General features: G+C 52.6%; 8 protein-coding genes across 13 annotated transcripts; 4 read left to right on the top strand and 4 right to left on the bottom strand.

The window, feature by feature from the left end:
• Positions 1–464: 464 nt before the first annotated feature.
• On the bottom strand, positions 465–3,896 carry POLE4 (DNA polymerase epsilon 4, accessory subunit). The gene is made up of 4 exons (XM_034425825.2): positions 3,648–3,896; positions 2,991–3,075; positions 2,079–2,120; positions 465–637 (listed from the first exon to the last, which is right to left on the bottom strand). Exons 1-4 carry the CDS (start codon positions 3,864–3,866, stop codon positions 624–626), a joined length of 360 nt encoding a protein of 119 aa, XP_034281716.1. The 5' UTR covers positions 3,867–3,896; the 3' UTR covers positions 465–623.
• Positions 3,897–5,688: 1,792 nt separating this feature from the next.
• On the top strand, positions 5,689–29,602 carry LOC117670594 (excitatory amino acid transporter 5-like). The gene is made up of 11 exons (XM_034425877.3): positions 5,689–6,206; positions 10,790–10,869; positions 14,362–14,574; positions 15,414–15,456; positions 15,987–16,209; positions 18,069–18,168; positions 19,243–19,476; positions 21,012–21,206; positions 23,794–23,928; positions 26,067–26,157; positions 26,251–29,602. The coding sequence occupies exons 1-11, from the start codon at positions 5,829–5,831 to the stop codon at positions 26,356–26,358; spliced, it is 1,800 nt and encodes a 599-aa protein (XP_034281768.2). The 5' UTR covers positions 5,689–5,828; the 3' UTR covers positions 26,359–29,602.
• A 15,098-nt stretch (positions 29,603–44,700) lies between these two features.
• Positions 44,701–46,327, bottom strand: LOC132709012 (C-C motif chemokine 5-like). The gene is made up of 4 exons (XM_087890909.1): positions 46,196–46,327; positions 45,984–46,022; positions 45,083–45,194; positions 44,701–44,892 (listed from the first exon to the last, which is right to left on the bottom strand). The coding sequence occupies exons 1-4, from the start codon at positions 46,257–46,259 to the stop codon at positions 44,805–44,807; spliced, it is 303 nt and encodes a 100-aa protein (XP_087747035.1). The 5' UTR covers positions 46,260–46,327; the 3' UTR covers positions 44,701–44,804.
• A 9,944-nt stretch (positions 46,328–56,271) lies between these two features.
• On the top strand, positions 56,272–57,926 carry LOC117659162 (C-C motif chemokine 3-like). Its single transcript, XM_034407270.3, has 4 exons — positions 56,272–56,376; positions 56,547–56,585; positions 57,392–57,503; positions 57,734–57,926. The coding sequence occupies exons 1-4, from the start codon at positions 56,313–56,315 to the stop codon at positions 57,819–57,821; spliced, it is 303 nt and encodes a 100-aa protein (XP_034263161.3). The 5' UTR covers positions 56,272–56,312; the 3' UTR covers positions 57,822–57,926.
• A 1,343-nt stretch (positions 57,927–59,269) lies between these two features.
• ABHD8 (abhydrolase domain containing 8) lies at positions 59,270–73,753 on the top strand. 2 transcript variants are annotated; one of them, XM_034425876.2, is made up of 5 exons: positions 59,270–59,481; positions 70,045–70,761; positions 71,255–71,425; positions 71,775–71,991; positions 72,781–73,753. In XM_034425876.2, the coding sequence occupies exons 2-5, from the start codon at positions 70,061–70,063 to the stop codon at positions 72,934–72,936; spliced, it is 1,245 nt and encodes a 414-aa protein (XP_034281767.2). In that variant the 5' UTR covers positions 59,270–59,481; positions 70,045–70,060; the 3' UTR covers positions 72,937–73,753. The 2 variants fall into 2 exon arrangements, with proteins under 2 accessions (XP_034281767.2, XP_034281766.2); XM_034425875.3 differs by lacking the exon at positions 59,270–59,481 and adding an exon at positions 60,684–60,745.
• Positions 73,754–75,068: 1,315 nt separating this feature from the next.
• Positions 75,069–87,819, bottom strand: ANKLE1 (ankyrin repeat and LEM domain containing 1). 3 transcript variants are annotated; one of them, XM_087893073.1, is made up of 9 exons: positions 87,449–87,819; positions 85,621–85,773; positions 84,704–84,809; positions 83,262–83,352; positions 80,298–82,778; positions 79,816–79,978; positions 79,508–79,682; positions 79,022–79,151; positions 75,069–78,596 (listed from the first exon to the last, which is right to left on the bottom strand). In XM_087893073.1, the coding sequence occupies exons 1-9, from the start codon at positions 87,511–87,513 to the stop codon at positions 78,436–78,438; spliced, it is 3,525 nt and encodes a 1,174-aa protein (XP_087749199.1). In that variant the 5' UTR covers positions 87,514–87,819; the 3' UTR covers positions 75,069–78,435. The 3 variants fall into 3 exon arrangements, with proteins under 3 accessions (XP_087749199.1, XP_060537611.2, XP_087749204.1); XM_060681628.2 differs by having other exon boundaries at positions 87,619–87,803; XM_087893078.1 differs by lacking the exon at positions 79,022–79,151 and having other exon boundaries at positions 77,828–78,596.
• Positions 87,820–90,140: 2,321 nt separating this feature from the next.
• BABAM1 (BRISC and BRCA1 A complex member 1) lies at positions 90,141–99,734 on the bottom strand. Of its 3 annotated transcripts, none has more exons than XM_060681636.2 (10): positions 99,676–99,734; positions 99,087–99,174; positions 97,339–97,711; positions 95,400–95,458; positions 94,842–94,962; positions 93,304–93,382; positions 92,327–92,351; positions 91,800–91,929; positions 91,396–91,482; positions 90,141–90,698 (listed from the first exon to the last, which is right to left on the bottom strand). In XM_060681636.2, exons 3-10 carry the CDS (start codon positions 97,621–97,623, stop codon positions 90,492–90,494), a joined length of 993 nt encoding a protein of 330 aa, XP_060537619.2. In that variant the 5' UTR covers positions 97,624–97,711; positions 99,087–99,174; positions 99,676–99,734; the 3' UTR covers positions 90,141–90,491. The 3 variants fall into 3 exon arrangements, with proteins under 3 accessions (XP_060537619.2, XP_060537618.2, XP_087749191.1); XM_060681635.2 differs by lacking the exon at positions 99,676–99,734 and adding an exon at positions 99,460–99,576; XM_087893065.1 differs by lacking the exons at positions 99,087–99,174; positions 99,676–99,734 and adding an exon at positions 99,460–99,491.
• A 1,225-nt stretch (positions 99,735–100,959) lies between these two features.
• USHBP1 (USH1 protein network component harmonin binding protein 1) lies at positions 100,960–118,764 on the top strand. The gene is made up of 15 exons (XM_034425872.3): positions 100,960–101,155; positions 104,100–104,245; positions 105,147–105,274; positions 105,751–105,875; positions 106,412–106,624; positions 108,826–108,906; positions 109,078–109,205; positions 109,762–109,902; positions 110,484–110,578; positions 111,694–111,799; positions 112,031–112,295; positions 113,573–113,782; positions 115,070–115,197; positions 116,778–116,900; positions 117,257–118,764. Exons 1-15 carry the CDS (start codon positions 101,147–101,149, stop codon positions 117,510–117,512), a joined length of 2,154 nt encoding a protein of 717 aa, XP_034281763.2. The 5' UTR covers positions 100,960–101,146; the 3' UTR covers positions 117,513–118,764.
• Positions 118,765–136,014: the final 17,250 nt, after the last annotated feature.

Genomic DNA, 136,014 nt, shown 5'->3' with positions numbered 1-136,014 from the left:
GGGCTCTTTATTCCTCCCCTCCCTTACAGGCCCCCTTCTGCCCCAGAGGAAGAGGGTTTCAAAGCGAAAGGACAGCCCCCTCCCCACATATTCTCTTTTATTTGGTGAAAATGAGGCCCTTTCCCTGCGGGCAGAACCAGGGGAGATGGCACCGCTTTCCAAGGAATGCCAAGGCTTGGAGGGTGGCAGTACCAACATGCCCATCTTCCTCACCACCCCAATCAATTTTCCTGCTGGCATGGAGAGACCCAGCAAATGCAGAGCAAAGCTGCCCACTGGCATCCAAAGAGGAAGCGGGTGGAAGAAGAAGAAAGCGGCAGCTGAGCTGCCTGACCCAAAAAAACCTCGCTTCCCCCGCCCCCTAGATCTGGGCACCCGGGGTGGGGTGGGGGGGTAGGCCTCGCCCCTGTTGAATTCCCACAGATAGGCTTCGGAGCCATGTAAAATCCAGACTGCAAAATGGATATGGAAAAAATACATGTATTAAGAGAAAATAACACCACATATGTACAAATCGCACAACTGGCTCTATACAAAGGGATTTTTTGGAGGCTCTTCCTTGACAGGCGAAGAGGGAGGCAGCACCTCGGTCTTTCCTTCTGGGCACGCGTCTTCCGAACGGGTCAGTCCAGCGTTCCTGGATACCCAACGCCCCCCCAAAAAACACATTTTTGAGAATTCAATTTTTCTCCTTGGCAAAATATTTTATCTCTGTGCTTCCTGGACTAAATTATACGGTATTTCTGTTCTGTTATTTAGAATAGAATAGAGAATAGAGCTGGAAGGGACCTTGGAGGTCTTCTAGTCCAGCCTATACCATTTCAGACAAATGGCTGACCAGCCTCTTCTTAAAAACCTCCAGTGATGGAGCGTCCATGACTTCTGGTGGCAAGCTGTTCCATCGGTTAATTGTCCTCACTGTTAGGAAATTCCTCCTTAATTCCAGGTTGCTTCTCTCTCTGATTAATTTCCAATCATTGTTTCTTGTCCTGCCTTCTGGTGCTTTGGAATCCTGCTATCGTGTTGCCCCTAATTCTTCTTTTCCTTATCTTGCAATTTAATTTTGTCTAATATTTTTAAATTGTCTTGCAATTTAATTAGAATAGCTTGCACCACTTAAATTCTTGAGGGCTTTGTTCAGGTTTTGGCCCTTAGGGACCAGAAATAGCACAAAACAGTGGCAAGGGGGAGAAATATGCAGCTAGGCCCAGCTAAGGGTTGCTCAAAATTGGCCACTTTTTGAGACGGGTGGACTTCGATTCCCAGAATTCCCCAACCAGAAGGAATTCTGGGAGTTGAAGTCGACCCATCAAAAAATGCTGTCTGGAGAACGCTGGGAGTTTGAAATCCACCCACTTTTAAAAGTTACTAAATGTGAGAAACTCTTGTCTAGTCCATCAGCCTATCTTCCCCGTGGCCCACCAACCACCCAAGGAAGCCCACCGGTCTCCCAACAGGCAGCCTTTGGGGGAAGCCCCACAACCATCAAGGCTCTAAGACCACACACCTAGAATAGTGCATCCAGTTTTGATCACCACACTATAAAAAAAGATGCTGAGACTCTAGAAAAGCTGTAGAGAAGAGCAACCAGGATGATTAGGGGACTGGAGGCTAAAACTTATGAAGAACAGTTGCAGGAACTGGGCATGGCTAGTCTAGTGAAGAGAAGGACCAGGGGAGACAGGAGAGCAGTGTTCCAATATTTGAGGGGCTTCCCCAGAGAGGAAGAAGGGGGTCAAGCTATTTTCCAAGACACCCGAAGGCCAGACAAGGAATAATGGAAGGAAACTGATCAAGGAGAGATTCAACCTGGAACTAAGGAGAAATTTTCTGACAGTGAGAACAATCAACCCATGGAACAGAAGTTGCCTTCGGAAGTTGTGGGAGCTTCATCCCTGGAAGCTTTGAAGAAGAGACTGGGCTGCCATCTGTCAGCAATGGTGTAGGGCCTCCTGCTTGTGCGGGGGGTTGGACTGGATGACCTCCAAGGTCCCTTCCAACTCTGTTAATCTGTTAAATAAATGAGTCCTTAAAATACTTTATTTTAAGTCAGGCAGATACCCAAACAGACCCCTTACCTTCCAGAAAGGCAAACTCATCCAGGGCTTCAATGGCATTGTCTGCAGAAGGAAAAATCGACACCCGTTTGTTTGTTTGTTTTTTTTAATAAAGATTTGTTGTTGGTGAGCATGCTGTTGAATCATTTTGACTCCAGGAAATTTAGAACAGAATAACAAATATAATAGAAAACTCTACCGGGGGGGGGGAAAATATCACGAATAAAAATTCGTGGTAAGGAAAAAAAAATTAAACACAGCTCAAGGCCCTCGTCCCACCAGAGCCCACGCAACTGACAAAACCCAAAGACTAACATTTGAAAACTGGACTCCGTCAGCACCTTGTACGACCCACGCATTTTATTAAAAGCCACAAGCTTTTTGTGAGCAGTAATGGGCGGGTTGGAAACGTTACCACCAGGTGATCGTTTTTGTCATGGCTCTGGCCCACTCGGGTGAGACCTGGGCCACCCGCAGACTGGACAGAGGACCAATGCACAAGTGAAGCCCACTGGACGGGCCCTGGAGAACTGTGAAAGGCTGGGAAGGGGGGGGTGCCACCTGCTCCAGGATGGCAGTTTCCCCCTCCACCCCCTCCCCAAATGGTAGGCGGGCTCAGCTGGAGCTGCTGGAGCCAAGCTGCACAGACCACGCCCTGCGTCAGTGGTAGAAGGGGGGGAGGAGGGGGGGGACTGTGGGGTCCTTGGTACTTCATTGTTTTCTTGCAGACGTTTCATGATCCAGCTGGGTAACATCATCAGTGCTAGAAGGGGGTGGGGTTTGTAGAAGGGAAGATGGGGGGGGAATTTTTGGTGCTCTCTGAGCTTGGTGGTTTTCTTGCAGACGTTTCATGACCCAACCTGGCAACATCGTCAGTGCTAGAAGGGGGCGGGGTCTGCAGAAAGGAGGAGGGGGAGGGGAAGGCTGACCCACCCAGGTCCTTCCTCTGCAGGGTCTTCCTCTTCCCGTGCTGGGTGTGGATGAAGGCGTCCTTGGAGATGGTTTCCACAAACAACTCCTGGGGAGGCAGAAGGGGGGGGGGGTTGGGGGGAGGCAGGTCAGCCAAGAGACGCTGAGCGGTTCCACTGCAGGTGTGGAAGGCAGGGGGTCCCTGGTGGGGGGGGGGAGGATGCTAGACCCCCACCACAGGGGTCTCCCTCCCTGCAAGGGGACCGCCCACCTCTTGGCCCTGCTTTGCCCAGCAGACCTGGCCCCCACCATGGCTAGCACAGCCCCCTCCCTGCAAGGTAGGACAGGCAAAGAGGGCGCCGCCGGCCGAGAATCCTAACTGGCAGCGGCAGAGCATCTCCGCAGAGGGCAACCATGGGCTTTTGGCCGCCTGCTGAGCTGGGAGTCTCGTTAACCTCTGAGCCTGAGCGGAGCGCTTGTACCAGCCTGGCCGGGATCTCCGCGTGGTGCCCCATCCCAGCCTCTTCGAAGCCTGCGGCGCCTTCGCTGCCCAGAGCGGGAGGGACGGAACTGCGCCCTCTGGCGGCCCGAGGGGAAAATTAAAAAAAAAGGCGAAGCCACGCCCCGGCGCAAGCAAGACGATTCCTGATTGGCCCGGGAAGTGCAGCCCCGCCCACTCACCGCGGCGCGCGCCAAGACGAAGACCGCCTCCTGGCTGGCGAGGGTGACGTCCGGGTCGGCCTTCACCAGCGCCTTCACGCGAGACAGAGGCAGTCGAGCCGGACGCGAAGGCCCCGCCACCGCCGCCGCTGTTGCTGCCGGCGCCACCGCCGCGGCTACCGGCGCTTCGAGCTCCTCCGGCGCCGCGGCGCTTCCCCCCGCCGCCGCGGGCGCCGCCATTTTGGCCACCTCGGGGCTGCTAGTGCGCAAGCGCCGCTGACGCCATCCCTTGCCAGCCACGCCCCCTACGTCCTCCGGCGCCGCCTTGCGTGAGGGAGGGAGGGAGGAAGAAGGAGAGGGGAAGGATGGGTGCCCGCGGGCGCCATCGCGTGGCGAAGGCGTGACTTTGCGGAATGTAATGGCATGCAGGGGTTTCGGAAGAAGAGGAGCCGCTGCCCTTGCATGGCTGCACTCACACAACACGTGGCGTTGCTGGATTTACAGTCACTTGTCTGAAAAGGCATAGGTTCTCCTGCTTGAGCAGGGGGCTGGACTAGAAGACCTCCAAAGGTCCCTTCCAGCTGTATTCTATTCTATCCTAACCCCAGTTCTGCGTTTGCAAATGCACTGAAGCATGAATTAACCCCAAAGGACAGCTCTGTCCCCTATCCTACATCCCTCTTACTCAGTTTCTGCAAGATTTAACAGGTGCGGACTTCAACTCCCAGAATTCCCCAGCCAGCAGGCTGGGGAATTCTGGGAGTTGAAGTCCGCACCTGTTAAATCTTGCAGAAAGTCAGACAGGCTGCCCTAAAAGCCCCCCTCCCCCCAAAAATCACATCCGGGATGTGTTAATTATTTTTTTCTAATCTGCTACATACCTCACACTTCTCATGTTTTGATCTGGCTCTAAGCACCGTTTAATCTCCCATAGTACAGGATTTGAGCTGGACAGATGTATAAATTCAGTATATAAGGCTTGGCAGAAGTTTCCCTTAGCAGCCAGCTCATCCGGCCGACGCTGGGGCTGTTTTCGGAAGTGCCAGCCACGTGTCAAGAACCGCCTGGTATCCTGCCAAGGATTTCACCCGTCCACCACCCACCTTTCCATCCTGACAATAATTAGAATATGGAGAGGAACAGAGGGCTGCCCTCATTTTACCATCTTTGTTGCCACAGTTGTTAAGTAAATCATATGGCCATTAAGCAAATCTGGCTTCCCCCCCCCCCCATTGATTTTGCTTGTCAGAAGGCGGCCAGGGAGGTTGCAAAAGGGACACAGCAACCACCCCAAAGACCTGCCACCTGCCGAGTGTCCAAATTTTGATCACGTGACCTTGGGGATGCTGCAGCGGCCATTGAGTATTGAGATGTGTTCTGTGTTTGGGGGGGGAGGGGCTGCTCCATTGGACACAGGTGGTGCATTGACAATGAAGGTTTGGTTTGATTTGATTTGAAGTGTGAAAAACTGGTCATAAGTCCCATTTTTCAGTGCTGTGGTAATAACTTCAAATGGTCCCTAAACAAATGGCTGGAAGTCGAGGCCCAGCTCTAATGCCAGGTTAACGGCTGTTCAGCTGCTTTTGGGGGTGCCCCTCGTTAGAGGGCCTTTTCTCAAATGGAGACATTGTGGAAGGAAAAGAAAAAAGAAAGAAAAGTGTGTGAGAGAGACAGACAGACAGAAAAGAGAGAGAAAAGGGGAACGAAAGAGAAAAGAAAAGAAAGAGGAAGAAGAAAGGAAGCATGGGCAAAAGGCAGGAAGGAAGGAGAGAAAAAGAAAGAAGAGAAAGAAAGGAGGAATGGAAAGAAAAAGGGAAAAAAGGAAGAATGGAAAAAGAAAGGAAGGAAGAGTGGAAAGAAGGAAAGGAACAAATGAACCTCTGTGCTCGAGAGACGAGGCCCTTCCCGAGAACTGAGCACAGGCCCCGTGGGAAGCCCTTCTTATTGGGACTCCTGTTTTCCAAGCCAGCCCAGTTCCTCTGAGCGCATGCAGAGTGCTGCAGGGGGTGCCAGCCAGCCAGCCAAGGGCGCCCTGCTGCTGCCGCTGGCGTCTCTTGGCAGCTGGCCGACCAGTTAATCCGCCTGGTCTTTGCAAGTGGCTGGAGGAGCCTGGCTGCCCTTCAGACCTTGGCTGCCCCCCTCCGCCCCCGTCTCCCTGCTTCCAAAGTTAGACTCGGATTACGACAGTGACGAGGACACGTTATGAGACGCAGGTCGCTTTCCGCTAGGCTCAAAGGCTGCAGCCAGCGGATCCCTCGCTCTTCCCTGCCCAGGGGGTTACGACCTGCCGGGCTTGGGGGCTCTTGGTCCCCTCCTGCCCCCCATCCAGGCCAAGGGGATGCGCCCAGCCCTGGCCGGGGGGCCCTCCTGGTGCCCTCAGTGAGATTCGGGGGAGGGGGCAGCATGTGGGGGCAGCCGAAACAGGCCCTGCTGGGCTCGCTCTCCCTCCGCCTGGGGGAGGCCTGGCAGAGGCTCAAGGTCTTCTGGAGCGAGAACGGGCTGCTGACCCTCTCCGTCCTCTCCGTGGTGACCGGCTGCCTGGTGGGCTTCCTCCTCCGCTTGCTGGAACTCTCCCATCTGGTAGGTGGGGGTCCTGGGCCCGGGGTGGGGGTGGGGGCAGTCGCCCGTTGGCCTGGCAAGAACTGGGCACCTGCAAAAGAGCAGAGACTGGCATTGTGCACCGTCCGGGGTAGCCTTTCCTGCTGGGTTTCCCTCAACCAAGGCTGGGAGGGCTGCTTTGGCAAACTTTTGGCTTTCTGGGCATTTTATTTTATTTTTTTAATTTATTTTTATATGCCGCCCTTCTCCGGAGACTCAGGGCGGCTTACAATGCGTTAAGCAATAGCCTTCATCCTTTTGTATATTTATACAAAGTCAGCTTATTGCCCCCACAAACTGGGTCCTCATTTTACCCACCTTAGAAAGGATGGAAGGCTGAGTCAACCTTGAGCCTGGTGGGATTCGAACTCACAGTAATTGCAGGCATCTGGATGTTAAATGCTGCCTTAGTAGGAGGCATTAGCCTCCTCAGGCATTCCGTGCCAGTTCACTTTCCTCTCCCAATAGGAGAAAATACTTGCGGTTCAGGGTTGGTGCCCTCTGAGGTTGTCTTCTTGCAGACGTTTCACGACCCAACTAGGGAACATCATCACATTACCAAGTGCACTGATGATGTTAGCTAGTTTGGTAATGCGACGTCTGCAAGAAAGCCACCAAACTCAGAAACACCGAGGACCCTCCTCCTCCCTTCTAGCACTGATGATGTTCCCTAGTTGGGTCATGAAACAAGCTCAGAGGGCCCCAGCCCTGAACTGCAAATATTTTCTTCTAGTTTTATTCTGAATCAAATGAAGGGATTCGATCCTCAAGGGACAGCCGAACGCTCAGGGGCCTCCCCCACTTCTCAGCAGAAGGCCCCCCTATATCTCTGGGTCTGGAGATACGAGGCCCATCTCCCTCTCCTGCCTCCGCCCCCTCTCCCTGCAGCCACTCCCCCCATCTCCAGGTACTGGGGGCAAAGCCTCAAGGCGAGGGGTGAAATCCAGCAGGTTCTGACAGGTTCTGGAGAACCAGTAGCGGAAATTTTGAATAGTTCAGAGAACTGGCAAATGCCACCTCTGGCTGGTCCCAGAGTGGGGTGGGAATGGAGATTCTGCAGTGTCCTTCCCCTGGAGTGGGGTGGGAATGGAGATTTTATTTTATTTATTTATTTTATTTTATTTCTATACCGCCCTACTCCCAAAGGACTCAGGGCGGTGCACAGCCAAACAATAAAATACATACATACAAAATTTAAAAATTTTGCAGTGTCCTTCCCCTGGAGTGGGGTGGGAATGGAGATTTTGCAGTGTCCTTCCCCTGGAGTGGGGTGGGAATGGAGATTTTGCAGTATCCTTCCCCTGGAGTGGGGTGGGAATGGAGATTTTGCAGTGTCCTTCCCCTGGAGTGGGGTGGGAATGGAGATTTTGCAGTGTCCTTCCCCTGGAGTGGGGTGGGAATGGAGATTTTGCAGTATCCTTCCCCTGGAGTGGGGTGGGAATGGAGATTCTGCAGTGTTCTTCCCCTGGAGTGGGGTGGGAATGGAGATTTTGCAGTATCCTTCCCCTGGAGTGGGGTGGGAATGGAGATTTTGCAGTATCCTTCCCCTGGAGTGGGGTGGGAATGGAGATTTTGCAGCGTCCTTCCCCTGGAGTGGGGTGGGAATGGAGATTTTGCAGTATCCTTCCCCTGGAGTGGGGTGGGAATGGAGATTCTGCAGTGTCCTTCCCCTGCTACGCCCACAGAACCGGGAGTAAAGAAATTTGGATTTCACCACTGCTCAAGGCTGCCCTTGGATGGTCTCGAACATGGGGCAAAAGGGCCCAGGTGGTCAAGAGGGCACCAGGCTGCCCCACCCAGACTGGGGCAAGACAACAGAACCGCCCCCCCTGGAGCAGGGCAGAAACAAGACCTTCCCAGGCGAAGCTAAGCTGGAGGGCCGGGAGGGGCTTCGGAAGATGCCCCCCTGAGCTCTTCTCTCCTGGCCTTCCGGTGGGTCCCTAGAGCCCTTCTTTCCCTGACAGGCCATCTCCCGGCAGTGGCTCCCCTCTCTGACCCATTGGCCTGCGGGCCCCCACAATGCCCCGGCCACTCAGGGGCCCGGCCTTGCCTTGCAGCCCCACTTCCCCCCACTGTCCCTGGTGGCCAGGCATCTCGTCCTCCCATCTGCCCCATGCCTGCTTCGTGGTTGGCCACTCAGGCTGGGTCAAATGGGGGGGGGAGCCAACCCAGCGCCTGCCAGTTTTCCAAGCCTCTGCTCTTCCCCTGAATGGAAAGAGCCTATTCTGCAGCTGACCCTCCCACCTCCTCCCTCCCTCCTGGAGACCCTTCCCCAGAAAGTGCTGCGGCCCCTCCCTCCCTCCCTCCCTCTCTGGCCAATTCTAAATGGCCGTCAAAGTGCAGCCAGGGGAGAATAACAGAATAACAATGTCGGAAGGGGCTTCCGAGGGCTTCTAGTCCAGGGGTCTCCATCCTGGGCCACTTTAAGACTTGTGGACTTCAGCTCCCAGAATTCCCCAGCCAGCGGGAGTTGAAGTCCACAAGTCTTAAAGTGGCCCAGGATGGAAGTCCATTCCTGGGTCCTTGAAATGGCGACTGTTTTGATGTCTGGACGCTCAACTCTTATCTTGACCCGGTGATGAGCCCAGCAATTGGTGCTATCCAAAAGTTTTAATTCCGGACAGAATTACCAAAAGTGGCGGGCTCTTTGAGCATCATTTCCTGGGGGGCGGGGGGTGGGGGGGAAGGGGGCATGGCAGGGCAGAGGTAGCAAATTCACTCAGCTGGCCAGCTGCAGCTGCGCAGGGTCCATCCCTCTGGCCAGCTATGCCATCACCAGACACAGCTCCGGCCCAGGAAAGGGGCAGGGGCAGGGCAGAGTGCAGTGGTGAAATCCAATTTTTTTTACTACCGATTCTGTGGGCGTGGTATGGCTTGGTGGGCGTGGCAGGGGAAGGATACTGCAAAATCCCCATTCCCTCCCCACTCTGGGGCCAGCCAGAGCTGGTATTTGCCAGTTCTCGGAACTGCTCAAAATGTCCACTACTGGCTCTCCAGAACCTGTCAGAACCTGCTGGATTTCACCCCTGGCAGAGTGACATACAGGGGGTGACAATTACCAGTTGCATGCTTGGCATCTGTTTCTTTTATTTAATCAATTTATTTATGAAGTTTATAAGGCCAGCACTGACCGTATTGCAATGGTCAGGGCTGGCAGTGAATGGCTGCAGCACCCAGGAAAAATGCCCCCCCTCTCCAAGTAATACAGATGGTGGGACGTTTATTCTGAATTTGGGTGGAGAGAGACAGCAGATTCCGTGCTGGGAGTCTTTCTTCTCCATTCCAGAGGAAGAGCAGGTGGGAGACCAACGGAAAATACACCCACCCGTCTTAAGGTCAAAGCTGCATGGGGGGTTTTGGGCCAGTAGGTCTCTCAGCCCAGCCCACCTGACAGGGTTGTTGTGGGGAAAAGAGGAGGCGGGGAGGAAGGGAGGCTCTCTTTCCTCCAGAATCCATGATGGTCGTCCCAAAGGTGCTTTTATTATAAAGGCAAATGGACTCTCTGATTTTTCCTTGAGACATTTTGCAAACTGAAGAAGCTTCTTGGATGCGAAGCGAAACATCCTGAAAAAAAAAAACCGGAAAGTCCATTTGCCTTTACAATAAAAGCACCTTTGGACGAGGGTCAGGTGTGTTCACGTATTCTTCCTAATAAAGATGTTATCCCATCTTTATAAGAAAAATAAAGATGGGATTTTTTAAAAAAATCTAAAAACAGGCCCAATTTGTGGCAAAGGGGGAAGGAAGGAGTGCCAGTCAGAGGCTGGCAAAAATGGGATAAACTTCCTGCAGGATGGATAACCCCCCCCTTACCCACTCTTTGCAGCCCTCAATGGGGCCACCACCCCCTTTACGTGCACTTGATGCCCGGATTTCTTAGGTTTAGTATCTGATATGGACCCAGACTCTGGTTAGTTTGTGGTTTGATGTACTGTGATTTGTGCACTCCCTAACATAGGCAAATTCAGGCCCAGTGTGTGCATATAGCTGGCAGGGGTACGTGTGTATGTGGGGTCTTGGCAGTGGAGGGGTGCATCACCCCAACGTCTCGTCCCAGCATTTGGAGTAACTTGGTGGGCACAGGGCCCACCCCGATCCTAAAGAGAGAGAGATCCTTGCTTAGGATAGCTTTTCCAACAGCATCCTTCTGAAAAACAGATGCTGCTCAGCTCAGGATTTCGGGGGGGAGGGGGGCAGGGGAAATCCTTCTGACTGTTTACCAGCAATGCCAAAGGGGGGGTGGTGGAAACTCAGGTACGGAGGAAAGTTGGCATTTATCCATGCCAACAGCTAAAGGATGGGAGTGCTTACAGGAAATTTCTTAAGGAAATTTGGGTGGTGGGCTCTAGGTGGGGAGGGGGCAGCCTGGGGAGCTTCTCCAGCTCAGGAGAGCCAGCAGCCAGGATGGGGCAGCAGCCCCCCCCTGCGTGGCTACTTGGAAATGCACTTGAAAAGAGATTTTTTTCCCCCTTCCTGAAGTTGCTGAAAAAGTTTTGGGCCCCAGCTGCATTTTGCTCTCCAAGGACGCAGCCCAGGAGCCTGACCTGTTTACTTTCTGTCTGCAGGCGAAACAATATTTCTCCTTCCCCGGGGAACTCCTGATGAGGATGCTGAAGATGCTAATTTTGCCGCTCATCACCTCCAGGTGAGTGCGGCGCCCCTGGGGAAGGGCAGGTGTGTGGGGAGGCGGATCGGAGAGGCTCCGGGAGGGTTCGTGTCGCCCGGCCGGCTGGCGGGAATAATTGCTACTTGGCATGGAAGAACGAGCAAACTCTGCTTGGCAGCTGGGGTCACAAGTCACGCCAGTTACCCCGCCGGGAAGCAAAACTTTTGAATTGCAGGGGCTGTGAAGTTTCTCCTGGCACAGCTGGTTCTGTTTTTGTATTGCAGCTATAATCCTGTGGGAAAGATGGAAAGTAAACTTGGTCAGAGTTTGATCTGACGCCAGGCACCTGGAGGGCACGGGGCCAAGGGCAGGCCAAACTCTTTGGAGCCAAAGCTGCTGGCATAAGACGATTGTTCGACCCCTGGTCTCTTGGAGTGGGGGGGAGTTGGTGACCCCAAGTTAAGGTCCTGGATTTGGCAGCCTTTGTCCAGTACAGTGTTTGTCAAGCTTGGCCACTTTAAGACAAGTAGATTTCAACATAGACTTCTAGAAAACTTCAACTAACTTCTACATAGACTTCTAGACTTCAACTAACTTCAACTAACTTTTACATAGACTTCTAAAAAACTTCAATCAACTTCTACATAAACTTCAACTAACTTTTATGTAGACTTCAACTAACTTCAACTAACTTTTACATAGACCTAAAAAACTTCAATCAACTTCTACGTAGATTTCTTGACTTCAACTAACTTCAACTAACTTTTACATAGACCTAAAAAACTTCAATCAACTTCTACATAAACTTCAACTAACTTTTATGTAGACTTCAACTAACTTTTACATAGACTTCTAGAAAACTTCAACTAACTTCTACATAGACTTCTAGACTTCAACTAACTTCAACTAACTTTTACATAGACCTAAAAAACTTCAATCAACTTCTACATAAACTTCTTGACTTTAACTAATTTCAATCAACTTCTACATAGATTTGTAGACTTCAATTAGCTTCTACATAGACTTCTAAAAGAAATTCAAGTAACTTCTACATAGACTTCTAGATTTCAACTAACACCAACTAGCTTCAACATAGACTTCTAGAAAACCTCAACTAACTTCTACACAGCCAGCTGGGGAATTCTGAGAGTAGAAGTCCAGTTGTCTTAAAAGTGACCAAGCTTGAGGAACACTGCTCTAATCCAGCCTTTATTGTAATTTCCCAAGTTTAAAGTTTCTCCTTTTTATTTTCCCACGCCATAATCTACTTCCCTTTCTGCCTCTGTTGCGACTCGCTGCCAAATCCTCCTGTCCGGATTCACGGCCCAGCCAGTCCTTACGAGACGTTGGTGGGCCTTTTTCTCCGGCTCAGTGGCCAGGCGTTCTCCGCACATCATCTGTGGGGCCACTGAGTGAGGACTCTGCTGGGGCTTATGTTTTTTGTCCCTCCTCCTCTCAATCCAAGCCAGTTTCCCCCAAAACAAACACCATGCGAGGCAAGAAACGTACAGAGAACTCCCAGTCTTTGGAAACTGACCGGACCATGCCCAAAAGTTTCTGATTCGGAGACACCCCAGGGCAGCTGGGTGGCTGAAACTTACCAGCTGTAATAAAACCCCCCCTATTTATTTGGGTTCACACAACACAGAACAAACCACCAAAGCTCCTTAAGGCTTAGCCATCCTCAGTCAGGCCTGGGCTGGTGCCCTCTGTCTGTCTCCTGGCCCTCTCGGGGGGACCTGATGCCCCAGGCCCTTCCTTCCTTCCTTCCTTCCTTCCTTCCTTCCTTCCTTCCTTCCTTCCTTCCTTCCTTCAGTTTGAAGGTACCCAAGCATTTTTTTTTAGATTTTTGTTTACAATTTTGCCTTTATTATTTTTATAAATAAGTCTAGGCAGCAAATATACCTTATACAACTTCCTCTTTTATTTTCCCTACCACAACAACCCTGGAGGTAGATTTGGCTGAGAGAGAAGGACTGGCCCACAGTCACCCAGCTGGCTTTCACGCCTAAGGTGGGACTAGAACTCCCAGTCTCCTGGTGATTGGCCCAAAGTCACCCGGGCGGCTTTCTTTTTGATATTTATTTATTTATTTCTATCCCACCTTTATTATTTTTATAAACTCAAGGTGGCTAACGTACCTAATATTCCTTCCCCCTATTTTCCCTACAACAAGAACCCTGTGAAGACGGTTGAGGTGAGAGAGAGGGACTGTCCCTAAATCAGCCAGGTAGCCTTTGGGCCTAAGGCGGGACTAGAACTCCCCGTCTCCTGGTGATTGGCCCAAAGTCACCTAGCCACTTTCATGCCTAAGGTGGGACTAGAACTCCCTGTCCCCTGGTGATTGGCCCAAAGTCACCCAGCCACTTGTCATGCCTAAAGCGGGACTAGAACTCCCCGTCTCCTGGTGATTGGCCCAAAGTCACCCAGCCACTTGTCATGCCTAAAGAGGGACTAGAACTCCCAGTCCCCTGGTGATTGGCTCAAAGTCACCCAGCCACTTTTCATGCCTAAATTGGGACTAGAACTCCCAGTTTCTAGCCTGGTGCCTTCACCCCTAAACCAAACTGTCTCTCTTTTGGCTTCCTCCCACAAGCCCAGTTTGCCTCCAGGCTGTGCAACCCCTTCCAGGGTGCAGAGCCCCCCATTTCCCTTCAGCTCCAGACAGAAGGAGGCCCCTTTCCTCCGTTGGTTTCCCTTCCGAGGGTCCATCAGGTTTGACCCCACACAAGGCTGACTCCATGAGGTCAGCCAAGGTCTGCCACCTGCCACCCCCGGCTGTGAGTCCATGTGCAGGAGCTCCTCCCCTCCCCTCCCCTCCCCACTGCTTAGCATCTTTCGATTAGCCCCCCTCCCGCGGTCTGTTTTCCGCTAACGAGATCAGCCTCACCTCCGGAGATTAGATCCTCTGACAGGCGGATGGCCTGAGATGACCGGGGTCAGGTCTCACCCATCCATGCTTCAAAAATGGGGGTGGGTGGGTTTCCCTCTGGGGTAGACCCTGGGACCCTGGGCTTTGTCTGCCCAGACAAAGAAATTTTTGTTTGTTTATTTATTCATTCATTTACTTCAATCGTCTCGCCACCCCCCCTCCCCACATCCCGCCTTATGTTCCCTCTCCCCTGTTCAGCACAATGGCAGAATTAAAGTTTTATAGAACAGCGGAGTTGGAAGGGACCTTGGAGGTCTTCTAGTCCAGCCCCCTGCTCAGGTAGGAAACCCTAGACCACTTGAGACAAATGGCTGTCCAGCCTCTTCTTTAAAAAACCTCCTGGTGACCCATAGATAGCCTGTGGGAAGCCCCCGGGAGGAGATGGAAGCATTTCCCCCCCCCCCAGGGCTTGACCAGGAAGATCGAGAGCTGGATTGCAACCATTGCGGCCGCCATCTTGCCTTTTTTGACCTCACCCTGCTGACGACCTGAGCCCTTGCTGTTCCCTTGCACGTAGAGGAGGGGGGCGACCCCCAGCCCAGCTGGCCTTGCCCCCGTCCCCATGCCAGTCTCTGCCCGTCTGTCTCTGCCCCCTGCAGCCTGATGTCCGGCTTGGCCACCATGGACTCCCGAGTCTGCGGCAAGATGGGCCTGCTGACCATCACTTACTACCTTTGGACCACCTTCGTAGCCGTCACCACAGGCATCGTGCTGGTCATCAGCATCCACCCGGGCGCCGCTGCCCAGAAGGAGGAGCACTCGGTGGGCAAAGTGGTGCTCAGCTCGGCCGATGCCCTGCTGGACCTCATCAGGTAGCCGCCCCCAGCCCAGCCCGGCCACCCTCCCTCGGCCCTGGGCGGGCAGCGGGTTCAAGGCAGCTCTTCAGCTTTAGACGGGGATTACCTGGCAGTGCCCGAGGGGCATCGTGCAGGGAGGGCAGCGGTCGGCTCAGGCTGCAGCTTGACCCGTCGGGACCCGGCCGAAGGATTTATCCATGGTGCAGAGACCGCCTGACTGCGAAGGCTGGAGACCTTTGGTGGCCGAAGAGAACGTGGCCTCCTTTTACGGAATGGCTCCGGTTGGCTAAATGCTCGTAAAATTATTTAAAAAGTCATAATTTCCCCTTGTTGGGGGCCGAGACAAAGGACCGGAAGGTGAAGACCCTGAGGAGAGGAAAAGGGTGAGGGGACGACAGTCGTGAGGGCCTTCCATTAGAGGCCTCCGACTTCAAAGGTGCAAGTGGGTAATTTCTTGAAAGTGTTGAGAAGATGGGTTGAGTCTCCCGTGGCTGGGCGAGGGGCAAATGGGGTCTTCTTCTCCAGGGGGATCATCCGTTGGGTCCAAGATTGGCTTTAATCGCAAGATGGGAGGCTCTTTATTAAGACTCACACACCCTGGAGAAAAGGGCCTGGCCCAATGGTCACGCATCGGGGAAATCGGGAGATGCAGGCAGTTGAAATGAGTGTATCCTGCAAGAATCCGGCCAACTAACAGTCAAGGGAAATGAGCGGGAGATAAGAGTAGAAGGCATTCAAGGCAGGCTGGAGTGAAATCTCTTGTGGGCGCAGAGAGACTCAAGACTTACGACACGTTTGATTCTTCCTCCCTGGTCCTTTCCTACACCCATCCTTCTTCGTCTTGTCTTCTGCAGAAATATGTTCCCTTCCAACCTGGTGGAGGCTTCCTTCCAGCAGGTGAGCTCCTGGCCCACAATGGCCTCTCTTCACTCGGGGGTCTCAGCTGCCACTCCCTTAAGACTTGGGGGTGGGGGTGGGAGGGGATACCGTGACCTGGCCTCCACCCCCACCCCTGAATTTGAGTAACCCCTTTGGACTGGTTTGAGCTTCCGGCCACAGCGAGAGTCAGACGCACCAGGGAGGAGCCAATCGCCTATAGGATCCTGGATCGAGGGGGGCCCTAGTGGTCATCTAGTCCACCTCCCTCCTCAGTGCAGGAACCCAGCCTCTTCCTGACAGGTGCCTCCATCAGATACGTTTGATAGGGAGCCCACTACTCCCTCCCCTTCTCCTCCCTCCCTCTCTTCTTCATCGTCGGCCCCGATGAAGGGCTGGTGCCAAAATCGGTGTGGAGGGTGAGGGAGGGAGGAGGGGCCCTGGACCCTTTCAGCCACACCTGATGCCCTTGGTCCTAAGCCTGCAAGCCTAAGAGAAGATTTCCACCGTGCAAAATCCCAGCCGAAATCCCTGCTTGCTTTGCCTTCCAGTATCGGACTGTCCTCGTCCCCGTAGTGAAATCCTCCGGGATCCCGAAGAAGGCCAGCTCGTCTTTCAGCTTCATTTACTTGGTGCCCGATCCTGGGAACCCGGAGATCCAGCGTCCCGTTCTGCTGGAGATCACTCCCTCGCCGGAAATGATCTACGAGGCGCTCCCTGGGAACAACAATGAAATGAACGTCTTGGGCATCGTCCTCTTCTCGGCCACAGTCGGTACGTGGACACTGCTAGGGGCAGGGCAGCCCCCCCAGTCTCTGGGGTCCCTTGGGGGGAGGAATGGGGCCTGCCCCCTTTCCTTTTCCCCCCGAAAGAAGGACCGTGAGCACCGTGCCTTAATAGTAAATGTAAGAAAATCCTCAAGTCTATGAAATCAACATACGTTGGTTAACATATAAGAGGAGATATCGGTCTCCTCCAGGCCCGGATGCCGCATCCCAGAAGCTACGCTGGTGGGGATTATGGGTGCTGTAGTCCATGTCATCCCTTGGGCATCTAGGAAAGAAAGACCCTTGACTCCATTTGTAGAGAAGAGGTCTGCTTTCCCCAAGGCCAAGTGGTTACAGCGTGAGCAAAGCCAGATCTGAGTATTCCTGCCTAAACCCAGCAATTTTCCCTTCTCCCAAGTCTCCCCTCCTTGGTCATTGGCCAGTGTCCAGCAGGTGTTTTGGTAACAGTCTTAAAGTTTGGTGCCTCTTTGGTGGTTTCCCAAGATGCTTCTTCAGGAGGCATCTGGACTTCCTTTGTTCTTTCTTTTGAAGACGTTTCGCTTCTCCTCCAAGGAGCTTCTTCAGCTCTGATTGGATGGTGGGGGATGGAAGGATCGATACTCCTTGCAGACAGCTGGTCCTTTGCATCCTTTTGGAGGGTCGTTGAGGCCACTTGGAGGTTTACCTGTGTCCTCAGGGTCACCTGAGTGGTGGAAATAGGGGCAGGGCCTTCTTGGAGCTGCTGAAAGGACTGGATTGTAGACTGGAGATAGATGATGTTGTATCCTTATCCCCCTCCTCTCTTGAGCGGGGGCTGTTCCTTTTTGGAATAGATGGCCTCTTGGATCCCTCAACAGAGGGGGGGGAGGGATACGACATCATCTCTCTCCTGTCTACAACCCCATCCCTTCCGCAGCTCCAAGAAGACCCCACCCCCATTTGCACCACTCAGGTGACCCTGAGGATACAGAGGAACCTCCAGGACTCTGTAAAAAGGAGGCAAAGGACCAGCTTTGTCTGCAAGGAGTGTCAGTCCTTCCCCATCCAGGCAGAGCTGAAAGAAGCTTCTTGGATGAGAAGCGAAACGTCTTCAAAGAGTTTTGTCCAGGTGCCTCTGGAAAAAACCCACCTTTGGGGGCAGCCATGACCTGGGTGACGGAGAATCTCCCTAGACTCTCTTTGGTGGGTGTTTGCCTTCCGTTCTGCCCCTCGTGCCCTTGGATCTCTCGACCCGTTGTCTCCGATGGGCACCCAGTCTGGTTGCTGTCATCCCCACTCCCTGATCTACTCCCCACTCAGCCCCCCCTCCTTTTTATGGCAGGATGCCATCAATGCGAAGTGTTGTGTGACAGGAGATCTGACAGCACAACCCTTCTGCAGTCCCGTCAGTGAGCTTGGCAGGGAGGTGGAAGTGCCTAAGGAAGCCCATTTTCAAGTCACCTCCCGATTCTGCCCTGCATGGCTGGCTCTTCCCTTGTGGCAGCTCAACAGTGGAGGGAGGGGCCCTTTGGGTGGTCTTCATCTCTGCAAGACTTTGAGATGTTTTCGTGGCCGGGACTTGCCCGCCTTCCTTCCTTCCTTCCTTCCTTCCTTCCTTCCTTCCTTCCTTCCTTCCTTCCTTCCTTCCTTCCCTTCCTTCCTTCCTTCCTTCCCTTCCTTCCTTCCTTCCTTCCTTCCTTCCTTCCCTCCCTCCCTTCCTTTCCTTCCTTCCTTCCCTTCCTTCCTTCCTTTCCTTCCTTCCTTCCTTCGCTTCTGGTCTGGTTTTCGTCTTCTCCGTTGAGCCACAGCCAGGGACTCCCGGTGGCGCCCAGTCAAGAATGAAGGGGGTCCCCAGTAACGAGGACCTGACCCATCTTCTCCTTCCAGGCCTCCTCCTGGGGAAGATGGGGGAGCGTGGGGCCCCCCTGGTTAACGTGTGCCAGTGCCTGAACGAGGCCGTGATGAAGATCGTGGCCATGGCGACGTGGTGAGTCCGAACCCCCCTCCCAGCCCCCGGGCCAAGTGGCGTTGCCCCCTGCCATCAGATTGGCAGCTGGTTCAAGACCCCACCCTGCCAGCCTTTTCAGCCCCCCCTCCCAGATTCCCCAGTCATGTTAGGGGTGTCAGCCCCAGACCTGAAAGTGGGGGGAAGGTCTGGGGCAGCCCCTTTCGTTGTGGGCTGCGAGGTCAGCCTGTGGAAGCTGGGCACAATGCCAATCCGTGTTAGAGCTGGTGGTTTGCACACCTGCCAGGAAGGCGTGTGCCAAGTTGGTGATTTGTGGAAACTCTTGGAAAATGGCAGACTTGCCATGTAGATCATTATTGTAAGGCTACATTAAGAGAAATGTGCAGCTCTGTCACTACCAAACCGCCCCTGTCTCTTTCACCACCCACTATGCAGTGGCCTCCTTCCTATCCGGCCCTCCCTTAGGCTGCCCCAGCTCTACCCTGGGTCAGTGGGCCAGCTGTGCCCAGGCCCACCAAGGTGGCGATTGCAAGCAAAAACATTGAGGCCTCCCTGGGTCACTCATTTCACCCGGAGAGGTTCCCAGGGAACTTCCCTTTTTTCCCACCTTCTCTGGCAAAAGGGGCTTCTCTTCCCATGCCCAGCTGTGCCACCTTCAGGGCAGTGGGAGATATGGAGGAGGAGGAGAAAGTCCTTGTGGCTATTTGCCAGCAATCCTGGTGGGGCCAAGGAGCCCACAGAACTCTGGACAGAAGAAATGTAATGGGGGGGGGGGCAATCTTTTGCTGAACCTCCTAAGAGATTGTGGGGCATCAGCCCTTGTCCTGGGGATCCCCGGTTGGCCCCTGTGGAGACCTCACTGCTATGAGGTCTCCTGGTGACCATCAGGTGTCCTGGACCTCAGAGGGGAGGTGGCCTTGATCAGCCCACCTTTCCCCTCTGCCCGGACACCTGCCTGCCTCTCCATCCAGCCGCCCCTCCCCCATCAAGCCCTGGGGATCCTGCCTCTGCTCCCACCCGCCCTTGCCCAGCAGAGGGGGGGGGGCTGCCTCCTGCCAGTCTCCCTGGGCCGATTCTGCTGCCTCCTGTGTGCAGGTACTTCCCTTTCGGGATCGTCTTCTTGATCGCCGGGAAGATCTTGGAGATGGAAAACCCAGCGCTGACGGGGAAGAAGCTGGGCCTCTACGCCATGACGGTGGTGACCGGGCTGGCCATCCACGCCCTTTGCTTCCTGCCTCTCCTCTTCCTCATCCTGACCCGGAAAAACCCCTTCCCCTTCATCCGGGGAATTCTCCAGGCCCTGCTGATCGCCCTGGCCACCTCGTCCAGGTATGAACCCCCCAGGGGCAGCCAACGGGCTGCGGGGGTCCCTCTTTTGCCTTCTGCTTCCCACGGGGCATCGCGGGCACCATGCTGTCCGCTTGAAGGGCCCACCGGCCTAAGAAGCCTCTCCAAGGGCAGCCAACGGAGAGATCTAGCAAGGCGACTCATTCGTCCCGATCCCCAAGGTGCTTTTTCAGGAGGCAACTGGACCTCCTGGTTTTTCTTGGAAGACGTTTGGAAGGATTTTTATTTTTTATTTATTTGTTTCCATTTCTATATGCTCCTTGCAGGTCATTTGGCACCCTTTATAGAGAGCCGTTGAGGCCGCTTGGAGGTTTTTATCTCTGTCCTCAGAGTCACCAGAGTGGTGCAAATGGTTCCTGTAGCCTGCAATTTTTCTCGGATTTCCAGAATAATTGCAGACTACAAGAACCATTTGCACCACTCCGGTGACCCTGAGGACACAGACAAACCTCCAAGCAGCCTCAACGACCCTCTAAAAGGATGCAAATGACCGGCTGTCTGCCAGGAATATCAATCCTTCCATTCCCCACTATCCTGTCAGAGCTGAGGAAGCTTCTTGGATGAGAAGCGAAACGTCTTTCAAGAATAACCAGAAAGTCCAGTTGCCTCTTGAAAAAGCCCCTTTGGGACAACCGTGACCTGGAGGACTGAGACTCTCCATAGACATTCGTCCCTATGTCAGTCATTAAATGAAGCTCCCCTGTTCAGAGGCAGTTTACCTGTCAAAGCCAGATCCTGAGGACCAATGTGAAGGGAGCAGCATTCCTGGGAGTATCTCAGTAACATTTCAAGATGAGGAGGAAGCAGCTTGGGTCCCATTGGTCTCCTCCAGTGGAGCTCCCTGTCCAGCTTTAGCAGAATAATAGAGTTGGAAGGGACCTTGGGAGGTCTTCCAGTCCAGCCCGATGCTTGAGCAAGAGGCCCTGCCCCATTCCAGACAGGTCCAGTCTCCTCTTAGAAACCTCCAGTGATGAAGCACCCACAACTTCTAGTGGCAAGCTGTTCTACTGGTTAATTGTTCCCCTTGTTTGGAAGTTTCTCCTTAGTTCCAGGTTGCTTCTCTCTTGATTAGTTTCCACTTGTTGCTTCTTGTCCTGCCCTCGGGGGCTTTGGAGAATATGTGTACCCCCTTTTCTTTGGGGCAGCCCCTGAGATACTGGAATGCTCCTATCTAGTTCTTCTTTTCATTAAACTCAACATTGGTCCTTCCAACCCCTTGAAGCTCTTGCAGAGGAATTTCAAGTGGGGGAAGGACGGGAATCTTTTGGCTTTCCCCTTCATGCCCTGGGCCTTCCCCGTAGCTCGTTCCCACGTCTTCAAGGCATCTGAACATCGTAGGAAGGTTTGTGTCTTGAGGACGGAGGGTGGATACACGGAGACGTTTTCCGAGCCCTCGTCTGTCCCCGCAGTTGTGCTGATGACACTGCCTGTCTGTTGTGTGTCCCCCCCACCCTCTCTCTCAGTGCTGGGGGGAACAGGGCTTCCCCTAACAAGTGGCCCCCCCCTCTCTCTCCCAGCTCAGCCACGCTGCCCATCACCCTGCGGTGTCTCCTGGAGAACAACCGGATTGACAAGCGCATCGTCCGTTTCATCCTCCCGGTCGGAGCGACCATCAACATGGACGGGACCGCGCTCTACGAGGCGGTGGCCGCCATCTTCATCGCCCAGGTGAACGAGTACGACCTCGACCTGGGACAGCTCATCACCATCAGGTAAGGATCGTCTTCTCCTCTGCCCAGCAGCCTTTGACTATTTCAGACGCCGCTGCCATGATTAGAAGAAGTCTAAGAGTTGGAAGGGACCTTGTAGGTCATCTAGTCCACCACCACCCTGCCCAAACGGCAGTCCAGCCTCTTCTTTAAAACCTCCAGAGATGGAGCTCCCACGACTTCTGTTCCACGGGTTAATTGTCCTCAGAAAACTTCTCCTTCTCAGTTCTCGGTTGGCCCGTAGTTCATCTGAGTCCTTCAAAGCATCAAGGTCTCTGCAAAGCATTGCCGCTGTGGCTGTGCAGTTGGAGCCCCGATAGGGTTGTGTGTGCAACGGTTTCCATGAGCAAAGCCACTCCCTGGGCCATTTGGACCACGACTGCAGACGCCCCTGAGGGCCACTGTGCTTTCTTACGCAAGCTTAAGAGTTAATATAATGTAATTTGATGTAAATCAAGGTCTTTACGGACCCTCATTGACGGGGGGGGGAGATGCTGCAGGATTAACTAGAAGAAGAGCGAAGTCCCCCCAGTGCTAAACAGAATGGAGTAGGCCAGTGACGGAGAACCTCTGGCACGTGTGCCGGAAGTGGCACGCAGAGCCATCTCTCTGGGCACGCGAGACGTCACCCATTCCTCTTCCGGGTTCCAGTGTGCCAGCCAGCTGATCTTTATGCATGTGGCAGCGCTGGAAACCAGAAGAACAGCTGCCTGGCGTGTATAATCATATGCATGCCGGCCACCTGGTCTTCCAGTTTCTGGCACGCCTGAGTGCGTGAAGACCAGCTGGTCGGTGAACATGCACATGCCAGAAACTGGAAGATTATCCGGTTTCTGGCGCTCCAGCGCATGTGAAGACCACATGGCCAGCACACCAGAACCCAGAAGAGCAACGTGTGATGGCTCACATGCCCAAAGACATGGAGAGGGGATCCCGGTGGTCGCTTCCTAGGGGAGCAGAGCTGTTGACCAGGATGGGCGGGCCGGGGCTTCCCTTCTTCCCTGCCCGAGTGGGCTTCTTGCGCAGCCCCAGCCCTCCAGCCCACAGCATTGATGTACGTCCACGGTCTGGAGCACCTGGCCGGCTCGGTCTGCTGCTGGTCTTCTGGGGCAGTGGGGCTGCGCAGGAGCTGAGTCCGTGTAGGAGGAACGTCTGTCCCGCACTGGGGTAAGAGGCGCGCCGGCAGGGAAGCAGTCGCGCTCCCTTGGCAGAAGTGGTGGGAAGGTGGGGCTGTGCTGGCTTGTTCTTGGTGGCAGGCTGCAGGGGGGGAGCTTCATCCCGGCCAGAGTTGGGGCAAAGCTCTCCCGCCTGTTGACCCCCCAATCTGAGCCCCAGGAACACCGACACCCCTTCCCTCAGAGGCCGGGAAGAGGCTCCGGCTTTCCAGTGGAGGGAGGCGCCATTCCCTGCCCAACTTTCTTTCCCTGTCCGGGGCTACGGAACTGGGTGGTCAGTGGGGATGTCCCGCCACCCTGAAAGGCGGAAGGACCCCCAAAAGGCTAGGCGGAGCCAGCAGAGGGTCCCCATATGCAGAACTCATCCCTCCTCCACTGCTGACAGCTCCAGTGCCCCCCGCCACCCCTTCCCCCATGGCCCAGGCAAATTTTAACATTTGAATTTTAACACTCTTTGGTTTCCGGTACGCACATGCACACTGGCACACTGTCTTCCGGTTTCTGGAGTGCATGCGTGCGTGAAAACCACTTGGCCGGTGCGCATGTGGAAACCGGAAGATCATCTTCCCAGCACACGGATGTATGTCGGGCAACTCCTTTTCCGGTTTCCGGCGCACACACTTCCGTTTCTGCACTCATGCCGAAAAGGTTCGCCAACACTGTAGTTGTCAGGTTTCGATGTCATCTCAAATAAATTGCATTTCCAAACAAATAGTCTTTGATGAAATCTTTCATTTATTAAGCACGACAATCTGTCCCCGATTCCGTCGTAGCCAACACTGACTTCCTGACCCCAAACCTTCCCTTTCTGTTCCCCAATTCTCTGTGTCTCATTGGCCATCTTCCAACTCACTCTCCCCATATCTACTACTTCAGCTCCCAGGAATGTCCCACCTCCCATTCCATCTCCTAGGGGATATTATCTTCAGGGAAAATAAGTAGGTGAAAAGTCAAGTGTCCTCTTGCCAGCTGCCCCCTCTTCTCCTTATGTCAGCACTGGAACGAATGTAGTTTGGAGTGCTGACATCCAGCCCCGACCGGGATGATCTTTGGGGTAATTTTACCAGTGGTGTGGTGGCCTAAAGGTGAAGCTCTCACCTCACAATCAGGAGGCTGTGAGTTCGATCCTAGCTAGAGGCAGATATTTCTCTCTCGGGGCACGATGAGATTGTGTCTGCTGAATAAAATTCCGCAATGGCGACAGGAAGGGCATCCGGCCAGTATACACTCAGCTCCATTCAGTTGCCCAGGCTCCACCCCTCAAGGGACTATGGGGTCCTTAAAAGAAGATGATGATGATGATATTTGGGGTAATTTTACATGTGTGTTGGTCAGCTGTGGCTTGTCAACTGCCTACGGCCGAGCATTATTTAGCAAGGTCCCGGTGGCACAGCTGCTTCTCTCTGTCCCCACAGCATCACAGCCACGGCCGCCAGCATCGGGGCCGCTGGTATTCCTCAGTCGGGCCTCGTCACCATGGTCATCGTGCTCACCTCCGTCGGCCTCCCCACCGAAGACATCACGCTGATCGTCGCCATCGACTGGGCCCTGTGAGTCTCCCCGCTTCCAGCCGGCCGGCTTCTGCGCGTCTCGGGAAGGCTCCGGGGGTTGTGACAGGCAGGGAAGGACAAAAGGGATGCACAGCTCAGATTGGGGTCTTTGGTGCTCTCTCAGCTGGAGGTTTGTTTGCAGATGTTTCATGACCCAACTAGGTAATGCCATCAGTATAAGCAGGCAGTAAGGATGGTCACAGGTTGTTGGACAATGAAACGTCTGCAAGTAAACAAGCATGAACTCTACAGGAGGAAGAGAGCTAAGCCCCATTCTCCCACAGAGTGAGAGGTGGGCGGGGATCTTCCTTCCTTCCTTCCTTCCTTCCTTCCTTCCTTCCTTCATTCATTCATTCATTCATTCATTCATTCATTCATTTTTCTTTCTTTCTCTCTCCTTTCTCTTTTCCTTCCTTCCTTCCTTCCTTTTCCTTCCTTCCTTTTCCTTCCTTCCTTCCTTCCTTTTCCTTCCTTCCTTCCTTCCTTCCTTTTCCTTCCTTCCTTTTCCTTCCTTCCTTCCTTCCTTCCTTTTCCTTCCTTCCTTTTCCTTCCTTCCTTCCTTCCTTCCTTTTCCTTCCTTCCTTTTCCTTCCTTCCTTCCTTCCTTCCTTCCTTCCTTCCTTCCTTCCTTCCTTCCTTCCTTCCTTCCTTCTTTCTTTCTTTCTTTCTTTCTTTCTTTCTTTCTTTCTTTCTTTCTTCCCTCCTATTCTGGATGTATTCATTTACATACTTACCTATGTAGGCCCCTTCCCTAATGGGGTCTTTGGGCCAGCTTTCCATTCCTCTGCCTGAAAAGCCCAGCAACCAAGGCTGCAGAGCTGCATGCTTTGATTCTCTGGGTGTGTGTGTGTGTACAGGTAGTCCCTGACTTACGACTGTTCATTTTCTGACTGTTCGAAGTTACAACAGCACTAAAAAAAGTGACTTAATGACCGTTTTTCACACTTACAACCATTTTGGCCTCCCCAGGGTCACAGGATCAAAATTCAGACGCTTGGCCACTGATTTATATTTATGACAGTCGCAGTATCCCGGGGTCACACGATCCCCTTGTGCGGCCTTCTGGCAAACGAAGTCAATGGGGAACCCGGATTCGCTTAACAACTGTGTCACTAACTTAACAATCGCAGTGATTCTCTCAACAACGGTGGCAAGAAAAGCCATACAATGGGACAAGCCTCCTTAGCAAATGTTTCACTTACCAACGTAAATGTTGGAATCCATTGTGGTCGTAAGTCGAGGGCTGCCTCTATAAGTGTGGGTTTTGCGTGGCTTTGCAGGCGTCCCTGTTAACTGATTGTGGAAGCAATCTGCAGGAACCGGGTACACGTAGGAGCAACCGGGGGGGAGGGAGGGGGCTGCTTTCTGCCTGAGGGAAAGGGGTCCACAGGGGCCGGTCCAAAGAACCAAGATGGCAGCTCCTGACCATCCCTCACAGTCACCCTGATGTTCAGCCTGGCAGGAACCAGCAATGATGCCTCTTGGAGAACACCTGGAATGGAGGTCTGGGGAGATTCTCCGTCATCCAGGTCAAGACTTCCTTTGTTCTTTCCTTGAGGACGTTTCGCTTCTCCTCCAAGGAGCTTCTTCAGCTCTGACTGGATGGTGGGGAAGGGAAGGATTGATACTCCTTGCAGGCAGAGCTGGTCCTTGGCATCCTTTTAGGAGGTCGTTGAGGCCACGTGGAGGCTTACCTGTGTCCTCAGGGTCACCTTGGAACTGCTGAAAGAAAAGTGTTGTAGACTGGAGATAGGTGATGTCCTCAGGTCTAAAGTCCCAAGAAGGCTCCACCTCCATTTGCACCACTCAGGTGACGTAAACCTCCAAGTGGCCTCAAGGACCCTCCAAAAGGATGCAAAGGACCAGCTGCCTGCAAGGAGTATCAATCCTTCCATCCCCCACCATCCAGTCAGAGCTGGAGAAGCTCCTTGGAGGAGAAGCAAAACGTCTTCAAAGAAAAAAACCCAGAAAGTCCAGTTGCCTCTTGGGAAAAAAAGCACCTTTGGGACCCCGAGCAGATGTGGAAACTCCAGATGTTCCTTCGGGGAGTCCTTCTGAAGGAGACATCAGTTCTCTGCCTCCCGGGGTCTCCTGTGAGGGAAGGATCCCCAGCTGATCCCTCTGCGCTTCCCTCCCCAGGGACCGGTTACGCACCATGACCAACGTCCTGGGTGACGCACTGGCCGCCGGGATCATAGCTCACATCTTCCAGAAGGAGTTCTCCCCAAAGGTAACCCCAGAAACGGTTGGAGCAGAAGCTCCCTGAGCACCGAGGGAGGCTGCTGGCTTTATTCATTCTCTCCTTTCTCCTTCCCACACAAAGGACCCCGTGAATGAGAGGCTGGTCCCTCCCCAACCTCAGGAGCCCGGGGCGCAAGGGATGGAGGAGGCCCTTCCTGGACAGAACGGTCACTGCATCTGCGAGGTGTGAAGGCTTCCCACCACCCGCGACGTCCAGGGGGCCAGTGCTGGGGTTGCTCCCTTTGACTCTCCAGGACCCCCAAGAAGGAAGAGTGAGGAGCCACCCGCCCTGACTCTGCTCTCCCGGAAGCCCTTTAGGGGAAGCCAAGATCGGGGCCCACCAGAAGAGACGCCTCAGAGGTTGCCGGAACTTCCTGGAAACTGGATATTGGACTGTTGGCTCCTTTTTTATTTTAATTTTTTTTTTCATAACGAAAGCAAAAACTTTCCATCAGCTTTCTTAGTCCTTATCCCTGAGACGCCCTCTAACACACCGGCCAGCGTTCCAGTTCTAAAAACTAAGAAGTGTCTTTTCTAAGTAGGGGGAGGGGATGACACCAAAGAGGAGGCACCTTTGCCAGCTGGCTGCAACCCTTCCGGGGGTCCAGGCACCCGGGGGGGGGGCTTGCCAAGTGCTTCCCACAAGTATCCTCTCTGACTAGCTCGTCCTTGATGGCACAAGCCTGCTCACATAAACACACACACACACACAGAAAAAAATTCCTCCAGAAGCTGGAGGTCTTTAAGAAGAGATTGGACAGCCACTTTTCTGGAATGGTAGAGGCTCTCCTGCTGAAACAGGCGGTTGGACTAGAAGACCTCCAAGGCCCCTTCCAACTTCCCCGTGGAAAGGGGCAGAAAGCAGAGACGACCAGGGGCAGGAGGGACTCAGCGGGCAACACAGTCCTGGCTGAGCTCACACTGAGAGGCTGCAGGGAAGAATTTCTGGGGAGGGCCTGGGGAGCCCCTGAGGCACAGCAGAGCGGGGTTGTGGGGCTGATTCTGATGTTTCCCAGTCCTAATGTGGCACCTCCTCTCTGCCACCGAAGCGGGAATGTTTTAAACTGTTCCAGGGGTTTTATGCATCAATTCACATCTGTGGCTGATAAAAAAAAAAATGTAGCTGGGCACAGCCAGTATGGGTGACTTCCAGAAGAGATGCCTCTCTCTGCAGTTCTCACCTTTGCAGGTGAAACCCAGCCCAGGATCTGTTCTGGCCCCAAGCAGGAACTTCAGCAGGACATGAAGAGACCTTCCGTCCTATAACTAACTCCGTGAAGGGATTGCTCAATTCTGAAGGGTCTTTGCTCCGTCAGGGGGAATCCAAGGGTCCCGAAATCTCAAACAGAACCACCTCAACTCCCATTTCCAATATTTTGAGTGAGCGGCTGAAGACTTTTCCTCTGCTGGCTCTGGGAAATGATGCTGACTGAGCTCATCGTTTGGCCCGATCACTTTAACATGTCTGTGAAAACAGAGTCACGATTTTGATGGAGAAGACCAGGAACATCCGCCTTCGGAAAAGCTGAGGGACGTGGGACATGCTGGGTGATTGAGAAAGCCAGGGAATTCCACAAGGCTTCAACAATTATAGGAAGGGCTTTGTGTTAACCACGTCAAGTGGTGGCATGACGTCAGGAGAATCCCAGAAGGTCCTGGGTGGAGGTCAGGAAGCCTCAAGATGGCCAGAACGTGGAGAAGCAGACGGGCTCCAGGCTGTCAAATTTGGGGGCGGGGGACATGTCTAAATCCACTCCCCTTATTTAGTCCACCTCTGTGTAGAGTAGATATTAAGGAAGCTGGATTGTAAGAAGATGAGCAGGGCCTTAAAAGTGGAGGAAGGGACATCAACAACCTTGGTAGCCTGTGATGACGCTATCTTGATGGCCAAAACATGCACAGGAACAGCAAGCTTCTAGTGATAAAAGTTCAAGGAACAGAGTGAAAAAAAGGGAGAGATATTAAATATAAAGAAAACTAAAATAACGATAGAACGACCAGCCTCAGAATTCAGAATGGAGTTACAACAAACGGTGCAGACCTAAAGGTGCTTTTTTTTTCAAGAGGCAACTGGACTTTCTGGGATTTCTTTGAAGACGTTTCACTTCTCATCCAAGAAGCTCCTTCAGCTCCGACTGGGTGGTGGGGAAGGGAAGGATTGATACTCCTTGCAGACAGCCGGTCTTTTGCATCCTTTTTAGGGAGTCGTTGAGGCCGCTTGGAGGTTTCTCTGTGTCCTCGGGGTCCCCTGAGTGGTGTAAGTGGGTGTGGAGCCGCCTTGGAGCTGCCGAAGGGATTGTGTTGTGGAGCTGTGCTTTCTGCAGGATGTTTTCCGCCCTGCTGGGTCCCTTCACTGTTGAACACCAGAGTGACCCTGGGTGACCCTGAGGACACAGACAGACCTCCAAGTGGCCTCAACGACTGATGTTTTTGAACTTTGGTGTTGTTGGAGGAAGCTCTTGAGAATAGCACGGATGGCCAAGAAAGCAAACAAATGGATTACAGGGCAAATTAACCTCAGGTATTCTCTCGTGGCAGAAATGATTGATTTCAAATGATCATGTTCTTCAGACAAAAGGCTTGGAAAAAAATCAGTCATGCTAGAAAAGATGGAAGGAAAAAGAAGAAGCGAAAGAAGAAGCCACTTGCCATGTTGCATCTCTCGCCAGCTGTGCAACTTACGGAAATGTTCAACATGCACAATTTTCTAGACAGGCTTAAGAAATCACTCCAGCGCTGAGCCAGGGCTTTCCAGAGAGACAGACAGACAGGCAGAGATTGGATGGAAAGAGAGACATCTACAAAATGATTGTGGTACATTCCATGTTTATCTGGGATTGCCTCAAACTCTGGCTGAATTTATTTATTTCAGCAAATTTATATGGCCACCCAACTGATTCTCAGTGACTCCAGGCTGCTTACAGAGGTTAATTTGGTCAACTTCAAAGTTTCTATTTTCTCATAGTAATGACATTGTTCCTAGAGCAGGAACAACTCCCAGAATTCCTCAGCCAGAATGCACTGGCTGAGGAATTCTGGGAGTTGAAGTCCATAAGTTGTAAAGTTGCCAAGGTTGGAGAGCCCTCTCTTAGAGAGTATCTGTTCTTTTAATCGCAATGGCCGTAGCGCTTAGACTTACATACCGCTTCACAGTGCTTTATGGCCCCCTCTAAGCAGTTTACAGAGTCAGCCTATTGCCCCCAATAACCTCAGCCCTCATTTTACCGACCTCGGGAGTAAGGATGGAAGGCTGGAAGTGATGAGATTCGAACTGCCAAACTGCAGTCAGCCAGCAGTCAGCAGACGTAGCCTGAAGTACTGCATTCTAGCCACTGCACCATCACGCTAATCATGGGTTAATAACAATTAACCCACCCCCGAAAATAAATGTAAATAACTACATCAGCAATATTCATAAAATAATTTTCTACATTTTTTTTCTGAGTTGTTTTATATTGGTATAATAGTAAGAGGCTTCCCGTGTCCAGGTGAGTTTGATTCAAGGGTACGGTGCTCATGTCCGTTTCTTGGCCAAGGGGGGCAGCGTTGTCCAAAGACACTTCCGTGGTCATGTGACCAGCATGGCTATACGCCAAAGCTTTGTGGAACACTGTTACCTTCTCACCGAGGTGGTACCTATTTATCTATTCGCATTTACATGCTTTAGAACGGCTAGGTTGAGGCGAGCAATGGGAACTCACCCCATCGCGCAACGCTTGGGTCTCAAACCCTTTCCTTCCCTTTCCTCCTTTCTCCTGCATTACCATGGTGATGAGGGAGGTGACATGGTTTCATTTTTCTTCTTTAATGTTTTCCTGGGCTGCCATTCAGTGGCTTCATCCTCTCCACCTGGGCAGGAAATATTAACAGAGAGATTGCCCGGCTGACCACTGCGACCAAGTTGGCACAGCACGTTGCCAATAAAGTTGCTCCAGTTTTGCCCCAGGCTTGAGGAGTCCATGTGGCCAAGGCTTTGGTGGCAACGAGGGTCCCATCTCGCCAGGAGATCTGAATCTCCTTCTGGCCTATAGCGAGGATGCCTTCCAGGTGGGCCTCTTCTACTCATTTGTTGGACCTCTTGGCTTTTGTGAGGAGAGGTCACCAGCTGGATCCAGAAGGTGGTGGACATTCTTTGCGCAGCGTCCTTGAAGGAGGTGGGGGGTCTGGACCCTTCCGAAGAGGCCATGCTTGGATCTACTGCTCTTAGGGAGTTATCGTCTGTCCTGCAGTTGCCAATGTTGTCAAGACGGTGATAATGAACCATCTTCACAAGACCATGTATGAAGTTGTTCTGGCCCAGCTCCCCAAACACGACAAACCCTCTGCATTTAACTCAAAAGATCCCTTTATTAGGAGCGCCAACAGCCTCGGCAAAAAGTTTCTCTCTCACCGCGGGCTAACAAGTCTGTCCATCTGGGAGATGAATAGTTGTCTGCCACATCTACTCATCTCCGCCCCCTGCCTTTGATCCCCAGAGCTAGGGCGGGGCTTCTCTAGCAACAGTGGCTCTTCCCTCCCAAGGACCGGCCCACAGATTTCCACTGCTCTCCTCTCCTCTGTGTTCTGAGCATCTGCGTGTCAGGCACTGGACCCAGCTGTTCCTCCTCTTCCTCATCAGCCACCTCCAGACCTCTGGGGGCTGTTGACTCTCCATCGGAGGGCTGACAGACGGCCCAGGCTCCGTCGCTCTCTCTCTCTCTCTCTCTCTCTCTCTCTCTCTCTCTCTCTCTCTCTCTCTCTCTCTCTGCCAGCTCCATTCCCTCTTCCCCCTCGGAGCTCCCAGGTTGCCCTGATGCTGACCCAGACTCCCACGCCTCCTCCTCCTCCTCCTCTGATTCGGCTGCTGGAGGGGCCAGTGGCCAACAAGCCACAACAATAGTGGACCTTTTAAAGTAAGAGTTCAGGCGTGGTTGTGGGACTGGGATGGCGTTGGTTTGTTTCTTGATGGACCTGGGTGGAGACCTAGGTAGAGGTGGCATGTCTCACCTGGTCCTTTTATTGGGGGCGGGGCTTTTTAATGCCATCAATCAGGGTGTCTTAGTGGACTCCCTGTGGGGACTGTGGTTTGAAGGAGGGCTTTACGGTGACCTCACTCCTTCCTCAGTGGGGGATTGTGGCTCTGGTGGCTCAGCAGACTAATTAACATCCACTTACATCTGCTGCCTGCAATTACTGCGAGTTCAAATCTCCCCAGGCTCAAGGTAGACTCAGCCTTCCATCATTTCAAAGGTAGGTAAAATGAGGACCCAGATTGTGGGGGCAATAAGCTGACTTCATATAAAATATACAAAAGTATGAAGGTTGTTGCTTAACGCACTGTAAGCCACCCTGAGTCTCCGGAGAAGGGCAGCATATAAATCAAAAATTTTTAAAAAAATTGTGTGGTGAGGGGAGGTTGGCCTGGTGATCTTCGAGGTAGAGGGTGCTGGGAGGAGTGCTGCTACTCTTCCTCCTGCTTTTTCAGATCTACAGTATAAGAAACAGCAGAGGGTGGTTATCTGGCACTTCCGGGTGCAATATCCTGAATTTATATATCTCCCCTTGTCACAACTATGCAGGAGATGCCATCAAAGTCCTTACCTGGTCTTCAGAGGCTAGAAAGGTCCAGACAGGAGAGATGAAATAGATGAAAGTCGGATCGAAGTAAGACCGAGCTGATGTTGGTATATCGGGGTTCTCTCTCAACATCCTGCCCACCTTCCCAGGTAGACTAGACAGGAAACGTGACATGAACTAAGTCTGCTTTACTGTAAAGCTACATCGAGAGAATCTTGCAAGTCTGAAATTATGAGTCTCCCACCATGGCTTTCTGGGTTTCTCTCTCTGCCTGTTATGCAGCTGAGGGCCTCCCCTTCTCTTCTCTTCTCTTCTCTTCTCTTCTCTTCTCTTCTCTTCTCTTCTCTTCTCTTCTCTTCTCTCCTCTCCTCTCCTCTCCTCTCCTCTCCTCTCCTCTCCTCTCCTCTTCCCTTCCCTTCCCTTCCTATATTCTCTTCTCTTCTCTTCTCTTCTCTTCTCTTCTCTTCTCTTCTCTTCTCTTCTCTTCTCTTCTCTTCTCTCCCTCCTCTCCTCTCCTCTCCTCTCCTCTCCTCTCCTCTTCCCTTCCCTTCCCTTCCCTTCCCTTCCCTTCCTATATTCTCTTCTCTTCTCTTCTCCTCTTCTCTTCCCCTCCCCTCCCCTCCCCTCCCCTCCCCTCCCCTCCTCTTCTCTTCTCTTCTCTTCTCTTCTCTTCTCTTCTCTTCTCTTCTCTAATTGCTCCCTAGGCAGCATCTGTTCCTTCCTCCTCTCTCTCAAGGTCTTTCCCACACACCGTTACATCTCCCTCCCCTTCAGACTCATCTCACCCCCTTCCCAGGCTCCCAGGGGAAAGAGGCCGTGGGCTGTGAGAACAAAATGTGGCAGTATCACACAGACACACAAACGAAAACATCCCTCTTCTCCTGATAACTCCCCGAGATGATCTCATCAATCATCTGCTCCAGTTGAAGTGACAGCTGCCCCTCCATTGGGAACCTGTCTTACACACACACACACACACACACACACACACACACACACACACGTGGAAGGAGCTGCTTCATGATCCTCCCCTGGGTCTCTCGCTGTTCCCAAGGCTGCCTCTGCCCCATGGGAGAAGCCGTCCCCCTCGTACTGGTCAGTGCCCGATTCCTGCAAGGCTGGTGCTTGCCCAGGATGGGGCTGGTTGGAGTAGTGGTCGTGAAAGCAGGGTAATAATTGTGGGGCCTGCAGGTCCGTTGCTGTCTCCCGTGAATTTTCTGACTCTGGGTAGCTTTTCCAGTGTATCAAACCTTCACCTGCACTGATGATGCTACCTAGTCAGGTCATGAAATGCCTGCAAAGAAACAACAGAGCTCAGAAATCACCAAGGACCCCCAGTCCTTTTCTTTCCCTCTTCTCCTCCTCCTTGTCCCTCTTCTCCTTCTCTCCTTCTCCTCCACTCTGTAACCCCCCTTCCCTCCTAGCACTGATGATGCTACCTAGGCAGGTCATGAAATGCCTGCAAAGAAACAACAGAGCTCAGAGAGCACTAAGGACCCCACAGTTCAGAGCTGCAAATATCCCCTTTTATTGACCTGTTTACCTTTGCGTCTAGAGCAGCGTTTCTCAACCTTGGAAACTTGAAGATGGGTGGACTTCAATTCCCAGAATCCCCCAGCCAGCGCTGCTGGCTGGGGGATTCTGGGAGTTGAAGTCCACCCATCTTCAAGCTACCAAGGTTGAGAAACACTGGTCTAGAGAGTCTGACATCGCTGCCACCTCATACTTTTGCTCCATGTTTACAAGAGTCGTGGGTGAGGTGGGGGGGCACGCACACACGCACGCAAGGCTGGGGAGTCTGAACCTGACGGGGCCTTTCAGGGGGAGGGTGGAGGCAGGATAAGAAGCCACGGATAGAAACGAACCAAGGAGAGAGAAACAGCCTAGAAAATAGGGAGAAATCTGTGAGAACGATTAATCATTGGAACTGCTCGCTACCAGAAGTTGTGGGGGCTCCAACACTGGAGGTGTTTAAGAAGAGATTGTCTGAAATGGTCGAGGGTCTCTTGCATGAGCAGGGGGCTGGACTAGAAGACCTCCAGGGTCCCTTCCAACTCTGTTATTCTGTTTTAATTCTGTTATTCCGATTTCAGCAGTCCTTCCGGGAAAGGGCTGCAAAAATCCAAGCGCCGTTTCTTAGAAGGTCCTGCGGAAGTCTGAAATTTTGTAGAAAACCACAACAAATTCTCAGACTGAGTCAGTGTTGACCCCGTGGGCTCTGTTGACTTTGCAAGTTCTGCCTTGTGTTGCTGTGTCTGACACCAGCACTTTCACCGGGTGGGGCTCTCCTGATTGCTCTGTGTTCTCTTTCAGGAGAGCCAGGATCCCTGATTCTTTGCTTCTCTCCTGGGGATCTCTTGGTCGCTCTGATTTGCACGGGGTCTCCTGTGCAGGATCCCACGGAGAGCCCTAGGAAGGGTGGTATGTGAGGGGGAGACAGGCTGCAGGTTCCTTTCCCCTTCCCATTGCTACACTGCCTGGATTCTTTCAGGCGCATCTATTACTGTGCAACGTTGCTAGAGCCCATCCAGAGTTTTTTTCTCTTGGGCTTTGCACTTGAGCTTCCTGTTCCTGTGCAAGAACATGCATTCTATTGGTTGTTGCCAGACTCCCATGGGGCCATGTAGGGGTCATGCTTGTCTGAGCTAAGTTTGGTTGATGTTTGGTCGGCTGACACAATGAAGGGGCTTGTTGGGCAATTCCTATTGTGGCTGAGGACTAACCCTACCTTTGTTTCAGACCTTGTTGCAGGGACATTGCTTATGAATAGAGCTATCTATCTCTTTATCTCTTAAGTGCTGACATCTGCTGAGGGCTGTTAAGGAAGGTGGGGGCTATTAAGAGTGAGTCTGCTTCCTGCCTCTAAAAACATGTTTGTCCATTTCTCATCAAGGGAAGTATAATATTCTGCCTTTTAAAATATTTCCTAAAACATGACATCCTTCTAGGAGAGGGGTGGGCGCTTACTTTCTACAGGATCATAGAATCAGAGGTTTGGATCAGACTTTGGAGGTCTTCTAGTCCAACCTCCTGCCCAAGGTAGGATCCTGGACAAATGGCTGTCCCATCTTTTTTGAGAACCTCCAGCCATGGAGCACCCACAACGCCGGGAGACGAGCCGTTCCAGATAAACATTCTCACTGTCAGGAAATCCCTCCTTATTTCCAGGGTGGATCTCCCTCTGAAGAGCCTCAGGTGAATAAGTCAGCAAGGAGCTGGGTTGTTTTCTTGCTGGCGTTTCATTACCCAACTAGATAACATCATCAGTGCTAGTAAGGAGTGTGGTTTTGTTTATGTAATTCCATTCTTTACTACCACTGGTTTCCTAGTTTGGGTAATGAAAACACCTGCAAGAAAACAGCCCAGCTCAGAGACCCCTCAGAATAAGTTGACTCCCTCTTCCCTGTGGCAGCCCCCCAAATACTGGGACACAGCTGTCCTATCCCCCCCTGGTCCTCCTTTTCTCTAGAGTAGCCATATCCAAATCCTGCAACTTTTTAAAAATATATTTTAGTCTCCAGGCTTTTAATCGTCTTAGTTTTCTTGGGACTTTTTCCAAAGTCTCAGCGTCTTTTTTGGAATGTGGTGATCAGAACTGGAGGCTGAATTCCACGTGTGGTTTTACCAAGGCATTATAAAGTGGTATTAACACTTTGCGTGATCTTGATGCATTGGCTTTTTGCATTGGCTTTTTTGGCTGCTGCGGCACCTGGCTGGCTCCTATTCTAGTGATAATCCCTCTCACAGTTACTGCTATTGAGCCAGGTTTCGCCTAATCCGTTTCTTTGGTTTTTCTGTATCTTTGCACCTATATCCTTGGTTTTTCTTGCCTAAGTGAAAAGCTTTGCTTTTCTCACCACTGAACTGCATTTTATTAGAAAGGCCCCATTATTCAAGTCTGTCGAGGTCCTTTGGGATCCTGAGCTTGTCTTCTGGGGTATCGGCTATTCCTGCCAGCTTGGTGTCGTCTGCAAATTTGATCAGTTCCCCTTGTATCCCCTCATCTACATCATTGAGGAAGATGTTGGCACCAAACTTGCTGACATGGTCATAAAGGAGAATTTCAAGAAGAGCCTCCAACTGTCCATCGAGCTTCTGGAAGCTGCATTGTTGCCAGCGGATTCACAGGTGACCAATTTGGAGAACGTCACGATGCAAGCAATGTTTTTCAGAATTGTATTTTCAGACTTGCAAAAAGGCCAGGCCCCAAGAACCTGCGTTGAAGTCGCTTCCCGATCAGGAAGTCATGAGGTGCTTTGAGTGCTACTTGGTTGAAAGCAAGATTAATCTCCGGATGGTCTTGGAAGCCCTCTGAACACAAGATAAGGCGCCTGGGGAGGAGATAAGGGGTCTCTGGTGAGATTTGTTCTCAGAAACGCTCACCAACCTCTGCTGAAGGCCACCCTGTTTTCCAGAGGCTCACCAAGATTGTTATCGTCGGCTTGAAATCTTTTTCAGATATCAGTAAAAGATCAGCTGCTGGCTGGAACTTCCCCTTTTTGTAGACCAAGACAACCTCTGGTCTCCCCCAAAGATCTGGTGCTTCATCTCAAACATCTCAAACATGTTCATCTCAAAGAGGCAACAAGTGGTCAAAATAGGGAACCCCCATTTCAAACCCTGAACCTGTGAACAGCGGTGTCCCCCAAGGCAGCGTTTCAGGACCTTACATAAATGACCTTTGTGAACATATTATAAGCAACTGCGTCCTCTTTGCTGACAACGTTAAACTATTCAACACCACCGACAATGCTGCTGCCCTACAAAGCAACCTCGACTATGTGTCAGAATGGTCAAACAATTGGCAACCCCAAATCTCAACCAACAAATGTTCCGTCTTACACATTGGCGAAAAAAAACAACAGAACACCAAATACAAGCTGGGCAGGTATGACCTCGTAGATGACCCTCACTCTTTCAAGGACCTTGGAGCACTCATATCAAACGATCTAAGCACCAGAGCTCACTGTAACAGCATTGCCAAAATGGCATTAAGAGTTATTAACTTAATCTTGCAAAGCTTCTTCTCCGGTAACATTTTTTTTTTAATTAAAGAGTTTTACAAAAAAATTTATAAATATTTCCCCCTCCCCCCCTCCCTTCCTTATCCTCCCCTCCCCCACCCCACCCCCGAACTTCCCGGAACAAAATACAGGGTATAACAATTAACAATCATATACTAAGCTAAGATAGCTATCTATGGACTCTTATCCCCCCTTCACACTTTAACTCCCCTTTTACTTAACTAAATATGAATACTCTTAATTTTTCTATTCATTAATAAGCTATTTGATACTTTTTAGTTCGATATTTGTTTTGAATATAATCAATCCATCTTCTCCATTCCGATATATATCTTTCTTGTGAATAGTCTTTCAAATATGCTGAAATTTTTGCCATTTCTGCTAAATTCGCTACTTTTAATGTCCATTCTTCAATCGTAGGCAAATCTTCCTTCTTCCAATATTGCGCCACCAAAAGTCCAGCTGCAGTTATTAAATTCAAAATCAATTTAGTCTCTATAACCGTACAATCTGTAATTATACCCAACAAAAACAACTGTGGCGTAAACCTTATCTTCTTTTTAAGAATATTTTGGATAATCCACCATATTTTTATCCAAAATGCTTTAACTTTTTTACAAGTCCACCATATATGATAATAGATGGCATCATCACAATCACATCTCCAACACTTAGATTGCAAATTTGGATACATACAGGCTAGCTTTTTAGGGTCTAAATGCCATCTGTAAAACATTTTATAAAAATTTTCTCTTAAATTTTGCGCTTGCGTAAATTTCACATTTCTAACCCATATTTTTTCCCAAGTTTCCAACATTATTGGTTCCTGAATATTTTGTGCCCATTTTATCATACAATCCTTAACTAATTCCGTTTCTGAATCTATTTCTATCAATATATTATATAATCCTTTTATATGCATTTGGCTTTGATCTCTAATTTGTTTTACCAAATTTTCCTCGTCCCACATGATACCGATTCTCTGATCTTCTTTCCATCTAGCTTGCAGCTGTCCATACTGAAACCAAGTTTGAATTATCCTTTCTTCTGTTAATGCATTTAAGGACTTTAACTGCAATATACCCCCTTTCATTTTAAGAAGCTCTTTATAGGTAATCACCTCTTGTTTTTGTTCTACACTTATATTCTCTATCATATGTCTGGGTATTGCCCATATAGGTATCTTATAATTTAACTTATATTATTCTCCGGTAACATTGTACTGTTAACTAGGGCATACAAAACCTTTGCTAGACCAATTCTTAAATACAGCTGGTCTGTCTGGAATCTGCACTGTATATCGGACATTGATACAATTGAGTGAGTCCAGAGGTATTTCACGAGAAGAGTCCTCCACTCCTCTGCTCACAACAGAATACCTTATGCCACTGGACTTGAAATTTTGGTCTTAGAACTTCGCCATCTATGGTCCGACCTAAGCGTAGTACATAAAATTATCTGCTACAATGTCCTACCTGTCAATGACTACTTCAGCTTCAACCGCAACAATACACAAGCACACAATAAGTACAAACTTAAGATAAACTGCTCCAAACTCAATTGTAGAAAATATGACTTAAGTAAGAGAGTGGTCAATGCCTGGAATGCACTGCCTGACTCTGTGGTTTCTTCCCCAAACCTCCAAAACTTTAACCTTAGACTGTCTAGTGTTGACCTCACCCCATTCCTAAGAGGTCTCTAAGGGGCGTGCATAAGTGCACCAGCGTGCCTACCATCTAATGTCCCCTTTTATTCATATCCATTTCATGTATTCATAATTATGTTTATACTTATATCTGTTATCTAATACATGCTTGACAAAATAAATAAATAAAAATAAAATCTGTTCAGCAGGATCTTTTAGTGTTAGTATTAAAAGTTTGGGCAGGCCATCCGCAGGTTCCCCCAGAAGCCCCAGGTGCGATGCATCTGGTCCTGGGAATCTAAGCTCATTGCCACGTAAAGAGAGAATCTTTCCATCTGAACAATAAAGCCTTTTGGTTGGAGAAGAGGGACGCAATTCCTGCAGGAGAAGCAACGCCTCCTGAGTCCCAGCCCTTGGAGGGTTGGGAGATCATAACTAACACCTTAAGTGTGATGATGATGATGACTCACTGCCCTTAGCAGGTACAGCGCCAGTTCTGAAAATAGCCCAGGGCTCCAGACTGTGCGTTGCTTGTGCAATCCCCGGTCAGCATTCACAGGAAGACAAAGGCCCTGCCCGGCCCTCTTCCCGTTTCTTAGAAAGCTGAAAAAGGGAAGAGGGGAAAAACACACATTGTCCCATTGTTAATTTTTCTTTTTATTCCACTTATATGGCTGCCTGTCTTGAACGAGTGACTCTGGTGGCTAACAGCAGTTTTAAAAGAGAATTTAAAATTCAATAAAAAGGAATTACATTCTTTAAAGAAGAATTAAAAGCCCCCCAAAAATATAAAATAGAGAAAATCAGCAGGGGAGATGATGATACTCACTCACTCTCTCTCTCTCTCTCTCTCTCTCTCTCTCTCTCTCTCTCTCTCTCTCTCTCTCTCTCTGTGTGTGTGTGTGTGTGTGTGTGTGTGTTTGTATTCACACACACACATATATACACACACAGAGAGAGGGAGAGATGAAGATAGAGGTAGAGTGAGAGCGAGAGATAAGATAAGATAGAGATGGATGGATGGTTAGATAGATAGATAGAGATAGATAGAGATAGAGGTAGAGGTAGAGGTAGATAGGGATAGATAGATAGATAGATAGATAGATAGATAGATAGATAGATAGATAGATAGATGATACTCCAACCACCTAATTGGCCTAATCTCTTCCCTTTTTAAATATGTAAATTTTAATCTGTTTTTAAATTATTGGGGTGTTTTAATTTGTCTGGGCCAAAATGATTTAATTTGATTTTATCTGGTTTTTTAAATTTTTTGTATCTATGTTATTTTATTGTTTGGCTGTTCACCGCCCTGAGTCCTTTGGGAGTAGGGCGGTATACAAATCAAATAAAACATAAACATAAAACAAACAAACCTAGAGTTACAATACAGATATTTAACCAAGACTAATTTACAGGCTGCAGCACAGCCATTCTGACCCACAAGCCTGGAGCCTAAACTTCTCAGCCGCCAGGACTGAGGAGGGCAATTCAATCTCAGTGTCCCTTAGACAGCAAGATGGGCAGCCTATAAATTTGATAAATTAAAAAAAGTCTGGGGGGGGCTGATGTTCTGTAGGACAGGTGCGGTTGGTGGTGCTCCTTAATGCAGGACAGGTCTCACCTGATGGGACAGGTAGACATGATTGAGGAAAACCTGATCCTGTAAATCTCCTGGCCCCATGGCACGGAGAGCTTGATAGGCCACCACCAGCACCGTGGACTGAACCTGGAAGTTATGAAATAATTCTCACATTCCAGCCATCAACTCCTAGCAACCACCCAAGATACATGTTCCCCAAGGCAACCAACCACCTCTTAGCCTGATACTTCGGGTCTTCCCGTGGTTCCCCCAGAGCCCCAGGGATGGAGGCCCTCTCTCTTTCTGCTGGGGGTCCCTGTAGAGACAGATTAGAGACAATTTGAGAACAGTCTTAAATACTATTGAATACTATGAACAACACCCTGGAAAACAGATGGCTTTAATGTTTGTTGATGCCCAAAAGGCATTCGACAATTTAAACTGGACCTTCATGATAAATCAAATAGATTTAATGGGATTTGGGACTAACTTTAGGAGGATGATAGAGAATATCTATCATAATCAGAGGGCAAACATACTAGTGAATGGAGACAGAACTCGGACATTTCAGATCCAAAGAGGAGTCAGGCAGGGATGTCCCTTATCCCCCTTACTTTACATTCTAGCACTAGAGGTCCTGCTTAGAAAGATTAGAGCAAATGAAGATATCAAAGGCCTAAAGATTAGGAAGGAAATATTTAAAACCCAGGCTTTTGCGGACGACGTCGCCTTTATAATTGAAGACCCATTAGACACCGGCTCAAAATTAATGCAGGAAGTCCAGAACTATGGAGAAGTCGCGGGCCTTAAACTTAATAAGAACAAAACTAAAATAATCGTGAAAAATATGACAAACCTACAAATGAAAGAATTAGAAGATCTATTAGGCCTCCAGGTAGTTAAGAAAATAAAATATTTGGGAATATGGATTACCGCAAGACTATCTTCATTAAAAGATGATAATTATATTCCCCTATTGCAGAAAATCAATCAAGACCTTGATAGGTGGAGGAGACTTAAATTGCCCCTGACTGGGAAAATTGCGGCGATCAAAATGAATATTTTACCAAAATTTCTATTCCTATTTCAAAATATACCGGTATCATTGGATAAAAAATTCTTCCTAGATTTGAACAAATATATCAGAAATTTCCTGTGGGAGGGTAAGAAATCAAGGATCTCTCTTAAGACACTTCAAGGGAAAAGAAATTTGGGAGGGTTTGGGCTCCCTGATTGGGAATTATACCAAAAGGCGGCAAAAATAATTTGGATAAAGGAGTGGATTAAATTACAAGAAGGGAGAACTCTGACACTAGAAGGACATGACCTCCATGAAGGATGGCACGCTTACCTCTGGGATATAAAGGATAGGAGGAAAACGTATTTTCATAAACATAAAATAAGAGAGACATTGATTGGTACGTGGCTGGAAATTAGACAGAAGATATATACCAAGGTTCCTAGTTGGTTGTCGATTATAGAAGCTCTAGTGGCCCCAAATAGGAGAGGAAATTATAAACTGGGCACATATAAGGATATCTTGGACGAAGAAGGGAAGCTCAAACCTTTGGAAGCATTGAGGGACCAGGGGTTCAATCTGGATTGGTGGAACTATCTCCAAATTAAATCTAGATTTCAAGAAGATAGCGATAGAAGGGGTATTGAAATGAAATATGGATATTTTGACAAAATTATTTGGGGTCCAGAAAAGAAAATGCTATCCAAAATTTATAACTTTATATTAGATGAGGATAGAGCGGAGACGATAGCTAAAAAACAGTTAAGCATTTGGGAGAAAAACTTAGGATATGCCCTCAATTTCAATGACTGGGAGACAGCTTGGAACAGGAATCTCAAAATAACAAAATCAGCAACATTCAGGGAAAACCACTACAAAATGCTGCATAGGTGGTATCTAGCCCCGGACAGGCTGGCTAAAATATTCCCAAACTCTTCTGCTTTATGCTGGAAATGTGGAAAAACGGTCGGCACCTTTTATCATCTTTGGTGGACCTGTCCTGAGACCAAAAAGTTTTGGTTAAAGATCCGACTCTGGCTCTCTGAAATAATGGGACAGGAGATAGTCCTGGCCCCGGAATTCTTTCTCTTAGGTATGACGGAAGATGGTCTCAACAATAATAAAACCCATTTGGCAATCCAAATTATCACTACGGCTAGAATAGCCTTTGCGAAACTTTGGAAATCTAAATCTACCCCCTCTGAGGAAACATTAATAAATAAAATCCTAGAGTGCGCAGAGATGGCTAAACTGACAAACGAGCTAAAAAATGAAGAAAATTCAAAGCACTATGAAGTATGGGGAATTTGGTATAACTGGTTAAAGAATAGGATAAAAGTATGATAATAGGCTATAGTTGCTTAAACATCAGAAATGGACTCAATTGTATAGAAATGTAGAGAATTATATAGTATTGTATAATATAATGTATAGTGATAGTTATGGATGGAATCCATCCAATAATTGACTTATGAATTGTGTATACACCGTACCCCGGATCAAGATTGAGATTGTATTTTGTCTTTTTAAATACTAGAAAACTCAATAAAATATATTAAAAAAAAAAAAAAAAAGTCGGGGGGGGGGCTGATGTTCTGTAGGACAGGTGCGGTTGGTGGTGCTCCTTAATGCAGGACAGGTCTCACCTGATGGGACAGGTAGACATGATTGAGGAAAACCTGATCCTGTAAATCTCCTGGCCCCATGGCACGGAGAGCTTGAGAGGCCACCACCAGCACCGTGGACTGAACCTGGAAGTTATGAAATAATTCTCACATTCCAGCCATCAACTCCTAGCAACCACCCAAGATACATGTTCCCCAAGGCAACCAACCACCTCTTAGCCTGATACTTCGGGTCTTCCCGTGGTTCCCCCAGAGCCCCAGGGACGGAGGCCCTCTCTCTTTCTGCTGGGGGTCCCTGTAGTCGGGAGTCAGCCCTGGGTTGCTGCCAGTTAAAATGAAAGTCGAACGTTGGCTGGCCTCCATCTTTTCTTCCAAAAACCCCCCAAAAATGAGAAGCTGGTTGAATGTAGAGGAAAGAAAGGCTTGACACGAATGGAATAACAGAAGAGTTGGAAGGGACCTTAGAGGTCATCTAGACCAACCAACCCCCCCCCAAAGCAGGAGACCCTCCACCATTTCTGACAGATGGCTGTCCAGTCTCTCCTTCAAAGCTTCCAGGGATGAAGCTCCCACAACTTCCGAAGGCAACTTCTGTTCCATGGGTTGATTGTTCTCACTGTCAGAAAACATCTCCTAATTTCTAGGTTGAATCTCTCCTTGATCGGTTTCCATCCATTGTTCCTTGTCTGGCCTTCGGGTGCTTTGGAGAAGAGGTGGACCCCCTTCCTCCTCTCTGGGGCAGCCCCTCAAGTATTGGAACTCTGCTCTCCTGTCTCCCCTGGTCCTTCCCTTCTAGACTAGCCATGCCGAGGTCCTGCAACCGTTCATCCTTTGTCTCCAGTCCCCTCAGCATCCGAAGCGCCTCCTTCTGCAAGCGGGCGCCCGGCAGGGATCGGCCAGCGCCGCCTTCGCAGGGCGCTCCGTCGGTCGGCTGCGAGCGGGAGTCCGGAGTCCGGCGGGGAGAAACGGGCGAGGGGCCGGCGGTCTACGGGGGCCAGGCCATCCCGCTGCCCCCGACCGCCCCCCTTGGCCTTCCCGGGGCTGCCCAGACCCCCCTCGAGTGCCCCCCCCAGCTCTGCCCCCCGTGCATCTGCCCCGCCCCCTGTTCCCCCAGGCCGGGAGGGCTCTGGGGCAGCGGGCTTGCGGGGTGGGCGGGGCAGCTGCTGGGGAAGGGGCTCCGGTCTTTCCCGGGAACAGCAGCTCTCCCCGCCATGCCAAGGGCCGTGGAGCAGAGCCAAGATCCCTCCGGAGAAAGGGGGCCACGGGGAGATCCAACTCGGCCGGTTTCCCGGCCCCGTGGAAACGAAGCGAGCGGCGCCAGCAGGCGAGGGGGGGGGAGAGAGAAGTCTTGCCCCCCCCAAGGGCGCCGCTTGTGTGGTGGGGGCAAGTGGTCGCTCTTCTTGGCCACTTCAGCACCCTGGACTTCAACGTCCCGAATTCCCCAGGAAGCCACTTCTGAAAGGCTGCATTTGCCGGTTCTCCCCCTGGACCTGGAGCGCCCCCAACCCAATCCCGCCTCCTGCGCTTCAGGGCTCTGAATCCGCTGAAGAGACCCTAAAGCCCAGCTCGATATCCTGAAGGGTACTGGGGGGGGATGGAGATATTGCCCACCCCTGCTTTTCTCTTACAAGCCCCCCTTTAAATGGGGAGACGGGAACTCTGGAGGGGAGGGGTCTCCGACCAAGGAGAAAGCCCAGTTGTTCATCCCCCCCATCTGTCCACCGCCCCCCGACCGCCCCCCGCCCCCGTGTAATCGTGTGACCTCCGGGGTCCCCTTTGGAAAGAGACCCCGGAGAGCAGCGGAAGGGAAACGAAGCCCACGCAAGGGAGGGGTGAGAGGGGAGCCCCTGGCCCCTGTTTCTCCACCTGGGAAACTGGAAGGTTGGACTTCAACTCCCAGAAGTCTGTGCTGGCTGTGGAATTCTGGGAGCTGAAGTCCACCCTTCTCAAGTCGAGGAGGAAAACGAAGTTCTTGGCAGCTTCTCTCTCTCTCTCTCTCTCTCTCACACACACACACACACACACACACCCGTTAGCCTAATTCCGCTGGGTGATAATAAACAGAAGGCACTCTGCACATGCTTCAGGTTACAGCACTCCCTTTAATAATGGTTTTTTTTCTCCTTTGATTATGGGCGTCTGCCAAGAGGAGGGGTTGTCTTGCTCTCCCCTCGCACGGAAAACGTTTAGTGTGGGCTGAGGTCACGGATGCGATCCTGGACCCATTGCTCTGAGGGATCGGCGCACATCTTTACATCTTTTTTTGTCACGAACCTGCAAAGGAGAAATGTCTGCTTTTAATCAAGACTATGGTTTAGCACTGGCTGGGGAATTCTGGGAGTTGAAGTCCCCCCCTCTTAAAACGCCCAAGGTTGAGACACACCGATTTAGCCCTTGGGTGAGAAAGAAGTTCAGAAATTCTGAATCTCTTGCAAAGTTGAACCACGTTTCCTGGGAAACTTACACGACGGCAGCCTTGCTGCATCTCCCGCTGGTGTAGTAGAAAGATTTCAAGAGTTTCAGTGGGATGGGGCGTCTCACGAAGTCAAAGCAGCAGGAGTTGGGCACCGGATCCACTGGGGAAGAAAGAGAGAAGAGAATGGAGACGTTCTCCAGCCAGCCAGGAGTGGGCAGGAAACTCTCTGCCTTCAGATTAGCAGCTCAAGAGCAACCAAAATGGTTAAGAGGCTGCAGGCTAAAGCATACAAAGAACGTTTGCAGGAATTGGCTTTGTCTAGTTTAACGAAAGGAAGGATTGGTGGGGGGGGACATGCAGCCTCCCAGTATTTGAGGGGCTGCCACAAGGAAGAGGGAACAATCAAGCGGTGGGACTGCTTGCCACCAGAAGCTGTGAATGCTCCCACGCTGCAGGTTTTCAAGAAGAGATTGGACAGCCACTTGTCAGGAATGGTATCCAGGTCTCCTGCTTAGACGTGGGGTTGGACTAGAAGACCTCTGAGGTCCCTATGATTATATTCTTTAAGTGATAGAAAAAACGTGTGCTTGTGTGTAGATCCATCTCTGGACGACCCTCCCAGCAGGAGACCTTCCCCACCACAAGCAAGGATGCTGCTCAGCTCAGACCCTTCTGCAAAGCTGGCCTTGCATTCTCGGGGTCCCCAGCTGTGCCCCATTACAAGCCCTGCCATGGGGGACCCTGCCTTCAACCCCACCTGCCGTAGGAGCAGCAGCCCCCCTGTCTCCCCCCGTCTCTGCCTGTCTCAACCCTGGTCTGGCCCAGCAACTTGGCAGAGGGGCAGAAGGCACCCCAGAGCTCTCCCCAGAGGAAGAGGCTGGGCTAGGAGCACCCAGGGTCAGGAGGCAGAGTTGGGGTGATTTTCGGATGCTGGAAAGGGGAGACTTACCATTCTGGTCTCTGGGCTGGGTGGGTTCGGGGGCTGCACCTGAAAGAGAGAGGCGGAGGGGGGGCCTTGTAACTCCTTCAGCTCCCCCCCCCTTGCCCCCACGGCTGAGAGCGGAGCCACTGGTGCCAGGGGAAAGCCCTTCAGGGGCCCCGGGGGCTCTGGGGGTCAAGAGAGGGTGGGCCAGAGGGGGCCCCACGGAATGAAGGACTCACTGGGACCCTCGACAGCCAGGGCGACGGAGACCACCAGGAACAGAAAGGCGAAGAGGCTCTTCATCTTCAAAGAGGGCAGGAAGAGCAGCTCCGGTCTGATCTCTGTGGCATCAGCACTGGGCACCCAGAGGCCTCTTTATAGAAACCGGCAGCTGCAGCCACGGGAAACACGTGGGGGGCTCCACCAGCAGGGTGTGGCCACGAAGGCTGTGTTGCCAGGGAGACGCCCAGATGCATCTCTCCCTCCCTCCCCCCATCCCTTTATCCATCCATCCATCTATCCCTCCATCCCTCTATTCCTCCATCCCTCTATCCATCCCTCCCTCCATTCCTCCCTCCCTCCATCCCTTCCTCCCTCCCTCCATCCCTCCCTCCCTCCCTCCATCCATCCATCCATCCATCCATCCACCGACCTCAGAGACGGTGTTTGCAATGTTCTGAAGAAGAATCCGTTCTGGTGGGAATCCATTTCCTGCACACCTTCATTTCTGAATATAAGCCAAGGCTCCAACGTTTTCTGCAAGAGCCACAAAGATGATGAGGGGACTGGAGGCTAAAACATATAAAGAACGGTTGCAGGAACTGGGCATGGCTAGTCTGATGAAAAGAAGGACCAGGGGCTGCCACAAAGAAGAGGGAGTCAACTCATTCTCCAAAGCACCTGAGGGTAGAACAAGAAGCAATGGGTGGAAAGTAATCAAGGAGAGAAACAACCTGGAACTCAGGAGAAATTTCCTGACAGGGAGGACAATTAACCAGTGGAACAGACGTTGCCTCCAGAAGTGGTTGGTTGCTCCAACATTGAAGGATATCAATAAGAGATTGGACAACCATTTGTCTGAAATGGAATACGGTTTGCTGCCTGAGCAGAGGGTTGGACTAGAAGACCTCCAAGGTCCCTTCCCTCTGTTATTCTGTTATCACAACAGATAAGCCAACTCAACAGAAACCCCGAGGGCTTTCTAAAAAGAACAACAGAATAGAATAACAGACCTTGAAGATCTAGTCCAGCCCTCTCCTTAGGCAGGAAACTCTACACCACTTCAGACAAACGGTTATCCAATCTCTTCTTGAAAACGTCCAGTGTTGGAGCATTTATAACTTCTGGAGGCAAGTTGTTCCACTGGTAAAATTGTTCTGACGGGGCAGGAAATTTCTTCTTAGTTCCAGGTTGCTTCTCTCCTTGATTAGTTTCCACCCATTGTTCCTTGTCCTGCCCTCAGGTGCTTTGGGAAATAACTTGATCCCCTCTTCTCTGACAAGTGGCAGCCCAGCCTCTTCTTGAAAGCTTCCAGGGATGAAGCTCCCACAACTTCTGAAGGCAACTTCTGTTCCATCAGTTGATTGGTCTCCCTGTCAGGAAATCCCTCCTTATTTCTAGGTTGAATCTCTCTCTTTCATCAGTTCCTATCCATAATTCTTTGTCTTGCCTTCGGGTGTCTTGGAGAATAGGTTGACCCCCTTCTCTTTGTGGCAGCCCCTCAAATACTGGAAGACTGCTATCATGTCCCCCAGTCCTTCTATTCATCAGATGTTGCAGTAGATCCACCAAAAGTGAAGTGACTGAGTTCCAGGAGTGATTGGGATGAAGAGATGGAGGAAATGGGTGCAGAGGACATGATGGTCGTGTCAGAAAAGTCAAGATGGCAGCCAGAATATAGATGAAAGGTGCTTTGATGGCCTGGATCTGGTTGCCATTTTGATCTTTTGGCCCTCCTCCTTGTAGACACCGCTGGAAATGTCCAGTTGGAATAGAAAACACTCTAGAACAGTGGACTTCAACTCCCGGAAGGCACCAGGCAGCATGTTGGACAGCTTGGGGTGAGATACCACCAACATGCGGATGATATCCAGGTTTTATCTCCACTGCAGACGGCTTGAGTGGCATCAGGCTGTGGAGGCCTGGATGGGGTGCAGCCCCTTCAGCTCAACCAAGCAAGACAGAACAGAATAGCACAGTTGGAAGGGACCTTGTAGGTCATCTAGTCCAACCCCCTGCCCAAGCAGGAGACCCTACACCGTTTCTGACCAATGGCAGCCCAGTCTCTTCTTGAAAGCCTCCAGGGATGAAGCTCCCACAACTTCTGCAGGCAACTTCTATTCCATCAGTTGATTGCTCTCACTGTCAGGAAATTCCTCCTTATTTCCAGGTTGAATCTCTCCTTGGTCAGTTTCCATCCATTATTCCTTGCCTGGCTTTCGGGTACCTTGGAAAATAGCTTGACCCCCTTCCTCCTCTCTGTGGCAGCCCCTCAAATATTGGAAGATGCTATCCTGTCTCCCCTGGTCCTTCTCTTCCCTAGACCAGCCATGCCCAGTTCCTGCAACCGTCCTTTATATGTTTTAGCCTCCAGTCCCCTCATCATCCTGGTTGCTCTTCTCTGCACTCTTTCCAGAGTCCCCACATCTTTTTTATAGTGTGGTGATCAAAACTGGATGCAGGACTCTAGGTGTGGCCTTACTAAGGCTTTATGGAGCGGTATTAGTACCTCCCTTAATCTTGATTGTATCCCTCTGTTAATGCAGTTTAGGATTGCCTTGGCTTTTCTGGCTGCCGCTGCACACGGCTGGCTCCTATTTAGCTGGTTGTCCACTAAGACTCCCAGATCCCTCTCACAGTCACTGCTCTTAAGCCTGGTTTCCCCCAGTTTATATCTGTGCTTTTGGTTTTGGGCTGAACTGATGTAGGGACTGAAATTCCTCCAATTTCTTTGCCGCTCCCTTTCACAGGATGACAGGGCTGGAGAAGAACCGAGGCTCTTGGGGCTTTTCCACCAGGACCTGCCGAGACCAGGACAGCCACCTTCTCTTTGGGGTCCTTTGCCTCCCTTCTCAAAGGAGGGAAGGATCAAAGGCTGAAACACATGAGGAACGGCTGCAGGATTTGGGTCTGGCCAGTCCAAAGAAAAGAAGAATGAGGGGAGAGGTGATGGTAGCATTCCAGTGTTGGAGGGGCTGCCAGAAAGAAGAGGGGGGTCAACCGATTTCCCAACGAAGGCGAGACAAGAAACAATGGTTGGAAACTAATCAAGGAGAGAAGCCCCCTCCTGACAGGGAGCACAATTCACCAGTGGAGGAGAAGTTGCCTCCAGGAGTTTTGGCTGCTCCAACACCGGAGGCTTTTCAAAAGAGATTCGGCAGCCATTTCTCTGGAATGGGAGAGAGTTTCCTGCCTGAGCAGGGGGTTGGACTAGAAGACCTCCAAAGGCCCTTCCAGCTCTATTCTGATTCTAAAGAAAATTGTCAGGTTTTATTCCACTGCTTTCAGCCCAGATCTGCAGCTTATTGAGATGGTTTTGGGGTTCCTCTCTGTCTTCTAGAATATTAACAGTCTCACGCAATTCTGCCTGATCTGCTCAAGCGGACACCTCTCCTCCACCTTCTCACCATTCGTGGAAAGGTGGGAGTGCGGAGGAGCCGAGGGGAACGCCTGGCACCTGCCCCCTCCCCTCCCCTCCCCTCTCCGTGGAGGGGTGCCCGTGGAGGGCCTGTTGGGAGCCAGCCAGGCAGCCAGAGGGCTCCTCCTTAGTCCTCGTGCCCTGCAGCCCACAAAAACCGAGCCTGCAAAAAAGGATGCTGCGAGATGCTTTATCGAGGCCTTGCTCAAACCAAGATATCTTTTATTTACAACCATTTCTCAATCTTTTCAGGAAGCAGTTTGATCCAAACGGGAGATATGATAAGGCAGCAAGATCAGTTCCTGGCAACCCCACCGACCCCCCCATGACTTCTGCTAATTGTGGTGCTGTTTTCAAAGTTCCTTTCTGCATGAGCAGCTCCAGAACTTTCCACGAAGTCAACATTTTGCTGAAGCCATTTGTAAAACGCCGAGATCTGCATTCCTTGTAAAAGAAGGAATCTGCCTTGCCAACTAAAGGACGACATCCGGGAAGAGAACAAAGGATTCTAGAAGTGAATCTAGCAGCTCAAGGGTTGGGGGTCGCCAAAACAACTTTGGATCCCTGGACCGTGGTCTCCACGGCCTCCATGATGGGCTGCTGGCAAGGGATGGGCTGCACCTCACAAAGACCGGGAAGAAGGTTTTCTCGACTTATCAAGGGCTCTTGGAACTCAGATTGAGGGGGGAGGGTGACCAATCTGTAGGATCTCCAGGACCTAATTTCAAGCAAAAACCCCTAGAAATCAAGTCAGATAATGGAGGGATGGGAAGGAAGACAAACTCAAACATCAAGTAGGAGACCTACCCAGAGTCAGACATAAAGATCTCAAGTGCACAAAGTCTGGGGAACAAACAGGGTGAACATGAACTATTAGAGAGCATTTCACCAAGGCAACCTTCAGCGGCGCCATCTTGGAAGTTGCTACCAACCTGCCTTCCATGGAGGACCCGAATACTGCACAAGTCAAAAAGAGGGCTGGGAAAATATCTACAGACCCCTCACATCCTGGACATCAACTGTTTCAACTCCTACCCTCAAAACGATGCTATGGAGCACTGCACACCAGAACAATTAGACACAAGGACAGTTTTTTCCCCAACGCCATCACTCTGCTGAACAAATAATTCCCTCAACACTGTCAAACTATTTACTAAGTCTGCACTATTAATTTTCTCATCATTCCCATCACCCATCTCCTCCCACTTATGACTGTATGACTGTAACCTTGTTGCTGGTATCCTTACGATTTATATTGATATTGTTTCCTGATTGCTTATTTGTACCCTATGACTATCATTAAGGGTTGAACCTTATGATTCTTGACGAACATATCTTTTCTTTTATGTACACTGAGAGCATATGCACCAAAGACGAATTCCTTGTGTGTCCAATCACACTTGGCCAAATAAAAAATTCTATTCTATTCTATTCTTTCTATTAATACATGAATGTAGATATGATATAGTTGGAATAACAGAAACTTTGTGGGTTGAAACCCACGACTGGAACATACTGATAGAAACATACAAACTGTTCAAAAATACCAGACCACATAAAAGAGGAGGTGGAGTTGCACTGTACGTAAAGGACAACTATATTGCTACAAAAATCAAGATCAAGTGAGATACTAATACCACTCTATAAAGCCTTAGTAAAACCACACCTAGAGTCCTGCATCCAGTTTTGGTCACCACACTATAAAAAAGATGTGGAGACTCTAGAAAAAGTGCAGAGAAGAGCAACCAGGATGATGAGGGGACCGGAGGCTCAAACATATGAAGAACGGTTGCAGGAACTGGGCCTGGCTGGTCTAGTGAAGAGAAGGACCAAGGGAGACAGGAGAGCAGTCTTCCAATATTTGAGGGGCTGCCACAGAGAGGAGGAAGGGGGTCAAACTATTTTCCAAGGCACCCGAAGGCCAGGCAAGGAATAATGGATATAAACTGATCAAGGAGAGATTCAACCTGGAAATAAGGAGAAATTTTCTGCTTGGGTGGGGGGTTGGACTAGATGACCTACAAGGTCCCTTCCAACTCTGTTAATCTGTTAAAAAACGATGGAGGGAGAGAATGAGAGAGAGAACAGTGTTGCTAACCCAAAGGGACAAGAAGCTGGGTGGACTTCAGCTCCCGGAAGGCACCAGGCAGCATGTTGGACAGCTTGGGGTGAGATACCACCAACATGTGGATGATATCCAGGTTTTATCTCCACCGCAGGCGGCCTGAGTGGCGCTTGTGCTGTGGAGGCCTGGATGGGGTGCAGCCCCTTCAGCTCAACCAAGCAAGACAGAACAGAATCACACAGTTGGAAGGGACCTTGTAGGTCATCTAGTCCAACCCCCCGCCCAGGCAGGAGACCCTACACCGTTTCTGACCAATGGCCGTCCAGTCTCTTCTTGAAAGCCTCCAGTGATGAAGCTCCCACAACTTCCGAAGGCCACTTCTCTTCCAAGACCAGGTGGGTCTGGGTTCTTGGACCTTCTGATGCTGGGAACCGTCCACCCTTGTTCTTGGATGGGGGGGCGTATAATCTGGGGGTCCTCGTGGACTCAGGGTTCCTGCTCAAAAGGCAGGTGGCAGCACAGCTTCCGGTTGGCAACTGCGCCCATTCCGAGACCGAGAGGCCCTGCTCACCATCAGCCATGCCCTTGTCACCTCTCGTCTGGATTACTGCAATGCGCTCTGCACAGGCCTGCCCTTGAAGAGTGTTTGCTTGGCAACTGATTCACATTTATGACGGTCGCAGTGTCCCAGGGTCACATGATCCCTTAAGTCACAACAACGAGTCACTTAACAGCTGTGTGACTAACTTAACAATTGCAGGGAATCCCTTAACAGTGGAGGCAGGAAAGGTCGTGAAAGGGGGCAAAACTCACTTAGCAGCTGTCTCGCTTAGCAACGCAAATTTGGAGCTCAATTGTGGTCGTAAGTCGAGGGCTCCTTGCAGTGCCCACCTCGGGGGACATTCTCCCTCCGGAAAGCAGAATGACCCCAACCCAGCTGGCTTTTCGTAAGCCCCGGTTCTAGGCTGGAGCCCAGGGGTCCCCTCGGGCCCCCAGAGGGTGCAAGGACCCACTCCCTCGTCCAGGTAGTTAATGGGGATTTTGGTTCCTCAGTTGCTGTTATTTTAATTTTTATAATTGTTTATTGTTGTTTTTGTTCAGTTTTAATTCTGTTTTTGCCGCCACTTATTGAGTTGGGGCGGCTGTATAAATGGATAAATGCAGGAATAGATGCTTTGGGCCAGGGGCCTTGTTGGCGGTGGCTGGGAGGGAGAGGCCCAAGCACATCCTGGCACAGAGGGATCTGGTGAGAAGGAGGGGGAGGCATTGAAGGGGCAGGACGGCTGTTGCTTTCTGTGGATTTTGCTGGAAGGTCTGGTGGCGAATAAGGGTTTACATATAAAGGCACCCCTGGACATTGTTTATGGTTGCATTGGTCATAGAGGCCTCTGGGCTTTGACTGGCTCTAAGAGACCTATGGCACAAAGCAACCCAACAAACAGGCAATAAACAGGGTGGGAAGGGACCTTGGAGGTCTTCTAGTCCAACCTAGCTCGAGCAGGAGACAGTAGGCTACAATCAATCAATCAATCAACCAATCAGAGTAGAGCTGGAAGGGACCTTGGAGGTCTTCTAGTCCAACCCCCTGTTCAAGCAGGAGAACCTGGACCATTTTGGAGATCTGATGAGCAACACACATCTTACACCCCTCAAGGGGCTCCGTTTGCTCTGGCTCAAAGCCTGGGAGCCCGTCGGAAGGCCACCCAACCCCAGGCGAAGCTCCTTCCAGAGGGCAGGCATCTCTCTGAGGTCCTGAGAGGTGGCACCACTTGACTGACAGGACTCAGAGTGTATGCGTCCACCCTGCCAGATCAAAGCAGAATGGAATATTCTTTATGGGCCAAATGTGATTGGACACACGAGGAATTTATCTCCGCTACAGACTCTCTCAGTGTACATACAAACAAGAAAATCTCCATAGAGATAAACTGAGAATCTCCACAGATAAGAAAAGTGATAGCTTATGGATCATAAATCATAGTTACAATCATTAATCATACGATACAAATAACAAGGGATAAACCATAAGTTACCAATAGGAGAAGGTAGTAGGGTAGATGGAAAAGATGAGAAGATAAGGAAGATGAGATCCTACAGATTGGTCACCCTCCCCCCTCAATCTGAGTTCCAAGAGCCCTTGATAAGTCGAGAAAACCTTCTTCCCGGTCTTTGTGAGGTGCAGCCCATCCCTTGCCAGCAGCCCATCATGGAGGCCGTGGAGACCACGGTCCAGGGATCCAAAGTTGTTTTGGCGACCCCCAACCCTTGAGCTGCTAGATTCACTTCTAGAATCCTTTGTTCTCTTCCCGGATGTCGTCCTTTAGTTGGCAAGGCAGATTCCTTCTTTTACAAGGAATGCAGTTCTCGGCGTTTTACAAATGGCTTCAGCAAAATGTTGACTTCGTGGAAAGTTCTGGAGCTGCTCATGCAGAAAGGAACTTTGAAAATAGCACCACAATTAGCAGAAGTCACGGGGGGGGGGGTCGGTGGGGTTGCCAGGAACTGATCTTGCTGCCTTATCATATCTCCCGTTTGGATCAAACTGCTTCCTGAAAAGATTGAGAAATGGTTGTAAATAAAAGATATCTTGGTTTGAGCAAGGCCTCGATAAAGTATCTCGCAGCATCCTTTTTTGCAGGCTCGGTTTTTGTGGGCTGCAGGGCACGAGGACTAAGGAGGAGCCCTCTGGCTGCCTGGCTGGCTCCCAACAGGCCCTCCACGGGCACCCCTCCACGGAGAGGGGAGGGGAGGGGGCAGGTGCCAGGCGTTCCCCTCGGCTCCTCCGCACTCCCACGTTTCCACCAATGGTGAGAAGGTGGAGGAGAGGTGTCCGCTTGAGCAGATCAGGCAGAATTGCGTGAGACTGTTAATATTCTAGAAGACAGAGAGGAACCCCAAAACCATCTCAATAAGCTGCAGATCTGGGCTGAAAGCAGTGGAATAAAACCTGACAATTTTCTTTAGAATCAGAATAGAGCTGGAAGGGCCTTTGGAGGTCTTCTAGTCCAACCCCCTGCTCAGGCAGGAAACTCTCTCCCATTCCAGACAAATGGCTGCCGAATCTCTTTTGAAAAGCCTCCGGTGTTGGAGCAGCCAAAACTCCTGGAGGCAACTTCTCCTCCACTGGTGAATTGTGCTCCCTGTCAGGAGGGGGCTTCTCTCCTTGATTAGTTTCCAACCATTGTTTCTTGTCTCGCCTTCGTTGGGAAATCGGTTGACCCCCCTCTTCTTTCTGGCAGCCCCTCCAACACTGGAATGCTACCATCACCTCTCCCCTCATTCTTCTTTTCTTTGGACTGGCCAGACCCAAATCCTGCAGCCGTTCCTCATGTGTTTCAGCCTTTGATCCTTCCCTCCTTTGAGACGGGAAGCAAAGGACCCCAAAGAGAAGGTGGCTGTCCTGGTCTCGGCAGGTCCTGGTGGAAAAGCCCCAAGAGCCTCGGTTCTTCTCCAGCCCTGTCATCCTCGGAAAGGGAGCGGCAAAGAAATTGGAGGAATTTCAGTCCCTACATCAGTTCAGCCCAAAACCAAAGCACAGATATAAACTGGGGGAAACCGGGCTTAAGAGCAGTGACTGTGAGGGGGATCTGGGAGTCTTGGTGGACAACCAGCTAAATAGGAGCCAGCCGTGTGCAGAGGCAGCCAGAAAAGCCAACACGATCCTAAACTGCATTATCAGAGGGATACAATCAAGATTAAGGGAGGTACTAATACCGCTCCATAAAGCCTTAGTAAGGCCACACCTAGAGTCCTGCATCCAGTTTTGATCACCACACTATAAAAAAGATGTGGGGACTCTGGAAAGAGTGCAGAGAAGAGCAAGCAAGAGGATGAGGGGACCGGAGGCTAAAACATACGATGAACGGTTGCAGGAACTGGGCCTGGCTAGTCTAGGGAAGAGAAGAGAAGGACCAGGGGAGACAGGAGAGCAGTGTTCCAATATTTGAGGGGCTGCCACAGGGAGGAGCCTCTGAGATATTGGAAGACTGCTATCCTGTCACCCCTGGTCCTTCTTTTCATCAGACTAGCCAGGCCCAGTTCCTGCAACCGTTCTTTATATGTTTTAGCCTCCAGTCCCCTCATCATCTTTGTGGCTCTTCCAGAAAACGTTGGAGCCTTGGCTTATATTCAGAAATGAGGGTGTGCAGGAAATGGATTCCCACCAGAATGGATTCTTCTTCAGAACATTGCAAACACCGTCTCTGAGGTCCGTGGATGGATGGAGGGAGCGAGGGAGGGAGGGAGGAAAGGATGGATGGATGGATGGATACAGGGAGGGAGGGAGGGAGGGAAAGATAGACTTGCTGCCCTGTTATTTTCAGATGGTCTTCCTGACTATCAACCATAACATCAGTCAATCAGAATCGGAATAGAGCTGGAAGGGACCTTTTAGGTCTTCTAGTCCAGCCCCCTCTCAAGCAGGAGATCCTAGACCACTTCAGACAAGCTTCAGTCCCGACCCTGTTTCTGTGGGCAAAACCCTCATCCACAGCATCTCCCTGGCAACACAGCCTTCGTGGCCACACCCCGCTGGTGGAGCCCACCACGTGTTTCCCGTGGCTGCAGCTGCCGGTTTCTATAAAGAGGCCTCTGGGTGCCCAGTGCCAATGCCAGAGAGATCAGACCGGAGCTGCTCTTCCTGCCCTCTTTGAAGATGAAGAGCCTCTTCGCCTTTCTGTTCCTGGTGGTCTCCGTCGCCCTGGCTGTCGAGGGTCCCAGTGAGTCCTTCATTCCGTGGGGCCCCCTCCGGCCACCCTCTCTTGACCCCCAGAGCCCCCGGGGCCCCTGAAGGGCTTTCCCCTGGCACCAGCGGCTCCGCTCTCAGCCGTGGGGGCAAGGGGGGGAGCTGAAGGAGTTACAAGGCCCCCCCTCCGCCTCTCTCTTTCAGGTGCAGCCCCCGAACCCACCCAGCCCAGAGACCAGCATGGTAAGCCTCTCCGTCCTCCCCTTTCCAGCATCCGAAAATCACCCCAACTCTGCCTCCTGACCCTGGGCGCTCCTAGCCCAGCCTCTTCCTCTGGGGAGAGCTCTGGGGTGCCTCCTGCCCTTCTGCCATGTTGCTGGGCCAGACCAGGGTTGAGACAGGAGGAGACGGGGGGAGGCGGGGGGGGCTGCTGCTCCAACGGCAGGTGGGGTTGAAGGCAGGGTCCCCCATGGCAGGGCTTGGCCCCTCTCCCCGTGTAATGGGGCACAGCTGGGGACCCCGAGAATGCAAGCTTTGCAGAAGGGTCTGAGCTGAGCAGCATCCTTGCTTGTGGTGGGGAAGGTCGCCTGCTGGGAGGGTCGTCCAGAGATGGATCTACACACAAGCACATGTTTTTTCTATCACTTAAAAAATATAATCATAGGGACCTCGGAGGTCTTCTAGTCCAACCCCACGTCTAAGCAGGAGACCTGGGTACCATTCCTGACAAGTGGCTGTCCAATCTCTTCTTGAAAACCTGCAGCGTTGGCGCATTCACAGCTTCTGGTGGCAAGCAGTCCCACCGCTTGATTGTTCCCTCTTCCTTGTGGCAGCCCCTCAAATACTGGGAGGCTGCATGTCCCCCCCCAATCCTTCCTTTCGTTAAACTAGACAAAGCCAATCCCTGCAAACGTTCTTTGTATGCTTTAGCCTGCAGCCTCTTAACCATTTTGGTTGCTCTTGAGCTGCTAATCTGAAGGCAGAGAGTTTCCTGCCCACTCCCGGGTGGCTGGAGAACGTCTCCATTCTCTTCTCTCTTTCTTCCCCAGTGGATCCGGGGCCCAACTCCTGCTGCTTTGCATTCATGACACGCCCCATCCCACTGAAACTCTTGAAATCTTTCTACTATACCAACGGGAGATGCAGCAAGGCTGCCGTCGTGTAAGTTTCCCAGGAAACATGGTTCAACTTTGCAAGAATTTCAGAATTTCTGAACTTCTTTCTCACCCAAGGGCTAAATCGGTGTGTCTCAACCTTGGGCGTTTTAAGAGGGGGGGACTTCAATTCCCAGAATTCCCCAGCCAGGAGTTGCAGTTCACCCCTCTTAAAACGCCCACGGTTGTGATGCATTGAGCTAGTCTTAATTAAAAGCAGACATTTCTCCTTTGCAGGTTCCTGACAAAAAGAGATTTAGAGATCTGCGCCGATCCCTCAGAGCAATGGGTCCAGGATCGCATCCGTGACCTCAGCCCACAGTAAACGTTTTCCATGCGAGGGGAGAGCAAGACAACCCCCCCTCTTGGGAGACGCCCATAATCAAAGGAGAAAAAAAAAACATTATTAAAGGGAGTGCTGTACCCTGAAGCATGTGCAGAGTGCATTCTGTTTATTATATTGTTCCTGGTTGCATGCAGATTCGTGGGGTCTGCTAGAGCCCCCCACCCCCCCCCATTTAATGTGCATTTAAGTGGAGTTTCTTTGCGTGGTCTGAAGGATTCGGGCATTTGGGCGGATAAAGCTGCCAAGAACTTCGTTTTCTTCCTCGACTTGAAAAGGGTGGACTTCAACTCCCAGAATTCCACAGCCAGCACAGACTTCTGGGAGTTGAAGTCCAACCTTCTTCCAGTTTCCCAGGTGGAGAAACAGGGGCCCAGGGGCTCCCCTCTCACCCCTCCGTTGCGTGGGCTTCGTTTCCCTTCCGCTGCTCTCCGGGGTCTCTTTCCAAAGGGGACCCCGGAGGTCACACGATTACACGGGGGCGGGGGGCGGTCGGGGGGCGGGGGGCAGATGGGGAGGATGAACAACTGGAGTTTCTCCTTGGTCGGAGACCCCTCCCCTCCAGAGTTCCCGTCTCCCCATTTAAAGGGGGGCTTGTAAGAGCAAAGCAAGGGTGGGCAATATCTCCATTCCCCTCCCCCCCAGTACCCTTCAGGATATCGAGCTGGGCTTTAGGGTCTCTTCAGCGGTTTCAGAGTCCTGAAGCGCAGGAGGCGGGATTGGGTTGGGGGCGCTCCAGGTCCAGGGGGAGAACCGGCAGACCCTTACCCTGAAATGCAGCCTTTCAGAAGTGGCTTCCTGGGGAATTCTGGACGTTGAAGTCCAGGGTGCTGAAGTGGCCAAGAAGAGCGACCACTTGCCCCCACCACACAAGCGGCGCCCTTGGGGGGGCAAGACTTCTCTCCCCCCCCCCCCTTCGCCTTCCTCCGCCGCTCGCTTCGTTTCGGCGGGGCCGGGAAACCGGCCGAGTTGGATCTCCTCGTGGCCCCCTTTCTCCGGAGGGATCTTGGCTTTGCTCCACGGCCCTTGGCATGGCGGGGAGAGCTGCTGCCCCCGGGAAAGACCGGAGCCCCTTCCCCAGCAGCTGCCCCGCCCTCCCCGCAAGCCGGCTGCCCCAGAGCCCTCCCGGCCTGGGGGAACAGGGGGCGGGGGCAGATGCACGGGGGGCAGAGCTGGGGGGGGCACTCGAGGGGGGTCTGGGCAGCCCCGGGGAGGCCAAGGGGGGCGGTCGGGGGCAGCGGGATGGCCTGGCCCCGCGTACACCGCCGGCCCCTCGCCCGTTTCTCCCCGCCGGACTCCGGAGTCCCGCTCGCAGCCGACCGAGCGAGCGCCCTGCGAAGGCGGCGCTAGGCAATCCCCGGCGGGCGCCCGCTTGCAGAAGGAGGCTCTCGGGAAGCGCCGCCCTCCCCGCCCCTCCTCTCCCCGGCCCTCCCCCCGCCAGGAGGGCTTTGCGGGCGATTGCTATGGCTGCGGAGGGGCCGAGCCGAGACGCGGGCAGAGCTCCAGCCGCCGCCGCCCCCAGACCCCTCGCAAGCGGCCGGCCCCGCCGGAGGGACCCCCGCCCACGCTCGACCCCCGCCGCCCGGAGGGGGCGGACCGGGCCGGCGGCGCTGCGCTGAAGGGAGCGGCCGGCGGAGCAGAGGTGAGGGCGGCGGACGGGCAGCGCGGGGGAGACGCCGACCCTTCCCCGACGGCCATCCCGGCCCGCGGCCCGAGCCCACCGTCAGCCGGAGCCCCCCGAGAGCCCTCCAGCCGGCTTGGCGGAGGCTGCGGAGCCCGGAGGGTCGATGCCCGGGGCGGGAAGAGGCGGCGGGGCTGCTGCGGGAAGAAGACCCCGGCCCATCCCGCCTCGGCCGCGGGTGCTGAACGGACAGCCGGCTCCGGTCCCTCGGCCGCCCCCGGCCTTGGGGTGTCCCTCGGTGGGCGGAGCCCCGGTTGGGCTGAGGGTGGGTCGAACCCCCGGGCGCTGCAGCCCCCCCGCCCCCTCCCCACCGGAGCGGCCTCCTTCGCCTCCTCCGAGGCTGGCTAAGCGGATCAGCGCATAAGAAGCGCCCCGCACTGACCCGTCCTTGGCCCCGCTGCGCGAGGGGGGGCTCTCCGCTCCTCTCCTCTGCCCCATTCGGGGGGAGGCCTGGTCTTAGGTGCGGGGAGGCTTTGCAGAGCCCCAGAGGAGACCCCCCCCACTCCCGCCCTGCACGGGTAGGGGGCCTTCCTGGAGTCTTGGGGGGCTTTTCCCCTCACCTGGCTGCATGGCTTAAAAAGGGCAGGTGAAGCTGCCCCCGTTCAGAATGGGGCACTGTGCAGATGCTGGTGCACAGAAAATCGGGGGGGGGGGAGCCTTCAATTTGGAAGCTAGAGAATGGAATGGAAATTTTCTGGAAATCTGAATTTAAAATCTGGAGGAATTTCCTTCCCTGTGTGAAGCCGTAGAGAAGCTGCCCCCGTGGGGAGAGAGAGAGAGAGTCCATTCCTCGGGGGTTTCAAGGCAGAGCAGAACAGCCTGAGGAATCTCCTGGTTTTAGCTGGGGGTTGGGCTTTGCAACCTGCGATTTCATGCTTTACATAAAGTTTCTAGTCCTTAAGCAACTGCTGGGGGCGTGTGTGTGTGTGTGTGTGTGTGTGTGTGTCTCTGTGTGTGTGTAGAGGGAGGTTTGCCGACTGTGAGTGAACTTCAAGCCTCCTGCATAATTGATGCTGCCTGGCAGCCACCGAACAGATTGTGCAGCGTTGGCAGCTCTGCCCCAGTGCAAATGGCAGGAGTGCCCAGCGAGGGCCAACTGCAGCGTTCCCCTTGCTTTGGCCTTGGGACATGAAGCCCCTTTGGGAGAAGAGCCATGTGGCTTTGCTTGTCAGAAGGTTGCAAAAGGAGATCACGTGAACCTCTGGATGCTGCGACCGTCATAAATGTGAGTCAGTTGCCACTGAGTGTAAATCATGTAACTGCGGGGATGCTGCAATGGTCATAAGTGCGGAAAAGGGTCCTAGTGCCGTTCAGTGCCGTTGTAACTTTGAACAGTCGCTAGGTGGACCGTCGTAAGTCAAGGACTATCTTATCGGCTGCCTCTTATTGTGGGGTGACTTTGGGCCGGTCCTGCTCTCTCAGGCCGATCGACCTCACAGGGTTGCGGTTGTGGGGAAAATAGGGGGAGGAAGAGGCCTTGGATGCGTTCACTGCCTTGAGTTTTTGGTAAAAGTCATTAATTCCGTGGGAACTCCATCCATCCATCCTGGCAGGTTGGGCACCTGGCCTGGGCCTTGTAGTCTGGGGGCCCAGAAGAGGGACCCAGAGGGCACCCCGGCCTCCTGCGTGGCCCTCCGAGGGAAGCAGGGAAGGGAAGGCCCCTGCAGGTCTCCCCCAAATGCCTTCCAGGTTAGTCACCCAGTTTTCCTGGCACCCAGGCCGAAGGCATCTGCCCGGCTCTCCTTTCCAGGGGCCCTTAGCCGGTCCTCACATTTCCTGGCGGTGTCTCCAACTTCGGCCTCCTTAAGACGTGTGGACTTCAACTCCCAGAATTCCCCAGCCAGCAGAGCCACAAGCCTTAAAATGGCCGAGGTGGGAGACCCCTGAATTAATTCCATGCTGGTTGATGCCACCCACTGAGAGTAGATCCTGGCTCTGCTGTTCCCTGGTGAGGGATCCCCCAAACCCTGCTTCGTGCACCCCCTCTTCTCTCTGCACCCATCCGGTTTTATATTTTGCATGCCTTCTCCTGTGGGACAGGAGTGTGTGTGTGTGTGTGTGCGAAGCCTGCAAGGAGAGGAAGCATCTCCTCCAGGGGAGGCAGGAGGGTGGTAGGGCAGGGCAGGTGCCAGCCCAGGGGAGCAGGACCCAGAGGTTGCTCAGAGGAGTCCTCAAGGGCCCATCTTCTGCTGCCCCATCCCAGCGGCTGGAGAGGGCAGCAGGAGGGGGGAAGGGCCGGTCCTTCGTGTCCTGCTCCTGGGGTGGGGATCAGGCTGACGGCTGCTGTGGGCGGGAGAGCCTCTGGGTCTGACCCTGCAGTGTCCTTGCCAGCTGACCGTCTCTGTAGAAGAGCTTCTTTCGAAACCAGTGGAGCAGAGAGGGCCCACCCGCTCTTCACTGCCAGCTGGGAAGGCCTCAAGGTGGGGGGGGCAGATGCTCCTGCTTTAAGGCGCTGTGGGGTGAGGAAAAGACACGCAAACACAAACCCGTCCTGCAAGTGGATTCTGCCTCTGCCTTCGCACTTCCCTCCCCTTCAGCTGACATTCAGTTACATAAAGGCAGCATTCGCAGGGAAAATCTAGGTCAGGGAAAATGGTTTCCTTGGTTGCTTCAACCAGCATTCAAGAGATGGGGGAAATGGGGAGGGGGAGGGGGCGTTGCACACACACACACACAGAGAGAGAGAGAGAGAGAGAGACACACACACACACACAGGCACACATACAAGGCTCAGGAGTCTGAATTTGACTGGGCCTTTCAGGGGGAAAGTGGAGGCAGGATAAGAAGCCACGGATAGAAACGAACCAAGGAGAGAGAAACAGCCTGGAAATAGGGAGAACAATTAATCATTGGAACTGCTCGCTACCAGAAGTTGTGGGGGCTCCAACACTGGAGGTTTTTAAGAAGAGATTCTGAAATGGTCTAGGGTCTCCTGCTTGAGCAGGGGGTTGGACTAGATGACCCTCAAGGTCCCCTCCAGCTCCTTTCCCCTGGAGGGCCTGGCGTTTTGATCTCGCCTAGTCAAATGACTCCCATTCCTGCCATCAGATGAGAAGAATCCTGCCTTAAAGACCTTTTTCCCTCCAGGGACGACCCTCCCCGCTCCCTGGGCCAGGGAGATCCAAATGCCATCGCTGGGTGGGGAATTCTGGGAGTTGAAGTCCACAAGCCTCCAAGGTCGGGCGTCTCTGCTGTTCCCTGAAGGGGCGGAGGGGGGGAGGGGGGGAACCCCCGCAGGACGGCTGTGATCTCCGCACCTGCTTCCATTCGCACGTCCCAAACCTGCTGCTGCTGCTTGCAGAGCCGTCAAGGAGATTGCGCGTGGCTGAGGCGTCTGTGATTTGCAAGCGCTTCAAGGGGGCTTCGACCTTCCTCGGAGGCTTTGGAGGACCCTCCAACCCCGGGGCGGCTGGAAAGCTGCATGGCTGATTTAACGGTTTGAGTTTCACCGTTCCAGCCCCAAAATCAATACCTGGGGCGGCTGGATCAATCGGGCTGCTGTAATTGCAGCGCCTTCGATCCGGCTCCTGAATTCGGTCCTTGGAAGGGCTACCAGCTGCTTTGGGGAGAGCCAGGCTCCCGCACCGGGATGCGTCCTGCGTGAAAGTGTCCTTGGGCTCCCACTGACTTCCTCCAAGGAGGATTTGGCGGCGCAGCTTTTAGCAGCAGCTTTGAAGGGGGGGAGGGGGTTCCGCAGGTTTAAGATTTAAGGAGCAACTGAGCCAGGAGCCTCTTTCCCAGGTGGCTTGGAACCGCAAAATAATGTTGAGCCCATGAATAGATATAAAATCTTCCCTCGCAAGGCAAGGCGTTGTGGGGCTCCCCTCCGCCACCCACAGCCTCTCCATCCTTTAGGTATCCTACACCCCAGCATGTCTTGGTCTTCCCCCAGGCATCCCACAGTCCTGGAACAATATTTACATCAAAACACATCAGGATATCAAGTTGGAAGGTACCCTGGAGGTCTTCTAGTCCAACCCCCTGCACAAGCAGGAGACCCCAGGCCATTCCTGACAAGTGGCTGCCCAATTTCTCCTTGAAAACCTCCAGTGATGGAGGCAAGCAGTTCCACTGGTTAATTGTCCTCACTGTTAGGAAGTTTCTCCTTAATTCCAGGTTGCTTTTCTCCTTGATTAGTTTCCATTCATTGTTCCTTGTCCTGCCCTCTGGTCCTTTGGAAAATAACTTGATCCCCTCTTCTCTGTGGCAGCCCCTCAGATACTGGAACACTGCTATCGTGTCACCCCTAATTCTTCTTTTCTTTAGACTAGTTAGCCAGACCCAGTTCAGATTACAGATTAACAGAGTTGGAAGGGACCTTGTAGGTCATCTAGTCCAACCCCCCCCACCCAAGCAGAAGATCCTACACCATTTCTGACAAATGGCAGCCCAGTCTCTTCTTGAAAGTTTCCAGTGATGAAGCTCCCACAACTTCCGAAGGCAACTTCTGTTCCACGGGTTGATGGTTCTCACTGTCAGAAAATTCCTCCTCATTTCCAGGTTGAATCTCTCCTTGGTCAGTTTCCATCCATTGTTCCTTGTCTGGCCTTCAGGTACCTTGGAAAATAGCTTGATCCCCTTCTTCCTCTCTGGGGCAGCCCCTCAAATATTGGAACGATGCTATCCTGTCTCCCTTGGTCCTTCTCTTCACTAGACTAGCCATGACCAGTTCCTGTAACAGTTCTTCATATGTTTTAGTCTCCAGTCCCCTCATCATCCTGCTTGCTCTTCTCTGCACTCTTTCTAGAGTCTCAACCTCTTTTTTATAGTGTGGTCACCAAAACTGGATGCAGGACTCTAGGTGTGTGGTCTTACTAAGGCTTTATAAAGTGGCACTTATAAAATTCTCCAAGGAAGCCCTATGCTTTGCTGACCCCTTCCACCTAATAGATCCATGCTCCTGTGTTTTGTAATAACAACAATGCAGGTGATTATTGGCACTTAATTACCGGTTTCATGCATCCAGTGAAGGCCGTTTCTCTCGTCCCCAGACAGCCAATGTTTTGAAAACATCTGCTAAAAAGCTGGGGGCTGCATTGCAAGCGCTTCCTTCGGCATCTGAACTGAAATTGGATATTGCTCCGTTGCAGAAAAACCTAACTCTGGAAGGAGGCCCAGAGCAAATCTCAAAATGGCAAAAAATAATAAAAAATAAAATAAAATTACAATCAGTACCCAAACCACAGTTCTTTTTTAAAAAAAAATGATTTGCAGGTGTGTGAAACATTTGCAGACTTGCTCGTGGCCACCAGTATATTTGAGGGGGTCAGGAAGAGAAAGGGGGGGTAAGAAAGAAGCACAAAATCGTTATTGATGTCCCCCCACCCCCCGAAGAAGAAAAGCATCGTGGGAGATCCAGAGCTTGCTGCCTCTGTTCTGGTTCCTTTTGCTGACCCAAGTTTTATTCGTTGCTTGGAAAAAGATGGAGGGGAGAGAAAAATGATGCCAAGCCTGCAGGGTAGGGAGGTGCAGGGGGGTCCTTGCTGGAAGCTGCCCGACTGCAGCCCCCTCCCAGGCCTGGAGAGGGGTGAGGAAACGGGGCTGCTCTGTTCCCATTTGGGCCACTGAGGCATCTGGGGGGCCAATGGGGTGGCCTTCAGGAAGAGGACTTCACCGTGGGAGGGTTGCTGGTGGTTCCCTCTCCCAGCTGCACCTGGTGGAGAACCTCAGAGCCCCATTGAACCCTGATGTATGGGGGGAAGAAAGGTGGGGCTTTCTTCAGCAGAATCCCAGACCCATCAGCCCAAGATGACCTCAACCGGAGACCCTCCCTGGAGCTTGGAGTCTGACCCTGAATGCAAATGGCTCCTAGCCAGGAGGTGACATTTAATGCCAGCGTTTGCTTCTTAATTAGCCTCTTAAGTACCAAGACAGGAGAACCTTTGGGGCTCAGGGCTGAATTGCGGGGTCCTTGGTGCTTTCTGAGCTTAGTTATTTTCTCGCAGACGTTTCAGGACCCAGCTAGGTAATGTCATCAGGACTAGAAGGGAATGGGTTGGAGGAGGGGCAAGAGGAGAGCTGTGGGTATTTGGGGCTGTCTAAACTCAGCAAGTTTTTTTGCAGGTGTTTCATTACCCAGTTAGGTAACATCTTCAGTGCTAGAAGGGAGGGGACTTGTAGAGAGGAGGAGGACTGAAGGGTCCTTGATGCTCTCTGAACTCGGTTGTTTTGTTGCAAATGTTTCATGACCCAACTGGCATTGAGGAAGTCACTTGAACGAAACATGAAACCCCTCGGAATCTCTAGGTTTTTCCCTTTTGGGGGTCTGAAGACCCCCCCCCTAAAAGGATGGGGAGGGAGGCTTATGCAACTCACCCCCTTTCTGATTCAACCAGCTGGTTACGCAATCGCAATTGGCAACTTCTTCCTTCCAGCCGGAGAGAGTGGTACCCAAGCCTGCCCTGGTCTCCATGGATACCAGCATCCGCCCCTCTTCCTCTTCCACTCTGTTTTCTTTTAACAATGGTCTCCTGCATTTGGGGGGGGGGCTGGGTTCAGAAGGTGCCCCAGATGGGAGACAGGGTTGGCAGAGGCAACGGGCAGCCATATTGCCAGGGCTGAATTCTCTTCCGTGGCACCTCCCACAAAATCCCACCCAGCGTGGCACCTGCTGGATGGATCAAAGGTTAGACTTGTGGTTGGCTTTGAAAGGACGAAGGTGTGGGAAGAAATAGCCACCTGGTTCCATTCCAAGCCAGGAGAAAGGCACTGGACTGGAGACAAAACGATTGGAAAGAGGGTCCATTTATTGATGAAGTCAAACCACCAAGTACGTGTGAATCTGGACAGCTGACCAGATGGAGTTGAGTGTCAGGCCTGGAAGCCATCTTCTGCATTGAGCCTTCAGGCCTGCCACATTTCCTGCTGTGGGAAACTGGGAGGGGGGATTGTCTGGAGCATGGGTGATACATAGTCATAATAACATTCCTTTCTCGGAGAGTCAAGGACATCTTGCCCTGCACCTGGAGGGGTGTGACTGGGAGGCATCTCCAGTTGGGACAGTGGTTTGATTGGACCATGTGATGGACATGTGGGTGCAGAGGCAAAGGACTTGGACTTTCTGTTGGGTGGGGAAAACCTGGAAGCTTTCGGATTTGGGTTTTCCCAGATGTGCCAATATGACATCCCTAATAAAATGGGACTTTGAGGAACTTCAAGCCTCGGAGTCTTCTTTCGTTGGGGGTGTTCCTTGGAGCCCTGCATTGAGAGGGAGGGGTTTTTATACCTTCTCTTGGGCTTTGCACTTGAGCTTCCTGTTCCTGTGCAAGAAATGCATTCTATTGGTTGTTGTCAGACTCCCATGGGGCCATGTAGGGGTTATGTTTGTCTGAGCTAAGTTTGGTTGAAGTTTGCTGGGGGTGGCGCAATGAAGGGGCTTTGGGCAATTCCTGTTGTGGCTGAGTGCTAATCCTACCTTTGTTGGATCTTGGGCGAGGGGATTTGCTTATGAATAGAGCTAGCCATCTCTTTATCTCTTAAGTGCTGACATCTGCTGTGTGCTATTAAGGAAGGTGGGGGCTGCTTTCCAAGGGCATGTTTCTCCATTTCTCATCCAGGAAAATATAATATTCTGTGTTTTTAATATTTCTCAAAATATTTAATTCTTCTAGGAGAGGGGTGGGTGCTAACTTTCCTCAAAGGGATGGAAGGGGATGGATAGCAGGTAAACAGCCACTCCGTGTGGCCTTTCCAGGGCCTTATAAAGTGGCACTAACCCTTCACCTGATATCTCGATTCTGCCCTTCTGCCTGAGAGGCAGGGGAAACGCCCCTTCCTCTCCCTGCCCAGGTCCAAGCCCCACTCCCGCCACACCCCCAGAGAGCGGGGAGAAGCTATCAGCTGCCCGGTTGCTCTGAGCCAGGGGAAGATAACATTTTAGGATACTTCTGTGGTTCAAGAGGTCTAGGAACTTGCAGGAACCTGCTTGCCTCCTTGACTGATACTCTCTGGAACAGGGGTCTCCAACCTTGGCAACTTTAAGACTTGTGGTTTTCAACTCCCAGAATTCCTCAGCCAGCAAAGCTGGGAGTTGAAGTCCACAAGTCTTAAAGCTGCCAAGGTTGGAGACCCCTGCTCTGGAACAAACATTTTAACTCCTTCCCTCTCTCACACCCCGAGCCTCACTGGCTGGATTGGAGACCAGAAGGAGCAAGGAGGGAGCCCACTTGTTGGAGGGCATGTCTCCCAAGGACTACAGTTCCCGCCTGCTTTTATGAGCCCCAACAGGGCCAATCCCACTTTGATCCTCTCTGCGCCGGTCCTGGTGCTTTTTCAAGGCTTCATCCTGTTGGCATGGAAACCGGCTCTCATTCTGGTCCTTTTGCCAACATTACATCGGTTGCGATCTGCCCCCATCACAAAACGGCTGCCTCTTTCACACCTGTAAGTGCAGGGCACCAAGCAGGAGCACGTGGGTGTGTAAGAGCCAAACCATGAAGAATCACTCCCATCCATATCTTGCAGGGAGGGGTCTGGGTGGACAGCCGCTTCCTGGGAATTAAGGGGGGGCTCGCTCGGAGTGACCCATGTTCTTCCTCAGCCTCACCGCTGTCCGACTCCGCTGCCAGCTCCACAGGCGGCTGCTGGACCACAACAGTTGTCTTAACTATGTCACAAATTCCGTGATTCAAATAGGAGAAGCAGGAGTGGATTTAAGGGGGAGATCCCCGGAGGTCCTTCTTGGTCTGCAGACGCATCCTGGGGCCGAGGGTGCCCTCGGGGGTTTCTTGATGTCCAGCAGAAGCTCTGTGCCGATGATTCCCCCTCTGATGGCCCAGCCTGGGTGATTCCCACCTGCGTCACCAGGTGCATTGTGACAGGAGTTGTGTCCCCCACCTGACAGAAAGAGAGGCACCCCTCTGCCTGCTACTCAAACTCAGCCATGGTGCTGCTGGACACAGAGAGCCTCAGTTGCAAAGGTCAGGAAGTGGGTGATGCAGGGGGTGGGGGTCTGGCCTGGGCCCTCCAGCAACCCTCCCCCTTCTCCGCCCACTCCATGCCCAATTCACTCAGGCCGCTAGCTCAGTTTTTTTAAATTAAGACAAGGGGCAGCAGAAAGAGAGAGAGAGTCAGAAAGGGAAAGAGAGAGAAACTAAGAGAGTCAGAAAGAGAAAGAAAGAGAATGGTGAGAGAGAGAGAGGGAACAAGAAAAAGTGTCAGTAAGAGAGAGAAAATGAGAATGGTGAGAGAGAAAGAAAGAAAGAAAAAGAAAGTCATTAAGAGAAAGTCAGAAAGGGAAAGAGAGAGAGAGCGAAAGAGCGAAAGAGAGAATGGAGAGAGAGAGTGAGAGAAAAAAGAAAGAAAAAGAAAAGAAAAGGAATGAAGGAAGAGAAAGAAAGAGAAAGAAAGAAAGAGAAAAGAAAGAAAGAGAAAAGAAAGAAAGAAAGAGAACAAAAGAAAGAAAGAAAAAGTGTCAGAGAAAGAGAGAAAGAGTGGAGAGAGAAAGAGAGAGAAAGAGAAAAAGAGTCAGAAAGAGAGAAAGAGAGAAAGAGAGAAAGAGAGAAAGAGAGAAAGAGAGAGAGGTTCATGTGCCAAGTTCTCTCCATCTTTCTGATCTGAGTCTGCAGCCTGGAGGGTCATTTTGGAGACCCAAAAGCCACTCAGGCCTGTGGCAGCCGGGGAGGGGGCTCCCTTTTCTCTCGCTGACACACCCCCTGGGCATTTTGCATGTGCAGGTAGTCCTCGACTTACAACCATTCATTTAATGATCATTCAAAGTTAAAACGGCACTGGAAAAGGTGATTGATGATCGTTTTTCACACTTACGTCCATTGCAGTATCGCCATGTTCCCATGATCAAAATTTGGCAACCAATTCATATTTATGACCGTTGCCCGTATCCTGGGGTCACATGATTCTATTTTGCAACTTTCTGGCAAGCAAAGTCAATGGTGGAGCCAGATTCACTTAACAACCATGTGACTCACTTAACAACTGCAGCGGTTCACTTCATAATTGTGGCAAGAAAAGTCATAAAATGGGGCAGAATTCACTTAACAAATGTCTCACTTAGGAACTCAATTGTCGTCGTAAGTCGAGGACTTCCTGTATGGGAAAGGCACCCATTGAAGAGGGGGGAGGAGGCGTGTGGCCCCAGGGCCCCCTGTGAGCGGCGGCTCACCCACAGGGACGTCAACAGGTTGGTGGCAGCTGAGGAAGGTGCCAAGGTCCCTCTGAGGGCTCCTTGGGGCTCTCTCAGCGAATGGTTTTCCTGCAGATGTTTAATGACCCAACTAGGTAACATCATCAGTGCTAGTAAGGAGTGTGGTCACTCCCTTCGAGCACTGATGATGTTACCTAGCTGGGTCATGAAACGTCTGGAAGAAAACAAGCCAGCTCAGAGAGCGCCAAGGACTCCTCGTTTCCACCCCGAGCTAGAAATATTCTCCGTGAGTGGCCCTTCTGTCTGCCTGTCACTGACTGCCCTAACAGCAGCAAAGGTAGCCTACCTGCCAGGGATGTTGTGCGTCTCCTTTTGGGATGCGATGCCCCAATGAACATCTGCCTGATCCCTTCTTCCCCCAGGACCCCAGGAGTCGCCATGTTGACCAGCATCGCTGATGGGCTCCTCTGCTGTCTGCTGGGCAAGGCGCCGAACGTGGTGGGGCCCCTGGAGCCCGTCGAGTCCAGCGACGGCTACAGCTTCGTGGAGGTCAAGCCCGGGCGGGTCCTGCGGGTGAAGCACGTGGCCCCCTCCCGACCCCCCGGCACGGAGGAGGAACCCCGGAAGACGGGCGCCGTGCACTGCAAGCGCCGGATCGCCGTGTACCGCAATGGCCAGATGGTCATCGAGAACCTGGCCGAGGCGGTGCAGCCGGACGTCCCGCAGAATGGCGCTGAGGCTCAGGCCGCAGCAGAGGCAGAAGTCTCAGATGCGAATCCAGCCGCAGGGACCCCCACAGCCGGCGGGGGACCGGCTCTCAAACGCCGCCGGCAGAAGCCCAAGAAAGTGGTGCACATCGACTGCACCAAGTACATCGGCAGCTGCAAGGGGACCCACCGGGACGTGGTGCTCTTCTTCATCCACGGGGTGGGCGGCTCTTCGGACATCTGGAAGGAGCAGGTGGACTTCTTCACCAAGCTGGGCTACGAGGTGGTGGCCCCCGACCTGGCTGGGCACGGGGCCAGCTCTGCCCCCCAGATCGCGGCCGCCTACACTTTCTACGCCTTGGCGGAAGACCTGCGCAGCCTCTTCAAGCGGTACGCCAAGAAAAGGAACATCCTGATCGGACACTCCTACGGGTAAGAGGGAAAGGGGACGGGGGCTCTCCTGGAGGTTTCTGACGGGCAGCTAGTCCTCGACTTACAACCAGAATCGGGAGCAGAATTTACATCGCTAAGCAAGACGGTGAAGTGCATTAGCTGTGATTTTACAGTGGGTTTTTTTGCTGCGGTCATTAAGCAAAGCGATGTAGTTGTTAGTTGCATGGTTGTTAAGCGAATCTGGCTTCCCCCATTGATTTTGCCCATCAGAAGGTCACAAAAGGGGGTCCCGGGACCCCGCAATTTTAATCACATGATGTCCGTGGGGGGAAACTGCAGTGGCCGTACAGGTGCAAAACGGCCCTACATCTCTTTTTTCTGCCCTGTTGTAATTTCAAATGGTCACTAAGTGAAGTGGAGGACGACCTGCGTAGAGTGCCTCTGAACATGGAGGCTCTCCGCTTCCCTACAAGGGACGCAGAGGCCACCTTCGCCGCGTCTCATTGCCCGCCCTGCGTGTCCTCCGTCTCAGGGTCTCCTTCTGCACCTTCCTGGCCCACGAATACCCGGATCTGGTGCACAAAGTCATCATGGTGAACGGAGGGGGGCCCACCGCCCTGGAGCCCAGCCTCTGCTCCATCTTCAACATGCCCCCCTGCCTGCTGCGCTGCCTCTCGCCCTGCCTGGCCTGGAGCTTCCTCAAGTGAGCCTCCTGGGGGGATGGGGACGGGGGGGGAGAGTGGGCAGAGCCCCCCTGCCACAACTGGGCTGCCCACCGGACCTGCGTGGTGGTGGCGGCAGCAGCAGCTCCCGTTCCAGGCACCCTCTCGCCCTGCCTGGCCTGGAGCTTCCGCAAGGGAGCCTCTGGGGTCAGGGACAAGGGGGGCAGGTCTCCCCATGGGTGTCTTTCCCCCCCTGGACCCTCCCAGGCCCTGCCCGTCTGTTTGGGGGCCCAGATGGCCTTGAACCACCCCTCTCCTCCGGGCTCCCCATTGGCTTCCCCCCTTTCCCCCTCCCCCCCCATGCTAATCCCCTGCCCTTCTCCCTGGCAGAGCCGGCTTTGCCCGCCAGGGTGCCAAGGAGAAGCAGCTGCTGAAGGAGGGCAACGCCTTCAACGTCTCCTCCTTCGTCCTGAGGGCCATGATGAGCGGGCAGTACTGGCCGGAGGGGGACGAGGTCTACCACGCCGAGCTGACCGTGCCCGTGTTGCTGGTACATGGCATGCACGACAAGTTTGTGCCCGTGGAGGAGGACCAGCGCATGGCGGAGGTACGGCTGCGGGGCCCTGTCCCACGCACCCCCCCCAGAACCCTCTTAGCCCCCAGGGAGCCCCTGATGGCTTCCCCTTGAGGGACACCGGAGGCGTCTCCATGGGGAGGGTCTCCTTTGCTGCCCTGGGAGGCTGCTCGGTTGAGATGCCCAGGAAGGGGGGGGGGTCAGGGTCCCCTTCAGGCAGATGGGCCCAGACGCAGCAAGATTGGCTGGACGGAATTCAGGGAGGGGCCTATGAGAGAGGGAGGGGCTTGCAAAGAAGGCGGAGATGCTGTTCACCTGATTGCAGGAGGGACACAGGAGGGGGGGCTGAGGGGGAGGCGAAGTTTGTCCAATCTGGATAATCTGTGTGGGAAACACATCAGCCCTCCCAATTCCCCCCCCCAAATTAAAATTTAAGTCAAGGTCTCACTGGGGTGGGGGGGGCAGATTGCCAGCTGGTCACGACTTCCAGCTTGTGGGTCAGAAAAGCTGCATCGGTTCAGAGCAGCAAAGCAGCGCATGACAGTCTCGGGAGGGGGGCATCAACTGCCTTTCTTGGGGGGGGGGTTTCAGGCAAGACAAGGGCAGCTTGCACAAAGCTGCAAGTGAAACACACACACACACAAACAAACAAACAGAGAGAAGATATTGTCCTCTGCAATTCAAGGGAGAATGCAGGCTGCACTGAGAGAACAGAAGAGCAGCCCCATACACAGCTGGGGGGCTCCTGAAGCCCCCTCCCCAAGGGCTCCCCAACCTGCAGGCCACCTGACTGACCCCCCTCCCTGCCCTTTTCGCCTCCAGATCCTGCTGCTGGCCTTCCTGAAGGTGATAGACGAAGGGAGCCACATGGTGATGTTGGAGTGTCCGGAGACGGTCAACACCCTCCTGCACGAGTTCCTGCTCTGGGAGCCCGAGCCCCTCCCCTCTGAAGAGGGCCCCCCGGTGGGAAAGAAGTAGCTGGTGGATGGGGGTCCATTCTGAGGGTCCCGGGGCCACGCTCTGGTGGCTGCCCAAGGAGAGTTTCTTACGGTGGATGCCGAGAGTTGTCACGGATGGGGAGACGGTGCTTTGTCTCCCTGCTTGGGGGGCCCGGTGTGGGGTATGTAGCTGGAATGCGGGGAACCCTTGAACCGAAGGACAGCAGCCAGCAACTATCAGCACCCCCAAAACTTCAGGCAGAGAAGAGAGGTGGATGGGCAGAAGCTGCTTTGCTTCTTGCAGCAGGATGATGGGCTCTGGAGTCTCTGCAAAGGGATGCTGGGGCTTCCTTCCTGCCTGGACTGGGCCAAGGGGGTGCCCTCTCGGAGCGGGCATGCGGGTGGAAGGGTGCCCGTGTGGACTGCTGACATTTGATGTTTTCTGCCCCACCGCAGCTGCGTCTGAAGAGGTGGTGGGAATTTGCAGGCTGAATTCTCCCACACTGCTGGTGGAAGAGAAGGACGTGGGGCCGAAGCCCCCCAGCAGCCCAGCCTGGGGGCAGAGTGGGGGCCAGGCTGCTCCAACCCCTTGCATCCTTGTCTTGTCAGAATCCTCACCAGCCTCTGTCCCCCCCCCATCCCAAGGACTGGGGGCTGCAATCCCAAGAATGCTGGCACTGAATGTGGTTGGAGCCCACCAGAGAGGGGAGAGGCTGTCGCCCCCTCCCCACATCGCTTCTTTCCAACTTAGGAGATGCTGGAGTTCAGCCCAAGATGGGGGTCCAGACCCCTGCCCCCTCCCTCACCTGTGCCCCTCCCCACGGTGTTTGTAAATAAACTTTGCAAAGTTGCATCTACCCCCCCCTCCCCAACGGTATTGCAGGGTAAATGGTGCCAGCTCTCAACTTGGAGGGTTGGCAGCCGGGCATCAGCAGGAGAGTTCGGTGCCATTTGGGGATTTCTTTCCCCATCTCTGCTTCGGCCCTGGCCTCTTTCCGGAACGGAGTCCAGAGGCTGGGAATTTCACATGGGGGGGGGGCTTGGAGAGCTTTTCTCGGCCCCTTCCCCTTTGGGCAGAAATGCAGCTGGTTCCTCAACTTACGACCACAACTGAACCCAAAATATTTGTTTGCTAAGTGAGACGGGTGAGTTTCGCCCCATTTTGCAAACTTCCTGAAGTTGTTAAGTGAGTAACACTATTATTAAGCGAATCTGGCTTCTGACTTTGCTTGTCAGAAGGTGGCAAAAGGGGGGAAATCACCCGACCCTCCCTGGGACGCTGCAACCGTCCTAAGTCCCTGCCAGTTGCCAAACATCCTAATTCCGATCACGTGACCCCAAGGAGGCTGCAAGGGCCGTGTGCAAAACGCTCCTGCATATTCCCTATTCATCTATTCCGTGTCCTTCCCCCTCTTTTCAGTGGTATCATAACTTCAAGTGGTCACTAAACGAAGAGTTGTAAATCAAGGACCACCTATCAAAGTCCCGATTCAGACCCACCCCTTATCAGGGCACCCAGGTTGGTTCCAGAAGGGTCTGGGGCTCAGTGGGGGAAATCCTGAGAGTCATCTTGGAAAGACCCCGGTTTAATTTGGGGACTCCCCCCCCCAACCGGCCAGGAGCTGCTGCCAGCTGGGGGCCGGTCCAATCCAGAAGGAGCAGAGCCCCCACCCAGCGTCAAGCCAGGCCCCCATTAGGGTCTCCTTGGAGCTGAGCCATCCAAAAATGGCACTGTACCCACCCACCCCCCACTCCCCCCTCCTGCCTGGCTGATCGCCCCACCCCCATCCCAAGAGTCATTCGCTCCCCCCCCCCCCCCTTTGGCAGTGTTTGTCCTCAGACTGGGCACCTTTCCTCTTTTGCCAGGATTGATTAGGTTCATTTAGATGGCTTTTATGGGATGGGAGCCTGGGCATTTAGTCGGGCATCGTGCATCAGACAACCCAGAAAATGGGGGCCTCCAGCTGAGGGTCAGCCAAGGGGAGTTGCTGGTAAGAGAGCCCACCTTATTTCCCCCCCCCCGGACCCCAAAGACAATCTAAAGTTCAAAGGAGCGTCTGTGCCAGCCAGTGCCTCCTTGCCCGTCTGCCTCAGGAAGGGATGAGCTGCTCCCCTTACACCAATTTCCTCTTTCCCCCCCCCCCTCAAAAAAAGGATGGGAAAAGCACCCACTTTCTTTTTTCCCCCAATTTTATTCAAAGGATTAAAATACAAAAGAAAAAAATTAACAGACATAAGACAAGAGCATTAAAATAAAAATGAAACACAAAAGACAAAAAAACGTATTTTCTCTTCTGGTTGCAACACTGGCAAACGTATTGCAACAGCAGCAGCAGCTTTTCCCCTCCCTTGCAAAACAAATCCAAAATTTGTAACCTTCTACATCTATTGGACCCCTCAGACATTAACACATACGAAAGAAAAAAATAGTTGACAGATTAAACAACTGCAAAGTTGTAGTTCAAGACAGTCCCTTATTGCCATTTGCTCGTAGAAAGTCTACACAATTTCTCACTTACCACAAATCACCAGGAAAGGGACCCCATTTGTGGCACCTGCAGCCGCCAAGGACTGGGGTCCAGGTGCACAAATTATGTGCCTTTCAATTCCTGGGCTCTGTGCAGGAATAAGGTGAACCCAAACATCCGTAAAATGCCATTTTTCCTCTCCAGAGGCTGCACGTCCCCAGCTAAAGAAGGTCGACCCTCTCATCCCTCCGGGGAAATTGGGGACTCCTGGATGGAGCCATGTGGTTGAGTCCCCCAAGTTAGACTAGACCCCAAAGTTTCTTACTCTGTTTGCATGCGCACAGATAGATGTCTCTTCACCCATAGAGCTCCCTTGAAGTTCCTTGGTCTGCTGAGGAAAGTGAGGCCAAAAATAATAATTCTGAACTATTTGGGTAGCAAAGCTTCATTGCTCCCAGCAGGAGAAAATGTCGAATCACGTTTCAAGGAGTAATTGAACCAGTGGGGTGGGTATTTCTCAACCTCTGCAGCATTCAGAGGGAGGGACTTCGACTCCCAGAATGCCCCATGCTGGCTGGAATTCTGGGAATTGAAGTCCACCCCTCTTAAAGCTGCAGTTACCAAATGCATCTCTCCATCCACACACCCACCCATCCCCACCCACCCTTTTTCTGCAAAAATGTGTTCAAATTCCATCTCTGACTGGCAGCCGGACTTGGGAAGGGCTCGAACCCAATTCTTAAAGGAGAGTCATCTGTTTGGAATCGTAAGCAGGGACTTTTTGAGGGCTGCCAATTGAACCTCCCTCCCTGGGAAGAAGCCGCGGCCTGCACTGTGTCCTAAATAAAGGGTCTTGTGTTCCGGAGAGGTGGGCTTCCTTCTCTTTTGAGTTTACCCATCGAGGCTGATTGGCTGAGGGACACCAGGTGGTGCCCTCTCCCCCTTGCAGGGCAATCTTCTGTGCCTGGCATCAGGTTGGCTCTGGTCGTTCTCCCCCCTCCCCAAAAGGATGCTGGCTTGGCCATCTCAGTGGCTGCCCCCTTCCCATCCAATGGGGCAGCTCCAAGGACCCAAATGGCAGTCAGCCATGAAACCTGGCAAGGTGACCTTGTCCCGAAGTCTCAGCCCAGCCCACCTCACAGGGCTGTTGTTGTGGGGTGAAGAGGAAGGTATGCTGGATATGTTAGCTACCTTATGGGAGGGAGGGGGGAGGGAGGGAGGGGGGAGGAAGGAAGAAAGAAAGAAAGAAAGAAAGAAAGAAAGGAAGGAAGGAAGGAAGGAAGGAAGGAAGGAAGGAAGGAAGGAAGAAAGAAAGAAAGAAAGAAAGAAAGAAAGAAAGAAAGAAAGAAAGAAAGAAAGAAAGAAAGAAAGAAAGAAAGAAAGAGGGGTTTCTGCACCTGGGAAATGCAGCCTGGCTTTGCATTTCTGGCTGAGAAGGGAAGAGAAGAGGTGGGATGTTGGAGCTCTGCTGAAGGCATTCCCCCCCCCTCCACCCATCCCAGGAAGCCCCCCAGTTGGGCTGGAAAAGCTTCAGACCACATTTGCAGGGAGAAAATTCAAGCCACTCAACAGCTGAGCAGTTAACAGTCGCTCTTCTTGCCAAAAGTGCCAAGAAGAGCAACTGGGACGACTAAAGGCCTGGAGACAGAAACAGATGAAGAACAGTTGCAGGATTTGGGTTTGGCCAGAGAAAAGAAGGACCAGGGGGGACAGGATAGCAGCCTTCCAATATCTCAGGGGCTGCCCCAAAGAAGAGGGAGAGTCAAGCTATTCTCCAAAGCACCTGATGAGGGCACGACAAGAAGCAGCGGGTGGAAACTCATCAAGGAGAGAAGGAACCTGGAACTAAGGAGAAATTGTCTAACAATCAGGACAATTAATCAGTGGAACTGCTTGCCACCAGAAGTTGGGGGTGCTCCATTACTGGAGGCTTTCAAGAAGAAACTTTGCTAGTCCTCAAATTATATCACCATAACGGGCCCTGGGGTTTCTGTCATCTGTCGTGATAGTTGTTACGTCAAGGCACCCACGTGACCGACCCAATTTTACATTTTTTGCAGCGGTCGTAAAGCAAACGTGGCAGCTGTAAGGTGAAAATTACAGTCATTAAGTGAGTCCATTATCCACAATACAGTGCCCAGAATCGCTTAGAAACAAGACAGGCGGCAAATAAATTTAATAAATAAGTATTTAGCCTGAGATGGAGGATAAATTAAAGCCACTTGCCAAATGCCCAAAATGTGGTTATAGGGGGAGGGGAGGGGGGAGGATGGCCGTCAGAACTTTGAATCTCAGTCATAAGTACGTTTGGGTGGGGGGGCTCATCAGAACCTCTAACAGTCACTAAGTGATTGGTCATATGTCAAGGACCGCCTGTAAAGAAAGATGGGAGGCCCTGGGGTTCCTAATCCTCCCCTTTTCCCCTCCTCAATTACACCCCCTCCCCACCTCAAAAAGAAAAAATCCAGCGCTCGTCTCGTTTAATGCCCCCAATCCCAGATAAGGGGTCACCAGAAAAATCTTTAAAAACATAATGCGGCCCCAGCATTTTTTTAAAAGTCCCCCCTGCCCCCCGTAAAACATCCCTCAGGCCCACCTGCACAAAAGGAGGAAGAGGCACCCGTGAAGGTTCCCAGAAGAGCTGACTGAGGTGCCCTTAGGGTGCAGGAAGACCCCTCCCCAGGGTCCCCCACGGATGGAGGGTTGGGGGCTGAGCCCACAGCTGTTGCTTGGGAAGGGTCTTGGGGTTCCTGCTTCGCTCTGTGACCCTCTCCCACAATGTGACTGGATGCAACTGGGACCCCCACCCACCAGGTGTGCCAGCCACAGCAAACAGCAGGGCTCCTCTGCAGGTAACCCAGCCCCCAAAATCGCTTCTGAACACGGGTGCAGCGTTCAACTCTCCGCTCAGCGTCCAGCGCAGGAGCTCGTGATGAGGGATTCCAGAATCCGGACCCTCGGTTGTGTGAAGGAGGGATTGGGTCCAGCCCCTCGGATGAGCCCCAGGCCCAGAGGTTCTGCTTGGAGGGAAGAGGCCCTCACGCCCCCCCCCCCCCGGCTCAAGGGCCAGTTCAGATATCAGCGGGCCGCAGCTGCCGCTCGCCCTCGGCCAGGAAGATCCGCAGAGCTCGGTGCAGGAGAAAGACCCCCAGACTCCGCCGGCGTTTCATGGGCCAGCCGACCACCAGGCCGTAATAGTTCCCCTTCTTCTGATTGGTCAGCATCTTCAGACCTGGGGAGGGGGAGGCAAGAGGGAGAAAGGGCTTGCAATCACACAGCACCCTGCAAGGACCCTCCAGATTCCCACCCTCCCTGCACGGAGGGCTGCCCCAAATGCCAACCCCTGGGCCAAGGGGGGTTTGGGCACAGTCCCCCCCTCTGGGGTCTCGGGGGGGGGGCAGGGCTGGGAAAGGCCAGGTGGGCAGAAGCAGCTGTGGTCAAATGCAGAAAGAAAAAGGGGATGAAACTCACTCCTGCCTTGGGCAGGGGGTGGGACTAGAACAGGGGTCTCCAACCTGAGCCGGCTGAGGGATTCTGGGAGTTGAAGTCCATGGAGTTGAGACATAGCTAACCTGGGGGGGAGGGGGTTTAAGGAGGAAGGGGGCCTGCAAGGAAGAGGGAGCCCCCCCCCGTCGTGTGGACCCCCAGAGCCCTTACCGATGGCATCCACCATGCAGGCCTCGCGGGTGTAGGCCTCCACAGGAACCACGTTCTGGAAGCAGTGCATGGAGACGACCCCCTGCCCCCCGGCCCAAATCTCCAGGATGTGCTGGACTTTGGAGGAGACCTGCAGGGCAGAGGGAGACCCCGGTCAAAGGGCAGCCGCCGCCAAGGTGGGCGGAACAAAGCCCTGCCCGCCTCTTTGGGGAGGCACATGGACCCAGACGGCCCCCTCCCCTTCCCCAAACTGCAGCCTCCCACAAGGAGGGAGGCAATTCTGGGGTTTGCAATCTAAGCCCCACTTGGGGAGGGGGCAGAACAGCTGCTTCCAAGCCGAGGGTCAGGCAGCCACACCAAGCAGCCAAAGATCGATCCCCAAGGGATCAAAGCTAGACTGCCCCTGAATTTGGAAGCTCCACACTTAGCGGAGGAGGCTCAAGAAACTCTCCTGAGAAGGTCCCAGAGTTGTCAACAACCCCCCACCTGCGGACATGCCGGCGTCCCCTGGCCCTCCCGGTAGTGGGTCAAGGCTTCGTAGAGGTGGCGGTAGGGCCGGCCGCGGGTCCCCTTGCCCACATAGAAGATGGCACGGACGAAGGTCCGGAAGGCCTCGTCCGGACTGAGCAGCTGGCAGCGGGCGGGCAGGTTCTGGGTCACCCTGCAGAAGAGCAGACCCCAAGGCCATCAGCCGCAGTGAGGGTCTCCCCGCAGCCCCCAAAGCTGCCTTGGCTCTCCGGCCCAGGCAGCCATGTTGCCCCCATAGCCCCCCTCCTCCCTCCGAGGGCTCCTACCTGGGATCCAGCAGCAGGTAGTTGAAGCTGGATTTCAGCAGCCCTTCCCGCCACCTCCGGCTCTTGTCCGGCCGGTCAAACTCTGCGGCCAGCGCCATCTCGTCGGCTTTGGAGGTGGGGATCCGGTAGGTGTCCAGGGCAGAGGCCAGCTCTGGGCTGTAGGCTGAGCACAAGAGGGGGGTGGGCCCAGGACCCCTGGAAGGAGCCGGGTCCTCTGGTGGGTCAAATCCCCCCACCCACATCTTGTTCAGGACTTCTCTTGAGCTCCTCTGGGAAGAGGGTCAATCAGGGACACACACACACACACACCCTCCCTTAAGGCCAGGACCTTCCCCCTTGCACCCGGGACATCGGCCCACAAACCTCACCTCCCCCACTTTGCCCCCACCTCAATTTACTTTTCAAGCTCTCCTCCCACCCCTCCCTTCTCCCCCCCCCCAGGAGAGTCTCTTTCTCCTCCACCCTCCCCCAGAGGCACCCACCTGCAGAGCCCTTCCGGGCTGGGGTCTCAGGGTCCCTGCTCAGCCTCTCCAAGAGCCGCACGTACAACTTCCGAGTGAGGGGCGTCACCGGTCCTGGATCAGCCCCCAACTCGCGCAGCTTGCGTGCCAGAGCGTCATCGGTCAGGTACTCTGGGTTCAAGGGGGCGCGTTCCCCATTGCCCTGCCTGCCCACCGCTGCCCTGGCACACGCCCGCCAGTCGCAAACGAGGGTGTCTTCGCAGCTGCTGGCCCCCGAGTCGTCCGTGGGGGGCAGGTGCCGCTCGATGAGAGTCTGTCCCTCTTCCTCATCCACGTACAGGTATTCCACGGGCTCCGTGGCGCTCAGGTTTGCAGGCTGGCCCCCCGGCGACAGCGGCACCTCCTGGCAAATGGGGCTCAGCCTTCCTGGGGGACAAGTGGCAGACGGGCCCCTCCCAGACAGCCGGCTGAAACTGACTCTGGAGGTCTCCTCCGCTCGCTTGCCCAGAGACCCTCGGACTCCCAAGCTCTCCAGACGCCCAACCTCTGGGCAGCCCTGAGCAGCGTCTCCTGAAGAGGGTTTTCCTGCCCCCAACTCTGTCCTCCTGGAGGGGTCTCCCCTTGAGCTGGCAAGGGAGCAGCCCCAAGAGCCAGGTCCTGGGTTCGAGGGCATCTTCCTGCAGCTGGGAACAGCCGAGACAGCGCTGCCCTCCCCCGTCTCCTCTGCCTCTCTGGCCGGGGGAGGCGAGCGGCTGAGACTGGCAGCCCCTCGGGGTCCGGGGCCCCTCCTGACTCTCCTGGGGCGCCTTGGCATCTCCAGGGGCTCCTCGAAGAGAGAGGCGGTGCTGAGGCTCTGCTGGGGAAGGGCCCCAATCAGGGGGCTTTGGGGGCAGGGGGGCGCAGGGCAGCACTTCCGGTTCGAGGGGAGGAGTGGGGAGTGGGCGACCTTGGTGGCCAGCATCATCGACCGCAGCTGGGCATCCAGAGCGCTGGGGGGCTCTTCTCCAACGATGGCAAGTGGGCTCGGGGCCATCTCTGTGCCACCCAGAGTGCTGCTCGGCCCAAGTGGACCCCCACAGCCATGGAAATGATTCCTCCCTTCCGACGTCCACTGGACAGGGATGGTGTCTTGAGTGGGTGAGCTCGGTTGCCCCTCTCCTGCCTGCCGGGGGCTTGTGGGTAGAGCCGATCTCCCTAACCCTAACCCTCTCATGCCCACCTCCGCCAGCTCTTCCCTCGCTCCAAAGAGGGCTGGCTCCTGGCGTCTCACGGGCAGCCCCCAAGTCTCAGTGGGTCCCTCAGTCCCCCACGCAGACCCTTCCCAAGGAGCCTCGTTCTCTGGGGGGTCCATCATGGACCTTTCCCTCCTCTGTGAAACCTCCCACGTGTTCTTGCTGTGGGGCAGAGCCAAATCTTGACTCCCGGGAAAGATCCGGGCAGCCCCTCTGGTGGGGAGAATCCTCTGGCCACGGAGACCGGTCCCCATGCAGGCTGGAGGCCCACGACACGACCCTCCGTTGCTGGTGTTGCAGCCACCCGCAGGGCCACTAGGGGCAGCCTTTCTGTCTTCCCACTCATGAACGTAGCCGTATCCTGGGCCTTCCACAGCACTTGTATAACATTCACTAATGCACGAAAGATACCGGTCAGTGCTGGCGGCTGAGCACCTGCCCAGAGACCTTCCTCTCCCTGAGCATCCGTCCAGAGTCCCGCTGACCCCCAGGACAGAGGCCGGGTCAACCACGATCTTTCCCAAGTCCGACACGGCTGTGGACTCAGCCAGGTGACCAAGGCAGGTGATGTCCAGCCCGTCCTGGCTTGGGAGCGTCACCGAGAGGCCGGGATCCAGGGAGCCACACCCCTGAGAAAGGCCACAGGCGTTGGCATCCTGTGGGTGATGGAGTGGGGCCGCTTCTGGTCCAGGCCTGGTTCCGAGGCTGGCAGAGGGCAGGGTCTTCTGTGGGGATCCTGCGGTGCATGGCATGTCCGGTCTGAACGAGAGACCCTCGGAGCCCACTAATGAGAGGGGACCCCCGAGAGCTGTCCCTGGGCCCGGGGGTGAGCTGCACCCTTCCTCTGCAGAGGCCCAGATGTCCCAAGACTGCTTCACACCAGCGTCCGACAGAGAGCGCCCCACCTCGTTATCCCAGGGGTTCTGTACGTCGACACAACTCGAAGCTGGCTTCCTGGGGGGCAGGAAGGCATTGGGGGAGTCCAGCGGCTGGACCCCGAAGTCAGCCAGATCCAAAATCGTGTCGCCCCGCCAGGAGCACTCGGTGAGAAAGGAAGAGGCCGACCGATCCTGGATGCAAGGCCCAGGGACACTGTTGGGAGCGGCTCCCCCAGGCTGACGGAAGGTCCCAGGTGGCTCCCCGTGCTGACGAGCCTCCTTCAGGGAGAACGGTGGCAGTCTATCAGATGGGTAAGTGAGAGAGTTGCCCGGCCCAGTTTGCCCAGAATCTTCCATTATGGTGGTCAGGAAGCTTTCTGCTCTCCGCTGAGCTGCATAAAAGATTGGGGGGTAGAGGGGGAAGGAATATTTGAAGGCTTATGTTAAGATTATGTTTGGCAGTCCCAAAGCTGCTTTTTCAAGAGGCAATGGGACTTTCTTTGTTTTTCCTTGAAGATGTTTCGCTTCTCCTCCAAGAAGCTTCTTGGAGTTCTGGCTGAATGGTGGGGAATGGAAGGATTTATACCCCTTGGCAGTCCTCTGGTCGTTAGTGCTCTCTCTGAGAGTCCTGGAGGCCACTTGAGGATTTATCTGTGCTTTCAGGGTCACCTGAATAGTGCATATGGTGACTGCAAGGAATATAAATCCTTCCATCCTCCACCATTCCCTCAGAACGGAGGAAGCTTCTTGGATGAGAAGCGAAACCCCTTCAAGGAAAAACTAAGAAAGTCCAGTTGCCTCTTGAAAAAACACTTTTGGGACAACCCTGACCTGGATGACAGTCTTCATAGACCTTATGACCGGCAGACACTTACGGAAGCTGCTGTTCCACCCTCCGTCCTGCAGGATGTTGACACAGGTTGCGTTCCCCTGCTCCACAGCCAGGTCGAAAGCGGAGTTCCCATCCTGAGACACAAAGGAAAGACAGAATCAACCAGTGGGGGCTGCGGCCCTCGTTCTCCACGCTGGGGGCTTCTTTCCAGTCCACCGCCAGCTCCCCAGATCTGGGCTCCCTGAAATCTAGAGAAGGTGTCAAGTCCACCACCATCATCACAACCCAAGACCACCGTCGTGCTAGGAACGGTTCTGAAACGGACTCTCCTCGGGGCAGAGACGTCCCCAAAGCCACGTCCTCAGGAGAAACGGGTCTCCTGTCAAATCTGTTGGCTGTGGGGCAGCAAGCAGGAACCTGAGACCGTGGGGTGAAGGGAGCTTTCAAGACCAGGCTTTCAGCTCAGAATTTCAGAGGGCCGCTGGGGGTAAAGAGCCCTTAGACTCGTCTGCCGCTTCACAGCCCTCTCTAAGCGGTTTACGGAGCCAGCCTCTTGCCCCCAACCCTCTGGGTCCTCAGTCTGAGCCCCTTCGCTCCATTTAAAGGAATGAAGTTGGGAGCCGTGATTTACGGTTTATTTAACCTTTTAAATTCCAAATAGGATTTGCAGCATAAAATACGACACAGGCAGGAGGCCTAAATCACAAAACCTAAAAAAAAAAATAAAACTTGGCCTGAGTTTTCTTCCCAGCTGAAACGGAAAATTAATTAATTAATTAATTAATTAATTCATTAATTAATTAATTCATTCATTCATTCATTCATTCATTCAATTTGTATGCCGCCCCTCTCCGAAGACTCAGGGCGGCATTTAAAATCATTATAAAAAACATTTAAGAATTAAAAACATTAAAAACATTAAAACGCATTCACACCATTCGTGGCCAGATCTCGCCAGATCGCAAAGTGAGATCAATGGCCCGAGGTCTGCCGGAAGAGCCAGGTCTTCACCGCTTTTCGGAAGGCCAGTAGGTGGGGGTGGTCCGGACCTCAGGAGGTAACTGGTTCCAGAGAGCCGGGGCAGCCACAGAGAAGGCCCCCCCCCTGCGGGCCTGCCAGCCAGCATTGTTTAGCTGACGGGACGGGATTTACCTTTGGGTAACTTATCCTCCCCAGATCCTAAAGTGGAAACAAGAGATTTTTTTCCCCCACCTGAGGGGAAGAATCAGGCAAAAGCAGAACCGATTTAAATGCTTGGGTGGGGGGGATTTGCTCCTGTGGGGCAGAGACCCAGCCAACAGAGGAAAACTGAGTGGCCAGTAGAGGTCATCAGACCCCGTTCTTCCCCTTAACGCAGTTGTGGGTCGCAGGGGTTGTGTGGCCAGGCAGTGGAGTCGGCAATCTCCCCCCAGCGGAGTCCTAAACGGAGGCAGAGGTAGCCAGCCCCACCCGCCCCCTCCTGGGGAGAGAAGCCCTTGGACCCACCTGGTCTTCCAGGTGAGGGTCGCCACCCTCGGTCAGCAGGAGCCCCAAGCAGGCGGTGCATCCCCAGGAGGCAGCAACGTGGAGGGGGGTGAGGCCTTCCCCAGATCTGGGAAGAGAGAGGACATGGGCACAATCTTTCTTTCTCCCTCCCCTCCTTTCCTTCCTCCCCTTCCCTCTTCCATCGCCTTCCTCCTTCCCTTCCCTTCCCTCTTTTCCCTCCCTTCACCTCCTCTCTTCCGTCTTTCAAGTTTTTGGAGCCCAGCGCTTCTCCTGGGAAAGGAGCAGGGCCTCCCTCCCTCTTTCCCCCCTTCCTTCCTCTCCCTCCCCCCCCCTCTGCTTTCCTTCCTTCCCCTCCCCTCTTTTCCCTCCCATCTCCTTCCTCCTCCCCTTCCCTCTTTTCCCTCCCTTCACCTCCTCTCTTCCGTCTTTCAAGTTTTTGGAGCCCAGTGCTTCTCCTGGGAAAGGAGCAGGGCCTCCCTCCCTCTTTCCCCCCTTCCTTCCTCTCCCTCCCCCCCTCTGCTTTCCTTCCTTCCCCTCCCCTCTTTTCCCTCCCATCTCCTTCCTCCTCCCCTTCCCTCTTTTCCCTCCCTTCACCTCCTCTCTTCTGTCTTTCAAGTTTTTGGAGCCCAGTGCTTCTCCTGGGAAAGGAGCAGGGCCTCCCTCCCTCTTTCCCCCCTTCATTCCTCTCCCTCCCCCCTCTGCTTTCCTTCCTTCCCCTCCCGGCCTTTTTCCCCCTTCTATTTCTATTCCTTTCCTCCTTTCTGCTAACTGATTCAGCTGCCAAGCTGCCTTCCTCCAGATGCCCTGGTCCTGGCCCATCCTGGCTTTGGCTCAATTCAAATCCCTCTCGGGCCGAGATGTCGAGGGTCTGCTCTCCCCAACGTCCTTCGCAGGGAGAGAAAAAGCTCCTCACGTACCTGACGTTGGGGTCTCCCCCGTGCTGGAGGAGGAGGCGGAGGCCACGTATCCCGTTCTCCTGCTCCAGGCCGGCAGCCAAGTGCATGGGGGCCACTCCCTCCGGCAGGACCAGGTTGGGGTCGGCTCCCTCCCGGAGCAGGGCAGCCACCATCCTGAAAGCAGAGGGAGGGAGGGGGGGCTTGAAGAAGGGAGGGTCCCCAGCAGGTAAGGGGAGCACAGGGCCACCTTCCCCTCAACATTATTGTCACTTTAAATGTACACCACGCTAACATGAAATTCCGTTGCATAGAGCTCCGAAAGCTCTCCTAAGTCAGAAGAGGTGGGCTGGGGGGCTTTGGGAGGGGAGGAAAGAGGAGGGGGAGGAGGAACAGGCTGCCCCTTTAAATGTTGGCTTCTCCTCAAGGGAAGAATTTCCAGCCAAATTTTGAAGCAGAGGCTGCAGGACCCTCCCTGCCAGAGAGGCTGCAGAGCAGGGCTGGCTCAGGAATTCTGGGAGTTGAAGTCCCTAAGTTGTAAAGTTGCCATAGCTGCCACATTGCAGAGGGCCCGACTACATGACCTCTAAGGTCCCTTGCAGTGCTAGAAGCCACCAAAGAAGAAGAGCTGCAGGATTACACTTCTGATCACCCACTGCCCCATGCAAGAAGACAGTCTCTTTTCAGTGAGGGAGGGGTGCTGCTACCTAAGGCCGTTTCCCCTTAGTGCCCTCCACTGGTCCCAAGTTTGGCCCATCCTCCCCAACACTCCAGCCCAGAGGTGTCAAACTCGCGGCCGTGAGTTTGATACCCTTGCTCTGACCTAACCTCCTCCCTAACCCTCACACCTGGACAGGAAAAGCCAAAGGTACAAGGACAGATTAGGCGAAACCTGGCACAAAAACAGGAACTGTGAGAGGGACCTCGGAGTCTTAGTGGACGATCACTTAAACCTGAGCCAGGCATGTGCGGCAGCAGCCAAGAAAGCGAATACAATCCTTGGTTGAATAAACAGAGGCACAGAATCACAATACTGCTTTAGCCCTGCTTTATAAAGACGTGGTAAGGCCACAGCTGGAACACGGCATCCAGTTTTGGGTCACCACGTTACAAAAAAGAAGTTGAGACTTTGGGAAAAGTGCAGAGAAGAGCAACTAAGATGATGAAGGGCTGGGAGACTAAAACATATGAAGAACGACTGCAGGATTTGGGTTTCTCTAGTCTAGAGAAAAGGAGGGACATGATAGCAGCATTCCAGTATTTGAGGGGCTGCCACAAAGAAGAGGGGGTCAGATTATTCTCCAAAGCACCAAGAGGCAAGACAAGAAACAATGGTTGGAAAATAATCAAGGAGAGAAGCAACCTGGAATTAAGGAGAAACTTCCTAACAGTGAAGACAATTAACCAGTGGAACAGCTCGCCACCAGAAGCTGTGGGTGATCCATCCCTGGAGGTTTTAAAGAAGAGATTGGGCAGCCATTTGTCTGAAATGGGTCAGGGTCTCCTGCTTGAGCAGGGGGTTGGTCTAGAAGACCTCCAAGGTCCCTTCCAGCTCTATTCTGATTGATTGATTGATTGAACCCTTGTCCCTGCCAAGCCTCCCTGCGATCAACCGGCCTGCACCCCGCAAACGTGTTTTTGCAGAGCGGGGAGGCCGGCTTGCCAATGCACCTTCCTCCAGGTAAACGCAACACCTGGCAGGTGGCGGAAGCGCAGTTGCGCCCGGGGATCCTTGGCAAAGCAAGTTTTCGGGCGAGGCGAGGGGGGCACCGGGCCACTGCTGTTCGGAGATCCGCTCTTCTCATTGCAAAACGTGCAGAAGCCACGCGAGGCGGACCCACGAGCCACTTACGCGTCGTCCTGGCCCCGCAGAGCCCCGCAGAGCCGCGCCGCCAGCTCCAAAGCGCTGTGCTTCATGGCGCCGCTAGGGGGCGGCCGCGGGAAAGGGAGGGGCACACCTGTGCCGGGCAGTCGCGGGCACGCATGCGCACTTCTTCCCCAGCGGGCAGACCGGTGTCTTACGTCGCCTCTCGGAGGCGGCAGAGCGGGGCGGTCGGTTTGCTGAGGCGGCCGTGAGGCGGAGGAGGCCGGTCGCGTCAGCGCGTCCCGGCCCGGCGTAGCGAACTCATCTCGGTCGGTGATCAGTGGCCATAGAGTTTCCAAAGCCACGAAGTCAACACGGCGCCGCCATCTTGTTCCCGTCGTTTGAAGCTTCCCTCGGAGTTTTTCATTGGAAGGCCGCGGTAATACGTCCCCGCCCTGATGGGCTGCTTGCCTATCCAATCGGAAGAGCCTTTGCTTTACGGTGATTGGTTGGAATTCCAACGCTCCCGCCTCCTTTTTCCACCCCTCCTATTTCTTGAATGGGTTCAGGACAGGATTGGCTCATTCACAGGGATCGATTCCCATTTCATCTATTTTAAAATGAGATAAAGGAGAACTGGCTGATTTAGTGACACCTAATAAAAGAATCCAGATTCCTTAACAGGCATGGAGTTTCAGAAGCTGCAGTGGCATTAAACCCAGCAGTTTAAATCATAAATATTTAATATTATACTTGATTTCTTGGAAAATAAATCAGGAAGCCTTTAAATGTGTCCTGTTTGCTTTTAAATATATATGCATTCACAGTCTTATTTGAACTAGCACTTCTTGTTATTCAGGCTGCAAACTTTAGTTCCCTGTTTGCATTGGTTAACTACCGTTTCCCCGAAAATAAGACCCTGTCTCATATTTTTTTGAACCCTGAAATAAGCACTTGGCCTTGTGCTCAAAAGCCCGATTGGGCTTGTTATCAGGGGACGTCTTATTTTGGGGGAAACAGGGTATTTAACTGCTTCACCCTTATTGCAGCCTCTATTGCAACCCAGGAATTCTGATATAAACTGCTGGTAGTGGAGATTTGCAAGGGCAGCCTAAACCGGTTCCTAGTTCTCAGCCTCTTGAGCATGGGTGGACTTCAACTCCCAGAATTCATGCTGGCTGGGGAATTTTAGGAGTTGAAGCCCACCCACCTTCAAGTCACCCAGGTGAGAAACACGGCCTTAGATGGACGATTTTAAAAAACGACTTCGTTAGGAACAGTCCTTGATTTACAGCCAGGATTGAACCCAACATTTCTGTTACTAAGCAAGACATTTTACAACCTTCCTTGCCACAGTTGTTAAGTGAAACTGCAGTTGTTAAGTGAGTCATGTGGCTCTTAAGGGAATCTGGCTTCCCCATTGACTCTGCTTGTCAGATGGTCGCAAAAGAGGCTCAAGTGGCCTCCTAGGACGTTGCAACCATTGTTAAGTATGAACAGTTAAACCAAGTGTCTGAATTTCGATCATGTGACCACACGGATGCTGCAATGGTCATACGTGTGAAAAACAGTCATAAGTTTTTTCCCCCAATGCCGCTGTAATTTCAAATGGTCACTAAGTGAACTGTTATAAGACGAGGACTAACTGTACTGGGCAGTCACACAGCCCGAGAGATCAGGATGTAATTTCCATCCTTTTTCAGGAGCCAAGCAGAACCGGGCAGCCGGACGGCTTCTCCCTCTCCTGTAGGCACAGGGTCATCCTTGCACGGGCCGACTCTGCTGCCTTGAAATGCACCTTCCCACCCTCAGAATGTGTCCCCCGATTGAGGGAACCCGTCCGACAGCACCAGCTGGCAAGGGAAGCCAAGGGGAATCTTGAGGGCATGCAGACTGCCGTTTGCACAAGACTGGGCTGGGCTCAGGCAACCCTCACTAGCAAGCCACGTTCCATTTGCAGAGTCTGGAGAATTTATGCCTTGTGTGGGCAACATCTGGGGGAGCTGCCTTAAGCCACTGGGAGTTGGGTGGCCTTAGAAATTACAAAGAAATAAACATATCAGCTGTGAGTTGCCCATTCGGTTTATATGTATAACACTGTGTTGTTTCTTGTAAAGTTGTTTCTCTGTGTCATATAATACATGTTGCTATATACATAATTTTGTATGTATGTATGTATGTATTTATCTTGTCATGTTTATGTAGTGTAAAATAGGGGGTGGTGACCAGTGGTGAAATCTGAACCAGTTTACTACCAGTTTGCTGGCTGCACATGCATACTGCCCGCCAAATGCGCCCTGCACGCACGCACAGTTTGCACCACACAAATGCGAAGTGCACGCACACAGTACACACCAAAAGGAGGTATGGGGTAAGTAGAACAGCGCACGGGGGGGGGGGAGTGATCAGCTGCGGTGCGCCATCTTTTTTTTTTAACTTTTAAAAGCCAAATAGCTTGTAAAAAAAAAAAGGCTTTTAAAAGGTAGAAAAAAGGCTCCCATGATCGCGAGGCACAGCTGTGATCGTCAGAGCCTTTTTTTTTTTACTTTTAAAAGCAAAATCTGTGCATGCAAACTGCAGTCATGGGACCGTGGGGGGTGCAATGGCCATAAGTGTGAGGACCAGAGACTTTCCAGCACCATCGTAACTTAGAGCAGTCAAACAAATGTTCGTAAGTTAGTTGGAGTCCCCGGGAGAAGCCAGACACGCATCTGGAAAAGCAAAAGACCAAAAGCCAGAAGAGTTTTCCAAACTTTACTGGAATCCAGCTGAGCAACACCGGATTCCTTCAACGGAAAGAGATCTGACTCGCAAGGAAGGTAGGTCACATTTTTTAATCAACTGACACCGAACCCCCCAGGCTTTTCATTCCCCGGGAAGCCGCTCCCTCCAGCGTCCCAAATGGAGGCCTTCTTTCTTCCTTTTGGGGAGGGGGGTGTCCCAACCACCCGTGCAAATTCCCCAGCCAGGGAGGTTACAAAGGAGAGAGAGGGTCTCACAGGGGTCTTCCTCGCAGCCCCCTCACGGGCTAAGGGCTAGGCTGGTCTCCCTGCTTCCTCCCAGCCCACCCCCTCCGGTCCGATCGGGAGGGTCACACCACGGCCTCCATCTCGGGCGCCGCCTCCTCCTCGTCCTCCAGCATGCTGTAGGAGGCGTGGGTCTGGAAGGGCCGCTGGAGGGGGTGGGCCAGCAGTTTGGCCATGCAGTTGTGCAGCTCCACGGCCGGGCCGCTCAGGGAGACCTCGTACTTGTAGTTGGTGCCCTTGGCGTCCAGGTTGCTGAAGGCGGCGAAGGTCTCCTGGGAGGGGAAGGGGGGCACACGCACGTGAGGAGACGGGGGACCGGGCAGGGTTTGCTCCCGGTCCACAACTCGGAAAGGGTCCCTTGGCTGACCTCCAGAACCGGAAGCTTGGATCACATTGCTCAAAAGATCTTCTCCTTCCTTGATTTACGGTGGCACCTCCAACCTCGGCCACTTTTAAGACTTGCGGAGAAGGAAGAAAGGAAGGAAGGAGAAAAGGAAGGGAGGGAGAGGAAGGGAAGGAAGGAAAATGAATAAGGAAAGAGAAAGAAAGAAAAAGAAGAAAAAAGAAGGAAGGAAAGTGAATAAATAAAGAAGGAAAGAGAAAGAAAATGAAAGGAAGGGGAATAAATAAATGAAAGAAAAAGGAAGGAAAGAAAGAGATGAAGGAAAAGGAAGGAAGGTGAATAAATAAATAAGAAAGAAGGAAAGAGAAAGGAAAGGAAGGAAGGAGAATGAAAGGAAGGAAGGAAGGAAGGAAGGAAAGCAGAAGAAGGGAGGAATAAAAACCGAAAGGGCAAAGGTCCACAGATGGTTGGGTCAAAAGAAAGGGGGGCCATCTTTCAATATAATTCTCTCTATAGGAATGCTGGGAGTTGAAGTCCACCAGTCTTAAAGGGGCCACGGTTGGAGATCCCTTGGGTGAGAAGTTAGAATGAAAAGAAAATAAACGAGAACCCAGGAACGGATTTACCTTCCAGGTGACTTCCTCCTCCTTGTCCTCAACACCGTTGTGGATGTAGAGCACGTCAAAGAAGAAATAAGGGCACTGGAGCATTTTCTGTGGGGGGGGGAGGAGAGGCGATCAGGAGGGGAAGAGAATCCCAGCCCTCCTTCCTCCCCTTTCACAGCCAGCAGTGGGATCAAAAGGGAGTTTCCTATTTTTTTTGTTTCTCTGTAAGGGAGCCAGAAACTGACTCCCACCTTCTAGCAATGGCTGCAGAAGTCAAGAGTCCCGCTCTGCGGTCTCCTGGGCTTGCTGGGATCTGAGATCTCTTCTACACGAGACTCGGGGTACCACCGAAAACTCTGGGTGGGTGGGTGGGTGTTCCCTCCCTCCAGGCGGGGGCAGCCTTGTGAGACCAAGGAAACGGGCACCTTCATCTGGTCGGTCACCACCACGGGCGGCTGGCAAGCAGGACGGCTGTAGACTAAGATGGTCCTCACCACGTAGGGCGGAGGGATGGTCTGGATGTTCTCCATCACCGGGAGCTCCGTCTTCTGCTGTCTGCCGAGAGAACGAGACAAAGCGTGGCGGGCGGCAGAGCCAGGAGGACCCAACGCCCCACCGGCTGCAAACCCCAACCCTCCCGGCCGGCACAGTCCCGAGGACCGGAGGCTTTCGGCCAGAGGGCAGGAAGGGCCATATGTCAAGGACTGCCTGGGCTGCAGCCTAACGTCAAACTTCCTGGATTCTGAGTGGCAGCTCCAAGCGTTTCCTTTTCCTGCCTTTGATTCGTAGGAAGGCCGATATTTGGGTTCCCACGCACGGCTGGAGCTTCAAGGGGAGGGCTGCCATGGACACTCTGCCCCCCCCCCATTTGGAGCCCCCCCCCACCAAGGGCTCCTGCCAAGGACCCCGGAAGGGACAACCAAGCCCAGGGGGAGGAAGGTGAAAGACTCACATCAGATTGAAAAGGCCTTCCAGATCTGATCAGCAAAAGTTGAGGTCAATGCCTGGATTTAGAGCAGGGGTCTCCAACCTTGGCAACTTTAAGACTTGTGGACCTCAACTCCCAGAATTCCTCAGCCAGCTGGCTGAGGAATTCTGGGAGTTGAAGTCCACAAGTCTTAAAGTTGCCAAGGTTGGAGACCCCTGATTTAGAGACCTTCTCCAAACGCCTCCGCAAGGCCAGGATCCCCAGCTGGAACCACCCCCAATGGATAGTCCTCGACCTACGACCATAATTTCCATTGCTAAGCAAGGCAGTTGTTAAGGGAGAGTTTGGCCCCCTTTTTATGACCCTACCTGCCCATTGTTGAGTTAGTAACAACTCTTGCTTGTCGGGAGGTCGCAAAAAGAGGATTGCGTGATCCCCCTTCCCGAGACACTGCAACGGTCGTAAGTACGAGTCGGTTGGCAAGGGTCTGAACTATGACCATAGGGATGCTGCAACGGTCGTAAGTGTGAAAATCGAGGCGCTATCTGTAGAATCCCAGCAAGGGGGCTGTTTGGAGCCCTCCTTTCTCAACCCTTGAGGGTGGCCTTGCAGGGGGCTGGACTAGAAGACCTCCAAGGTCCCCTCCAGCTCTCTTCTGATTTGCCCTTCAGGGATCCAGGTTCCCTTTCCAACCGCAAAAGTGGCTCTGCGGAACCTCCCAGGCCCTCTTCTTCTCCTGCGGGGCCAGATCCGAATTCTGCCAGGGTCCCACAAGTCATTCTGCCCTTGCCAAGACCCTGTGCCAGACGAGAAGTAGGAACCCCGGGCCAGACGGATTGGACCCAGAGACCGGCAACTGTCAGCTTAAAAACACAGCCTGGTTTTCTCCCCGTCTCTTCCTCCAAATCGGATCAGATTTTCCTAATTGGGGGGGGGATCCCTAGCAGAGGTCACCCCCCCCGCTTCTCCTGCCAGCGGGGCCCCCCTTTCGGAAAGGATACTGAAAGACTTGCAGAGGATGGTCTTCAGGTCGTACAAGCAGCTGCAAACCTCCCTGGGCTCGGAAGTGAAGCCGGAGAGCTACGGAGAGGAGGAGGAGGAGGAGGAGGCCGCGTGAGCTCGGATCCTGTGGGATCCACAGGGATCGCAGGCAGCCCTCAGCTTACGACAGTGAACGAGCCTGGAATTACGCTCACAAGCCGCGTTGCCCGCTACGCGACCACTTTGTGAGCTTTTTTATAGCGGCCGTTAAGTGAATCACCGTCGTTAGGCGAAAGCAGTTCAAAGAATCCACTGTTCGTCATTTCCTTGCCGGAAAACAGAAATAAATGCCAGTTTCTGGAGACAACGTCGTATATCTGCAGGACCCTGCAAACACCCGTGACACGTCGGTCAGCAGCCAGGAGCCCAAAATGCGATTGTGTGACGGTGGGGGAGGGGAGGGCTCACTGGGTCCTGAGAGCCCCAAGGACGTAACTTCGAACAATCGCCAAGTGACCAGACCTAATTCGAGGAATACCTGCACAGGTAGTCCTCGCCTTATGACCACAATGGAGCCCAAAATCTCTGTTGTTAAATGAGACATCTGTTGAGTTCTGCCCCGTTTTATGACCTTTCTCGCCTCAGTTGTTAAACGAATCATTGCAGTTGATGAGTGAGTAACCCGGTTGTTAAGCGAATCTGGCTTCCCCACAGACCTGGCTTGCCAGAAGGTCGCAAAAGGGGGATCGCAGGGCACCCCCGGGACACTGGGACCGTCATAAATATGAGTCAGCTGCCCAGCATCTGGATTTTGGTCACATGATCACTGGGAAGCTGCAAAGGTCATTTATGACTGTGAAAAATGGTCCTAAACTTTTTTCAGTGCTGCTGTAACTTTGAATGGTAACTAACAGATGTAACAGAGTTGGAAGGGACCTTATAGGTCATCTAGTCCAACCCTCCGTCCAAGCAAGAGACCCTACACCATTTCTGACAGATGGCAGCCCAGTCTTCTCTTGAAAGTCTCAAGTGATGAAGCTCCCACAACTTCCTCCTCTCTGTGGCAGCCCCTCAAATACTGGAAGATGCTCTCCTGTCTCCCCTGGTGTCCCACTAAATGGACTGTTTTAATTCGAAGACTGCCAGTATGTGAAAGCCAGAAAGCAGGAGCAGAGGCCGTTTGCGGAGTGTCCGGCATCCGGTCTCTGCCCCAACCGGCCTCTTCCGAGGAACACGGCCGGCCTAAAGTGGGTTACCCACCTGCATGAACTCAGCCGGGGAAGGGGAGCTGGCAGCACCAGCAAATGCTTCCCTGCGGTGGAGAGTCCCCACGTTAAAACCCGCCTGACCTGGGTTCAAGGAATGAAGGCCGAAGCCCCGTCACAGTCTCTGCCAGTGAAACCGCTGGGAAGCCTTGGCAGGGGCACCAGTGGGCGCACACGGCCGGGCAGATCCGTTCTGAGCAGGCCATCTGGGCACAAACGGGGCAGACAAGGCAGGGAAGGACACCCCGCCATCTGTGTGTGTGGAACACCCCCCCCCCCGCAAGCGTACCCACCCAAGTGACGTCATTGTTCACCACCACCAGGGCAAACTCGTGGCTCTTGTCGATCTTGTGCTTGGTGCGGACAAACATCTCAATCATCTTCTGGGAGATGTTGAGGGCGTTGGTCTTCAGCCTGCCAGGGGGAGGAGAGGAAGAGGAGGCCCATGAGGCACCGCCAGGGAAACGCGGATCGAAGCCCTGCAGAGATGCCCCGGCCTTCCTCCCCCTCCAGAGATCTAAGAAAGGGGCCGGTTCCAGAGGAGACAAGGCCCGCCTCACGAGGAGACCCCCGAATTTCTTTCTGCTCAGCCAAGAGGACTAGAATCTTAACTGCAGGCCTTTGCAGCACCCCCAGGAAGAGGCTGGGACACCCCCTTCGGCCTGAAGGCGGGACAGCCACAGCAAGAACCAAAAGGCCAGCCAGGTTTGTCCTCCGTGCCCGGCCAGCCACCCTTTGAAGCCAGAGACGGCACCGCGTCTTGCCCAAGGAGGATCTGCTGGGCCCCAGGAAGCCAGCACCCCCCCCCCCAAAAAAAGATCCCTCTGGCCAAGGGAGGGGTCCCGGCTCACCCGTTGAAGGACTCCAGCCTCGGGTGGGACATTTCCTCCGAGAGATCCAGGCAGATGATCTGGGACAGAGAAGGAAGGAAATTAAACATGGATGCGATTCCTGCCTCTCTCTCTCCATCGATCTATTCAGGTCTTTTAAACGTTCTTTTTTCTCACTTTTCCTTCTTCTTTATTAAGAGAGGGTTAAATGGTGTGCGTGCAAGAGAAAATAGGTGGATTCATACGTGTCTTTCCATCTCATTGTAGAAAATCCTCAACTTATTTGAAGTTTTTTTTTCTTTCTTGCTTTAATTTATATGCCGCCCTTCTCTGGAGACTCAGGGCGGCTTACAATGCGTTAAGCAATAGCCTTCATCCTTTTGTATATTTTATACAAAGTCAGCTTATTGCCCCCACAAACTGGGTCCTCATTTAACCTACCTTAGAAAGGATGGAAGGCTGAGTCAACCTTGAGCCTTGGCGAGATTCGAACTCTGCAGTAATTGCAGGCAGCTGATGTTAATAACAGTGCTTTAGTCTGCTGCGCCACCAGGGCAAACGTTACAAACGACTTACAACTTTTGACTGTCACAGCATCCCCCAGGGATCAAAATTCAGGCGCTTGGCAACTGGCATGATATTTACAGCCACTGCAGGATCCCGGGGATCATGGGATCACCATCTGTGACCTTCCCAGCTGGCTTCTGACAAACAAAGCCAAATTCACTTAACGACTATGCGATCCACTGAACAACGGCGGTCGTTCGCTTACAGATTGCGGCAAGGAAGTTTGTAAAATTGGCCACAACTCGCTTAAGAACGCTCTTGCTCAGCAATGCAACTTCTGGCCCAACCTGGGGTCATAATTCGAGGACTATCTGCATATTTTTCGGGGGGGGGCAGAGGGAGGGAAGTGATACAATGCAAAGGACAGAGAGAACCAAAGAGCCGTCGTTCCCATCCCAAGCCTCATTTTCAGCTCCAGCCCTACTTGTTTCAACCTCCCCCCCTTCTCTTCCAATTCCACCCCCCCTCTGCTGGGGGTCCCAGTTGAACCCTGTTTTCCCCCCTCCATTTTCTTAATTGCACTCAAGACACCCCACCCCCACCCTTTCCTTGCTGTCTTTGAACCGTTGTTCTTCCCGGCCCTCTTTGAGTGGCCTCTGCAATTATTTCTTTCTCTCCGTGCAACCTTACACTTGGCCCATCTGACGCTCTCCTGCAATCAATCAATCAATCAATCAGATGGAGCTGGAAGGGACCTTGGAGGTCTTCTAGTCCAACCCTCAGTCCGATCAACCGTCTTTTCAAGCAGCGTTTCTCAGGCCCAGCAACTGATAAGAAGCGTGGCTGGGGAATTCTGGGAGGCTGAAGCCCACCCCCCTTCAGGCTGCCAAGGCTGGGAAACACTGCTCTGACCACTAGGCTGGGCGTTCTAACCGTCAGGGATATAGGGAGCATTCATTCATTCATTTCCTAGCTTGGTGAGGAAGGGTCTGCAAGGAAACAACCCAGCTCAGAGAGCACTGGGGACCCCGCATATAAGAAGCATTTGCAAAAGAGCTTCACAAAATATCTTTCCGTGAGCAAAGCATCCTTCCTGGGACTCATTAAAGCAGCAACATCTTTGGGACCTCTTCATTTCAAAGACCTGAATGTGTGTCGACAGTCCCAGCAAATGTGGTGCATGTGCCAGCACACACACACAAACACTCACACACACACACCTACACACAGACAGGAACTCTGTGCGCTGCCATGCTGAGACACCCTAAGGAGGCAGCTGCTTTAATGGTCCAAAGCAGGAGGCACATTTTGCAAAGTCTCTCCTCCAAATGGATGAATCTCTTGCCAATCGGAGATCTGGTTAAGGGGAGGCAGATGCAGAGAAAGGGAAAAACGGAAGGGAGGGCAGTAGCTGGGGGGGTGGGGGGGTCTGGATGGGGTTGTCTCCGCTCACCACTTTCTCTGGGCAGTTCACCCGCGGCGTCCGGACCTGGAACTCGGAGGGAGGGGTTGGGGCCAGCCAAGTCTTGCCATTGGGGGTCTGGATGGCAGCACTGGGGGGGCTGGTGGTGGTGCTGGCCGCCTCCCCCTCCCCTTCACTTCGACTCCCCACGCTGGCCTGCATGCTGAGGGTGCGGTCCTCGGCCCCCTCCGGGTTGGACCGGGTTCTGGGCCGCTGCTCGGCCGCCATTTTCTCCTCTTCCTCCTCCGTCGTGCTGTTGGTCTCCGAGGTGTCCATCCAAGTCCCACAGTCCGGGGGTGAGTCCAGGATTGCCAGACACTCACCGGGGAAAGAGATAGGAGTGGTGGGAGTCTGGCTGTCCTCCCTTTGGGGAAGAGATATAGCAAACAGGTCAGACTCGGAGATGGTAAACACACACAATTCTATACAGATTAATAGAGTGGGAAGGTCATCTAGTCCAACCCCCCACCAAGCAGGAGACCCTACACCATTTCTGACAGACGGCAGATATACATACTTGCCCAGTGCAAAATATTATTCCAAAATGTCCGTATTTCTAATACAGGGGTATCAAACTCAAGGCCCAGGGGCCAGATCACACCCACAGGGTGCTTGAATCTGGCCCCCAGGGTCACCCTGGAAATAGCGAAGGACCGGCCCGCAATGCCTCTGCCAGTAAAAACGGAGCTTGGGCAGGACGCCCGCATCCCTCCCGGGCTCCGATGCCCCCGACATGAGTGATGCCCCTCTCCGCCCCCGGAGGTCCAACACAGCCCTCAATGCAGCCGAGTTTGACACCCCTGTTCTAATACATTTATACATTTATACATGATTTCTTTTTCTTGCTCATATTTCTTTCACTTTTTTGTTAAACATTTTTAGGTGATTTTTTCCCCTCTCTATTTGAGAATATATACTATTATCTTCGTGTTTTGCTCCCTCTTTCATTTTAATTAAAATTATTAATGATAAACACAACCCAGAGATGCACAGAAGCAGAGTTCACAGTAAAACCAATTAGGGCAGCCGTTTTCAAGCTTGCCAACATTAAATATGAATTTATTTATATGCTGCCCATCTCAGTCTAAGAAATGACTTTACAACAAGTGTTCTTCTTAAATCCTGGGGGTGGAAGCCCACCCTTTTTCAAGTTGCCAAGGTTCAAAAATCACTGATCTAAGGCAACCTTTCTCCCCAGTCTGTGGCCCCTCTGGATGAGGCCTCCCACGCTGGTTGGGGATTCTGGAACTGAAGCTCCACCACAACAGCCTCCAACCCTGAACAGGCAGAAGTCACACAGGTAAGTGCGCAAGACACAGGAACCCCTTGAGATCTTCTATGGCCAGTCTGCCAATTCTCTATTCCAGGGTCTCCCAACTCGGCCACTTTCAGACTTGTGGACTTCAACTTCCAGAATTCCCCAGCCAGCATTCTGGGAGTTGAAAGAAACCCACAAGCCTTAGAGTGGCTGAGTTTGGAGACCCCTCCTCTAGTCTGCCCCTTAGGCCCCCAGACGAGGTCATGGAGGCTTTTTGGGGGGGGGGGTCTTTTGCAGCACTTTCTCCACTTTAGGCATCCTCTTGCCCCCCCCCCCGTGTCTTAGCCCTCCTCCTTAAGAGAGGCAGGATCAGGAAGGGGCGACCCTGAGCAAGGCTCCGGGGTCCCCAGCAGCTGAGGGGTCCCCGATCGACCCAAACCCCCATTTAATCTGCGATTCCGGACGAGGGAGTGATGCCAACCTTCTGGGCGGGGAGGGGCTGCAACCTCTCCTCCTTTGGGGGCTCCTGGCCCAGAGATGCCCACAGCCAGACGGGTCCGGAGAGCCTTCTGCAAAGGAGAAGCCGGGTTCAGCGAAGCCCCTTCCCCTCCCATCGAGGCCCCCTTCCCAGCAGCGGCCCCCACCCCCACCCCCACCCCACTGCTTGCAAGGACCTGGACTCCCTCCCAGGCACCCCCGCCCCGCCCAGCACCCGTTTCCCCCCACCCCACCCGCCGCCCCCCCCTCTGCCTTGCGAGCGCCGCGCACGCGGGCGCCGGGTTGCAAAGCCAGGGAGCGCCGGGCGAAGCCCGAGGGAGCCCCCGCCGCCCCTTTGCAAGCCCCCCGCCCCGCACCTGGACCTGCCACACCCGGAGAGACAGGAAGGGGGGGGGGAGAGAAAAACACCCAAAGCAGCCGCCCTCGCAAGGGCTGCCGGGACTTGTAGTTTCCGCGCGAGAGACGGCTGGAAGGCGCGGGAGTCTCCTCCCCCGAAGAGGGGGAGCCAGGGAGGGGCGGCGGCTGCTCGGGCTGGGGGTCGGGGGGCTTCTCTGCAGGGTCGCTCTGCCCACCTTGCAGCGCCCCGGAGCTTCCCGGCTTCTTTCTCTGCAAAGCCCGCTTCTGACTTTGATTTGGACTTCAACTCCCAGAATTCCTCCCCCCCCCCATGAGTTATAAAGATCATTGCATTGAAAAAGGGCCTCGCTTTCTGGAAACTTTGGACACCCCCAGCTCTAGACCTTTGGGGTTTTTTCTTTCTGTCTTTCTAATTCTTTCCCTTCTTTCCTTTTTCTTTCTTCCTCTTTTTCTTTGCTTTCTTTTTCACTTTCTCCTTCCTTCCTTCCCCTAAATATTCCCTTTTTTTGTTGTTGCGTTCAATTAACACAACCATTAAAAGTCACTTTTGTTGTTGTTAATTGTGAAGTCATGTCCATGATCCCATGGACCACGTTGCTCCAGGCCTTCCTGTCCTCCACCATCCTCTGGAGTCCATTGAAGCTCACGCCGACTGCTTCAGTGACTCCATCCAGCCACCTCGTTCTCTGCCGTCCCTTCTTCTCCTTTTGCCCTCCATCGTTCCCAGCATTGGGCTCTTCTCCAGGGAGTCCTTCCTTCTCATTAGGTGGCCAAAGGATTTGAGTTTCCTCTTCAGGATCTGGCCTTCTAAAGAGCCGTCAGGGTTGATCTCCTCTAGGACTGACCGGTTGGATGGCCTTGCAGTCCCAAGAGACTCGCAGAAGTCTCCTCCAGCACCAGAGTTCAAAGGCCTCCATTCTTTGGCCTTCTCAGCCTTCCTTATGGTCCAACCTTCACAGCCACACATTGCAACTGGGAAGACCATCGCCTTGACTAGACGCTCTTTTGTTGGCAGGTTGATGTCTCTGCTTTTTAGTAGGCTGTCTAGATTTGCCATGGCTTTCCTCCCCAGGAGGAAGCGTCTTTTTAAAAGTCAATAGAAGCTGCAACTGATAACACAATGAAGCAGAGGCCCAGCTGGGAGCTCAATCCTGCTGGCTTAGAATTCCACCTGCTTTAAATTTGCTGCAGGGATTTCCAGTAATCACAATGTCTCTCAACTTTGGTGGCTTGAAGCTGTGCGGACTTCAACTCCCACAATCCCCCAGCCATCCCCCCAGCTGCACAGCTTCAGCTGCAAGGTTGAGAAAGGCTGTCCTACGATGTGCCATGAAGCAAAATGCATCATCCGTGCGAGACCCTCCCGTCCCAATAGGGCCCCTAACCTCCCCAGGGCCACAGCAGATTTTACGGCCCACAAAGTCTTAATTTTTAACCCACAAAACCGAGTTATTTTCTGCCTTGGTTTGTGTGGGGCAGTTATAAATACGGTGGGTTGTTGAGCCAGGAATAAAGGCGAGGCGAGGCTCGACCGGGGCCCGGCCCCTTCCTCTCAGGGAGGGCAGGAAACGTGTAGGGAAGCTGGGAAGGCTGCAGATCAACAGGAAAAGCCTGCCGCCATCCATCAGGGCCAGGACGAAGCCAAGAACCAGGTTGCTCCAGGGAGAGAAGACAGAAAGAGAAAGAATGGAAGAGGTAGGTGAGAATTTGGAGGGGGGGGAATCCCATGGGAAAAATCTCTGGTCCAGTTTGAGGGTTTCTGAATCTCCATCGGGAGCGCCAGAACCACCGGATAAGCAGTCCTTTCTCACGTGAAACGCTCTAATTTCCTGCCTTGGGGGCAGCTGGGGTGGACTAGTTGATCTCTGAGGGACCCTGGCAATCAACCAGAGGCATAGCAATGAGAGCTGCAACTTCCTGGCTTCCTTGCCTGGCGAAGCTGCCCTGGGCTTGCGAGGGGGTCACTGGACGGAGGTTGCCCCTGGCATCCCCAAGAATGACCGCCTCAGTCTGGAAGCCGGGAACGGAGGGACAAACAAGTCATTGTTCCTGGGGAAAACACAGGAACACACACACACACACCCAAATTCCTGGCTTCCAGTGTTTAATTGGGGGAAACAACTCCAGGCTTCCTGCCCCATCCAAGGTGGGTCTGCAGCCCTCAGCCGAAGCAGAGAGCAGAGTCCAGGCCCAAGCTGTGGCACAGTGGCCCTTCGGGCTCCCTTCCGGGGCCTTTCCGAGCCCTGCCTGGGGTGTCTTGCAGGGGGCGAAGGAGGACTGGGAGATTAGGCGGTTTAATCCATCATTCCTCGACTTTTGATAGCTTTAAAATGGGTGGACTTCAACTCCCAGAATTCCCCAGCCAGCATGAATTCTGGGAGTTGAAGTCCAGAGACATCTTAAAGGCACCACGACTGAAAAAAATGCTGGTGCAATCTACCTGTGAGGCGATAGCTCAGGGGTGGTGAGCTATGGCCCTTTATGACCTGTGGACTTCAACTCCCAGAATTCCCGACCCAAGGCTGGCTCAGGAATTCTGGGAGATGAAATCCGCAGATCTTAAAGGGGCCACAGTTCCCCAGCCCTGCTATAGTGGTTCAAATGCTCTAATGAGAAAATGTGATTTAAACTCATACACACACAAACATATAGAAAATTTCATTTGGCAGGAGAAGCAGGGACAGAACAGAAGGCCCCAATACCTCGGCCACTGCTTTAGGAAAAGGAAGGAAATTCACCCCGTAAGTTCAAATTGAATTGGACTTCCACTTTCTATGGCAACACCTGTGCCAAAAAGCCTTTTGCTACGTAACGATTGTCTGAATTCAGCCGTAGAATTCCCTGGTTGAAAAGGTAGACAGGTAGTTCTTCATTTACAACCACAATTGAAGCCAAAATTTCCATTGCTAAGCAAGACAGTTTGGTAAGCTTTGCCCCATTCTATGATCTTTCTTGCCACTGTTGTTAAGTGAATCACTGCAGCTGATAAGTGAGTAACACGGTTGTTAAGTGAATCTGGCTTCCCCCATTGACTTTGTTCATCAGAAGGTTGCATGATCCAGGCCAGGGATACTGCAGCCGTCATAAGTATGAGTCAGTTGCCAAACATCCTAATTTTGATCAGGTGACCACGGGAATGCTGCTACGGTTGTAAATGTGAAGTAAAGTCATAAATCCCTCTGTTCAGTCCTGATGTAACTTCCAACAGTCATTATATGAATAGCTGTAAGTCGAGGTCTACCTGTACCCAGGACTTAGGAAAAATGCCCATCAAACTTTTAGGACAAAGAGCAGAAGGTGGAAGAAAAACACTTGCAGAAATGGGAATCTTAGGAAAGGGGGCACTGAAAAACATACATTCCAGGAGAAATTGGAAACCGTGGGTAGATTTTCACACAGGACTCTAAGCAGCCCTGAGCAAAGCATGACAGCAGCAGATTTGTCATCCTAAGACCTAAGGCTTTTGTTGTTGTTGTTAGTTGCGAAGTCGTGCCCGACCCATCACGACCCCATGAACCACGTTCCTTCCTGTCCTCTACCATCCCCTGGAGTCCATTGAAGCTCACGCCGACTGCTTCAGTGACTCCATCCAGCCACCTCGTTCTCCGTCGTCCCCTTCTCCTTTTGCCCTCCATCGTTCCCAGCATTAGGCTCTTCTCCAGGGAGTCCTTCCTTCTCATTAGGTGGCCAAAGGATTTGAGTTTCCTCTTCAGGATCTGGCCTTCTCAAGAGCACTCAGGGTTGATCTCCTCTAGGACTGACCGGTTGGATCGCCTTGCAGTCCAAGGGACTCGCAGGGGCCTTCTCCAGCACCAGAGTTCAAAGGCGCTCAGCCTTCCTTATGGTCCAACTTTCACAGCCATCCATTGCAACTGGGAAAACGTTAGCCTTGACTAGATGCACTTTTGTTGGCAGGGTGATGTCTCTGCTTTTTAGTAGGCTGTCTAGATTTGCCATGGCTTTCCTCCCCAGGAGCAAGCGTCTTTTAATTTCTTGGCTGCAGTCCCCATCTGCGGTGATCTTGCAGCCCAGGAAAATAAAATCTGTCACTCCCTCCATTTCTTCCCCATCTATTTGCCAGAAACCTAAGCCTTTGGTGCCTATTAAATGCATTTTATTCGTTTATTTGGAAAATTTATATAAATGTCCCTCTTTCAAATGACCTCTGGGCAATTAACAGCAAAACCCAGACAGAAAAATAAAACAATAAAAATAAAATAAAATAAAATAATATACTATAATGTAATATAATAAATATAATATAGTATATAATAAATATGCTATGCTATGCTATGCTATGCTATGCTATAATGCAATGCTATAATGCAATGCAATGCGATGCGATGCAATGCAATGCAATGCAATGCAATGCAATGCAATGCAATGCAATGCAATGCAATATAATATAATATAATATTATAATATAATATAATATAATATAATATAATATAATATAATATAATATAATATAATATAATATAATATAATATAATATAATATATAATATACTGTAATCCTGCAAATTAAAGCAATCCAAATGCAACCAGGCCGGCCCAGTGAATGAGCACCTTGGCTCCTTGCGTTGTGGGGTTGGGACCTCCGGATGTCGGGGGGAGGCTGATGCTCCCCCTTCTCTTAGGGGCCGCAGGGGGAGCTGGGCCCACCTGGCCAGGAGGAGTCCAGTGAAGAGGCCGCCCTGCACTACGAGGAGAGCATCACTCGCCTGCTGGTCACCATCGTCCAGCTGCAGGGGAAGATGGAGCGGCTGCAGCAGGACAGAGCCAGGTACATCCCGCCCCTCCTCCCCCCTCCCTCCTCCCCCTGCGCCCCCTTGCCTGGATGGCCTGGATGGCCCAAGGAATCCCCTGGTGGGCCTTCCCCTTCCTCTGGCCCCACTCCCACCCAAGGACTCCGAAGAACTACCAGAAAAAAGCAGGACGGTCTCTTTGTGAGGATTTGCGCCCCTCTGCAGTTCAATGATTTTCTTCACCCCGATGCAAGATGGAGATTATTACTGTAGTCCTCAATTTACGACCACAACTGAGCCCAAGATTTTTGTTGCTAAGCGAGACGTTAAGTGCATTTTGTCCCATTTTATGACCTTTCTCACCACAGCTGTTAATCCATGCAGATGTTAAGTGAATCATCGGTCATTAAACAAATCTGGCCTCCCCCATTGACTTTCCTTGCCAGAGGTTGGCCACCAATGGCGATCAGGGACCCCAGGACGCCCCCACTGTCACCAGTACATGCCAGTTGCCAAGCAGCCGACCTTTGATCACGGAACGTGGGGAAAAACGGTCATTCACTTTTTCAGCCCTGTTATAATTCAGACGGTCACTAAAGAGAAGGTCGTCAGTCGAAGGCTACCTGCGCACGATTTCCGAGTGGTGCAGGGCAGCCTCCTGCATGCCTTAAATCTGGGATAGGAGACCACCGGGAGATGCCAGGGCTGAATATAATAGGAAAAAGAGTTGGAAGGGATCTCGGAGGTCTTCTAGTCCAACCCCCTGCTTAGATGAACTCCAAAGACCTCTCCAAGGATGGAGATGATCTCCAGGAGTTGAGTCTGGACTCCAGGTGGCACCTCCTTTTCCACCCACCCCTCTCCTCCCCAGTCGTGCCCCCGCCCCGCCGGCCCAAGCCCAAGCCCAGCTCCTTCACCCGGCCTTCTTCTGCCCTGTAGGGAGGAAGAGGAGGACTTCTTTTCCGATTTGGGCTCCGAGTCCACCACCAGCCTCCCCCGATGCCCGTCCCTCTTTGCCAGGCGTACCAGGAGCCCCCCTCCCCCGCCTCCAGCCCGTCTGGAAGAAGGTAAGACCCCAAGACGGGGCTCAGATTTTGTTGAGTAGAGCAGCTCTCTGGGTGGGAAATCTTGAATCAGGAGCCAGGAAGAAAATGCCTCCATTGCTGCCTCTGCTGGCCGCACTCTTTTCAGAAGGAGCCTCCAACTCGGACTCAAATCGGTCAAATCGGTCTGGCCAATTGAGCCTTTGGAGAGGACAACGCCCCCGCCTCCTTTGGAGAGATCCTAGAACAAGAGGACCCTGGAGGTCTTCTAGCCCATCCCCCAGATTGGTCCCCTCCTGCCTTTTCCCACGCCTGCCCTTCCAAATGCGTTTCCAGGAGGAGAGAATTCCCTCTGCAGCCTAAAGGGAGGGGTGGGTCCTCTCTCCCGTCCCTCTTCCAGTATCCTCCCGGTCTCCTCCCCACCTCGCACCCAGGGCCTTGGCCTCCAGGGCTTGACCCCTGGAATTCGCTCACCTGGACTGGGCTCTTTTCTCTCCCAGGGAAGGCCGACCTGTTCCTTGAAGTCCACAAGGCCGTCACCTCTCTGGAGAACGTCCTCCTGTCCTACCGGAACCGCCTTCCCAGCGTGGAAGCTGAGCTGCAGGGATGTGCCCAGCTGGCCCAGGTGCCCAGGGGGTGGGAGGGATGGGGGCGAGCGGCTGAAACCCCCCCCACACACACACACACATCCCTGAACGGGGGCTCCGTCCCTGGAGGTTTTCAGGAAGAGACTGGACAGCCACTTGACTGAAATGGTCTAGTAGGGTCTCCTGCTCGAGCAGGGGGTTGGACTAGAGGACCTCCAAGGCCCCTTCCAACTCTGGTATTCTGTGTTTCCAGCCAGGGAGTAAGTAGCCAGGAAGTGGAGCGTGTCTTCTTGCCTACTTTTTAACAAGTGTAATTTCCACAGAATAATTATTATTGTATATTAAAATTATACAATTAACAGAATTTTTAACAGAAACAAATAAGTTTAACAGAGAGGTTCTTTTAAAGAGGGAGCAAAATAGAGCGGGATGCTTCTGCCCCTTTGTTTCCTCCGAGGTCCCACCTGGCTGGCCCTGGCCGCCTTTGGCCTTGGGGTGGGCTCCCGGGTGGGGGCAGAGGAGGGGCTCTGGGGGACGTCCTGCCAAGGCCGCCCGGCTGCTTGCCTCCTGCCAGGGTCTGGAAGCCAGGCTGGTGGCGCTCCAGAGGGACGGCTCGGGGAGGCCCCCCCAGGAGGCTGAGGGCCCCCCCTGCGAGAGGATGACCGCCCTCTACAAGGAGAGGAACGCCGCCCTCCGAGCCGAGCTGGAGGCCAAGCAGGAGCTCCTCAGCCGGTCCAAGGCCTCCATGGCAGCCCACCAGCAGGAGCGGAAGAAGCTGCAGAGGAAGGCAAGTGGCTCTTAGGTAGAGTCCGTAAGAAATGCTTTGCTATTAGTAGGGGGAAAAATTAGGGAGAGCAACACTACTTGAAGATACCAGTCTGGCTTTCGAGGATGGAAGCACTTATACATCCAAATATTAATATGGGAAATATTGTTAGATACAAAGATATCTTGTCAGATAAGAGGGGACTTAAAATGAAATGTGAATTGGAAAAGCAGGGGATTGATATGGATTGGTGCATACAGCTGCAAATACAATCTAGATATGAAAAGGATGCTAAACTTTATGGTTTTTATATGGAACACAGGATTGGATAAGATATTGACAGGAGAGAAGAGAGAATGATAAAAGAAAATTGTAGAGTTACTTATTGAGTGTAAAATTAGAAGAAGAACAAGTCAAAGAAACAATGATAGCATGGACGAAAAACTTTGGTCACATGATAGAGCTAGATAAACGGCAGCAACTATGGGATGGGAATTACAAATTAACATTGTCAACTGCATACAAGGAAAACCTATATAAGATGTTTTACAGGTGGCACTTAGCACCAGAAAGACTGGTCAAAATGTTTAAAGATAAATCAACTAAATGTTGGAAATGCCAACAGACACCGGGGTCGTATTATCATATGTGGTGGACATCTGGGGAAGCAAAAAGATATTGGGCAAAAATTTGCATGTGGCTGGAGAAGATGACGCAACAACATATTGATTTAAAATTGGAATTGTTCCTGCTGGGGAATTTATAGTAAAGAAACTATATATTTGATTATTCCTGTAATGACCGCAGCTAGAATTGTATTTGCACAAAACTGGAAAAGCGAAGAGATCCCTATAGATGAAAATGTGATTAAGAAAATATTAGAATGTGCAGAAATGAACAGAATTAACACTTGCAATTCAGGAAAAGGAAGAATCAGATTATTATAATACATGGGAGTTATTTTATCAATGGTTGAGCAATGTATTGTAAAAATAGATAAGTAAAGAAGAGAAACGTTAGGTTTATGTTATTTTATCAGTATTGTTAGTATTAATATAAGAATGAATGTAAGAAATGAATATGGTGGTAGGTTTAATTGTTAAGACACAAAGAATTTTATACTCAGATGACACACTGTTTAATGTAAGATGGAATGTTTGTATTAAAAAAAATAAATATATATATATATAAAAAAAAGGGAAGGGAAGGGGGGGCTGGCAGGGGGCCTCTTGCTGTGCAGTCGAGTAAAGAACCGCTCAGCCCCCTTGCCAGGTGCTCAGATCAGGGGCGGGGGGGGGGGCGGGGAGGTCCAGGAAAGTCCAGAGGGTCCCCGTCCCCCCGTCCTCCACTTCTGTCGGGCATCGCCGCCCCCCCCCCCGTTCACATCTGGATCTTCTCCCCTCTGCCTGCATGATGACACCAACCCAGGGCTGCTTCCTTTGCTGTTTGCCCTCCTGGGCAGTAAGTGTGCCACCCAGCCTGTGGGCACTTCTCACGACTGGCACAGGCCAAAGATTTGCCCCCTTTGTGAACGGGCTTCTCTGGCACCCAGAGGGTCTGGCTGCCCTTTGCAGCAGCCAGTTGCCCACTTTCAGCTGCTGCTGCCCACCAGATCCAGCAGGGGGAGCCAGAGGTCTTGATGGCCCTGAGCCTGGTATTGGGCAGGCGTTGGGCAGGGGGCGTTGGGGGGCTCTGCTGGTGGTTTTGGGATGGGGTGCCTGGTTTAACCTGGGGATCGGGAAGAGGGAAGGAAGAAAAAAAGGAAAGAGAGAGGGAGGGAGGGACGAGGAAAGAAAGAAAAAGAGAGAGAGAAAGAAAGAAGGAAGGAAAGAAAGAAGGAAAGAAAGAAAAGAAAGAAAGAAGGAAAAGAAAGAAAGAAAAAGAGCAGGGAGGGAGAAAGGGAGGCATCAAACCCACCAAAGCTCAAAGCTTGCTGAAAGCTGTCAATCACATTTCCAAGCAGGCCCGGTGGCATCTCATGCCAGGGAAGGAGGCAGCAACTGAGAAGCCCCCACCCCTCTGTGGGGAAGGGTCTTTTCTGTCCCATCAGAAATTAGGGGGAGCAGCTACCCCTCAAACAGCCCCACTCCGGGTACCAATAACTCAGTTCCTGGTCCTGCTCTTTCCACCCCTGCTCTTTTGAGGCCTGTGGGAGATTCCTTTGGGGGGGGGGGTTGTTTCTCGGTTTGCCTGACCCTCCTCCTCCCCCTCTCTCCATCCAGGTGCAGGAGCTGCAGGAGAGCCTGTCCAGGGTGGAGACCTGCTCTGGAGGAGCCCCCAGCCCCCTCAGGGAAGGAGCCCAGGTGCTGCAGGGGAGACACTTCCAGGGCCGGGGATGGGGGGTGGGGGGGGAGGGATTCAGCCCCAGATGAGAGGAAAGGGGAAGGGGGAAGAGGGTTCAGCCAAATGAAGCTAAGCTTCAACTCTTGGGGGGGGGGATTTGCTGTATTTTTGACGTTCCCCTTCCCTTGCAGGACTCCCCCTCAGGGGTTGCTCAGAACAGCCTCCATCCTCCCTGGGGGGCTACCAGCATGCAGCCTGCCCCCACCCTTCCAGCCTCGCCCCCCGCAGAGATCCAGAACAGCCTGGAGCAGCTCCACAGGTAGGGGTCCCTGATGCCCCCCTCCCTCGCTTGGCCACGAGCAGCCTGCTCTTGGGGGGTGGCAGTTGAAAATGGGGGGATCCCTCAGTATGCCCCTGCCCCCAATTTCTGTAAGACTCTCATCAAGGGGTCCTGTGCAGGGAGACCCTGCTTGACCGATTCATCTCAGGGAAGGGGGTGTAACAGTGTCCCATGCCCCCCCCCAGCCTGATTTGGGGGATGACCTAAGGAGCAGAGGGGCCCTGCGGAGATCTTTGAGGGGCCCCAAGCCTCTGGATTGCCCCCCCACCCATCTACCACCTCAGTTCTCTGGAAGGGGAGGCCTTTGGGGAGGGGGCTTCCTCACCCCCTCAGAGCTGGGCCTTTTCTCGGGGTGGGGTCTCTTTGGGGAGTTGGGGTCCACTCCTCTTGCAGCTGCGTAGGTTTTATTGAACCTCATTACGGCCACTTGTGGAATGGACTCACTGCCCTGGGTGGAGCAGCTGCCCCCTGGGCACACCTGGGTTACAAGCCGTAGCAGCAGCCCTCCCCTGACGGGCCCCTCTCCCCTGCCTAGGCGCCTGGAGGGGCTGCGGGGGCTGAACCAGCTGCTCTCGGGGGCCCTGCAGGAGTCCAAGACGGACGCGGAGCAACTGAGCCTCCTGCTCGGATGCCAAGAGTCCCACCAGACCGGGCTGGCCCTGGCCCTCCACGGCAGGTGAGCCCCGGCTTAATGACTAGCACAGCCTATGGCCATAACTCTGGGCTCAGTTGTGGTCGTAAGTCGAGAACTGCCTGTATTCCAACGGGACCTCCAGGTGCCCCCTGAATCTGTGTTCCTCCTTTCACATTATTTGTCTTTAGGGGTCTCTGGAAGGGGGGGGGCTATTAAAAATAAATAAACAGCAACACAGAAGAAAAGGTCCTGGGGACCCAGGAAAAATGGGGGGGGAGGAAGGGGCTTTAGCCCCCTGGGTGCAAGGGGAAGCCGCCCCTCTTCTCGGCTTTAGCTGCGTTGCAGAGAGAGATTCTTATCTGGGCAACGTGGGGTGAATTGGGGGGCTGGAGATTGGCAGCCAAGGTTGGCCTGTGGGGCGGGTGGGGGGGGAACTGACACTCCCCATCTCGCCTGCCTAGCCTACCTCGCAGGGCTGCTGGGAGGGAAGAGCAGGACGCCGACCGTTCATCCAGTTGGACTCGGTCTTTGCTCTGTTGGGTCTCTGAGTCTGAGTGGGCCTAAACCTGGCTCTGGCGTGGCCCCTCTTGCCCCTTCCCCTCTTGACCTCCCCCCCCTCCCAGCGAACGCTGCCTGGAGGCCTACGAGACCCTCTTGGCGCTGACGGCCGCGGAGCAGAAGCCGAGGCCAGAGACAGGAGGAGAGGCACCCCGGGCAGGTGAGGCTCCAAAACTGGGGGACCGTCTTTCTCCCTCCCCCCCCCCATGGACATGGCTGGCTGGGCCCCTCCAGCCTCTTCCTCCCCTGGCCCCAAAGGGGGATGGTGGGCACTGTGGGGCAGGGCACAGGGGGACCCCGTGAAGCTTTGGTTGCCACACTGTAAGAAAGACGTGGAGCCTTTGAAGAGACTGCAGGGAAGAGCAAGCGAGAGGATGAGGGGGCTGCAGGCTAAAGCCTAGGAAGAACGGCTGAAGGAATCGGGGATGTCCAGTCTAATGAAGAGGAGGACTGGGGGGGGGGGGGGCATGACAGCAGCCTTCCAGTATTTGAGGGGCTGCCCCAAAGAAGAGGGAGAGTCCAGCTGTCCTCCAGAGCACCTGAAGGCAGGAGGAGAAGCAACGGGTGGAAACTCGTCAAGGAGAGAAGCAACCTGGAACTAAGGAGAAGCTTCCTGACAGAGTCAATAACCAGTGGAACTGCTTGCCTCGAGAAAATGTGGGTGCTCCAACACTGGAGATTTTCCAGAGGAGACTGGACGGCCGTTTGAAAGGGCTGGTAGAAGGCTCCCTGCTTGAGCAGAGGAGTTAACAGAATAATAGAGCTGGAAGGGACCCTGAAGGTCATCTACTCCAACCCCCTGCCCAAGCAGGAGACCCTACACCATTTCTGACCGATGGCAGTCCAGAAAACAGCTTGGCCTCCTCCCTCCTCTCTGCAGCAGCCCCTCAAAATATTGGAAGGCTGCTCTCGTGTCTCCCCTGGTCCGTCTCTCCCCTAGACTGGACCTCCCCGATTCCTGCAATTGTTCTTTGTATGTTTTAGCCTCCAGGCCCCTAGTTGGACTAGAAGACCTCTAAAGTCCCTTCTGATTCTGTCACTCTGTTTATTCTGTGTCGTTTATGTGTGCTGTTGTGATTGAGCAATTAGTCGATGGAACCGTTTGCATCATCCTGGGTTTCCATCACTTTGAGGTTTTGAAAAATAGGCCGGACAACCAATTGACCAGGATGGCGTAAAGCTCTTGCCTTGCGCAGGGGTTGGACTAGATGACCTCGGAGGTATTTTCCAGCCCTAGGACTCCATGACGTCTCCCTCTCTGTCCTTTCCTGATAGGGGCATCCAAGGACCCCAGCCCTGCCCTGGAGAAAGCTTTCTGGATTTTGCAAGGCTGCAGCAGAGCCGACAGGAGCTCCTGGGACCAAGAGGGGGTCCCGGACAGGTACTGAGGGGCCGGGAGGGCCGGGATTTGGGGGCTGGGCCATCCATCGCAGGAGGAGGGCTGGGAGGAAGACCCAGAGAGGAAGGGGCGCTCCGAGTCCAAAGCTTCCCTGGAAGAACCCGGCTAGTCTTTCTCCATCCATCTGGGGGGGCCGGAGGCAAAGCTGGCTGGGGAATTCTGGGAGTCAAAGTCCACCGGCCTCAAAGTTTCCGAAATCCGCTTTCCTTCCAGTTCCCTGCAACCGACGGGCTCCGAGGCAGAAGCCAAGCAGAGGCTGCGGGAACGCATCGGGCACCTGCGGGCTGAGCAGAGTTCCCTGAAGCTGCCCGCCCACCCTCCGCCTCTGGGCTTGGTCGCCGTGGCCGCCAGGCTCAGCGCGGGCATTGCGGCCAAGGCCACGGAGGGACGGAGGGCCCTGCAGGAGGCGCTTCCTGGCTCAGCCGCACCACCCCGGATGGAGAAGGGGCAGCTGCTGCGGGAGTTGCACACGGCCCGGGTGAGCCTGCGAGGAAGGGGCCGAGGGTCCCATCTTTGGGGGAGGGGGGTGGGGGGGTGGTGGAGAAAGAGAGGTTAGCACTGGCCTTGGGGTTTTGCGAGCAAGCGAAAGCAAAACGTGGCAGTGCAAAGCGCTCCCGCCGGCCAGCCAAAGATCGACCTTTACCCGTCCTCCTCCATTCCGTGCAGATTTCGCTTCTGTTTCTCATCTGTTTTCTTCAGGGGGCTCCTTCCCTGGGGTCCCCCCCCCTTTTCTTTTATACCTCTGCAAAATCTGGGCTGGCCAAATGCTCCTGGTCCTCCACTTACGATCACACCTGAGCCCAGAATTTATGTTGCTAAGTGAGAAATTTGTTAAGTGAGTTTTGCCTTGTTTTTCTCACCATCGTTGTTAAGCGAATCACTGCAGTTCTCAAATTAGTCACAGGGTCTCTTCCCCCCCACCTTGACTTTGCTGGTCAGGAGGTCACAAAAGGGGATCACGTGACCCCGGGGACACTGCGACCATCATAAATGTGAGTCAGTTGTCAAGCATCTGAACTTAAATCAGCTGACCTTGGGGGGGGGGAGATGCTGCAGTGTCCATTAAGTGTGAAAAAGGCTCCTAAGTCCCTTTTTTCAGTACTGTTGTAACTTCAACCTTCAAACAGTCACTAAGTGAACCGACGTAAGTCGAGGACTGCCTGTATTTATGACGGCTGCAGCATCCTGGGGTCACGCGGTCACCATTTGCAGCCTTCCCAGCCAGCTTCAGACTAGCAGAGTTGATGGGGAGGCTGGATTCGGTTAATGACCATGTATTCACTTAACAGCTGCAGTGATTAACTTAACGACCCTGGGAAAAAATGGTCATAAAATTGACATGCCTCACTTAACAACCGCTTGCTTAGCAATGGAAATTCTGCTCCCAATTGTGGTCACAAGTCAAGCAAATCATTTGAATATATTGAATGGACCCAGGCTGTACCCTCTGCCTCCCCTCTGCTCCCCCCAAGCAGCCATTTGGTCTTTGGGGGGGGGGGTCTGCCCTTAAACTGAAGGGGTCTAGTCCATGGGGCTGATGAGCCTGGGGGAGCCCAGAGAATAGAATAGAGTAGAAGAGAAATAGGAACAGGAATAGAGGCAAAGAGAAGAGGAAGAGGAAGAAGAACAGAAGAGAACCTTGGAGGTCTGCTGAAGCAGGAGACCTCCCCTCTTCTGCGCCCCCAAACCACCGGGGGGGGGCTGTCCCTAGGCCCCCTTCTCTCCCTCCACCTGTCTCCTTCTGCCCCCCCTCAGGAGGCCTTGGCTGACCTGGGCACCAGGCTGCACCTCACCGCCAAGGCCAAGCAGGGGCTGGCGCTCTGGACCCAGACGCTCCCCGCCCAGGAGGCTGCCTGCCTGCTGGTGATCCGGACCCTCCAGGGGGAGCAGCGAGACCTCCGGGGACAGCCAGACCCCTCCTCAGAAAGCAGCAGCAGCAGCAGCAGCGAAGAGGAAGACTCCGGGGTAAAAGCCTCTCGCAAAAACCTTTCTCCCCACCCCAGACCCTCCGGGGATGCTGGAAGGCTCCCCTTTCCCCCTTTCTCTGGTCTCCCAGGAACCTCAGGAAGCGCCAAGGGTTGCCTCGGACCCCTCCCCCCCTTTGAGATGCCCCATTTCGTACCCACAAGAGCCGGGTGTGTTGGGGAGGGTTTCCAGTTGTGTAGGGAAGGACGGCCAGCCCACCTCCGGCGATTGGCCCAAAGTGGCCTATGGACTGGTCTAAGAAAGAGAAGGACCAGGGGTGAATAGAATAGAGTAACAGAGTTGGAAGGGACCTTGGAGGTCTTCTAGTCCAACCCCCTTTTCAGGCTGGAAACCCTACGCCACTTCAGACAAAGGGTTCTCCGGTCTCTTCTTCAAAACTTCCAGTGTTGGAGCACCCACAACTTCTGGAGGCAAGCAGTCCCACTGGTTAATTGTTCTAACTCAGAACAATTAGGAAATTTCTCCTGACTTCCAAGTTGCTTCTCACCAGCACCTTCCAATATTTGAGGGGCTGCCACAGAGAAGGGGGGGGGTCAAGCTATTATCCAAGGCACCACAAGGCAGGAGAAGAAGCAACGGGTGGGGCTTGCAAAGGAGAGATCCAGCAGGGGGGAAAAATAGTGAATCTGTTGCCTCCAGAAGTGCTTGGGTGATCCATCACTGGAGGCTTTCCAGAAGAGACTGGACACCCACCTGCCCGGAATAGCAGTGGGACTCAGACGTATACCCACCCATAAGTGCATCATAGGACTCTCTGAGTGGTTACCAAATGTTAACCTCTTGCCCCCCAAAATCTGGCTCCTCATTTTACCCACCTCGGAAGGACGGAAGGCTGAGTCAACCTGGAGCTGCTCAGGATCGAACTGCTGGCAGTGGGCAGAATTAGCCTGCAAATCCGCATTCTGACCACTGCGCCACCGACGGCTCTCCCAAGGTGGCACCTCTCTTAAAAGTGACCATCAGCACCTCGAATTGGACCCGGAAGCAAATTGGCAGCCAAGCAACTCCCGCAAGAGAGGGACCCGGGTGCAAATCTAGACTTGCCCAAAGCATGCAGGCTGCCGCATTTGGAACCGATTGAAGCTCCCGGATACTTTCCAAGGGCAGACCCCCCTCCTCCGTAGAGCACATTCCAGTAGTCAAGGCGGGAGATGACTTAGGGGAAGGGGGCTCCTTGGTCCAGGAGAAACCATCACTTAATGCACAACCCACCCCCAAATGCTTCCGTCCTGAGCAAGGAGTTCAGCTGCTTTCTCCTCTGCCAAGGCTCAGGCCTGGGCGCCCAACAGCCTTCCCCAGAGGACCCTTCCGGCTGCACCCAAGAACGCGGAGGGAAGCCTGGCCCGGAGGGAGCCGGAAGCCCTGATGCTCCGAGTGCTGGAGACTTCGGCTCGGTAAGGTTCCCTTTGCAGCGAGGCGGGTGGCAAACAAATGTTAAAAATAAATAAAATAAAAATTAAAAATAAATAAAATAAAAATTAAAAAATAAATTAAAATAAATAAAATAAAAATAAATAAAATAATAAAATAATAAAATAAATAAAATATAATAATATAATAAAATAAATAAAATAAAATAAAATAAAATAATAAAATAAGTAAAATAAAATAATAAAATAAAATAAAATAAAAAATAAATAAAAAATAAAATAATAAAATAAAATAATAAAATAAAATAAAATAATAAACTAAATAAATAATAAAATAAAATAAAATATAAAATAAAATAATAAAATAAAATAATAAAATAAAATAAAATAAAATAATAAAATAAATAAAATAAAATAAAATAAAATAAAATAAAATAAAATAAAATAAAATAAAATAAAATAAAATAAAATAAAATAGAGAGCCAGCACTTGAGCTGCCATGTGCTGGATCCGCTCCACTGGCATCATGTAGGGCTCCAAGAAAAAGGGAAAATTCTCTGGTGTGTGTGTGAATTGTTGGGTTGTGAGAGAACACCCCCCCCCCCCCCGCTTCTCTCTCTGCCAAGGCACATTAAATTGCTTAGATTATTTTTTAACTGTGAAAAAAAATCCCGGGGATTTGAAGAGCCAAGTGCAAAGCTCTGGCCCAGCAGAGGTTCAGGCTGAGAGCACAATTGGCAGCGTTGATCTCTAAAGCCCAGGTAAGTCCTATCCAGTCCCACCAGGGCCAGCTTCGCTCTGGGCCCTTAGCCAGAGAAAGAAGCTCTGGTTCTCCATCCTCCTCCTCCTCCTCCTCCTCGCCTGAGCTCCTGTGCTGGAAATCTTAGCCTGGATATTCTCTCCATTTCCACCTCGGTTTTTGGAGATGAAAACGTTAAATCTTCATCCCACAGCTGGCACACGGTACTTAACGTAGGTCCTTGGCTTATGACCACAATTCACAACAGAAGTTTGTGTTTCTAAGCAAGGTGGCTGTTGAGCACCCGAGTTTGCAAGCTTTTTTTGCCACGGTCATTAAGGGAATTGCTGCAGTTGTTAAGTGAATCATGCAGTCGTTAAGCGAACCTGGCTCCCCCTCCCTTTGACTTGGCATCTTAGAAGCCAGCTGGGTAGGGCGCAGATGGAGGTCATGTGACCTGGGGACTCTGCAACCGTCATAAATAGGAGACGGTTGCCCAGTTTCCGAATTTTGATCCCGTGACCGTGGGGATGCTACCATGGTCGTAAGTGTGAAAAATGGTCACAAGTCACGTTATTCAGTGTCGTCGTAACTTTGAACAGTCACTAAATAAATGGTGGTAAGTCGAGGTCCCCGCAGGGGGTGGGTCTTCGTTTCCTGCCTTCCATCTGCTTTTTTGGGACGGGTGGAAAGGAATGCCACCCCCCACCCCCACCCCGCCCGTATGAGAGCAGGGTTCCCTCTTGCGGCCCCCATCATCCCCTCCTGGGCGGCATGCAGGCTGCCAATGAAAGTCGGGTTTGCTGATCCTGGGGGGAGGTTGAGCTCCCTCATCCCCACCTTGACCTCCTGTGGCTCTCTGCAGGATCCAGGCACTGAAGGAACGTCTGGAGGGTCTTTGGGTTGACCTGGAGGAGAAGAGCCAGGACTACAGGGCCCATGAGGCACAGGACATGGAGCTCATGCAGGACTTCTTCCAGGCCCATAGGTAAGTGAGGGGAGGGGCTCCCCCTTTTCCCTGGTGGCCCCTCGGCCTCTGAACCCTCCAAGGGGTCTTAGAAACTTTCTTGATAAACTGATGAGGTGTGGCATTAAGATTAAACCCACCATGGACAGCAGCAGTCTACCAGCATGGAGTGGCCAGGAGGAAAACAGAAGCTGGGCTGTCCCAGCCTCCTGCGGTCCCTTCCCCGCCCAGATGTGTTGGGTTAAAACTCCCATCTCCCTCAGCCAGCACATCTGGGGAAGACCTATCCTGCTGTCTCTGGATCCCACCGGTCCTTCCCTGGGCTGCTCTGGGCCCCCCTTCTCAGCCCCCCCTTCACCCCTCTCTCCTCCTAGCAGCGCCCTGCTCCTCACCTACCAGAAGGCCCGTCACAAGCAGGAGAGCCAGGTGGGGCAGCTGGAGACCCAGATGGGGCTGATGGCCAGGCGCCAGGCCAAGCAGCGCCAGGCGCTCCTGCAAACCCTCCGGCAGCTGCAGGACCAAGTGCCCGCAGGGGCTCCCACCGGCCTCCCCCAGGCCCCTGCGCCAGATGAGAGCACCCGGGACCCACCTGGGAATTTGGAAATCCCGTCCATTTTATGGAGCAGAAAGTGAGGCTTTCTGGACACACACAAACACATCTACTGACCAGCAAAGTGGGGGAGGGGGGGCAAGGGCCATTCCCCCCTGAAGGCCTGTCAGCCTTGCCAGGTAGAGCAGGCAGGGATCAGGGCCGCATGAGCGTAAATGGTAAAGCTGTTTGCAGGCCTGAAAGTACAAAGCTCCCGCTGCCCTTTTAACAGGCTGAGAGGTTGGGCGAAACCCTCCTCTGCTCCTCTCTGAAAGCCCTGGCCGGCCCATGGTCAGAATGCAGGATTGCAGGCTAATTCTGCCCACTGCCAGCAGTTCGATCCTGACTGGCTCAAGGTTGACTCAGCCTTCCATCCTTCCGAGGTGGGTCAAATGAGGACCCAGATTGTTGGGGGACAAGAGGCTGACTATGTAAATCGCTAAGAGAGGGCTTTAAAAACACCGTGAGGCTGTATATAAGTCTAAGTGCCATTGCTACTCCTTCCTTCCTTCCTTCCTTCCTTCCTTCCTTCCTTCCTTCCTTCCTTCCTTCCTTCCTCCCCAGTAGTTACAATGCATCATTGCAGACTAACTCTGCTCACTGCCAGCAGTTCGACCTTAACCGGCTCAAAGTTGACTCAGCCTTCCATCCTTCCGAGGTCGGTAAAATGAGGAGCCAGATAGTTGTGGGCTGACTCAGAAGACGCTGTAAAGCACTACGAAGGGTATATAAGTCTAAGCGCTGCTGCTATTGCCTGTTATGCAGCTGTGGGCTACGCTGGCTCTTATCTGTCCGTTCCCTTGGCAGCCTCCCTTCGCCCAGGCCCCCACCATGACATCACACAGGTGTGGGTTCCCTGCCTTCTTCCCCTTCTTTCTGGACCAGAGGCACTGGGGCTTTGCAAAGGGGAGGGAGGGAGCGGATCGTTCTTTGTGGCTCCCGGATCCCGCAGGCTCTTTTCACCGACATGGTGAGAAGCAACTTTGGATGTGCAGACATCTCTGTTGGCATCCCTTTTCTGGAAGCCTTTGCAGGTTCAGGATTTTCTCAGAAGCTCTCAGGGACACGAAGGTTTTTCTTAACCTGCTGAGAATTAATTAATCCGTCCCACAATTTACCCCCATCTGCACCATCAGCCTCCATCCTCCCGCTTCCTTCACTCCACCAGCCTCCCCCCTCATCCCAAGGCTCCTTTTGATGTTCTGCTGGAAGCCATTCTAGCTAATGTGGGGGGGTTCTATTTTTTAAGCAGCTCTTTTAATTTCTGTATTTTTAAATTAAAAAAATAGTTATGAATGATGGTGTTTATCATTAAGGAGGACAAGGGGGAGGGGGAGAAAGAGGAGGAAAGGAGGAGGAGGAAGGAGAAGGAGAAGGAGGAGAAGAAGAAGGAGAAGAAGAAGAAGAAGAAGAAGAAGAAGAAGAAGAAGAAGAAGAAGAAGAAGAAGAAGAAGAAGAAGAAGAAGAAGAAGAAGAAGAAGAAGAAGAAGAAGAAGAAGAAGAAGAAACGTGAAGTGGTTCATTTTTGAGATCAACATCAGCAAAACTGGGCTTGCTCTATAAGGTCTCCAACCTTGGTCGAGGGGGTTGGTCTAGAAGACCTCCAAGGTCCCTAGGAGTCTGAAACTGCAAAAAAAAAAATGAGGATGAGGAAGATGATGTATCCTGGATGCCGAAAAGATCCAGATAACTGCACAGGATGTTGTCAAGAAGAAAGCCGGGAAATGCAGAGCAATCCTGATGGCAACGTTCAAACAAAGTGATTTTAGAAATGAGTGCAAGGGGTCAAGCGAGGAGGCCGCCCCTCCCCCCTCCCAGCGGCTGGAATTAAAGCTGAAGGGAAAAAATCCTTTGGGGCGGCTGCCAACATCCTTCCTGACCGGGCTGGTTAGAGTGTCAAAGGTAAGATGATTAGGGGGCTGGAGGCCAAAACGTATAAAGAACGCTTGCAGGAACTGGGCAGGTCTAGTTTAATGAAAAGAAGGACCAGGGGAGACAGGATAGCAGCCTTCCAATATCTCAGGGGCTGCCCCAAAGAAGAGGGAGAGTCAAGCTATTCTCCAAAGCCCCTGATGAGGGCAGGACAAGAAGCAACGGGTGGAAACTCATCAAGGAGAGAAGCAACCTGGAACTAAGGAGAAATTTCCTAAAAGTGAGACCAATTAATCAGTGGAACGACTTGCCTCCAGAAGTTGTGAATGCTCCAACACTGGAGGTTTTTAAGAAGAGGTTGGACAACCGTTTGTCTGCAATGGTACAAGGGTCTCCTGCCTGAGCAGAGGGTTGGACTAGAAGACCTCCAAGGTCCCTTCCAACTCTCTTATTCTGCTTTCCAGAACCCAGGCTCCTGCCCTGACTGCCCCCTTGATGTTTGGGGCCCATTTCTGGTCCCAGGGGGAAGAGAGTTTGGGATGAATTTGAGGATAAAATCACTTAATCTCATTACTGTGCCAGGAACCGCCAGCTCTGCCGTGCAGGGGCCCAGAGGCCCCCTTTTCTCTGCCCCTTCCTCTCCTGACTGGGGGTGGGGGTGGGGGGTGTCCTTCAGATCGTCTCCACTGGGCTTGCCTGTTGCTGCCCACGTCCCAAAGGAGTTGGGTGCAATGCAATCTTTCCAACTCACGAATTTAATGAAAAGGCAGCAGCTTTCCTCAGCTGCAGCATTTATTAACCTACGTGGCTTGGAAAAGGTGCGTCCAGACACCTGGGATCCCATAGCTGGGTTTTTTTTCAGACTTCAATTCCCAAAATCCCCCAACCAGCAAGGCCATTTCTAGAAGGCCACTCCTCTTAAGGTGGATACGTTTGAAAAGCCCTGCCCCTCCCCCTCCTCCTCCCAGGCTCCCCTTGGACAATTTGGCCCGAGAGCCAAGGATCAGGTCCCAGGTGCATCACCCTGGCTGCCCACCCCATCCCCGGTGTCCGAGGGGCTCTTCTTCGGACCTGCCCGGGTTTCTCCAGAGCAGTCCAGCCAGGCTAGAGTCTGCTTAAAGTGTCCTTAGCAAAACAACAGAAGTGAGGGGTTTGCTGGGGTCTTTGTCCACCATGTCTTGGGTTGAGCTTCCCAGCTCAGGTTCTGCCCCTGTGATTACCTGGTGGTGCCCCATCCAAGCACACCTGGGACCCCACCCGGCCTTCCACTTTTCAAGGGAGGATTTGTTTTCCTTGCAGAGAAGTGACCCAAAGGCAAGAGGTCTCGGGGGCAGGCTGGAGGGCAGGGGCAGGTTCGGGGCACAGATGTCTTGCCAGGAGCCACCTCTGGGCCCTCAGCAAGAGGCTTGGCCCTCCTTCTCCCCCAGATCAAGGAGAGAAGCAACCTGGAACTAAGGAGAAATTTCCTGACAGTGAGAATTTTATCGGTGGAACCCCTTGCCTCCAGAAGTTGTGAATGCTCCAACACTGGAAGTTTTAAAGAGGATGTTGGATAACCCTTTGTCTGAAGTGGTGTAGGGTTTCCTGCCTAAGCAGGGGGTTGGACTAGAAGACCTCCAAGGTCCCTTCCAGCTCTGTTATTCTATTCTATTCAGATCCATGTTCCTCAGCCCTTTTCTAGCCAGGCTGCCCATCCCTTCTTGCAGCCCCTTCCCCAGACTCTTGAGGGGGATTCTCCAGCGCAGTCAGGCGCCTTCCTCTTGGGGCTTCTGCCGCCCCGAAGCCCGTTTAACTCCGTTCTCCCCACGTTCTGCCCCTCCAGCCCACCGCACACCCCCCGGGGGCTCACGCTGCGCTGTGCTGCTCCTCCCAGGAGGCACCTGGGAGCGCCTGGAGCCCTGGCAGCCTCTCTCTCTCCCCCTCCCCCCCTCCCTCTCTCCTGGGTCCACCCTGGGAATATACCAATGTTTTCCTTAAAAATGAAGAAATGGAGTCCCTGTCCTAGCTTGGCTTCTTCAACCTGGCGCCTGCGGGGGGGGGGGGGGGGGCTTTGGGTGGGAACTCCACAAGGGCCCGGCTTCCCAGCACATCCAGCTCTCCACCACAGCTTTTCCCCCCCACCCTCCCAGTTCCATCCATTATCTACTGCAACTCGCCCCCTCCCCTTATTCATTTTTCCACCGCTGTCAGCAAGATCAAAGGTGAAGGCCAGACAGAGGCTTGATAAATATTCCTCCGGCAAAGGAGTGCTGACCCCACAGAGGGGCAGTCTTGAACATCTGACCGCTGGGTCTCGGCTGAACCCAGAAGTTGTGAGCTCCTCTTGGGTCTCTCCTTCTCTGCACAGCCCCCCCTCGCTGGGCTCCAGGGTGATTGATGTTGCCTTAATAAAGGCAGAAAGCAGCCCACCTGCAGCCCCACCCCCACCCCCCCAAGTGGAGGCCGTCTACCTAAGTCAAAGGGGCTGTCAGAGAATGGGGACTTCCCGGAGGACAGGAAGCTGCAGGAGAACGAGCAAGAGACAAGCCAGGAAGGGGGTGCCCTGTTTTCTGAAATAAAATCATCCCGAAAACTCAGTTTCATCACCACCCTGGATCTGAGGTTTTGAAACTTCTCTGTTGAGAAAGCCACGCAGACTGTCCTCACTGGTGCCGCTTATTGTTTTAAAAAAAGAAAAATTAATGGAGGGCAGGTATGTAGCTGGAGATTGAAGGAGGATGTTGCAAGGCAAGGCTGCTGAGGTTGGAAAGAAAATTATTAAAAGCACAACCTCTGTTGCAACGCCGTGAAGCAACATGAAAAAACACAATGCATCAGACAAACCATCAGACTAAATGCGGTGACATCAAACTGAAAATTAAGCTAGAATCTCCAATGGCCTCGGAAGGTGAAGGTGTGCTAAGAGGCTCCCTTTTCATGTTCTGATCTGCACCTGAAAATGTCAAGGCCCCAGTGCCTGGAATTAAAATTTAACAGAATAATAGAGTTGGAAGGAACTCTAGAGGTCTTCTAGTCCAACCCCCTGCTCAGGCAAGAAACCTTATACCATTTGAGACAAATTTACCATAATTCCAGGTTGCTCTTCTCCTTGATTAGTTTTCATCCATTGTTTCTTTCCTGCCTTCTGGTGCTTTGGAGAATAAGTTGACCCCCAACTCTTCTTTGTGGCAGCCCCTCAGATACGGGAATGCTGCTATCATGTCCCCTCCAGTCCTTCTTTTCTCTAGACTAGATTCCTACAATTGCTCTTCATATGTTTTAGCCTCCATTCCCCTAACCGTCTTTGTTGCTCTTCTCTGCACTCTTTCTAGAGTCTCAACATCTTTTTAATATTGTGATGACCAAAGCTGAATACAGAATTCCAGGTGCAGCTTTAAAAGGGGTATCAACTCTTCACCTGATCTTGGTTCTATCCCTCTGTTTATGCAGCCTAGAACTGCGTTGGCTTTTTTGCTATCTGCCTTTTTTAAATACCTTCATCTGTCCTTGGGAAGAGCCTTCACCTTGAGGTGAAGATTTTATTATGTATTTTATTTATATCCTGCCTTTGTTAAGTTTTATAAACAACTCAAGGTGGTGAACATACCTAATGCGCCTTTTCTTTCCCTTTTTCCCCAAAACAACAATGCTGTGAGGTGGGCTGGGCTGAGAGAGAGGGACTGGCCCAAAGTCACCCAGCCAGCTTGCGTGCCTAAGGTGGGACTAGAACTCCTCATCTCCTGGTTTCTAGCCAGGTGCCATAAATGAACAAATACACACTCCATTTTGACCAGTAAAACGTGCTTCCCCTTGCAGTGGGGAGCCCATAAGCGTGGTGGTGGAGCCCCCCACCCCCACCCAAGCTCAGGATCAAGCCCACCGGTGCATGTGGCGAGGCTCATGGGCTGAGCAATGTGAGCCTCTGGATGCCATCCAGGAATGGAGAGGTCCCTCTGCTTTCCTCCGGTCCTGGGTTCAAAAGGAGAACAGCCAGCCAGGTCTATAAACTCCTCTAGTCCGTGTCCAGGTGATGCCGAACCCACAGAAAGGCTCGACCTGTTCCCCCCACAAGCAGCACCCCACTTTTAAGAAAGCACCCGATCCCAGATCTCCAGGCCCAGATCTCCCCTACCAGAGTGACCTAAATTGTATCATTTTTACACCCCAACTTTTGTCTCCGTTCAGCAAAGAGGGACCCAGGATCTGTGTTTTAATGGGCTCATTTTAAGTCCTTGGAGTCTGTAAGATAAAACTGATAAGCTAATAATTAGAGCCCTCTAATAGTAATTCGGAGTATCACCCACATAATGAAAACAGACTTCCCAGGCAATGCTGGAAGGGAGGTTTTGCTAACCTTGCAAACGTAGATGCTTTCGGAATGGTACAGATTCAATGAAGCCTGAAGGGGAGATCTTGACCGTAGCCCAATGGCAGAAATGAAATGAAATAAAATAGGAAGTCTTGTGGTGGAAGGGGGGGCTGCTCCAAAAGTCACCCCAGGAGTAAAATTTAGGAGGTGGTTTAAAATCGGGTGTAAATTACATGGGCTACTGGAGGCTCACTTTCTGGGAATCAAAAGTCACTGACTGCATTTCTCATTGGAATGAGTTTATTCTCTGTGCGGATTTTGGCTTTCTGGATTTCTACATGAAATGTGCTTTTTTTGCATGTATGTTTTTGTATATATATATAAAAATCCAGACTTCCAAAGGGGGAGAATGCAGAAGAGGGGTGTGTGTGAAGGGCAAGCAGAGGAAACTGACCTGAAAGTCGAGTCACACAAACATTGCAAAAAAACAGCAGGAAAACAGTGGATCCTTTACAAGTGCGAGCTCTCTCGCTCTCTCACACACACACAGACACACACAGGCAGACTCGGAGGGCTGGGGAGGGCAGCCTTGTTTTCCAGGGCTATAGAAATCGGCCTTCCTTCCGACAGCAACTGACCCACCACAAGGGGTTCTTCATTCTCCTTCGCCCCCCTCCCAAAAAACAGGCTTTGAAGCCTTTCAGAGTCGCCAGCCCAGCCCCGGGGGTCAAAGGGCAACTGACCCAGCGCTTTCAGATGCAAATGTGGGCAGGCAAGCGTGTGCTGGGCAGGGCCGGGGTGTGTGTGTGTGGGGGGAGTACGCACATACACACATACCTGCTTGTGTACAGTAGGCACCCTCCCCCCCCTTCAAATCTTCCAGTCCACAAAGAGACCCTTTGCGGAGGGGAGGGAGGGGAATAAGTCTCCAGGAGGGGAGAGAGGAAGGGCCCCCACATTGCCTTGCTTTGCCATGCCTGGAGGGAGGGAGGGAGGGGCTCTGGAGAGCCAGAGACCCCCACCCCACCCCCATGTTTCTCCCTTCCATGAGTTTTTGTTTTACTTCATATTTTCTTATTTTAATTTAATTAGTATTTTATTTTATTAGTATTTTATTTTTTATTATTTTTTACTTAAAATTTAAATTTTATTTATTTATTCAATATTTATTTAAAATTATTTAAATTTAAATATTTAAATTATTTACTATTATAAATAAATAATTATTTATTCTATTTTATTTTATTAGTCTTTTACTTTTTTATTTTATTAGTCTTTTATTTTATGACTTATCTTCAATTTAACTTGGTGACTCTGCCCTCCAAAGCCTTCCTGGGCCGGGCATCTCCTGCCAGGCAGAAAGCTGGCCCCTCTTTGTCCCCTTCCCAAGAATGGGGTCCCTCTGGAAAGGGGTGGGGGCCAACAGGAGGGCGGGTACTTTCAAAACTGGAAAGCTGCCCTTCTCCCCCTGACTTGCTTGTTTGAGGAAAGGGCCTGAGAAAGCTGGGAAGGAAGGGAGCGCCCGCTCTGAGCGTCAGTTCAGGTGGGCCGAGGATTTTGGGCTCCCAGAAATTCAGTTCGGAGCCCCAACTCGGGTTCAGCAGAGCCCCCGTCTCTTCTCCTCTTTCTGGGCTTTGTAACTCGGGGATGTTCCCGGGGGGAGGGGCAGGAGGAGCCCTTGGGACTAGCTGGTCTTTGGGGTGTCTACCTTGCACCCCTGAAAGAGGCCGCGTGCCAGAATCAGCTGAACGAAGAGCCCCCTTTCCTGAGGGCTGCATCCATACAAGACCCTGGAGCTGCCGGGGCAGAGCTCTCTACCAAACCCTACTTTGCTCCTTTCAAGACACCAAGAGTTGGTAGGGACCCTGGAGGTCTTCTAGTCCGGCCCCTTGCTGAAGCAGAGACCCTATACAATTCCAGAGAAACGGTCGTCCAATCCCTTCTTCAAAACCTCCAGTGATGAACCACAGCTTCTGGTGGCAAGCTGTTCCACTGGTTAGTTGTTCTCAGTCTTAGGAAGTTTCTCCTTAATTCCAGGTTGCTTCTCACCTTGGTTATTTCTCATCCTTTGCTTCTTGCCTTCTGGTGCTTTGGAGAATACGGTTGACCCCCAGCTCTCCTTTGGGGCAGCCCCTCAAATGTTGGAAAGTTGCTAATCCTCCTTTTTCTCTAGACTGGCCAAACCCAAATCCTGTCTGTTTAATCCTCCAGTCCTCTGATCACGTTCCTTCTCTTGACTCTTTCTAAAGCCTCAACATCTTTTTTTTTTTTTGTCTCTTTTGGGGGCATCCTGGATATTTGACAGACTGAGGCCCCGTATCCATGGGCAGCCCCCTGTAAAGCCCCCTGCAGTAGTCTAGCTACATGGGGAGCTAAGCATGAGGGCTGCACAACACTCCCGGAGGCAGGGAAGGCTGCAGCTGGCACACCAGGCAATGGAGTGGGGACTCTGGGAAGCCCCCCAATTGTGAGCCTGCTGACCCGGGGCAGGGCAGCCCCATTCAGAAGAGACCCCTCCCCTCCTTTTGGACCCTGCTACAGTTTCCACCTTGAAGACCGAGAGCGAGGTCGCCCAGGCTTAAGACCAGGTGGAATTGAGACCTGCAGGACAGGCTCGTTCCCCAATCTGTTGCCCCACATCTGCCCCAGCACATCTGTATGGAGTCACACACACCCACACACTACTTCCACTGCATCCAGCTGTGAAACTCTGGCCTGGTGCTGTCTCTTCGCTGGCCTACCTCACAGGGTGGTTGTGAGGTTGAGGGAGGGAAGGCAGGAGCAGGATGGAAATCCCCCAGTGAAGATGGAGACCCCGCCAAGGACCCCCTAGTGACATGGTGGGGGGCTTCTTTGTGCTCTCTCCCAGCTGTGCCCCCCTCCCTCCCCAGATGGATCATTTGCATAAATCTGGAGGGCGCTTGGCCCCTCCTTGCCAGGCTCTGCTTCCCCCTCCCGCCTCCCACCCAGGGGGCCTTTTTGCTCTGCAAACACACCAGCCAGGCAGCCCCCCCCAGCCCCTCCCCCAGGTTTCCCAGGGGAAGGGGCCTCCCCCCTCCCCGCCCAGTGACAGCCCGGCTGGAAGAGTTGACCCCAGGTTGAAGGTCAGGGCCTCTCCCCCAGCCCCCTTTCAGATGCAAATCGGGGGCAGGGGGCTTTGTGCCAGGAGGTCAAGCGTGGGGGGTGGGAGAGGTTGGGGGGGAGATGGGGCTGCCTGTCTTTCAGGGCCGGGAGGGAGGGAGGGAGCCAGGGAAGGGAGACCCCTCTTGCCATGTGGCTCTCCCACCAAGCCCCCCACCCAAACAGCTAGCCGGCAATTGATGTTTGGTGTGGGTTTGTGTGTCTGCGCACATATGCACACAACAGAATTCCTCCGGACTGAAGTCTTAACTAGTTAACCAGATTTGGCTTACATTTCCCGTTACTCAAGCACGGACTGATTGGTGGATGAGTGACTGAAGGCCTCTTAGCCAGGTTCCATATCACACAAACCCCTGTGTAGAAAGACCCCGGCTGGATTCGCACCAGACTCCGTGCGTCAACCTTTCATTCATAGGGCCTTCCATTATTCCATTTTCAAGCCAGACTGCCTCAGCAGAAAGGAGGGGTAGACTGCCTCCAGAGAGGGAGGTTCTATCGGTTATCTGTCTCCTGGTTTACAGGTGGTCCTCGACTTATGACGACTGAGCCCAAAATTTTTTTTGTTAACTGAAACATTTGTTAAGTGAGTTTCACCCCATTTTACTACTTTTCTGGCCACGGTTGTTAAACGAATCATTGTAGTCGTTAAGACAGTTGCACGGTTGTTAAGTGAATCTGGCTTCCCCATGGACTTTGCTTGTCAGAAGGCTGCAAAAGGGGAATCCCTGGACCCCGGGACACTGCGACCGTCATAAATATGAGTCAGTTCACAAGCATCAGAACTTTAATCGCGTGACCACGGAGAGGCCACAATGGTCATTAAGTGTGACCAACAGTCATAAGTCAATTTGTTCAGTACCATTTTAACTTCAAAAGTGGCGGAATGGACAGTTATAAGTGGAGGAACTCCAGGCTACGCCTGTGCCAGTGCCAGGGTGGGCACCAAGGGCGGGCACCGACTCAAAGGCTTTGCACTTTTCCACCCATCCACCCACATCAGCCGAGGGGCACATAAAGCTCGGTGCCCTTTTGCCTTCTTCCTTCCTTCCTTCCTTCCTGCTTTTTTCAGTTTGGCCATCCTTCCCTCTGCAGCTGCCCAGGAGAGAGTCCCTCGTGCTGGAAAACAGGGAAACTGAGGCAGGATCTACCTGCTGGAGCAGAGCAGACATGGCTTGGGGCCGCCCACATTCCCTGGTTGGCCATTATGCAGATTAAGGCCATAAAAATGTCCTGGGAAACCCGAATACGTTGTTTGCTCATCGATCTGCCCGGCTGGTGATGGGCAGCCCCCCCTCCGGAGGGTTCTGGAGACAGGCGTCCATTAGTCCAGAAGGGGGGGCTGCCAATGGGTCCGAAGGGTGTGGGGCAGCTGCTCAGGCCCTCCTCCAGACAGCCAAGACCTTGGAAGAAAGGAAAGACTTGTAGCTCGGGTGGCAGATGTTGGTGATGGTTTGTTCTCTGAGCTCAGTGTTCCAGACGTTTTGTCACCAGTCTAGGTAACATCATCAGCGGAACTTCAAGAAACAGCTGGATCAACAAACATATCAATTTGAATCAGAATCAGAATAGAGCTGGAAGGGACCTTAGAGGTCTTCTAGTCCAGCCCCCTGCTCAAGCAGGAGACCCTGTATCATTCCAGACAAATCGCTGTCCAGTCTCTTCTTAAAAACCTCCAGTGATGGAGCCCCCACAACTTCTGAAGGCAACTTCTCTTCCACCGGTTAATTGTTCTCCCTGTCAAGAAGTTTCTCCTTATTTCCAGGTTGCTCCTCTCCTTGATTAGTTTCCATCCGTCGCTTCTTCTCCTGCCCTCTGGTGCTTTGGAAAATAAGTTGACCCCTTCCTTCCTCTTTGTAGCTGCCCCTCAAATACTGGAATCCTGCTATCGTGTCAGCCCATGTCCTCCTTTCTAAACCAGCCATACCAAAATCCTGCAGCCCTTCCTTGTATGAGTTTGTCTGCAGGCAAACTTTGATCATCTTCCTTGCTCTTCTCTGCACTTTTTCCAAAGTCTCAAACATCTTTTTTGTCATGTGGCCAAAACTGGAGGCAGCATGCCAGCTGTGGCCTTCCTAAGGCTTTACGAAGCTGTAGTAATATAAAGATTTGGAACCAGCCTACGAGCCCTTAGGGAGCCAGGTCCATCGAGAGACCCACCCGACAGTGGCACTGACCACCTCTTCACCAGGGGACTTTTGCACCACGTGACCAGCCAGCCGTGCGACCAGCTGACCACACAAGACCAACAGAAGCGGAGAACTGAAACGAGACACTTCAACCAAAGTCCTGCTGATGCTGTTACCCAGCCTGGTGGCGAAACGTTTGGAAGCAAAAAACAGTAAAAGTTGGTCTGGCAAGAGAGGTGCCACCATCTCCCTCTTGAGCGCATTAAATGCAGGGCCAAATATATCTGCACCAAGATTTCCCATCGAGGGGCTTCAGGGATGGAGGTCCCTGCCTGTCTCTCTCCCCCTCTCCCTGCCAACTGGCTGAGCCTCTTCCTGCCAAGGGGCTTCACGGCCTCAGGAGTTGATGCCCATGTGGGTGTGGCATATGCTGGGAGGAGCGTGCCCACTGTGGGCTGAGCCATTGCCGAAATTTTAGGTTGAGACTAGAGCCAAAATGGAGTGGTTACTTCCTTACGACCAGATTTATTTTATATTATATTGTATTTTATACAATATAACTGAGCCACGGTGGCGCAGTGGTCAGAGTGCAGTACTGCAGGCTACTTCTGCTGATCACCAGCTGCCAGCAGTTTGGCAGATGGAACCTCACCAGGCTCAAGGATGACTCAGCCTTCCATCCTTCCGAGGTGGGTCAAATGAGGACCCAGATTGTTGGGGGGCAAGAAGATGCTGACTCTGTAAACTGTTTAGAGGGGGCTGCAAAGCAGTGTGAAGCGGTATATAAGTCTAAGTGCTATTGGGAAGGAAGGAAGGAAGGAAGGAAGGAAGGAAGGAAGGAAGGAAGGAAGGAAGGAAGGAGCTGTGGTGGTGCAGAGGCTAGAATGCAGTACTGCAGGCTACTTCTGCTGCCTGCCGGCTGACTGATAGTTGGCAGTTCGAATCTCACCAGGCTCAAGGTTGACTCAGCCTTCCATCCTTCCGAGGTGGGTCAAATGAGGACCCAGATTGTTGGGAGGCAGAGGCTGACTCTGTAAACCGCTTAGAGAGGGCTGCAAAGCACGGTGAAGTGGTATATAAGTCTAAGTGCTATTGCTATTTTATTATTTTATTTTATATCATTTTATATTATTTTACTTTAATTACTTGACTTGATTTGAATTGCCTTTATTGTATTTTACTTTATTTGATTTGATTTTATGTTACATTACTTTATTTTACTTTATTGCATTTTATTTTATTTTAATTACTTGACTTGATTTGAATTGCCTTTGTTTCATTTTATGTTACTTTGCATTACTCCATTGTATTCATTAATTTTATTTCATTTATATTGTTTCTATTTTATTTTATGTATTTATAAAATTTGTATGCCACCTCCTCTCATGAAGAAGCAACTCACGTTCCTTGCGATGGGGAAGCTGCCCAGGCTCCTTTTCCCTGGCACGCAGAGTCCTCTGCCAGCAGAAACACCCGAGTGGCAGTCCTTCCCAAGAGCTGGCTCTAGCCGTAGCACCTAGACTTACTGTATATCTATAGCTTCACAGTGCTTTCCAGCCCTCTCTAAGTGGTTTACAGAGTCAGCCTATGCCATCCCCCCCAACCATCTGGGTCCTGAGTCTGGAGGCCCTTTTGGCCGTACCAGGTTTGCTCACCTTCCTTCTGTGCAAGGATTTTGCACCAGGGTGTGCAAGGGAGAGGACTTGGGAGGAGGCGAGTTTGAATGCCAGGTTCCCCCAGGTATTTTCCTTAGTTTCCAACCCCCCCCCACCCCTTTTACCCCAGTGTTTCTCAACCTTGGTGGCTTTGGTGGACTTTGACTCCCAGAATTCCCCAGCCAGCAAATGTGTCCTGGATGAATGGGCAGAGGGGGGGAGGAGAGAGAGAGAGAGAGACCCCCAGGCCATTCTTCCCCCCAGACGCCTCTCACACTCCTGCGAAAGGCCAGTCCTGGGTTTCAATGCCAGGGAAAGAAGAGCAACTCAGATGATTAAAGGCCTGGAGACTAAAACACAGGAAGAACGGCTGCAGGATTTGGGTTTGGCCAGTCTAGAGAAAAGAAGGAGAAGGGGGGACATGGCAGCGTCTTCCAACATTTGAGGGGCTGCCCCAAAGAAGATGAGGGGGAGGTGTCAAGCTATTCTCCAAAGCACCAGAAGACAGGACGAGAGGCAACAGATGGAAACTCATCAAGGAGAGAAGCAACCTGGAACTAAGGAGAAACTTCCTAACAATGAGGACAGTTAATCAGTGGAACAACTTGCCTCCAGAAGTTGTGAATGCTCCAACACTGGAAGGTTTCAAGAAGAGACTGGACAGCCACTTGTCAGGAATGGACTCTAGGGGGTTGGACTAGAAGACCTCCAAGGTCCCTTCCAGCTCTATTCTGATTGATTGAATCCATGGATTGGTTCCCAAGTGCCAATCAGGCGTCAATGCCTGGACTTCCTCCACAGGAGGCCCCGGTGGTGTCCAGTCTCTCCTGCAGCCCAAGCCAACATGGCCACAGAGGGCAGTGTCCAGGGGGAGGGGGCTTGCCCACTGCAGCCTCAGGGGGCCAACAGGAACTGCCAGATGCCCACATGTAAGATCCTTTGTGGCAGAGAAAGGGTGGGGAATTTCTCCCTAGAAACTGAAGCAGTAGCTAAAGAGGACATCGGGGGTCTCCGGGGGGAGGGAGGGGGGTTTGGAAAGAGAACCAGAGACTTCTTGGTGGGTTTTAAGAAAAGCTCTTGGGGCACTTCATGCTAGGATGAGCCTTCTGACGCCCCCCCCACCCCAACCTGCTTCCTCCTCCCCCAACATGGCTTCCAAGAAGGGCTCCCTCCATTCGGCCTGTTTCTTGTGTTGGGGGGAGGGGGGTCTTTGGAGAATTAGACAGAAGAGGGGGTGGGCTGCCATCCTGGATTAGGGTCTGTAAACGTAGAAGGCATCCCCCGGCCCTTCTGTCTAAATTTCCTCCAAGGCACACTTTAAAGAATTGTAAAGTTAAAGGGGCCTCTGAGACCATCCAATCTAGCCTGCCCTTTCCCACTTTATCTGGGGTTCCCTCTGGGGTGGGGGTGTCTGCCTCTTTGGGGTGAAGGGTCTCCTCTGAAGAAACGTGTCCCGTGTTCTCCTTGGTGGGGCATTTTTGTCAGCACATTTTCAGTCTGGCCGTGTTTCCTATAATGAACTACGAAATCAATTTATCGGTTTTATGTTTACTATTTCTTTGACTGGCCTGGAAGATAAAATACATTATTAGATCAGGGAAAAAAGGGGGAAACTGTATTTTAACCACTGATGGGATTGTTTTAAAGTAAACGTTGCCATGAAATTTTAAAACTCTCCCATCCATCTCCTGGTGCAGCCGAGGTAAATTTCTCCGCTGTCTAATTGTTTGTCTTTTCCATGATTTAATTTCTAATCTGCTCTTCTCCTGCTCTTTATTACTGGCTTCTAAATTATTCAGAATTTGATCTGCATTGACGTTCTTCGACTAACTTTCTCTGTCTCCACCAAGCCCATTGCTCTCCTTTTTACTGATATTGTGGCTCCCATCTTGAGCCTATCCATGTCTGGGGCTCTTATATGGAGACAAACTGTCAAGTATTTGCAAGCCATTGGCACATGTGTCATATAGACACCAGTGGAGGCAGAGAGTGTCTCCACCCCTGTGTGGAAAGGAGGGGCTTACCCTGAGTATAAAACCCCCTCCAACCTTTTCCACCTCGCTCTCTCCATCTCTCTCTTTTCATGTTTGTTCGTCATGAGACTTGATCTCTGTTGTACATAGTTAATATGATTTATCATATGAATAAATACGTTGAAGACATTTATTTATGCATCTGCCTCTGAACTCTTCTATGCTCCTGGGTGTTTCTACGATCCCAATTCCACACAACCCCCCCCCCCCAAGAGAAACCACATCCGATGCTCTCCAGGTGGTTAGATCCCAGATCCCATCTTCCCCAGCCGGTGAACAATGGTGCACACTGCAATCCAAAACACTTGAAGGGCTCAGGAAGGCTGAACGGGGTTGTCTGCTCTTTGCAGGGTTAGCCGCAGTTAGATCGAGAGAACAAGTTATTGCCACATTTATTTATTAATATTATGAATATTTGATACTGCCTTCCGACAGAGCCACCAAGTTGATGTACAGCGGTTGCACTGATAAAAACATAACCATCAATAAAAGCCTCCTAAAAGATTTAGAACAATAATAAAGTCAGTCAAAACCATTTTCAAAGGCCGAAGTTTTTTGAATATATATAAAAAACGGCCTTTATTTCTAAAAACAAATCAAAGTGTTTTGTTCTTTGATGTCGGATGGTTATGTGACATCCTGAATCCTTTTGTTTGTGAGTGGCTGGTTCTTCCTGCCCACCTCCCCTCTGACCAAGGCTCGCTGGGGTGAGGTTGGGGCCCTTGGACCTCCCAGGGCCCCACCGGGACCTTACCTGCAAATCTGGTCTCAGGAGGGGAGTCTTTTCCTCAGGGACGTTTAAAGACCCTCTGGTGAGGAGGGTGTGGAGAATGGGTCTCCCGTAGCGCCTTCCTGATACATTGGAACAAGGTGGAGTGGATGGTCCCACCACCAGATGGACTCAGAGCAGTCAATGCCTGGTCGGCAGTGGTTTCTGTCCATCTGGTGGAGGAATGTAGTGAGGTGAAGCCCCTGAAGGCAGGACAGGAAGCAACGGACGGAAACTCCTCAAGGAGAGAAGCAACCCAGAAAGGAGGAGAAATTTCCTGATAGTGAGAACAATTAATCAGTGGAACGACTTGCCTCCAGAAGTTCTGGGTTCCCCAACACTGCAAGAGATTGGACAACCATTTCTCTGTAATGGTATAGGTCTCCTGCTTTGGCAAGGGGGTGGACTAGAAAACCTCCAAGGTCCCTTCCAACTCTGTTATTGTGTTACCTTAAGGATCTGTCCTGGATCCAGGGCCCCTGAACATTTTGAGTAAATGTGGAGACTCTAGAAAGAGTGCAGAGAAGGGCAACAAAGGTGATGAGGAGACTGGAGGATAAAACATACTAAAAACGGTTGCTGGAACTGGGTACGTCTAGTCTGATGAAAAGAAGGACCAGGGGTGACGGGATAGCAGTCTTCCAATATCTCAGGGGCTGCCCCAAAGAGGAGGGAGTCCACCTATTCTCCAAAGCACCTGAGGGCAGGACAAGAAGCAACGGATGGAAGCTAATCAAGGAGAGAAGCAATCTAGAACTAAGGAGAAATTTCCTAAAAGTGAGACCAATTAATCAATGGAACCACTTGCCTCCAGAAGTTGTGAATGCTCCCACACTGGAAGTTTTTAAGAAGAGGTTGGGCAACCATTTGTCTGAAGTGGTGTGGGGTTTCCTGCCTAAGAAGGGGGCTGGACTAGAAGACCTCCAAGGTCCCTTCCAACTCTGTTATTTTAAATAACTGAAGACAATGGAGAAAAAGGGTCTTCATAAGAGTTTTGGATGGCACAAAGCTGGAGGGGCTGCTAGAAGGCCAGAAGACCTCAGAAAATCAGTTCGGTTCCAAAGGATCTCGATAGTCTTGGGCCGAAACGTTGTGGAGGGATCAGGACTGCTGATGTTCTGCACTCTGGCAGAGAAACAAGAGAAGGGACACCAGACTGTGGAGAGGACGGAAGGAGAGCTTGAGCGAGATGGGCCAGATCCGTTTCTCAAGTGACAAGGGGTGCTAGGCTTAAGTCCAGAACAAGCAGGAAGCGTGTGGAAACGGCTCAGACGCTTCCCTCATTGGCAGGGGAATGGCCAGCCTAATCCCACTTGCCAGATTCTGTTATTGGAGCCACTCTCAATAAAGGGAGACTTGGTCTTCCTGTAGAGTTCATTCTGGGTCTGGTCTACCTGGTGGGGCTGGCGTTGACCCGGCAGTCTTACTCCTTGTCCGAAGGCTCTTGGTGTCCGGGTGGGCCAGAGACTCAGTGGGAGCCACAGCTGCCATAAGAACCAGGGCAATCCTGGGCTGTGCCAACAGAGTTTGATACTCAGAGCACAGGAAGTAACGATGCCACTCTGTGCCACCCTGGTCAGGCCACCGCTGGACAACTGGAGGACATGCAGAGAAGAAGAACAAGAAGGATGGTGAAGAAGGGCCTGTAGGAGAGAAATTAGAGGAACTTGGCTTGATGAAGAGAAGGGAGTCAGAATGGAGCTGGACGGGCCCTTGGAGGCCTTCTAGTCCAACCCCCTGCTCAAGCAGGAGACCCTCTACCATTCCAGGGAAGTGGCTGTCCAGTCTCTTCTTCTTCAAAACCTCCCTGGATGAAGCACCCACAGCTGTTCCATTGTAGACTGGAGGTTTTGAGGCCAAGGTTGGGCAGCCTTTGGTCCTGCCTTGGTGGGGGGGAGATGTTGGCCTCCTCTCTCCTCCCGGCAGTGGGGCAGCTCCCCCTTTTCCAGGTGAAGCCTGGCGCCGGGGCCATTGGGCTCCCAGGGCAGGGCAGGGCCTCCTCTGAGGGGGCTTCAGGCAGGGTTGGGGTCCCTGGCGTAAAAGCAGCCCCCCACCAGCCCTTCTCCAGCCTCCCCCTCCCCCTCCCCTGGGACGAAGCTTGCGGGCCAGAGGCAAGTCCGGGCAGCCCCTTCCCGCCCTCCTCCCCAGCCGGGTGGGCGAAGGAATGCGCGGGGCTCGGGGGGAGGGCGGGCAGGGGGCCGCTTCGCTCGCTCGGCCCCCTTTTGTGTCCCCGGCCAGCCGAGCGTCTCCGGAGCGGCCCCCGCCGATGCCCCGCGCTTCAAACGCGCCGCGCCAGCTGGACGGAGCTGGCCAAACAAGGGCGGGCGGGGGGGGGGCGGCTCCCATTTCGCCCTTTGTGTCCCGCGGCCCGCAGCGGGGGAAGGCGGGGGTTGGGCCGAGGGCCTCCCCTGGGCAGCGGCCTCGCTTGGCCTGGCCTTTGCCCCGCGAGGGACCGGCCCCTCCTGGCCAGGGCAGCCGGCGCGGGCCGCTTCCGCTCAGGTGGCGCGCTGCCCTTTGTGTCCGAGGCTGCCGCGGCCTCGGAGCTCCGGAAATCACACGCGCCGCAGCTTGAATTTCAGGCTTAATGCCGGCAAAGTTTCTGCCTTGGATGAGCTTGGATGGTAGTTTTACCCGGGGGGCGGCGGGGGGGGGACAGTCCCAT

Source organism: Pantherophis guttatus, chromosome 1, assembly GCF_059756535.1.
Source record: "Pantherophis guttatus breed Tessera chromosome 1, ASM5975653v1, whole genome shotgun sequence".
NCBI lineage: Eukaryota > Metazoa > Chordata > Lepidosauria > Squamata > Colubridae > Pantherophis > Pantherophis guttatus.
Note: the sequence above shows the minus strand (reverse complement) of the source record. Positions and strands in the feature narration are given on the sequence as shown.

Bases quoted from the DNA above. Each gene is read 5' to 3' on its own strand.
- ANKLE1 (XM_087893073.1), bottom strand. From the start codon at position 87,513: ATGAAGCACAGCGCTTTGGAGCTGGCGGCGCGGCTCTGCGGGGCTCTG. The intron at 79,152-79,507 runs GTGGGGGGTTGT...TCTGCCCTGCAG, and splicing joins GGACGCCGGCATGTCCGCAG to GTCTCCTCCAAAGTCCAGCA. The intron at 78,597-79,021 runs GTAAGGGCTCTG...CCCCCTCCCCAG, and splicing joins CTGCATGGTGGATGCCATCG to GTCTGAAGATGCTGACCAAT.
- ABHD8 (XM_034425875.3), top strand. The intron at 71,426-71,774 runs GTGAGCCTCCTG...TCTCCCTGGCAG, and splicing joins CTGGCCTGGAGCTTCCTCAA to AGCCGGCTTTGCCCGCCAGG. The intron at 71,992-72,780 runs GTACGGCTGCGG...TTTCGCCTCCAG, and splicing joins AGGACCAGCGCATGGCGGAG to ATCCTGCTGCTGGCCTTCCT.
- BABAM1 (XM_060681636.2), bottom strand. From the start codon at position 97,623: ATGGACACCTCGGAGACCAACAGCACGACGGAGGAGGAAGAGGAGAAA. The intron at 95,459-97,338 runs GTGAGCGGAGAC...TCTCTGTCCCAG, and splicing joins TGAACTGCCCAGAGAAAGTG to ATCATCTGCCTGGATCTCTC. The intron at 94,963-95,399 runs GTGAGCCGGGAC...TCCCCCTGGCAG, and splicing joins AGGCTGGAGTCCTTCAACGG to GCTGAAGACCAACGCCCTCA.
- USHBP1 (XM_034425872.3), top strand. The intron at 104,246-105,146 runs GTACATCCCGCC...TCTGCCCTGTAG, and splicing joins CTGCAGCAGGACAGAGCCAG to GGAGGAAGAGGAGGACTTCT. The intron at 109,903-110,483 runs GTGAGCCCCGGC...CCCCCCTCCCAG, and splicing joins GCCCTGGCCCTCCACGGCAG to CGAACGCTGCCTGGAGGCCT.
- LOC132709012 (XM_087890909.1), bottom strand. From the start codon at position 46,259: ATGAAGAGCCTCTTCGCCTTTCTGTTCCTGGTGGTCTCCGTCGCCCTG. The intron at 45,195-45,983 runs GTAAGTCTCCCC...TTTCTTCCCCAG, and splicing joins CCAGCCCAGAGACCAGAATG to TGGATCCGGTGCCCAACTCC. The intron at 44,893-45,082 runs GTAAGTTTCCCA...TCTCCTTTGCAG, and splicing joins TGCAGCAAGGCTGCCGTCGT to GTTCGTGACAAAAAAAGATG.
- POLE4 (XM_034425825.2), bottom strand. From the start codon at position 3,866: ATGGCGGCGCCCGCGGCGGCGGGGGGAAGCGCCGCGGCGCCGGAGGAG. The intron at 3,076-3,647 runs GTGAGTGGGCGG...CTGCCTCCCCAG, and splicing joins TCGTCTTGGCGCGCGCCGCG to GAGTTGTTTGTGGAAACCAT. The intron at 2,121-2,990 runs GTGGGTCAGCCT...TTCCTTCTGCAG, and splicing joins CCTGCAGAGGAAGGACCTGG to ACAATGCCATTGAAGCCCTG.
- LOC117659162 (XM_034407270.3), top strand. From the start codon at position 56,313: ATGAAGAGCCTCTTCGCCTTTCTGTTCCTGGTGGTCTCCGTCGCCCTG. The intron at 56,377-56,546 runs GTGAGTCCTTCA...TCTCTCTTTCAG, and splicing joins CCTGGCTGTCGAGGGTCCCA to GTGCAGCCCCCGAACCCACC. The intron at 57,504-57,733 runs GTAAGTTTCCCA...TCTCCTTTGCAG, and splicing joins TGCAGCAAGGCTGCCGTCGT to GTTCCTGACAAAAAGAGATT.
- LOC117670594 (XM_034425877.3), top strand. From the start codon at position 5,829: ATGAGACGCAGGTCGCTTTCCGCTAGGCTCAAAGGCTGCAGCCAGCGG. The intron at 6,207-10,789 runs GTAGGTGGGGGT...TTCTGTCTGCAG, and splicing joins TGCTGGAACTCTCCCATCTG to GCGAAACAATATTTCTCCTT. The intron at 16,210-18,068 runs GTACGTGGACAC...TTCTCCTTCCAG, and splicing joins CCTCTTCTCGGCCACAGTCG to GCCTCCTCCTGGGGAAGATG.